At 34.5% G+C, this 126960-nt stretch overlaps 9 protein-coding genes across 12 annotated transcripts; 3 read left to right on the forward strand and 6 right to left on the reverse strand.

Moving 5' to 3' along the window:
* Positions 1–3622: 3622 nt before the first annotated feature.
* Positions 3623–5722, forward strand: LOC123562867 (uncharacterized). Its single transcript, XM_045355461.2, has 2 exons — positions 3623–3893; positions 3998–5722. The coding sequence occupies exons 1-2, from the start codon at positions 3891–3893 to the stop codon at positions 5690–5692; spliced, it is 1698 nt and encodes a 565-aa protein (XP_045211396.2). The 5' UTR covers positions 3623–3890; the 3' UTR covers positions 5693–5722.
* Positions 5723–34309: 28587 nt separating this feature from the next.
* On the reverse strand, positions 34310–34792 carry LOC128549682 (BTB/POZ domain-containing adapter for CUL3-mediated RhoA degradation protein 3-like). The gene has a single exon (XM_053526968.1). The coding sequence runs from the start codon at positions 34790–34792 to the stop codon at positions 34310–34312; it is 483 nt and encodes a 160-aa protein (XP_053382943.1).
* Positions 34793–34875: 83 nt separating this feature from the next.
* On the reverse strand, positions 34876–35733 carry LOC128549684 (histone-lysine N-methyltransferase, H3 lysine-79 specific-like). The gene is made up of 2 exons (XM_053526974.1): positions 35274–35733; positions 34876–35198 (listed from the first exon to the last, which is right to left on the reverse strand). The coding sequence occupies exons 1-2, from the start codon at positions 35731–35733 to the stop codon at positions 34876–34878; spliced, it is 783 nt and encodes a 260-aa protein (XP_053382949.1).
* A 1160-nt stretch (positions 35734–36893) lies between these two features.
* On the reverse strand, positions 36894–37466 carry LOC123563969 (protein NYNRIN-like). The gene has a single exon (XM_045357172.2). The coding sequence runs from the start codon at positions 37464–37466 to the stop codon at positions 36894–36896; it is 573 nt and encodes a 190-aa protein (XP_045213107.2).
* Positions 37467–54225: 16759 nt separating this feature from the next.
* On the forward strand, positions 54226–56278 carry LOC128548558 (uncharacterized). Its single transcript, XM_053523795.1, has 2 exons — positions 54226–54313; positions 54415–56278. The coding sequence occupies exons 1-2, from the start codon at positions 54311–54313 to the stop codon at positions 55963–55965; spliced, it is 1554 nt and encodes a 517-aa protein (XP_053379770.1). The 5' UTR covers positions 54226–54310; the 3' UTR covers positions 55966–56278.
* A 13043-nt stretch (positions 56279–69321) lies between these two features.
* On the reverse strand, positions 69322–86944 carry LOC123564468 (uncharacterized). 4 transcript variants are annotated; one of them, XM_053537094.1, is made up of 9 exons: positions 86802–86944; positions 84009–84173; positions 78057–78167; positions 77107–77227; positions 75430–75731; positions 74870–75031; positions 72213–73130; positions 71785–71889; positions 69322–71556 (listed from the first exon to the last, which is right to left on the reverse strand). In XM_053537094.1, exons 4-9 carry the CDS (start codon positions 77208–77210, stop codon positions 71537–71539), a joined length of 1611 nt encoding a protein of 536 aa, XP_053393069.1. In that variant the 5' UTR covers positions 77211–77227; positions 78057–78167; positions 84009–84173; positions 86802–86944; the 3' UTR covers positions 69322–71536. The 4 variants fall into 4 exon arrangements, with proteins under 4 accessions (XP_053393069.1, XP_053393066.1, XP_053393068.1 ...); XM_053537091.1 differs by lacking the exon at positions 78057–78167; XM_053537093.1 differs by lacking the exons at positions 78057–78167; positions 86802–86944 and adding an exon at positions 86201–86223.
* A 10160-nt stretch (positions 86945–97104) lies between these two features.
* On the forward strand, positions 97105–99162 carry LOC128555257 (deoxyribonuclease-1-like). The gene has a single exon (XM_053537095.1). It carries the CDS (start codon positions 97353–97355, stop codon positions 98352–98354), a length of 1002 nt encoding a protein of 333 aa, XP_053393070.1. The 5' UTR covers positions 97105–97352; the 3' UTR covers positions 98355–99162.
* Positions 99163–102730: 3568 nt separating this feature from the next.
* LOC128555258 (uncharacterized) lies at positions 102731–104500 on the reverse strand. The gene is made up of 3 exons (XM_053537096.1): positions 104259–104500; positions 103892–104029; positions 102731–103188 (listed from the first exon to the last, which is right to left on the reverse strand). Exons 1-3 carry the CDS (start codon positions 104413–104415, stop codon positions 102923–102925), a joined length of 561 nt encoding a protein of 186 aa, XP_053393071.1. The 5' UTR covers positions 104416–104500; the 3' UTR covers positions 102731–102922.
* A 1652-nt stretch (positions 104501–106152) lies between these two features.
* On the reverse strand, positions 106153–121079 carry LOC123562870 (uncharacterized). Its single transcript, XM_053537097.1, has 12 exons — positions 120946–121079; positions 114667–114753; positions 114463–114536; positions 113799–113840; positions 113027–113097; positions 111997–112279; positions 111374–111700; positions 110542–110940; positions 110027–110305; positions 109363–109668; positions 108232–108477; positions 106153–106440 (listed from the first exon to the last, which is right to left on the reverse strand). Coding segments are annotated over exons 1-12 (2256 nt in total). The 5' UTR covers positions 120948–121079; the 3' UTR covers positions 106153–106300.
* Positions 121080–126960: the final 5881 nt, after the last annotated feature.

A 126960-nucleotide genomic window follows, 5' to 3' on the forward strand; every position in this document is an offset into this window, starting at 1 on the left:
TATTTGCCACAAATATTTAAATATGAAGTATGTAATATAGTATGATACCAACGTCAATGTCTTGTACATAAAACAATGTAAGTAAGAGTCTTTATCTTTCTGACAAGTGTATATTTTTATTTCTAAACCACTCTTGTATTATATACGATATGTACTGTAAAAACAAATATAATATAATGATCAAACAAAAAATATCAAGAACAAATGAAATAGAAAAAATAAAAACAAACAAAAGGTCGTTAGTCAATTTTTCTTCAATAGGGACTGCGTTTTTTTTATTCAAAATTAAGTAGAAGGACCTGTATACTCTCCAGATAGACCATTTATGAACAAGGTTTCATGAAGAAGTCTCTTGCACTTTTAAAGTTAGCAAAGGATAAATGTTTTGTGACAGACTGACCAATGAGTGGACAGAAACAGGTAAACAAGGACAAAGTGAAATTATGTATGTATTCTATATGTTGCATTTTACACCATAATGTCATCTATCTATTTACAAGGTTTCACATGATATCTTGTATCTATGTTTAAAGTTTTCCCATGAAAAGTTTCATGTAAGCCTTTGTACTTTTAACTAATGACATGATTCAGTGTATGTAATATTTTAATTCCTTATAGTCTTAGCAACCATATATATTGAACAGCAACAAAATTATACAACAACATTGAACAACAACAGAATCATAACTAGTGTTATAAAAGTGAGAAAACCTTAGATTTAAACAAAGCTGTTGACGCTTCTACTCCACAATACCGTCAAATATTTCCTAGGCCCTTTTCCCAAACTCTGCAAAATGTATACATTAAGCGCGATACTGTTGTGTATAGGTTTAATCCTGGCGTGAATGAGTAAGAGTTGCTGTCGCTATTTGTTTTACCTCCAATGTTCGAACAATAAAGGGCATAAATTATTTTGGTTGAGGCCAAGGTACTATAACGGTCAAGACCAGTATGTTTAGATATTGTAATAGTGTCTATGCGGCAGTCACTTCTTGACAACAGCCCTAATCATTATCAAACTTCATACTGAGAACTGATTTAAGTGACGGTAACCGCATATTTTAAAATGCCTTTTTCATTCGCCCGTTTTGGAAAAAATGCGGACATATTATGTGGTGGTGCGAGTGTCTGTCCGTTCGTCCGTCATAATTTATGTCCGGAGCATAACCATACAAGGAATTGAATTTAAACATTGCATACAGGTAGATGGCGTTGAAGCGATGTGCAGAGCGCGCATGAACAAGGTCGGTGGGTCAAACGTTAAGGTCACAAATTGGGCTCAAATGTCAAATTGTCCCTGTAACTTAATAACCGTTTAGGACATTTACTTCAATCTTGGCATATAGGTAGGTCGCGATGAGACGATATGCACAGTGCATGAAACAGGTCGGAGGGTCAAAGGTCAGTGTTACAGCATGGTCAAATATGTCTGTCATATTTTGTTTCCTAGGAAATAACAATAATCATTCAAAATATTGACTCTTAAGTATTCCGTCACCGCCCCGGACAAAAACCCCATCCCTTATCCATCGCTACTATACACCCACCCTCCGATACACATCCAATATTTTCTTTATACTTTACTTCCTTCTCCTGTGATCCAGAACTTTGGTCTTATATTTCCCCGTTTGGCGGAGCTCTTGGTTTAAACTATAACGAAAACGATAATCATACTCGATTGAACTCCGCTAAGTTCGATATAGTATTTAATATTTGCTACAGCATTTTCATCCGTGACAACTACTTAATCTCCATAACAAAACAAAATATATTTGGGACCAGCTGCCTTCTTAACGTTTCTTACCATCTGTCCTTCAACATTCATTGTAAAATTTCAATGATTAATATAACATACTGAATGGATATTCTCATCTATGTCTTACCATTTAAACAGCTGGTGGGATGTGTTTATGTGCAATAAAAGTAGTGTTATACTAACCTTGTAATAACGCATAACATCTATACGGACAACTGTTTCATCTGATTTTAATACAAAATATTAATCCTACTGTAAAATGTATAAAAGCTGGTACTAAATTAAACATTATGTTTTCTTAGAGATCAGTAAACTAGTTCTCTATGCATATTATGGGAACGATTTACAAGGTCTAGACTATAGATGCTATACTTGCGTGAAGGTCAGATCCAACTACGTAAACAAAAATACAGCAAATATTTAAATTTGATGAAATATGTACCCAGACGTATAAATTAAATTTTGATAATTCATTATTCGACAAAGTCTAGCGATTTTTATTACCTTACAATATTATGAATATAGCATCATAAATAAAACTGGGTCAACGACATGTAGTTATTCATCCATTCACCCGTCTAGACATATTTTGACCGTAAGGGCCTTGACTTTTCAATACATCTTGAAACTTGACTAACAGTTTATATTTTATCGCAGTATTTCGGACGAGATGTTCGCCAAGTGAGGTCATGTACCTCAAGTACCTGTACGCGTTGCAATAGATTACTGATGAAAGATAGCGCAAGAAGACCTCTCAGACATGATGTGCACCTGTTAAATCAGCTACTTACATGCAGTTTATACTTTATTTCATTATCTTGTACTAACACTTAAATTTCATATAGTGATTAAAGTTTTATAAGAATTTTAAATTTTATATCTTGGCAGTTTTAACATAAAGTTTTTGGGAAAAAATTCCATCTGAACTTCTTAAATGAACATACACTAGTAATATGACGACTTGATATTGAACTGTAGATTTGTTTCTTACTACTAAGTCTTGGCGTCAAGGATTTTTCCCTGATTTTATTATACACATGTGCCTGGTTTACTAGAAATCTGAAAACTTCATTAGACTAGTCAAATTGACATTTTCATTTCGGTTTACCCCATGTCCTTTTTTTAAAGATCTAGTCATTTAAATATTATAAAGTGATAAATCAGGTGAAACTTCTCGCTTTTGATAATATGCTATTGTATCAGATATAATTATTTTAGTTACATTACTTTAGCTCAGATATTCTTCCTTTAGAAACTTTAGGCCTTTATAATACTTGTATGTCAAAATTGTATGCCCGAAAGGGTGCAAAATTGGTGAATAAAAGTAATTCTATTCTATTCTATGGTATACACTTTCATCAAGTAGTGGTAAACTGGTACTGAAGTATTTTAGATTTTAATTGCCGAACCATCTGTGCATACAAAAGGACGAGCGCATGTTTACAAAGACCGTCTACACCCAAACACAATATTGCGGTTAACCAAAATTTGGGTAACAGCGATCTACATAATTGTACTTCCTTATATATTCTTTTGTTTTACAATCATGCAATAACGACAGAATCGGCAAAAAAGCTCAGTTTATGTCAGTTTCGTTTCACGTTTTATTTGGGAGCGGATTCATATAGCACATTCTCATGTAGTACAACACGGGCAATTACAGTAAACATCAGAGAAAATGAAATGTTGAAATGAACACCCATGCTGATCACAGTCGGAAAAGTCTTCCGGTACAAACACAACACATAATGTAATAGAAAATTTTACTTAAATTGGGCTACCGCTCGAGGTATTCAGTTTTCTCTGGATGAGCAATTAATCATGAAAATATGCAGTATACAGAGATCAAACTTCTTATTGTTTATACATTAATTCAAGGTTATATGATTTCTAAGGTAGAACATAATGTAAAAAGTGCATCTGTTGGCAGTTAGGTTTATGCGAAGTACAAAGGCAACTTTGTTTACATAAATTTCATTCATGAATTTCAATGATCTAAATTTAGAAATTTGGGTTCCCAATTTTCATTTCACACGGAGTTATTCATTCATAAACCCGCGTGTTTGTGTAGTAAAATGCTATCAATGTGGTTTGGCGATTTATACTCCGCTCTTCATTTTGGATTAAGCAGACTATGGTAAGATATTCATTTTTATTAATCTATTCATTTCAATGTTTACTGTTATGAAAAAGTTTATTATCCGTTAGTTAACACATTTAACCTTTCACACCTATTTTCAGGCCGCTATCTGTACCCAGGAGGAGAAACGTGTGTACCGCTTAATATCAATGCTGAATGAAGAGGGACGACTTGTTCTCAGATTATGTATATTTTTCCTGTTGCCACAGTTCGCTTGTAAACCTTTCGAGGAATACCTGGGACAGGCTCAAGTCAAGAAAAGGATAGAAGATGCGTTATATAAGAGTAAAATAATCACAACGGACCAGTTCCTCATGATGTTTCCAAAAGTGGGCGTGCCTGATTTCAAATTATTAGATATAACTTTACTTGTGTTTCTCATTCGACAGCTTCATCCATTTCTTAAGCCAAGTAATCAAATATGGACAGATCCGCCCGAAGGAAATACAAGCATCGAAGCGGACATTTCTCGTATTAGAAATTTAAGGAATAGGTTGTCACATACTGGGATAGCGTCCTTATCAGAGGCAGATTTTGAGATTGAGTACAATCAGCTGGAAACTATTTTATGCCGGCTGGCTGGAAATGTGGGTAAAAGTAGGATAACTCCAGATGGAATAAAAGAAAGGTTGAAAAAGAAGAAAACTGGATCTTTTGAGACAAAACCGGTTCAAATTGATATATCTACAAATGTATCAGACAGTTTAGAAAGAAGAACTAAATCATTACAAAATGTCGTAGCTGAAGACAAAACAACAAGTACCTCGTCTCTCCAAGAATGTCAAACACATCAAACCCAACAACAACGTAGGCCGGTTCAAATTAATGTATCTACACATGTATCAGACAGTTTAGAAAGAACTGAATCATTACAAATGGTCGTGGCTGAAGACAAAACAACAAGTACCTCATCTCTTCAAGAATTTCAAACACATCAAACCCAACAACAACGTAGTGGAGGCAGACTTTGTTCTTTTTCAAAATTGTGTATCTTTCAATCATGTTGCAAGGACTTTGAACCCAGAACTTTCCTCACAAATGACCATACCTCTTTGGAGTACCGCTGTTCTATAACCAGTATTGCTGTTCTTCAGAATGGAACATTACTGGCAACTGACACAGCACATAATGTAGTTGAAGCATTTACCTGCTCAGGACAACAGTTTGAAGAATTCAAGTGCCAAACCCCAAATTCTGTATGTGCAATAAATCATGACACCGCCGCGGTATCATTATGTAAAGAAAAGAAAATTATTCTTTTAAATATAGCGTGTCAGTCAAGGAGCATGATTTCCAAATTGGAATACGATGTTAAGTGTACTTGTGATATACTGAGTGTAAAATATAATTCAGGCTTTTTATATGTGTTGTGTGAAAAGGGTGAAGTACACACAATAAATAGTAATACGGGCACCGAACAAGCATTATATCAAACAAACATCCTAATGCCGTCTTATTTCGATATTACTTCTGATGGAAACAAAATCTACATTAGTAAAGGATCAACAATAACCTGTTTGGGGTTACCTGGAAATTGTGAAAAGAAATATATTGATAAGACTGGGCGGGAACTGAAAGGTATTGTGGTCAGAAGAAATAAGATGTACGCATCTGTTTGGGATGGAGGTATTGTTTTAAAGTTAAACAAAGATTTAACACTAGTCAAGGAAATATTTATTGACAATCTACAAAACCCGATGGCATTATGTAAATTTAAAGAGCATCTGTACTTATCAAAATACAGGACCGACTTAGACAGATATATGTGCAGAGAAATTGTTTTTGTTAAGATATGATTATATGATTATATTTGTTTATCCAAAGTGCATGTTTGTTTAGTCTTCTTCTTCAGACAAAAAAAATGTTTTCTTTTCTGTGAGTTACACGATTGCAAAAAAGAGCAGTCAACAAGTTGATCAGTTGTGTCTTTGTATCTGTTACAAGTTCATTTGACAGACGTCTTTTTTGTTGGGTTTTTCATGTTGAGGAAGACCCCCCATATAAGTTATAATTATATAATAAAATAACTCCACCGTGCATTATTTCCTCATGGGCGGACACCTGGGTAGAACCATAACAGACGTCTTAGAGCAAAATATTTTAATTGAATCATATAATGAGTAGTACAGTGTCATTTCTTACACTGACTGAAATTAGACTCATCCCTTCGCGAGTTTAAATGATTTATGAAATTGTATGTGGCTAAAAATCCCATCTCTGTGTTATGGTTTTAAATTAGATGATGGCGTCAAGTGAGAGGAGATGCAGTTAAATGTTTAACATAATTTTGTGACATGTGAGTTACTTTTTTCCCGCGGTTGAACAGTAATAATATTGTCTTAGGCGGCTGTTCTTATAGCTCTGGCATTTGCGTATAACCAACTGTCCCGCTATAATACATTGTAGAAATGTCCCCGCTACGATAGCGAGACAACAGCCTCTTGAATAATTATGTAACTGCTTATTTATTTGATGTTTATAATTATACCGTGTTCAGACTACGTTTTTAAACCTATATTAACTTGGGTTTATTTTTTAAACTTGTTTTCGTCCACACTATATGCGGTGTAAAATGTGAATTATGTAAAGGTCAAGTGGTTTCTGTAATATAGCATTAAAACTACCTCGGGAGGTGGTTTTAATACTATACTAAAAAGTAATACTACATTATTTTACAAGTGTGAACGCAAATGGGAGTTTTAACTGGTTTTACAATCCTAAATTCCCTGATTTTACCTTTTTGCAGAAGAATACCATGTGTTTCTCTTTTGTATCAAACAATTGATGCTATGGCTGGCAAAAGTAATTGGATTGTCGATGAAACAAAAACATTAAATTGCGATATGGAGTCATGCTGATGCTCAAAATGGACTATAGACAGATGGACAAAAATTCTTAGATAAACACAGAAGTTTAAACTTCTTGTTTCTGTCAGCCTCCTTCTTTGTAACCTTGCTTATTGCAAAATATTTGTTTACTTGTAACTTTGCAGGTATATATTTAAACCACATTTCTTTGCCTAGTGTGGAAGCAAACTAGATTATATTTTGATGGGTTTTTAAAAGTCAAATACCAATTATAGCCAATTAGCGCCAGATAAAAATAAAACCGATGGTATTAGTAATGTCATGCCGGAACAGAACGTTGCTCTGTCTAGCATTTTCGTCATTTTGAGTGACTCTGAGGCTGTGTTTTTGGTGCTCGGTTCTTCCGATAAATCTACCTTTGAGAATTCGACCTCTAAGTTGATTTATTATATTAAGCTTTCTGCTCTCATTTCTTGGCAGAAAAGTTGAAACGTATCTTGATAAATTGTCCTGTTATTTTGAGTACTCTTTATAAAACCGTTTTTAGCTGACCTGCTCAGGTGAGTTATTGTGATCGCTCCGGCGTCTTGTCAGTCGTCTGTCGTCTGTCAACATTTAGCTTGTGTTTGCGATAGTGGCTGTATTTTTTTAACTGATCTTCATGAAATATTTGTCAGAATAATTACCTTGATAAAATCTAGGCCAAGTTGGAAAATGGGTCATCTGGGGTCAAAAACTAGGTCACTAGATTAAATCAAAGAAAAACCTTGTATATGCGACAGAGACTGTATTTTTCAATTGATCTTCATGAAATTTTGTCAGAATAATAGCCTTGATGAAATTTAGGCCATGTTTGAAAATAGGTTATCTTGGATTAAAAACGAAGTCACTCCGTCAAATCAAAGAAAAAACTTGTGTATGCGATAGAGGCTGTATTTTTCAATTGATCTTCATGAAATTTTGTCAGAATAATAGCCTTGATGAAATCTAGGTCAAATTTGAATATGGGTTATCTAGGGTCAAAAACTAGGTCACCCTGTCAAATTGAAGAAAATCCTTGTGTACGCAATAGGGGCTGCATTTTATACTGGATATTCATAAAATTTAGTTAGAATGGTTGCCTTGATTAAATCTAGGTCAAGTTAGAATTTGGGTCAGCTGTGGTCAAAATCTAGATCACTTGGTCAAATGAAAACAAAAACCTGTTTCAGTTGATCTTCATTAAATTTGGTCAGAACGATAACTTTGATGAAATTAATGTCAAGTTTGAATATGGATCATCTGGGCTCAAAAACTAGGTCGTTACGACAAATCAAAGAAAAACGTTTTGTATGCTATAGAGGCTGTATTTTTCAACTGATGTCAAATTCGAATGTAGATCATCTTGGCTCAAAAACTAGGTCACTAGGTCAAATTGAAAAAAATACCTGTTTACACTAAAGAGACCACATTTTTGGTCCAATCTTAATGAAAATTGGTCAGAATATTTGTTTCCATGAAATCACTAGGTCAAACATGTTTACACTGTTATGGTGTGTTTCTCAGGTGAGTACCTACAGCCATCTTGGTCCTCTTATGTATTTTTCTGCACACCCACGTTTTCACTTTGGAGATCTAAAGCCAATTTGAAACGTATGACAAAAATATTAAAAGTGACCTGCTGTGCTGGAATACGTATCTCTCTCAACGGACATATAGGACTTCTTTACAAACCTTGTATATTACTTGGTACTTGTTTAGGTGCACAATTGGTCAAAGTTTACAAATATCACCATTAACTGTACTCTTGAAGGACTCTTAAGTCCAGGGATACAGCAGCGTAATTCACATGGGTCATAGAGCAAATCTTTAAGGGATATTCTGGAATGACGTCCTAGTACTGAATCATACAGTTCGTGAACACAAACTTAATGCAAAAATGGAGAAATAGCACTATAAGAATCAGATGACGATTGATCATGTTATGTCAAAACTTACCAAAGGTAATGTAATTTGAGAATGAAACGTGTAAAGTATTTCAAAACTGTTTGAGAATTTCCTTTATCATTTATGGGTTGCCAAGATTGGGCCAAACGCCATTGATTGCTAACACCACTTCATTCAAATACCCTCAAATAGATAAAATACATAGCTCTCTCCACTTACATTGTAATCGTTTCACATGAGCTATTTATGTCCTTGTGAGGGATATACGTTAATCATGGCATTCCATTATGGTAAAAAGTAATAGGATGCACCAAAAAGTAATAAAATTATATTACATGTACAAATTAAATTATATCTACAGAAACTCCATATATAAATTGTACATACCTGAAGGTACAAATCATAAAATGTACGTGGTAGTATAATTTGTACCTGCTGATATGAAATTGGTTTGTATGTCCATGTATCAAATTGTACATGCAAGGTATATTTTTATACCTGCATGTGTGCCTGCACGTTTTTTTTAAACATTAATTTTTGTGGTATCTATTTACTACTGAACCAATGGTACGAAAGAGTTTTTGCTCTTCTATTCCCGCACGTTATGAACATTTTAAAGAGAGAGTTAAACGCAAAACGAACTAGCTCCGGTGTGAGGTATAACGGTCAGCGTTCAGCAGACATTTTGCTGCATGGATTCTAAATTTAAGTTTCCCGGGTTCTTTTATTTAATGAATTCAGGGTCTGAGGGAGAAATTTCTGGAGCTTAAAAGTTCTCCGAAAGTTATTCATGAATTTCTGACATTCAAGCTTTAGGTAACTACCTGAAAGAAACATGTGTTTCCTTTACATTTTCGTAGTTGCAAAAAAAGAATACACATTTTGTCTAAAATAATTTCAAGGGTAATTGTCAGCAAAGACGAACAATAAGCAATCTATTCTTCGTTTTCAAACATTACATCTTCCCATCTCTGTTTCTAATAATATCATTTTAGCATTCTTTTCATTGATTTTACTTTTTAACAATTTTGAGCATGTGTCTGATGTCACGAATATCGACCTTTTACTTCATACCATCTGTCCATGTGTCCAGGAAGGAAATAATTAAAATTACGATTAGCGTTATAAACGATATCATCGTATTTTTCCATCCAGTTCTACAAAATGCCTAGTCATCCAACAGTACCCCATTAGTTGAAATCTTCAGTTATTCTGAATATGTGCATAATAGGAAATAACTGATCACTTTTCTCACATTTTTAAAATATTTTATCTTACAGCGTCATCTTCCTTATATCATACGCAACACAATTAATGTCATAATGACATAAAGGATCATAAATTCATAGCTTTTTTGGATCAAATCCAAATTGACTGAAACGTACATTAAGGTCAAACCTAGCGTTTTATGACGGACTGATTAATATGCATGCGAGTAGCATTATGTACTCTTAATTCATTATAATAGCTGACCACTTTTTCAAACATGACCATGTTTGTAACACGCGATTGTAGACATTTCAATGACTGAGTTCATTTTTCTCTCAAACATCAATCGTGCTTTTGTACCCGTACATATAGCAATTGGACTGTCCGTCCGTTTGTACGCACGTCCGTACAAGATTTTACCGTTTAGCCAACAGCTCACATTATTGACCCGACTTTGTGGACGGTAGCATGCATTTCTACTACCGTCCATGAACAGGCTCAATCAAACCGAGCCTGCAACATTTTCGTTTTTGTTGTGTTGAGCGACCTGTGGAATTTCCACTTTTTCTATTTTATACTCGCATGCAACAATTGTTGTGGAAAGACCTACATACTGACCAAAAAAATAAAAACATTGATCCTCATATTATTACCTTCACCTTCAAACTTAAACCTTTATAAGCAACATATATGGTCTGCAGCCCTCATAAATGACCCAATTTTGTAGCATTTAAACTTAAAACCTAAAAAAAAAAAAAACAAGACCTTTGGTCAAACACCAGAAGCATGATTATGTATATTGAAAACACAGCCCCATAGTTTTAAAGAAAATCGTGATCACAAACAAATGAACCTCTACCGGTAAATTAGTATATTAGAATTACAGAATATAGTTTGCTGCAATTACTTTTCCTGCAGAGAGTTTTCATGCAGACAACAAACAACTATTATTTCAATATTCATCAACAAAGACGGACAAAAACCGTTCTGTTAAATATTTAATGAAAGTATTAACCCCATTTGTTTTTATGTCATTTTATTGTTGTTTGCTGTTCAAACGCCTTTGTTGCTAATGTAAAACCCCAACCATTCCCGCTCTCGACCCTGTCTAGACAGACTTTAAATTTCGGCTTCAAGCCTTGTAATTCGGTCTTCTGTCTGACGACCAAGATTCCTCAACAAACCATGAAATAAATAACTGAGCATGTTCTTTAAATACATAGAGTGTGTGTACTTCCCCAAAACCTACACCACGTCATCAATTATAATAAATGTTTGTTCGTCTGGCCATGTTGAAATAATAGCGATCCGGGCATTTAGTAGGTCTAGACTATATGCTGTCTAAACGTACTAGACGAGTAGTATCATGTACCTTTAAGAATTTATGAGAGCGGCATCGATTTTACACTTTTCGCAAGTCGACTGAAGACCGAAGACACACAGACGTGGAAAAGTACATGCATTTGATAGTTAATAAAGTCTGTAAAATTTTGTTTTGTTTTTGTTGGCTTTAACGCACCGACACAATCATAGGTCATATGACGAATGCGGAAGAAGACCCAAGGTACCCACCGTGCAATTTTTCATCACGGGCGGGCGCCTAGGTAGAACCACCGACCTTCCGCAAAGCAGCTGGATGGCTTCCTCACATAAAGAATTCAACGCCCAGAGTAAGGCTCGAACATACATTGATGAGGGGGGCTAGTAATTGGAAGTCAGCGACCTTAACCACTCGGCCGCGGAGCCCTCCTAAAATCTGTAAGAAGATTCTTTGGAAGCATAGAATGCATAGAATGTAACCAAGCAGAATAATCGCAGGCTCAGTTTGATAGAGTCTATTCATGAGGTAATGAAATGTGCAACACCTCCAACGCCCCTAGCACCGACTTAACATTCAGTTTCGTATCTGTTATTTATAAAATGATTTAGCTCATACATAGCTAACAGTGGAACTGTTTTCCGCGAAAACAATAGCCAGTTTTCCAAAATATGGTCATTATCTGCCTGTTATCTCGGACATAGAACAGGGGTCAAACAATACCCAATGCCTTGCACACAAGCCTCTCACCTACCTTGACAATGCAGCAAAACAACATGTTTACTAATTACATTTTACATCACCTGAGCATGAAAAATTCATGGTAAGCTTTTAGTATCGCTGAATGTTGTTTTCTTTAAAGAAAAGTTTTTAGACCGTCGAGCTAATGACATAACCAAAGGTCAATTAGTTTTTGCTAGTATATACGTTAAGTACCGCCATGCAATCAAAACGAAATTAATTAATTTCATATTCATTCCGGAAGACGGACAAAACACCATCTGTTCATGATCGAATTATATTACATGTTGTTTGCAATGTTTATTGAAGTACAGCCTATCGCTACTTTCTTTGTGTATCTAGTGAAGCACTGAAATATGTAGGACAAAAACTTCCCCAGACAAAACCGTTCTTAAGAGCCATCAGTGTATAACTTCTGCTCTTTTATACCAGACACATACGTTGAAATATATACTCTCTCTCTCTCTCTCTCTCTCTCTCTCTCTGGTACGAGTATGTGCACGTACAAATATGCAACTTGTTGGATTCATAACGTTCCTGAATTTAACGTACTTAATCGACAAACCAAGAAATGAATTATATCAATAAAAGGGCTGCCTCCAAATACAGAAAAGAGGAATTCTAGACTATGTACATGTGCTTCTACATTCATAACTTACCTCAGTTTATTATCTAGAACAATTTTCATAAATACGATTGATAACACTCGAACATTTCATATAGTTTTCGAAAGTAAATATTATCATTGTAGAAATTTTATGAAAATTGTATATAAATCCTAAATATTTTATATATGAAATATTGTTTGTCTGTCCTCTGCATTAGTGATAATTTTGTAAGTGCCTATATTTTACCCGCTGTTAGCATCAGCGCGTGTTCCTGCCGCCACCGCAATCATAACGATATGTCTGTGTTCGTACACAATAATTTTGTTTGATGGTACTGGCTTGGGATGAAATATGAAATAAATGACCTAGATTTTTGGCGGAAAACCCCCAAACATTTCTGCCTTAAATCCTGTTTAAAAGAATTTCAAGGGGCATAAGACTTTTGTATTAGGATCAGTCATCGGCTTTACTCGCTGAATATGGAGCTAAAACATACATAAGTAGGCCATCTTGTCTACATATGACATCATCATATATTTATAATAATATTATGGTTGAGAGAGATCAATAAATTTGGAGTGCGAACCAATAAAATGAGCTTTTGTCTTTTCATTTCGACAATGCAAGCAGATTACTTTCCAGTGTTGTTGTTATTTTCTCGTATACTTTGGGATTTAAATTGCTGTGTTCTTTTTTTCTTGCACGGGTGAGAACTTTATCTATTGTTTCATTGCAATATCGTACTGAAATTATATGTGAGATCTATGTTTGGCATGTAGTAAAATAATTACACAGCAGGAAAAAGATCAAACTTAGAACATAGCACCATTTTGTCTGAATTTGCAATGTTTATTTGACTGAATAAAACTTTGTTTACATTCAAAGGAAGCTATTTTATACCGACTAACTGAAAATCTATATCAAATTGATATAACCACACATGTATCAGACAGTACAGAAAAAAGAATAAGTAATTAAAAAGATTATAGCTAAAGACAAAACAACGCGACTTCACGTCAGACCCATCAACAATGCATTGGAAACAGACTTTTTGTTGTTTCAAAATTGTGTATCTTTCAATCATGTTGGAACCCAGAATTATTTTCACAAATGACCATTCTTCTGTAACCAGTATTGCTGTTCTTCACAGCACATAATGTAGTGGAAACATTTACCTGCTCAGGACAACCGTTTGAAGAATTAAAGTGTCGAACCCTAAATTCTGTATGTGCAATAAATCATGACACCGCCGCAGTATCATTATGTAAATTAAAGAAAATTCTTATTTTAGATATAGCGCTTCAGTAAAGGAGCATGATTTCCAAGAATACGATGTAAAGTGCACTTGTGATATACTGAGTGTAAAATTTTATTCAGACTTTTTATATGTGTTGTGTGAAAAGAGTGAAGTATGCACAATGAATTATAATACGGGCGCCGAACAAGCATTATAACAAACAAACATCCAAATGCCGTTTTATTTCGATATTACATCTGAAGGACATGTGGGGAAGTTACTTGCGGAGAACAGGTTTGGTACAGAATCCAGGAACACTGGTTAGGTTAACTGCCTGCCGTTACATAACTGAAATACTGTTGAAACACGGCGTTAAACCTAAAACAAACAAACAAGCAAACATCTGAAGGATATCAAATCTACATCAGTAAAGGATCAACAATATACTGTTTGGGGTTTCTTAGTTATTGTGTTAGGAAATATATTAATAGGATTGTGTGGAAACTGAAAAGTGTTGTGGTCAGAAGAAATAAGATATATCCGTTTGGGGTGGAGGTATTGTTGGTTTAAAACTCGCCAAAGATTTAACCCTAGTCACAGAAATACTTATTGGCAATCTACAAATCCCGGTGGCATTATGTAAATTTAAAGGGCATCTGTACTTATCAAAATACAGGACAGACGTAGACAGATATATGTGCAGAGAAATTGATGCTTTTATTTTAGATATGATTTTTATATATTTATTCATCCAAAGTACAGGTTTGTTTAATCTTCTTCGTACGGCAAAGTTTTGTTTCATTGAGAATTACCCGATTGCAAAAAAGACCAATGAACAAGGTGCTTGCTGTTGTGTCTTTGTGTCATTATTTCCTCACGCGCGGGTGCCTGGGTAGAACTATGGTAGAGGTCTTAGAGTAAAATATTTTCATTGAATCATATATAGAGTAATAAGCATTTTGGACTATTTTAGTTGTGTTTCCTGTGTCATTTCTTACACTGACAAAAATTAGACCCATCCCCTCGCAGGATTACATGATTTATGAAATGGTATGTGGCTGAAAATCTCACCTCTGGGTTATGATTTAGATGATACCGAATACTTCCAGGAGATGCAGTTAAATGTTAAGCATAAATCTTGAGAAAACTTACATTAGTTACTTTTGTAATGCGGGTTAACAGTAGTATCGTACTACACGGCACTTCCGGAAGCTCTGGTGTGAGGTTATATTCAATTGCCCTGTTTTAATACATTGTAGACACGTCCTCACTACAATTATGAGACAACAGCCTCTTGAATAATTATGTAACTGCCTCTTCATTTATGTCATACATGAACGGAACGTTGCTCTGTCTACCACTTTCGTCATTTTGAAAAATTCGACCTCTAAATTTATAACATTAAGTTTTTGCTCTCATTTCATGGTGGAAAAGATGAAAAGTATCTTTATAAATGTTCCTGTTATTTTGATGGCTCTTTATAAAACCCTTTTTGTCTGTAGACACACGTTTTCTCTTTTGAAAATTGTTAAAAGTAGCCTGTTGTACTGGAAGATACATCTCTCTAAAAGGACATAGAGCGCTGCTTTTCAAAGCCTGTCAAAGTGGTAAACAATTATCACCATTAACTGTACTCTTGAAGTGCTCTAAGTCCTCAGACACAGCAGTTTAATTGTTAGCGATATATTCAAACATTGTTTATAGAGCAAATTATAAAGTAATCTTCTGGAATGACGAAACAATTTTGAATCATATAGCTTGTCAACAAACAAACTTAATGCTAAAATGGAGACAGAGCACTAAAAGAATCAGACGACGGTTTGTCATGTTATATAAGATATTACCACAGGTAATGTTATTTGTAGATTTGCTTGTAGAATGGAATGAGTAAAGTAGTGGGAACTTACTTTTTCATTGACGGGTTATCAAGATTAGGTCAAAGGCCAGTGGGTGATTATATAATGGCCCTCTGTAAACCATAGTCTGGTTACCGGCTAGATATTATTTTAGAAAAAATAATTCTGTTATATATTTTGACTTCATCAGTCTTGACTATGATTATCCCGTGTTTTGAGAAGGCAAGGGACATAAGTATACACATTTTAAATAGCCTCAGGAGTTATCTTCTGTGAACAAAACACAGGGTCTGAACCCAGACTAACGAAACCACTTCTTTTAAATACCCTCTAACAGAAACAGATAGATACATAACTCTCTCCACTTACATTGTATTCGTTTCACATAAGCTTGATATGTCCTATTATTATTATTATTATTATTATTATTATTATACCAGATTTATATAGCGCCCTTTTCATGATCAATTTCACGTTCAGTGGCGCTTTACATAGTTCAAATGCAGCCATATAGGATGCATAATTCATTCTCTACTAGTACAGACACAGTGCGATCTGACCAGAGGGACAGAGTGAGACAAAGCCCCCACGACAGAGAGATCAGAAATCAGATACAGGCTTGTCCGGCTAACTTCGCCTAGCTGGTTGCGAATAGACAGCATGGTTCTTTAACGTGCCAGTGTATGCACTGATACACGCAAGGATTGCCTGGGTCCCTGACCAGTACACTTCTAGTTGGGTGGGAAACACTGAAAAGCATTTCTGAAAATCCCCGAGTAGCTGCGGGGGATATATATCAGGGATATATGTTAACTTTGGTGTACCATTTGGGTAAAAAGATACACCAAGAAGTAATTAAAATAATCTACAAATAGAATCATATCTGCATGTACACATTTGTACATGCATGTATAATTTGTACCTGTTGGTACATTTTCACCCGAAATCTACCTCTATGTATAAAACTGTAAACAGCTGAAGGTACAAATCAGAAAATGTTCGTGGCGGTATAGTTTGTAATGTTTTGTATGTCCATGTAAAAAACTGTAGTGCAAGGTATATTTTTATAGCTGCATGTGTACATATGTATCTTCACGTATAAAATTGCAGGTACAATTATAATTCTTGGTTGTATCTGTTTTATACTCAACTGAATGGTATGACAGGGGTTTTGGTCTGCTATTAACCATGAGTTATGAAAATATTCATAGAACGTAGGGAGTTTGACATACTACGAAACGAAACTGATGTGAGGTATACCAATCAGCGTTCAGCAGAACAGTATCCTTTTAAAATTTAATGAATTTAGAGTCAGAGGGAAAAAATCAGGAGCTTACACAAATTAAGCAGACGAGAAAGTTGTAACTATTGCATATTGTTATATTACATAAAATTGGAAATAAATAATGAAATTATGTACGGCAATATACGTTAAAATAATAAAGTAGCTAAAGAAGAAACTAACAGAATTTATCCTTTTTTGTTCGTTAGTAGGATCCTCGAGAACGCCAATTACGAACGTTTCGATCATTGGCTTACATAGTTTCGGTATCATACCGAATTGTTAAAAAGAAATGCATCCATAACTGACCAAAACAATGTGCACAGCATTTTGCCTTAAATTGTTTTAAGAGTAACTGTAACCAAAGGCCAATATAAGCATAATATCCTCCACTGTCTGTCTGTAATAACATCATTTTAGTATCATTTTATTTGAGTTGATTAATTCATCTTACTATTATTTTTGAGTCATAATTAAAAGCTGTCACAGCTATCGACTTTTTAGCTCACCAGAGCATAAAGTGCTAAAGGTGAGCTATTGTGACCGTTCATTGTCCGGCGTCCGTCGGCGTGCAGCGTGCGTGGTCCGTCGTCCGTCAACATTTGTCTTGTGAACACTCTAAAGGCCACATTTCTGGCCCAATCTTTATGAGACTTGGTCAGAATGTTTGTCTTGATGATGTCTTGGTCAAGTTTGAAATTGGGTCATGTGGAGTCAAAAACTAGGTCAGTAGATCAGATCAAAGGAAAAGCTTGTGAACACTCTAGAGACCACATTTGTATCCCAATCTTTATGAAACTTGGTCAGAATATTAAACTTGATCATTTCTAGGTCAGTTTTGAAACTGGGTTATATGAGATCAAAAACTAGATCAGTAGGTCAGATCAAAGGTAAAGCTTGTAAACACTCTAGAGACCACATTTTTTATCCAATTTTCATACAACTTGGTCAGAATGTTAGTCTTCCTAATTTCTAGGTCAGCTTTGAATCTGAGTTATGTGGGGTTAAAAACTAGGTCAGTAGGTCAGATCAAAGGAAAAGCTTGTGAACACCTTAGAGACCACATTTTTTACTCAATCTTCATACAACTTAGTCAGAATGTTAGTCTTGATAATTTCTAGGTCAGCTTCAAATCTGAGTTATGTGGGGTCAAAAACTAGGTCAGTAGGTCAGATCAAAGGAAACGTTTGTGAACAGTCTAGAGACCACATTTTTGACCCAATCTTTATGAAACTTGGTAAAAATGTAAGTCTTGATGATCTCTAGATCAAGTTCGAAACTGGATCATGTGGGATCAACAACTAGGACAGTAGGTGAGATCAAAGGAAAAGCTTGTGAACAGTCTAGAGATCACAGTTTTGACCCAATCTTTATAAAACTTGGTCAGAATGTTAGTCTTGATGATGTCTAGGTGAAGTTTGAAATTGGGTTATATGAAGTCAAAAACTAGGACAGTAGGTGAGATCAAAGGAAAAGCTTGTGAACAGTCTAGAGACCACAGTTTTGACCCAATCTTTATAAAACTTGGTCAGAATGTTAGTCTTGATAATGTCTAGGTGAACTTTGAAATTGGGTTATATGGAGTCAAAAACTAGGTCAGTAGGTCAGATCAAAGGAAAAGCTTGTGAACATGCTAGAGGCCACATTTGTACCCCAATCTTTATGAAACTTAGTCAGAATGTTAGTCTTGATAATCTCTATGTCAGTTTCGAACCTGGGTTATGTGGTGTCAAAAACTAGGTCAGTAAATCAGATCAAAGGAATAGCTTGTGAACACACTAGAGACCATATTTGTGCCCCAGTCTTTATGAATCTTGATCACAATGTTTGTCTCGATGGTCTCTAGGTCAAGTTTGAATATGGGTCATGTGGGGTTAAAAACTAGGTCAGTAGGTCAGATCAATGGAAAAGCTTGTGAACACTCTAGAGACCACATTTGTGACCCAATCTTTATGAAACTTGGTCGGAATGTTAGTCTTGATGATCTCTAGGTTAAGTTTAAAACTGGGTCATATTGAATTTAAATCTAGGTCACCTGGTCAAATCAAAGGAAAAGCTTGTGAACACTCTAGAGGCCACAGTTGTGACCCAATATTTATGAAACTTAGTCAGAAAGTTTGGCTTGATGACTTCTAGGTTAAGTTTGAATCTGGGTTATGTGGTGTCAAAAACAAGGCCACTAGGCCAGATCAAAAGAAAATCTTTTCAACACACTAGAGACCACAATTTTAGTTTGAAACTGATGACTTTATTTCGTACCATCTGTGAAGGAAGGAAATAATTAAGATTACGATTAGCAATGTAATAGATATCTTGGCAATTTTCCATCTAGTTGTACAAATGTCATAATCATAAAACTGTATCCTATCATACATAAAATGAAGACAAATAATTAATTTTTCTCACATTTTAAAAACATTTTTTTTTATCTTACAGCGTCATCTTGTTTATATTCGTATACCATCAAAAGTGATGACATTAATGGTCATATAATTATTCAGGTTGTCTGGTTGTTTTGGATCTGATCCCAATTGACTGAAAATTGCAATATTTTTAAAGTCAAGGCTAACTTGAAGATGCAAGCAGTGCTTTAAATTTTTAATTCATTAAGAATTCAAATTTTTGACTATGTAAATTACTTCAGTCTTGTGACAAGACCTACAAACTGACCTAAATATATATATATATATATATATATATATATATATATATATATGGCATTGACTCTCATATGACCTTCACCTTCAAACTAAATACCTTAATAAACATGGTCCTACAGCCAACATAAATGACCCATTTTAAATCATATTTACACTCAACAAACCTTGTGGCAAGACCTTCAAACTGACCTATATAGCCCTTTAGTGGTATAAGTTAGTATATTGGAAGTATGGAATATATTTGTTTTGCTGCCGACCTAAACAAAATTATTTCAATATTCACCGCGAGAGATGAACAAAAAAGTTAATGAAATTATTAGCTTCATTTGTTTTAATATCATTTTATTGTTGTTTGCGGGTCAAACGCCTTTGTTGAAAATTTCGGACAAGACATTCGGCCATTCATCTTGCGGATCAAGAACATCCTCAACATAAATTGAGCATTTTCATACTTTGAATATTTGCAGTTTTTTTGCATTCGCCAAAACCTACACCATGTAATCAATTGTCCTGAATCTTTATTCGTCTAGCCATGCTTTTGAAAATAATAACCATCCGGGCATTTAAGAGGTCTAGACTATACGCTGTCTAAACTGAGATTATTAAAATTGTGCTAAGGTCTGACTAGAAGTACATTTTGTATAAACTACAAGACGAGTAGTATTATGTACCTTTAAGTAATTATAATAGCTGTATAAATGCTGGATTTTAATCCTGACGACACACAGACCTGAAAAAAATACATGCATCTGATATATTTCTTTTCAAACTCATTATATATAAAAGATACTTGTCATGTATAAAACAATTTAGCCATTATATTTTAAGTTGTTTTCAACGTCTATTGAAGTACAACCTATGTGTATCTAGTGACGCAGGATAAATCTTCCCATGACAAAACTGTTCTTAAAAGTCATCTGTGATAACTGCTGCTCTTTTATACCAAACATTATATACTTTGAAACATGTACCCTCTTTGGTACGAGTATGTACAAGTTCAAAACTGCTACGTGTGGGATTCATAACGTAGCCAAAAATGATTTGTATTTATAAAAGGGCTGCCTCCAAAAACACAAAGGGAAGAATTCTAGACTGTAGATGTGCTTCTACACTTTATATAACTTACCTTAGTTCAATTTTCATAATTGCAAGTGATTGCACCTGTACATTTCAAATATTTTTTGAAGTTTAATATAATTATTGTTGAAATTTCATGAAATTTGTACATAAACCCAAACTATTTTAGATAATATAAAATCGTGTTTGTTTTACCTCTGCATCTATAGGTAATTTTGCTTGAATGTGCTTTTTCATCCACTGTACGTGTTGTTGTCGCTGACGCAACCAAATGTCTGCATTGGTACAAAATGATTGTTTGATGGTACTTGATTGGGGATGAAATGTGGGATAAATTACCTAAACATTTCCGTCTTCAGTCATGTCTGGACGAGTTTCAAGAGACATAAGAAAAAGCATAACAGTTAACTGGTTGACTGTAACTGTATATACATTTATATTTCGAACGCTTAGTCATCCGATTTATGATGAACAACTCATGGATTCGCTAACCGTGAACTATTACAATACAATGGTTTTGATCTCTAATAAACAATAAGTTGTTTAACTTTCAAAAGTAGATTTAAGGTATTTAAAGTCACTCAAAATGTCATTTCTATATTTATTACTTTAGATGTTTCTAACATAAACATAAGTAGGCCGCTTGCCTACATATGACATTAATAATAAATTTATCATATATTTATGGTCACTTTTGGAGAGAGAGGTCAATAAATTAGGAGTGCGAAATAAAATTCGTAAAGCAATAAAAAGAGCTTTTTTTTTCTTTTGCATTTCAACAATGCAAGTAGATTACATTCCAGTGTTTTTTCTTCGTATACTTTGGGATTTAAGTTGTGTTCTTTTTTCTTTTTTTCTTTTTTTTTTGCATGAGTGAGGACTTTATCTATAATTTCCTTGAAATATCGTATTAAAGTTTTATGCGGGATCTATGTTGGGCATGTAGTGAATAATTAAACCTCAGGAAAAAGATCAAGCTTCAAACTGAGAATATAACACCAGGTTATCTGATTATACAATGTTTATTTGACTGAATAAAACTATGTTTACATTCAAAAAGATTCCTGACTTTCTTTTTATTTGTATTTACAAATGGTATTGTTCTTTTAGAAAACGTAGATTCAGGGAACTGAGGCGGATTTTGAAAATGAGTATAATCCTCTGGAAGCTATTTTATGCCGGTGACCGGCTAATTGAAAACGTGGGTAAAATTAAGATAACACCAAGTGAAATAAACGACAAAAAAGGGAAAAAAATCTTACGTAAATTTAAAATGCATCTTTTCTTATCAAAATACAGGATATACTTAGACAGATATATGTGCAGAGAAATTGTAACTGTTCAGATATGGTTTATTTATTTAACCAAAGTCATATTTGTTTGTCATCTTCTTCCGAAATAATTTTGTTTTTCTGTGAATAACGTGATTGCAAAAAAGAGCAGTCAACAAGATCCATGCTGTTGTGTCTTTGTGTCATTATTTTCTCAAGGGCGGACACCTGGGTAGAACTATATAGACGTCTTAGAGCAAAATATTTTCATTGAAATTTTTTACTTTTTTATTCACATAGTTGTGTTTGCTGTGTCACTTCTTACACTGACCAAAATTAGACGCAATCCTCTCGCGGGTTTAAATGATTTATGAAATGGTATGTGGATTAAAATCCCATCTCTGGGTTATGATTTAAATGATACCTTATACTTGAAGTCGTCAAGTGCAGATGCAGTTAAATGTTTAACATAACCTTGAGAAAACTTACGCGAGCTACGTTTATACTGTGGTTTAACAGTAGTATCGCCCTAGGCGATAACCAACTGTCCTGCTATAAATATCCTTGCTACGATAATGAGCCAACAACCTTGCTTCCTGATTTGAGCCGCACCATGAGAAAACCAACATAGTGGCTTTGCGATCCGCGCAGTCTGGTCAGGATCCATGCTGTTCACTTTCAAAGCCTATTGGAATTAGAGATACTGTAAAGTGAACAGCGTGGATCCTGACCAAACTGCGCGGATGCGCAGGCTGGTCTGGATCCATGCTGGTCACAAAGCCACTATGTTGGTTTTCTCATGGCGCGGCTCATTTGATGTTTATGTGTACCGGTAATGTCATGATCATATTTCGTCACTTGCCGAGTCATTTTGAGAATTTATCATTTTAAGCTTTTTTGCTGTCATTTCTGGGCGGAAAAGATGAAAGGGGACGTATCTTTATAATTGTTCCTGTTATTTTGAAGACTCGTTATAAAACCATTCATTTTAATTTTTCTGCAGACTCACGTTTTCACTTTGGAGCAAATTTGAAACATAAGTATGATAAAAAATGTTAAAAGTAGCCTGCTGTACTGGAAGATGTAATGGCAAAGCTACATTTCTCTCAATTAGCATAGAGCACTTCTTTACAAAGCCTGTCAATCACTTGGTGCGTAAGTGGTCAAAATGCATATCACCATTAACTGTACTCTTGATGTGCCCTAAGTCCTGGGTTACAGCAGTTTAATTGTAAGCGATATATTCAAACATGGGTCATAGAGCAGATCATTAAGTGATCTTCTGGAATGAGGTCACAATTTATGTTTGCTTACTATTGAATCATATATCACTTAATGCAAAAATGGAGACAGACTTTTTTAAAGGTGATTAATTTGCAGATTGTAGAATGAAACAAGTAAAATATTTAAAACCCGTGTCTTTCTCATTGATGGGTTGTCAAGATTAGGTCGAACGCCAGTGGTTGATAACGACCTTCTTCCTGTCTAGTCTATTTGCTAAACCACTTCGTTTAAATACCCTGAAACAGATAGATATATAGCTCTCTCTACTTACATTTCACTCGTTTTTCGTGAGCTGGTAAGGTCCTAGTAATAATGGTGTACTATTAGGGTAAAAAGTAAAGAGATACACCAAGAAGTAATAAAAATGTACTTACAGGAACAAATAGAATTATATCTTTAGGTACACAATTGTACCTGCATGTATAAATTGTACCTGTAGGTACATTTTTTTTGGTCGAAATGTACCTTCATATATAAAATTGTACATACCTGAAGGTACAAAACCGAAATGTACGTGGCGGTATAATTTGTATATGCAGTTATGATTTTTTTTGTACGTCCATGTATAAAATTGTACATGTAAGGCACAATTTTATACCTGCATGCATAACAAGGTTATACCTGCACGTACGTTTTTGGTTATGGTTTTGTACCTGCAAATATAAAAGTGTACCTGCACGTAAATTTTGTATCTGCAAGTACAATTTTAATACTCCTTGTATCTGTTTACTATTGGTGAAAATGGTACAACAGATTTTTGCTCTTATATTTCCAAATGTTATTAAAACATTTCAAATAAATCATGTATTTTAACGTACTACAAAATGAAAACAGCTCCGATGTAACTTTTGCTACATGCTTATTAAACTTTATGAATCAATAAAGTGAGGAAGGATAGAACAGAGGAGAAAATTGTAACTATTGCACAATGACATACACAAAATAGAAGTAATTATTGAACTTATATTAGATACAAAAAAGGAATATAATGTGAACAAAAATGATAAAGAAAGAAATATGGCCTAACAAGATACTAACAGATTTGATCTGAATTTTTCGTTAGTAACACTTGAACGCATATAACGAACGTTTTAATTCTTGGCTATAATTGTGTCTGTACCCTAACTTATTAACAGAAAGAAATACATAACTGACAAAACCATGTACAAATCAAGTGAGTATTACAAAAAATGAAGTGGACCGGTTCTGACGTTTGCGTGGGAATCACGTTACCTTTGGGAATTTGTACTTTTCGGTGGATACTTGACCTCCAATATTTATTAAGATATCTTTCAAATTCTGTCTGAAAGCTACATGTATATATTGTGAACGTTTATGGAATCTTGGCATTTACTTTCAGTTGTATAAATAAGAAATTAATCAGAAATGTCTGCCAACTATCTGATAGTAAAATGTGTTTCAAGAACTTTCCCACTTTTTATATATGCAAAAACATATTTTTTAAAGTAACTAATCTATAAGCAAAGGCGAACAACGATCTGTCTATTCTTCGTTTTTAAACTCATATAAATCTATAACTCCCTAACTTTTGTATGTACCTGCTGCGTGCCTTTTTACTTCATACCATCTGTCTGGAAAATAACTAAAATTACGAGAAGCATTGCAGTAGGTAAAATGTCAAATTTCCATCCAGTACTACAAAATGGCTAGTCATCCAGCTGTAGTCCATCAATTAAATTTTTTCAGTTGTTTGAATAAGTGCAAAAATGGGAAAAAATGAGATCTTTTTTCAGCGCCGTCTGCTTCATATTCGTAATGTCATTATTTATAATAAATATTTTGGATCGGATCCAAAGTGACTGAAAATTACCATATTCAAGATCAAACCTAATTTCATGACAGACTGTTTCATAGACAAATAGTGTTATGTACATGTACTTTTATTTCATTCTGAAGGCCGCGCACCTATTGAAATATTTTTTACATAAATTTTGACGAAAAAAAAAATAGACGTTTATAAATTAATTCAGCCTATCGTGTTACACTCGATTGTAAATGGACGTTTAGTCTGTCTTCGTTTCATTTATGTTTCAAGTATCAAGTTTTAGAAAGTCGAGACTTATATTCAATATCACACGTAAATGAACATTTACATGTATATATGTAGTAGAAGTACGGACTATATCAGTTTTGCTGCCAACCAAAGTAACTATTATTTCCATATTTATCTCGGAAGATGGACAAAGACCATCCCGTTCAAAATTTAATGAAATGCTTTACTCTGTTTGTTTTGATGTTTAAGGGTCAACGCCTTTGTTCCCAATGGAAACCCCCAAACATTTCTTCCTTCGATCCTGTCTAGACAGACTTCAAAATTCGGTCAAGATTTTTGTAATCAACATGCCAAAGTGACAGAGTATTTATTCTCATACATTAAAAATATATACAGTTTTATATTTCTCTAAAATCTATAACACATCATCAATTTTAGTATCATAATTGTCATAAGTTTTTGTTATTCAGACATGTTATTGAAAATAATAACCATCCGAGCATTCAAGAGGTCTAGACTATACGCTGTCTAAAAGTTTATTTAAACTGCTCGAAGGTCAGACTACACTTATTAAACTACAAAACGAGTATGTAGTATTATGTACTTTTAAATATTTTAGTATATCTGTATACATAGATGCTGGATTAAGACTTTTCGCATGTAGAATGGAGACCAAAGACACATCTGAAGGCAATATAGTTTTCAATACTTGCATTTGATAGATTTTTCTTTTCAAATCAGAAATGTTTAGAATAATGTAGGCCTTGCACGGCAAATAGTGGAAAATCACGAGCCCTTGCTAGTATAAAAGTGTCACGGTTTAGAACTTGAATATTAAAATGGGTAGAAAGTGTGTAGGCGGCCGAGTAGCTCGGTCGGTAGAGTATCGGAACGGTATTCCGAGGCCCCGGGTTCGAGTCCCGGTCTGGCTGCACATTTTTCTCACCCTCGACATTTGGCGCCCAACGTTTGACCGTGACGGCATTACACTGGTTAGTCTCCGACGCTTTTAATTGCTTATATATAAAGTACCCACTAAAATTAGAGGCCGAATTTCAAAATGGTGGAGAATAATGTCACGGTATAGAACTTGAATATTAAAATGGGGAGAAAGTGTGTAGGCGACCGGGTAGCTTGGTCGGTAGAGCATCGGAACGGTATTCCAAGGACCAGGGTTCGAGTCCCGGTCTGGCTGCACATTTGTTTCACCCTGTGACATAAGTGAAGACCAGACTACATCTGTTTCAAGTTTCAAGTTTCAAGTTCAAGTTTCAAGTTTATTCAACATATTCTCAGTTGGTATACATAAAAACATGTGACAAATGCAAAATTTGTCATGCAACTAAAACGACGGACAAAACACCATCTGTTCATAATTTTAAAAGTTGTATGTTAAAGTTGTTCAATGTTTATTGAATTAAGACCTATCGCTGCTTTCTAATTGTATCTAGTAATGTATTGCAATATGTAAGCCTAAGATAAAAACTCCCCTCCGCTACTTTTATGCTTACCTTAGACTCATCAGTGTATAACAGCTGCTTTTCCATACCAAATTGAAACATGTGCCTTCTCTGCACGTGTCGGTTTAATAACGTTACTGAAATTATCGTACTTTTACAAGCCAATCAATAAATTTAAAAGAGTTGCTTCAATATTTATAAGTCTGGACTATGTACATGTGCTTCTACATTTAAAACTTACTTCAGCTTGGTATCTACATCAATCTTCTAATAGGTTTAAAGTTAAATATTATTATTGTAAAAACTATATATCATTTGTACATTAACTCTAAATATTTCATATTCAAGATCGTGTTTTCTGTCCTCTGCATTTATACGTAAATTTTTTGTTTGTGCTAAAGTGCTTTTATTTTTATCAGCATCAGCACTTGTTTTATCGCCATATTCAATTGAAGAATTATGTTTGATGGTACTTGATTGGGGATAAATTACCTAGATTGTTAACAGAAACCCCAAACATTTTCATCTTCAATCCTGTCTAGACGAATTTCAAAATTCATGAGATCATGCCATATAGCTGAAGTTGTAACGCGACCGCCCCTGGTGTTTTACTGTTCTCGCTGAATGGCGGGCAACAACTCGCGGATTCAGTGTTTTTGCCGCGCGAACTTTTTCATAACTGACGTGAAGTTTTGGTCTCTTATAAACAAGTTTTTTTAACTTTCAAAAATAGATATAAGGTATTTAAATAAAATGTCTCACCAGATGTCATTTCTATACTTATTTCGTTAGATATTTCTAACATATACATAGGAAGGCGGTCTTGTCTAAATATAGCATAATCAAATATTTATAATATGGTTGTTATTTTGTTCAGAGAGGTCAACAAATTAGCAGTGCGGATTAAACTTCATAAAGAAATAAAATGAGTCTTTTCTTGCATTTCGACAATGCAAGCAAATACATTCCGGTGATTTTTCCTTTTGTTGTGATCTCTTTTTTTTTTGGCACTGATGAGCACTCTATTAATATCGTACTGAAATTATAAAATTATAAGAGCTCTTTTTTTGGGCATGTTGTTAAATACTTCCACTTCAGGAAAAAGATCAAGCTTAGAACATAGCATCGTTACAAATTTATCTGATTTTTGCAATGTTTATTTAACTGAATGACACTATTTTTACATTAAAAATGATGCTTGCTTTTCTTTTTATTTGTATTTACCAATGGTATTGTTCTTTAAGAATACGTAGATTAAAGACATTAAAAAGGGCCCCGCTGTATAGTGCTGTATTTTGTATATAGGAAAAAGGCAAACTATTAGTACTCATTGTACTGGAAGCCTGGAAACGGCGGTTGTTGAGTGTAGTGTTCATAATTAATCGCCATATTGGGATGTACAGGCAGCTCGGTAGTCCGAGTTGTAGAAACATATCCACGACCATTGCGAGTGTATGCAAAGTCCGGAGTTGAAGATATCGTTGGAAAAGGTACAATTGGGATAGGCCTATTCTTTCAAGATTATTTGCCACTTCTTGGCGTCTCGTGCTCTGCGTGTTTCTACATGTGCTTCTTTGACTTTTTGGTCGCGGCCTCTCTGTCAGAAAAGATAAACAAAAATAAACTAGATTCGATCTTATAGATTCTACTTGCTTTCATATTTTGTAATTTATTTTATATATATTTTAGGGCAGCAAGTTGTGCCTAACAAACTCGAACGTTTACGCCTTATAAGCATTTGGCGATTTAGGAACTCATGGATTTCTATCAACGCACGCCATTTTAATATAAAATCCTTTTCGCGAAAATAAATTATTTTATTGTAGATTCTATCAAATAAAATCTAACTAAAATCTAATACAAATGTACAAAATATGCAGCAACACAAAGTTAATCAAAACCGTCGAAAGAAATTTTAAAATTAATCTTTTCAATACTTTAAAATACGTGAGCTTTCATATCCGTGACGCCAAACTCAAACAAGCTCTGAAGAGTTGCCTCCCATCTAAGTCTCCGAATAAAGCCATCTATTTTAAGACAAGCTTGAAACAATTGTAAGGCATCAGACTTTTAACATGAATTCAAAATGTTAAGTGTTTATTGCTTTTTAAAACAAGCCATACAGAACAAGATAGCGTAAGCATGGTATAAAATTTAGACAACTGACCATTCATTTATCTTAATGAAGCACAGATAACTGGTGGTGATAGTATGACGATTGATTTAGACTAAAGCCTCAAAATAAATATTATGCGCTTATTTCCATTCCTTTCTGGGTGAAAAGCTGAGGAAAAAAAATCTGTATTGTCCAAAGATTCCGACTATGTAAGATTTTTGTAATCTTTTGTTATTTATATTTCTGCAGATAATGTCTTTAGCGAAATCTGAAGAAAAATGTTAAGCGTACTACTCTATTGTCCACTTTAATGACATACATCACATACAATCACAGTGATGTTAGTTTAGGTGTATAACTGGTCAGCTGCTTATAAAAACAATTAAAATGTTATAAAAATGGAAAACAGAGTACAATTATACCTGGATGTCTAGATTCTCGTGATATAAATAAAGGGAAATAGTTGATGCATACTCGTTAAGTTTAAATACACTTCTTACTTCCCCTGGATTTATATGTTTGGTTGTATGAAGTAAAAAAAAATATGCATCGGATTCTTTTTAGTTTTGACCAGCCAACAGTTACAATGCGAACAAAATTACTGGTTCCGAATAATTCTAATATGGCATCACAAGACGTTAGTGGCTTACATTGGCACGTGCAATGTAGAAAGTAAATGCACAGGTACAAAATCTATATATTATACTATCAATAAACTTGTTATTTTATCTCACATTTAAAGAGATATTATTTACATCAACGGGTATGCACTCGGCTTTTACTAACGCTATCAATAAAGTAAATAGAACTGCGGTTATATCCCCTTAAACACAGTCACGTTGTCAGTATTGCTTATATAGCCAAAGTTTGACCGCTCTCGGAAATACTTTTTGTGGGCGACCAAATAAGCAACAACGTTTACCGAACTTCCAAACGCAGCCAACGTTAATTCTCAAAATTATTAAAGATATTTTTAGGTCAATCAGCACATATATCTCAAATAATGCGGATGCATTACGGTCAACTTAAACGTTCTAAAATACTGCAAATACAGATAACAGTTTACCAAAAGTGGATAAGTTCAACTTGAAAAATAGCCGTGCTAAGAGTCCAGTCCCCATGGACATCACTTGGTATCTGTGTCTTAGACACATATTCTTGAACGACACCCGTATAACAATTGAGTATAATTACAACTTTCAGCACAAGTCACGAGCCAGAATAACGTTCTCCGTGGTCATTTTACAGAAAACAGTTCATCAGTCACCTCTGATCCAGGCGTGGAAGTTATTTGTGTAGAATAAGTCAAGAACACTGGTTTGGTCAGTCTAAGTAAAATTTGTAAAAATTTTTAATGCATTTCTGCTTTATACAATTTATCATTATACGTTTTTTAAATATTTATCGGTGATATTTTGAAACTAAAGCGGTAAGTATTGCGATCTGATGCTTCATTTTAGATACCAATGCCCATCCAAAGTTTCATTGATTAATTTAAAGATACTACCGGTTCTATACGAATATAAATACAAAATATTGAATGGGAACTTACAATATATATGTAATGCAAATATACATAAACAAATTTCGACGGATGCAAGATGGATCACTAATAAATGATTACAGTTCCTTCCATGCATACACTAAGCCAGCATGCCAACTATTGACCGGACATCGTTTATGTTTTTTAATTAAACTAGAATGCTAATGGTTGTTTGTTTACATGCTGCTAAATATAAAAGGCTATTATACCTTTCAATACAAAACATGTAGTGAATAAAAATATATAGCGGTTAAATAGTTAAGTTATGGGACATTTCAACGTATGGTGATTACGCTCGAATGCTGCTGAATAGTATTATATCTCTACTTATTACGTTAAAACTACACTCGATGACCGTTTCCTGGATTTCCGAACAGTTTAATATCTCAACGTATGTTAACTACACTCAGTGTCAGTTTTCTGGATTTTAGAACAGCACATCTCAACCTATATTAACTACATTCGGTGACTATGTCCTTACACTTGCTGACCGTTTCCTGGATTTTGGAACAGTGTAATATCTCAGTTTACGATAGATAAGCTTGGTGACTGTTTCCTTGACTTGGGAGCAATATAGCATGTTAACTACACTTGCTGACCGTTTCCTGGATTTTGGAACAATGTTATATCTCAACTTACGATAAATACATTTGGTGACTGTTTCCTTGATTTGGGAGCAATATTGTTCTGCCGGCACACCTGCCAAGGTCCGGGAACAGTTGTTGAGGGTTTAGGGTTCGAACGCAGAATGATCACAATCCAGGCTTAACATCTAGCAAGGAGACAAGGCTGTAATCCAGTCTACATATTTATTTTCATGTCAGGATTTTTAATATAAATAAATACAGCCAGAAGATTCAATGTAGAATAACATCTTCAGTAACTTTGGAAGCCGAGGTAGTCAGGTTACAAATATATAGGCTGTTATAGGGAAGCTCTCCAGATGACCATTATAAATGTATAGAAATAGGGTACCTCTCCGGTTTTCCTTCTTTTTGACATAAATATAGTGAGTGGAGCTCAGTGGAGCTATTTATTTATCAGTAGAGAGTTGCAGCGTTCTGTACTAGAACTTTGGTGGAGACGATTGATAAAATAAAATGACCAAATTTCGGGGTTTATATAGTCTTGGAATATGTTCCGCTGATGTCATCAGTAAATGACATCAGGAGAGCCGCTCCACTTTGTTCGATTAAATTCGGAACAGGGAATCGGTAAAGTCCGTCGCGGTACGCGCTTACGGAAGTTATCGAAGTAACCGGAAGTAGAAAACCAATAGAGGAGGAGCTGAAATTGAAACGTACGATTGACCAAAATATTGAATTATTATGGGCTTATGTGGAAGAATCTGGGTGGAGCATCGGAGGAGTTGGATAAAGTAAAGGTAGATCTTTCGATCGAGACCGGGTTTTATAAATGTCATGGTAAACTAAAGGGTAGAACGATGATAAACATAATCTGATACCTCGGCGTTCTCAGACAACAACAAATTATACATGCGGTTTAGAATAAATAAGTAGCCTTTCAAGGTCTGACGAGACGAGTAGCCTAACATTGCACCCTCCCCAATATGGAATTCAGTCCCTGAATTGGAAGAAATGGTGAGTAATATAAAATGGGTATAGTAAAAATGAAAATTGGTAATTAATTGCCAATTTAAGATTTGAAAGGGAGGTAATCACGTCAGATCTTGAAATAAGTTTTCATCATTTAAGTTTTATATAATATATAATGTAAATACGTAAGACTGAGTTTTTAAAATTAATTTAGATAAGAACAATAATCTTAGATATATTCATACAGACATTCTTTAAGAGATACAGACATACGGTTTCTTGAATAAAATCAGTTACTCCTAATATACATATAGTCATGTCATTATCAAGTATTCACCTAATCATCTCTATCATTTTAAATTCATTTCAGGTAAATAAACAGGCATATGTAATAATATCATGAGATTCGTGGACGGCTGTCCAGGAACAAGACAAGAAGTCTAAGGTACGTGTTCAGCAATTCAAACATGAATATAGTTCAAACATTAATATACAGTCATACTTGGCTAAATGAGTGGCAATTATACAAATACCCAGTTAAGTCTTTCACACTTAAGCATTTATACTTAGGTAACAATATTAAACTGAACTCTTTTTAATTTTTAAACAATAACTAGTGAACAATTTCTCAAATTAACAGTAATATGTCATACAATATTTAAGAACAAGTCATTTATCCTAATTTGTTGCAATCTGTTTTAGGAGGAGCTATTCCTTGGCCAGAAGAATAGTCCTAACAGACAAAAGTTTCCCTATAGTGATAACTACAGGTAAAAGGAATAGGTAATACATTGCTACCTAAATTTAGTAATCATTTACATAAATGAATTAGTAAAATTCAGAGTAATTAATAATAATAATACATCATTAAAATTCTTTAGTATATACATACACAATACTGTAATAAATTTGGACAATTCAAATGTCCTTAAACTTCCTCAGAATCAGTCGGTTAATATATGGGAAAGTGTACACAATTAGTCATATCCGGGCAGTATAGTCACTGTAATGCATTACATTTTAATATGGTCATTTCTAACCAGTTCCAACTTCCTAAGGCATAAATCACTTATTACGTAAAAAATGTTTAAAAATATCTACATGTCTATCTGTTACATTATTTTTTTTTTCTACATGTAATTACAGGTACCGGTGTCATGTAACAGGCTCAATCATTGGCTATGTATAACAGATGAATAAGTAAATAGGTAGAGTATAATAATTGTATGAATATACTGTGCACAGACTTTAACAATATCCAGAGTTATTTTTCTTCACACAAGTTTAATAAATGTAGGTATCCAAATCCTCACAAGTGCCAGGCCTACGTATAAAATGATTGGTTTAAACGGAAAAGGAGATATTTCTATCTCAAAATGAATATGAATCATATGGCACAATAAGTACAAAAATGGGGAGACAAAAGGGCTTGCACAACCCTGGGCGCCAATATAATAATACCATAATAATACCTGTCGGGATCCCAAAAAGTGACTGCCTATTAAAGGAGGAAACGGAGTTTTAACCCCCGGCCCACCGGCTTATGTCAAACAACACATGTAAAGGTGTGTGAAATGGCACATGTAAAGGTGTGCAAGGTACATGTAAAAGGTGTACCCGCAGGGCCTCCAAACGAACATTCTGAATCAACTTTACATACCGAGAACCCTGCTAAGGCTCATGAGCAAATAACAATAGGACAGGATTTTTAAGTCAGCAATAGGTGTAGGCCATAAAGTAGTAACATCTTCTGGTTACCAAAACAAGTCTCCCATAATATTATAGTATTCTATTAGTAATAGCAAAAATAACGCATGTGCTGACAATGATTTATATACATATAAAATTGTGCAATATACAATTAGACCGTACGGAACCTTTACAGTAAAATACTAGTACTCATGGATACCTTTCAGTTAATATTTAAAATGCCTGTTACTATAATTATACTATTAAGTGTAAATACTCCTTATTGTTTAATACATTTTGCATAGTTTCAAAAAAAAAATGTATCTTACTGTCTTTCAGTGTGCCTCCTAAATACAAATAAACATGATTAGTCATCTCCGGGAAGTAATGTCTAAGTCGGGTATGTACTCAATAATTTTACAATACACATATATCTTGCAAAATGCATTACCATATATAATACTGACAATTATTGCAAAAATAATGCTTACATTATCACCTAATACCTTAATAAATTCAAAATTAATTTCTAGGTTTCAAAAATCTTTTATCAGGAAGTGTGTCCCTTCCCCCCTTACAAAATAGGTGTGGGTAGGTCTAAAACAGGAAGTAATGTTTTTTTTTTTTGTTTTGGGAAAATAAAAGATTTTTGGTTACATAAATATACTCTAAAACTGCTAAAGAATAATATCATTAATTCTACAGTAATTAGAAAAGTCCTGAATTCCGTTGTTAAATTGATTTAATGTCTTTATATATTTAGTTGATGGTGCCCAGCTTGAGATGTCGTAGATGTGTCTCCAGTTTCCTAGTCAGTTCACAGATATTGTAAAATCTCGATTCCATAAGGATTTCTTCCGTGATGGTGATATTAGAAGGTAATAAGCTCTGGGGTATAACACAGCCATTGCGAAGAAAATTTAGGAGGTATTCAAAATGTTTCCCGCTTCTATCTATGAAAATGGTGTTGTCGGTAACTGTTAGGTTCTTGTTTCTCAAATGTGCTAGAACGGATTCAGGAGAATTTGAAAGAGTTTTGTAGCTTGTATTAAATGTAACGCCTCCAATATTTAATTTAATGAATGTCTTTTGAGTTTCTTCTATATAGTTTATGGTTTGTTGTACGTGTTCTTCTGTGGGAATGTCCTCTGGTTCTGTGTCAAACTCGTGATCAATGCTGTCAGTGAATTCATTTTCTGTTTCATCCATGTCGATATCGTCGTATGTGACCACTTTACGCATTGAGCTAATGTTTATTTGATTTATGTCGGACAAGTTCGGATACAGTATCTCTTCTCTTAAGCAGGTGTTGTTGGTCTGTTTAGTTACTGGCTTTTGTAATTTAGGTATTCTATAGTTTTTTTTTCTGCTATGTTTTCTTTAACTATTATTTGTCGAGTGTCCGTTTTCTCCTTAACTTCCTCTTTTCCTGTGTTCCTATTTTCCTCCTTCCCTTTCTGTTGGTCTTTGCACTTATCATTTTTCGGTTTGTCATTTATTTTTACTGTTTCTTTACATACTTTTTGGTCTCCTGTGTTTATATCTTTCATTCCGTCTCTATTTTCTCTTTCTTTCTTATTTCCCTTTTCCTTTTTACTATCTCTGTGTTTCTCTTTGTGCTTTTTGTTTTCCTTATTTCCCTTATGTCCTTCTTTTATTTCAGTTTCCACTTTATTTTCCTTTAATTTGCTATGTTTTTCTTTATTTTCATTTCTATCTTTACCTGTCTTGTCTTTGTTTTTCTTTTCCTTTTTCTTCTCACAAAGGTTATCTTTGTCTAAGTCAGTGCTTACTATTTCTTCATTATTTGCTCTCTGTCTTTCTTTTATTTTGGTTTCCTGCGTATTCTCCTTATCACTTTCTGTTCTTTCAATTTCTGTCTTATTTTCCTGGTTACTCCTCTCTTTCTTTTCACTCTGTTTTTCCTGATTAAGTGTCTCTTTCTTATTGTTCAGACTGTCTTCATTTAATCTTTCTTCATTGTTCTCATTGTGTTTCTCCCTTAGTTTAGTTTTAGCTTGATAGTCGGTAGGTATTTCTTTTATGTTGTTTTCTTCCTTAGTTTCCTTATGGTTGTCTTTGGTTTGAGTATCATTTTGGACTTTACTTTTGTTTTCTACATTCTTTAAGGTGTTGTCCACTTCTAGTAGTGTGATTTCTGGAAAATCGGCTGGGATTTCCATTAAATCTTCCTCGTCTGATGATAAGGTTAACCCCAGGTCATTAGAATTTTAGGGTCATTCTGTAGTTCACGTTGCTGGTCTGGATTTGTTCTTGGTAAGGTAACGATACTTTTTATGGATGGTTTGTTGATTTGGTATATTGGTATCTGAAACTCGTTTCTTTGGTTTGTAGGGTAGGTTTCTCGGTATTTTGGTATGATGGTCTTTTCCAAGCATAAATCGATGGTTTCTTTGGGTACTTTATTCTCTGCCTGTTCTCCTTTTTCTTTGGTTACCGTGTTAAATAGCTCTAGTTTAGCCTTGTGTTCATATATACATCGGTGTCTATTGTCTAATCTGGAGAATAAGGTGTTACAGTGGCTACAGCAGTATTTATGAAGCATGTGTACCTCTAGCACATGTCTTGATGCGTTGCTTCGCTTCGTGAAGGCTTTGTCTATGTGTGGACACATTTTGCATTTCCATGCTACAGCCTGTAATGATAGGAAATAAAGTTTACTGTTTTAGGCTAACTTTACTTTTCTTAGGTCTAAAAAAATTGTGGTTTTTATGGTTCTACTTTATAGTTTTATCTTCTTTATCTTTAGTAATATTTAAGGTACTGGAAAACATCTTTAACATCTTAGAATTTAGGCATCCGTACATCAAAATGGCATATAAATATTCATGGTATTCTATTTACAGAATCGATCACTGGAGAGCACATGTGGAGATTGATGGTCAGGGCTATAGGCAGTACTGTGGTACAGGTTTGTATAATGCAAAGGTATCTTTATTTGGTAACATCATTTATAGCAGTAACATAAAACTGTATACAATAACAATTTCACAGAATACATGTATGCAATACAGTAACCATTTTAAACATCATGGAACCATGTCGGAAGGTTATCTCCGTTGTAATTCTTCAGTTTGTCATGATGGACAACTTGTAACTTGTCAGTTGGTTTTTCTTTGATACCATACAGAACATCACCCCATTTCTTTACTATGGTATATGGGCCAGTCCAAGAGTTCTGTAGTTTTGGACTGAGACATTTCCGGCGTTTGGCATTATAGAACCACACGGCATCTCCGGGTTGATACTCGTTATGAAATTTGCCTTTGTCATAATTGGACTTCATGTTATTTGCTGTCTGTCCAAATTTTCTCGTGCAGTTTCATGTATATCTGTCAGTGTCTCTTCTAGGTCTATTACATAGTTTGTTGTGAACTTTGTTTTTTTCATCTACAGGTTTCCCAATAGCCAGGTCAATGGGAAGATTCATTTCCCTGCCAAACATCATCATAGATGGACTAAAACCAGTTGAAGTGTGTACACTGCTGTTGTAGGCAAGAACAAGTAAAGGTAATTTCTCGCACCAGTTACGTTGATTTCTGTCAACAAAAGCCGTCATCATGTTCTGTATAACTCTGTTTGCTCTTTCTATCATTCCGTCCGAGCTAGGTCGTCCTACTGTAGTTCTGGTTTTGTGGATACCTAGAAGTTCACACATTTCTTTGAAAATGGTGGATTCAAAGTTTGAGCCTCTGTCGGAGAAAAGTTCTAATGGTGTTCCTAACAAGGAAATAAATTTGTTCACTAACTTAGTGGCTACATACTTCGTTTCTAGACATTTTAAGGGTATGGCCTGTAAAAATTTTGTGAAATAGTCACCAACCACTAATATGTATTTCATTCCTTTGTTAGATGTAGGATAGGGACCTTGGATATCTAGGGCACAACGTTCCATAGGTTGTCCAACTTGGTATATTTGTAAGGGACCTTTTGCAGTTCTGTATGGAGGTTTCCTCTGAGCACAAGTGTCGCAGGTTTTGCACCATTTCTCAATGTCTCGGCTTATCCCCCACCAATGAAATCTTAAGGTTACTCGTGCGTAAGTCTTTTGAAACCAAGATGTCCAGCTGAAGGTTTCTCGTGAAGCTGTTTGAATATGGATTTACGAAGAAGTTTGGGGGCTATAATGACTCTTTTGAGGGATTTGGTATCAGTCAGTACTTTTTGGTACAAAACATTGTTTTCTATTTCTAGTAAGGGGAAATTATGCCAGTAGTGTTTGATTTCTTGGTCAAATTTGAAATTTGTTGCCAGTCTGGTCTAGCATCTCCCTCCACCACTTTTTAACTTGTTTAAGGATGTCATCATTATCTTGTGCTTTACTTATGTCAGAAAGGTCTGTAATCTCATTTTGGTCGTCATTCTGTACTCTTTCCACTGTTGGACTGGAGTCATTAGTGATGGAGGCAGTAGTTACAGTTATTTCTGCTGACTTTAATGGAAATTTTTCTTCAATTCTACTACAATATGGGCAGCATTTTTCAACACAAGGACGTCGACTCAGGGCATCACAGTTGCTGTGTATACGACCAGGTCTGTGTTCTATCTGGAATTTGTAGTTTCCTAGTATCTCGAGCCATCGGGCTAATTGTCCTTCACATATCTTAAAGTTTAATAACCACTGTAGGGATCCATGGTCTGTCCGAATTTTGAATGTAGTTCCATACAGGAAGTGATGGTAATGTTTAACTGCTTCTACAATGGCTAGCAATTCTTTACGTGTAGTACAGTAGTTCCGTTCTGTTCTTGAAAAGCATTTGGAAAAGTAGCTGATTACTTTCTCAGTATTGTCTTGTATTTGGCTAAGCACAGCCCCTGCCGCAACGTTCGAGGCATCAGTATCAAGGAGAAAGGGTAAGGTTTCATTAGGAAAGGCTAGTATTGGTGTACTACATAGCTTAGTTTTCAATTCTCTGAAGGCTGTCTCTGCTGCATCATCCCACACAAAAGGTTGGTTAGCTTCTGTAAGTTTGTACAATGGTTTGGCAATAGTAGCAAATTGGAACACCATTTTCCTGTAATATCCGCAAAGACCTAGCCAAGAACGCAGTTGGCGGACATTTTGAGGTCTTGGCCATTCTCTGATTACTTTTGTTTTCTTAGGGCAAGGTTCAATTCCCTGTTCACTGATTTGATGGCCTAGAAAGCTAAGTACCTTTTGGAAGAAATGACATTTTGATGGGCTAAGTTTCAGGTTTGCTTCACGTATTCTTTCGAACATTTGTCTCAAATGTGCTAGGTGGTCAAGAAAGGTTTTTGAGTGACATAGCAAGTCATCTAGATATATCAAACAGATTTTATATGTCAATCCATGTAGTACCTTTTCCATCAGTCTTTCAAATACTGCTGGGGATGTAGCCATACCAAATGGCATGACCTTCCACTGATATGTCTCTCCTCCTATGCTGAAAGCTGTCTTAGGTCTGTCTGTTTTATTTATGGAAATTTGGTGGTAAGCTGATCTGCAATCCATAGAAGAGAAGAATTTACTTCCACCTAACGATTCAATGGATTGGTCTATTTTAGGTAAGGGATGAGCATCAAACTTCACTCTCGCATTGACTTTCCTAAAATCTATACAAAATCTAACGGATTTGCCGTCTGGCTTTGGAATTAATACAACTGGACTGAGCCATGGAGATTGGGAGGGTTCAATTAAATCTTGGTTTAGTAATTTATGTATTTCTTTCTCAGCCGTTTCGCGTTTTGCTAGCAGAAGACGATAAGGTGGGGTTCTTACTGGTAGGTTATCTCCAGTATCAATAGTGTATTCCACAAGGTCTGTACGTCCTATATCTTCCTCGGATTTAGAGAAGATATCTTGAAATTCTATTACAAGTTCTTTAAACATCTTTTGCTGATCTTCAGATAGGTTCTCGGCAGATCTCTGGAAACATTCAGTTAAATGATCTGGTAGTTCATTTGGTTTTTGATTTGTAGGTGAAGATCGAGTATGAACAGTAGTGGAATTTACAGGCTTACTTTCAGGTATCTGAGTGCCTTCTAGAACAGCAACTATTGTGTCTTTATGGAGCAGTATAGGTATGGACTCAAAGTTGGCTACTCTCATAGGTATCAATCCTTGTCTTGGTTGTACTAATGCACGAGCTACTAGGATGTCATGATTTTCAACAAAGGTTCGGCTGACTTCCACAATACCTGTTTGATTTTGATTATATGGGTCAATGGTTCTACCTGTGACTATCATTTCAGAATCTGGAGGTATTTCTATATCTTCTATCAATGCTACCCGGCTCATATGGACTTCACGTTCATTTGAAAAACAATAAAGGTTTTCCCCATTTAAATTCATGATTTGTTTGCTTAATAGTAAATCACATTTCTGGGATAGGATAAAATCTCTACCTAATATGAAGTCATTTCTTATTTCTGCTAATAAGACCCATATTTCAAATGTTTGGTTTCCTATTTGCAGCTTAATTTTGGCTTTCCCTCGAAAAGGGGCGGTTTCACCGGTAACTCCTAATAAGTTAGCATTTACAGGTAATATTTCAGGTTTACAGGAACTAGGCCATTTCTCTAATATACTACTTCTTAAGATGGTGGCATTAGACCCTGTGTCAATTAGCATAGTTATATGTTGATTTTGTACATAAGCTGGCATGAAAAATCCTTCGGTTTCTACATTTTGGCATTTATCTAATATCTCTGGCCCCTGTTGTGGTAGGTTGGTCGTCCTGCGGGCCTCCAGAATGACCTTCTCTCGTTTCCCAAGTTAGTACTGGATGAGTGATTGTAATTTTGTGTTGTGTCGTTGGGTTGTTGTGGAGTTCGGTTGTTTTGTGATTCATTGTTTGGCATCCTGTAGTTATTCTGGTGTCTTTGATATCCCTGGTTTTGTCTGTCTTGGTTGTAGTGATCTGTACTAGTCCTGTTGTTCTGTGTTAGCTGGTATCTGTGATCTGACTGAGTATAATTTCTAGGAGGAGCTGTAGGGTAATTTCTTCTCTGTGAGGGTGGGTAGGTAGGTTTGGGTTTGACTGTCTCTTGAAACTCTGAAATTCTTGGATTAAAGCATTTAAAGACTCATTTAATGATTCAAATTTCTTGTCCTCTTCAGTTTTATCATCAGTGTCAGATTCCCTTTTAGCTGTGGACACATTATGTTCATATTCCTTTGCTTTTCTGCTATTCTGTAGGCTTCCCATCTAGTGGCTGTTTGCTCGGCTCGGACAGAGTCTTTGGATTGGCTTCTCTTAGTCGTAGTCTTAGGTCGGAATCTGTCAAAGCATCCATAAAATGATCCATGGCAATGGATTCTATTACCTCAAAGGGAACATTAGGATAGGCTAATTGACTCATTTTCTTAATATTTTGGGCTATCTCCGAAATAGATTCACCTGGCTTCTGGCGTCTGTTTCTTAATTTTACTTTAAAGACCTCCATCTGGTTTAAAGACCCATACCGCTCTGTAAGTTTCTGTTTTAATACAATATAATTGGTTTTCTCTGATTCTGATAGTTCCGCTAGTAAGGAGCGGGCATTACCCAGAAGGCAACTGGCTAAATATAAACCTTTAGCAGTAAGACTCCATTTATTTATTTCACTACAAATGTTGAAGGATTCAAGGAATTCATATACATCCTCTTTTCCATCATATTTTGGTGGTTTTAATCTTATGTTACATCCAACATCATTGGAAGAGTTGTCCCCCCTGTTTAAATTTGGAAAATCAATTTCAGGGTCGGGAGACCTTTCACGTCTGGCTCTATTATTAGTAATATCAGGTACATTGTTAGTTGCACGGGTTTCTCTTGGGTATCTTATTAATCCATTATTGTTCTGGGATTCTTGTCTGCATCTCTGCATGTCTTGTTCAAAGCTTCTTATTTTCTCACATACTTCTTGTTTTTCATTGGTTAATGAAATGTGATTCTGGGCTATCTCATTAGCAATGGCTTCAAGTCTCTTTTCTATACGGGACTCAAACTCATCTTCATATTGCATTGTTGGCCTTTCTGGCATTTCTTCAGGTAAGTCAGGGTTATAGTCAGGTTCTTGGGAATGTATGGAAACATTCTCTATATCTCTGCAATGGGCTAACTCTTCTCTATCTTCTCTTTCCATGGTTATGTTAAATATTTAATGGATATTTATTCTTGCTGTAATAAGATAATAAGGCAACATTTAATTTTTTTTTTTTTTTTTTTTTTATTTTTTTTTTTTTTTTTATTTATTCTGTTATTTATTTATCTATGATTAAATTCAGTCATGAATTTATATATCTATTTTCAGGAAATAATTGGCAGGATTTTTGGTGACCTGTTATAGAGATTTTTCTACAGTCTGTGGGTGTTGATGTCAAACACCAGCAGGTCCTTGGGTCCAGTGGTATACCAGTAGTTGGAGCCCTTGGAGCTGAAATCTAGTCTTCAATAACAGGCGTCCCCACTCGTTGACCAGATGATCAATCGTCGTCCACCAGTGGCATAGACTGTACTTTGGGATATTTTGTATCATAAAGAAATATTATCAATAAATTTATATGGATATTACATGTTGACTCTCTTTAATATATTTATATTTGTTTCGGAGCTATATGTGGAGCAGGAGCACAGAAATACTTGTCGGAGCCCGGAGCCTGTCGGAGTATTTTCTAGGGAGGAGCTTCAAAATGTGGAGCTTGATAATTATAGGTCTAAAGATAATGAAAGAAATGTTATGATTCTCTATAGTCACCAGTGTCATCTATAGTATCCCACTTCCGGACACCAGTTGTTCTGCCGGCACACCTGCCAAGGTCCGGGAACAGTTGTTGAGGGTTTAGGGTTCGAACGCAGAATGATCACAATCCAGGCTTAACATCTAGCAAGGAGACAAGGCTGTAATCCAGTCTACATATTTATTTTCATGTCAGGATTTTTAATATAAATAAATACAGCCAGAAGATTCAATGTAGAATAACATCTTCAGTAACTTTGGAAGCCTAGGTAGTCAGGTTACAAATATATAGGCTGTTATAGGGAAGCTCTCCAGATGACCATTATAAATGTATAGAAATAGGGTACCTCTCCGGTTTTCCTTCTTTTTGACATAAATATAGTGAGTGGAGCTATTTATTTATCAGTAGAGAGTTGCAGCGTTCTGTACTAGAACTTTGGTGGAGACGATTGATAAAATAAAATGACCAAATTTCGGGGTTTATATAGTCTTGGAATATGTTCCGCTGATGTCATCAGTAAATGACATCAGGAGAGCCGCTCCACTTTGTTCGATTAAATTCGGAACAGGGAATCGGTAAAGTCCGTCGCGGTACGCGCTTACGGAAGTTATCGAAGTAACCGGAAGTAGAAAACCAATAGAGGAGGAGCTGAAATTGAAACGTACGATTGACCAAAATATTGAATTATTATGGGCTTATGTGGAAGAATCTGGGTGGAGCATCGGAGGAGTTGGATAAAGTAAAGGTAGATCTTTCGATCGAGACCGGGTTTTATAAATGTCATGGTAAACTAAAAGGTAGAACGATGATAAACATAATCTGATACCTCGGCGTTCTCAGACAACAACAAATTATACATGCGGTTTAGAATAAATAAGTAGCCTTTCAAGGTCTGACGAGACGAGTAGCCTAACAATATAGCATGTTAACTACACTTGCTGACTGTTTACTGGATTTTGGAACAATATATCTAAACGTATCTTTACTACGCCCGGTGACACATATTTCTATAAGACATGTCTTTCATTCTTATCCTTTCCTTAATTGATATGATGTTAACTTGTTGTAATTGTACAGATCAGTTTTATGTACTTTTGGGAATAAATAAGCTTAAACTAAAACAGATTTCAAGCCCCTCACAAATGAAATAATTTTGTGAAAGGTAACAGTATGTAGACTTGAACATGTTACACGAAAATATGTTTTCATTGTATACAATAATGTGCAGATGACTGGCAACTGACTCGTCAATCCAACAACCTTGTTCAATGACGTACATTTCTGTTCAAAAAACATGAAAACGTAATAAATATTTTAATCATTGTTTTATTATAATTCTGTAATTATCAAATAATCATAATTTTGCTGTATACAAAACACATGCATTTTAGGTATAGTTTATATATAAAAAGATTGCAAATGTAGTATTGCATCAAAATCTCCTTAGTAAATCGTATGTTTAATTGAATACTTGAATAAATTTGGTAATGTAAAGTGCATACAGTGCACAATTGCAAACACGAAACTTATAATATACAAAAGATCAGTAAGAAACCAGCAAAAATGAAACCCGTTGTAAATTAGCAAAAACAAACGCCCAAAATATTAATATCATTTTAAAAAGAGAACATTAGAGAACAAACGTACACAGCCATCTGTGTGACATACACTGTATTTTTCTTTTCGTAATAACGAAATATGAATTCGTTATAACTAAATCCTATTCTGTTCGGAATTGGGCATATTTTATTAAACTATTTTCTAGAAATCCAAAGTTGAGCTTTCTTTAAAAAACTACAACAATAATTAGTGGGTTGTGATACTCTACCAAGTTTGTTCCAGCCAGGCCTCCTGTACCAAATTTGATTAGCATTCAAAAGTGTTGTTTTATTCAAGGCGGGGTCTATTTAAATGACACCGAAGGAGGGCATAATTGTAATCGCGTTGTTATTCTTTTTAGAGAATTACGATTCATCCTAAAACTTTGTGTACCTCTGCTTTCGTCCCTTAAAATAATGTCCTCTTTTTCAACACCTGTAATATTTCTACAGCTGTAACCTTGAGGCATTTTTACAGCTGGAACTTTTTCATTTTTACAGCTGTAACTTTTTCATTTTTACAACTGTAAGGTTTTTTTTTACAGCTGTATCTTATTTGCATAATTCGAACTGTTTAACAGTCGTTTGACAGCTGTAAGATCAATGTTGTAATATGAAATCTAGTATTTTACTGGAGCTCCATACATATTTTTCAAATAGTCTAGATAACCGTGATATGACATATTTAGTATGAATGTGTAGTATAAAGATTTTAGAATGAATTGGTGATATCCCCACTCTAAACTTCCGATTCAAATGTTCGAATAGATAATAGACAAATTAAGATTATTCATTCAGGAAAGCTGTTATCAAAAGTATCTTTTATTTCAGCCTAAAGACTGTGTCCGTATGATCAGAATAATATTTTGATGCATGTACAGTCACGCTTAGCATCTTCCAATCGACAGCCTTTCTGTACATCGGTCTTGTGAGGAATGTAGCCGTTCTGCAGATCGGCATTGTGAGGGATATAGCCGTCCTGCAGATCGGCCTTGTAACTTATATAGCCGTTCTGCAGATCGACCTTGTGAGGGATGTAGTTTTGCAGATCGCTTTCGTGACGGATATAGCCGCCAGCGCTGCAGCCATAAAATTAAATTTGCCATTTGCGGGTGCAAACTGCAATGATTTTCAACCCAAATGCAACCAGAGCAGACTAACAACGAGCAGAAGCGTAGATAGAATTAAGAAGTCACTCTATACACTCATGAGGGAAAATCATACTATATATAACTTAATCGTATAATTGAAGTTAACTTGAGAGCAAATCCTTTTTTGTACTTTATAGTGGTATGTCAATTGCAGTGTTTTCATCTGGCGAGAGCTGGAAAAGTTGAAACAAAATTAATATTAAATGTGTAATCGAGTGTCAGACCCAGATTAATGAAAAACTTGACAAAGTAAGTGGTAGTTCCGTTCATTTGTGTTTCGCTTAAGTCAGCACAGGGGGACTAGAGGAACGTTACACATTTTTTACTTCTCAATAGCAGACACAGTCTGCCATTATTTAACTAGAGTGTACTTTGTATTTCCAAGGCATATTCTTATAGAATTTATTGATCTTTTACATTGCAGATGTTTATTTTCATCTAACTAAATATTGAACCAAGGTAGTTAAGAAATGCAAGATAAATCTTTTAGATATTTCATACTGTGCCGAAACAATAGTTGGCAGAAAATTACTTAATAAAGTCTGTGACGCATAGAACGCAACCAAGCAACATAATAGCAGCCTTGATATGACTGCGTCGTTTTATGGGAGGAAATGAAATGTGCAACACCCATCACGTCCTCTTGAACCGGCCTCAGTAAAATGAAACCATGAACATATAACAGATTAAGTCCTGTAGACATGTGTGACGGAAAGCGGACATCGGAGTACGGAGTAAATATAGGAGTTGTATAAAAGTAATAAAAATGTATTGACATAAATGTGTGTTTCAGTGTTGATACCGTTTATATACTCGTAAATTGTTGAAAAAACATGTGACGAACTAGCTAATGTGTTAACTTTCTGTAATAATATAATTTGAATACTATATTCTCCAGTAAGATATAGAAGTTTTACCATAATTGCTTGTGACATGTTTTAAGCTGCCAAGACAGTGGCCTTGGAAAGGAGCTTCTCTCTGGACTAAATTAGTTACTGAAATTGAGACTCTCATCGACTGGTACAACTCCAGACATGTAACGTAGTAGAAAAATGTAGGCTTTTAAATGCATTCGGTGTATTGGCATCGGTAAATTTAATTTTGATTGGGGGAATGATTTCAATACGGTCAAACATCATGATTATATTCGGAATAACTAACGGGAACATTTGCCGTTTGGTATCACGTTTTATATAAAATGGAGAATGACATTGTAGAGCATTATGTAGGTGTGCGTTGTCACACCCGATATAGCTCCCTTCGGATATAGCTCCTCGGGGAGCTATGTTCGGGACACCTTTTAGTATAAAGCTCATGCGGAGCAAGAGTCTATTCTCTTTGGGTCTAAGCCTAGGTTAAAGACACAAAATGCTTTAAATGTTTCTTGTAATGGTACAAACATTCAAGCAACCAGTTCAGTGAAGTATCTGGGTGCTACATTAGACCAAAATCTTTCCGGTGATGAAACTGCACGTTCAGTGGTCACAAAGTCTAATGCTCGTTTAAAATTCCTTCATAGAAAGAACCAGTTCTTGGATCTTCATACTAAGAAGCTTTTGGTAATGTCTCTGATACAGTGTCATTTTGATTATGTATGCTCTAGTTGGTATCCAAGTTTGACCAAGTATTGGAAAAATAGGCTTCAAACTACTCAAAACAAAATGATCAGATTTGTTTTGAACATGGATAGTAGGTCTCATGTTGGGTCAGAGCAATTCAAGACTCTAAATTGGTTGCCTGTCTCAAAGAGAGTAGATCAGATAACTCTCTGTCATGTCCATAGAATAAAGTCAGGCACTGCACCGGAATATCTTAAGGAGCATTTTACATCCCATTTTCCAGCCCATGACCATTTCACCAGATCTAGAGTGTCTGCACTTCCATCATCAAATTCTTTTGATTCTAATTATTCCTTTGTTGATACTGGTCGGTTTTCTTTGCCAGAGAGGATGGGTAGCTTTGGTAGAAAGTCTTTTGCTTACAATGGGATTGTTTTGTGGAATGGTCTCCCTCAACATTTTAGGGATATTGAATCTTCCCATTCATTTAAGCATGCCATCAAATCCTTTTTAATGCCTAATTGATTTTAATAGTCTCTTAGTTGTAGCATATTGAAATCTTTTAATTGATTTAAACAGACAATATAATTCTTATCTCAGTCATTTATATTTTTTTTATTTTTGCTGCTGTACTGATTTCATTTAAATGTAGCTATACTTACATTTTTAAAGTATAAATATTTTTATTTTCGTCAGAAGTAGTGAGTTTTCTATTTTGGCTGACAACTTTGTGATCATCTTATCCTTCACTGATCATTCCTCATGAAATATTATGTGATAAATCCTTTACTGTGATACATATATGTGATCTCAATTAGCTTTGATAAATTATTCAGTATTTAAGATTATGTATCTTGCTTTATTACTCAAAATATAACAGTTAAACATGACTTTCTGTGTCATGCCGCCAATAACAGGGACCACAATGGAAATAAGAAGAATCATTTCATCTTTTTTGTGTTATCCCTGGTATTGGTGAGCATTACATCGCTTTGCTGAGTAATATGATATAACTGTCTAATGACTTGTTGGTTTGTCACTATGTAATATTTATTATGCATTGATTTGTCATTTGTTTTATCGCTATATTGCCATGTCATGTACACTTGTGCCAAATAAAACATACTTACTTACTTACTTATATTCTCCATATAAAGCTCCTTTGCTAAAACTGGAGCTATAAACGGGACATCTGTAGCTTTGTTCCGTATATAGCTCCTCGGTGTTTTTATGCAACATGGACCACGTGACTTATTTAGACATTTCGCTAAATATTTCACACATGATGCCTTAATTCTAATGCAATGGTCATAACTAGTACTAAACCACTATTTGCCTGTCAACATTTCTGGAAACGGTTTTGGGACTTTGGGGCAACTAACTTATTTCGTCAAGTCCGACAAAAAACTTAAATCTTTAGGTACACCTAATTAACATTTGATCCAAATTTGATAATTCTGTCACATAGTACAGAAGATGAGTGCCTGACACAGTATGATCAAGTATGCATTTGGATTCGAGGGTCATAACAGCTTGACCAGATACAAAACTTTAAACCCATGTTCCTAACTCTAATTGCCAGTTATTATTTTTTTGTACAGGATGATGATTCTTGGTCTTATTGCATCCGTTTTCGGGACTATGTACCTACGCACTCTCGCTCTCTAGCGCTTACATACAAATGGCTCGAGAAATCAAATTTTTAGGGGGCAAGGGACAGTAAATTTGAAAATTTTACAAATCTGCGTTGATACTAGTGCAAAAAAAGACCCATAAAAGTCCAATTTTGAGAAATTCCAGGGAAGTCTTGAGCGAAAGTATTGCATATACTAAGCACTTCATCATGTAACATTTTCAGCCTGCCGATTCTGTTGTTTCTATGATAGAAACAAGTAAAACTCCGGTTTCAGAACACTAAATTTTGAAGCAAAAATGTCCCAAAACGCGCACCTTACGCGACCTGTACCGTAAAATCTGCAAATGACGGATATAAAACGTATGTATATTTTTAAAGCATGTGTCAAGACGAAAATAATGGTGGGAAAAAGTGTCTCATAACCGTTTAATTTTTCTACAAATTTGAGCTGAATCTGGATTTTCTAATACGTAACCCGATCAGTAGTAACTTTTCATGAAACCCATGTCAAGCTGATTACGCAGTATCACAGGAATTGACAAATTACATGTAAACAGGGTTGTAATTTGTGCTGATACGAATTTTTGATATTAATGACAAATATATTTCCTGCAACCTTGTTCCCAGTGCAGCTAGACTTGCAAAATATTAAATTTCCTGCAACCCTGTTCCCAGTGCAGCTAGACTTGCAAAATATTAAATTTCCTGTAACCTTGTTCACAATGCAGCTAGACTTGCAAAATATTAGATTTGCTGTAACCTTATTCTCAGTGCAGCTAGACTTGCAAAATATATAATTTCCATATAATTTCCTGTAACCTTGTTCCCAATGCAGCTAGACTTATTTCCATATAATTTCCTGTAACCTTGTTCCCAATGCAGCCAGACTAATTTCCATATAATTTCCTGTAACCTTGTTCCCAATGCAGCCAGACTAATTTCCATATAATTTCATGTAACCTTGTTCCCAATGCAACTACACTTGCAAAATATCTATTTTTTTCCTGTAATCAAGTTCCCATTGCAGTAACAGTAAGATTGAACGTTACACCGATAAAATTTGTTATGTAAAAGTGCATATTTCATTATCCCTTTTACTACCGAAACATCTAACATTAAAAAATGCATGGCACATATTCTTTACTAAGCAATGTGTTACATCTTAATCACAGCTGATTTCGTGACTGTTCATAAATAATCAAGCGTTAAAAAAAAGGAAAACAAAAAAAAGTTTATTTGTAAAGCAAATTCATTATAAGATTCTATGTCCCAACAAAAACATGTGTCGATGAAAAACAACCAATTAAGGGTTACATTTTCATGTAGGCATTATCGTTACCCTTCGTGTATAAACTTTTTATGGGTGTAGTTCTCCAGATTTCTTGTGTTTTGAAAATGTACTCGACAGTTTAAATGCCCTGCTGAATATGCTAAACCCTTGATAAGCTGAAAAATTAAAAATGTCATTCAAAAACAAATTTTATTTAAAAATAAGTAATTTGAGTAGAGCCATTTTATGAAACATGACCTATGAAATGGATAAGAAATGAAATTCAATGTTCTTTTTTTTACTCATATTTTTTTTTACTTGAGCCCATAAATCCTGTGGTGAACTACAGACCGGTAAACAGCAAAGACTATGGACCGGCCATTAATAAAAAAAGTAATGTAATAATAAATATTCGTTCAATAATTCATTATAATACATGAGTAGAATATATTAAGGTATGTGCAATTATCTATTTACTATGATACTGTCATCACGGGACCGATAAAATCTAAGTACTTACTATACTGAATTTAGCCCTTAGAGTTACCCTTGTCCGTTGCTGGCGGCAACTGATCCAGCCTTTGCGGCCAGTGCAGCCAAAGATCAGATCATGGTCTGCACTGTTCGCTATTCACTCAGTAAATTTTCAGTGAAACCTCTTAGAATAATAAGTGGTACTGCCCAAATTGAATGATGGACCAGCCCATTTTAGACATTTAGCAGGGTAAATATTAAAGCAACAACAAAACACAATTTTACCTACTTCATTTTCAGGACCCAGTCTAGAAAATACCCATACCGTATTTCAATGAATATTAATAGAAAAAACTTTCATTTATGAGGTAAGACCTTCACATTCTTAAATTATAGACATTTAAAGTACTTATAATACGTAAGTGCAGCTCACATAATATTATGTCTCCCTGAATTTTGTATCTAATTAAGACGTCATTTCCCTTTGTATCCACTCTTGACGAAGTATTTTTTTTATACATTTCAATCATAAATATTATGCATAATTGTTTGGATACACTGTATGTGCTAGTCTAACGGTGAAATAAAGCATTGTCCTTGACTGATATCAGCTCGTCGAACACTCCCAAAAATACTTTTTTATATTTGTGAAATTGTTGGGACTTGTTTTCCTTCCGACCTAGATGACTAATTCTAGCAATTTAAATGTTATTTAAACTAAATATTGGAATAATTAGCGGATGAGATACACCTTTTTCCTTGATTACAAATATAAAAACTTAAGTCAATATTGTATAACTCGGAGAAAGTATTGCATCCAGCATAATTCAGTGATTCAAAATGTTTTAGCTCCAATGTTCGAACAATAAAGGGCATAAATTATTTTGGTTGAGGCGAAGGTACCATGACGGTCAAGACCAGTATGTTTAGATATTGTAATAGTTCTATGTGGCAGTCACTTCTTGACAACAGCCCTAATCATTATCAAACTTCATATTGAGAACTGATTTAAGTGACGGTAACCGCATATTTTAAAATGCCTTTTTAATTTACCCGTTTTGGAAAAAAAGTGGAAATATTATGTGGTGGTGCGAGTGTCTGTCCGTTCGTCCGTCATAATTTATGGCCGGAGCATAATTTTTATAACCATTCAAGGTATTGAATTTAAACATTGCAATAGGTAGATGGCGATGAAACGATGTACAGAGCGCGCATGAACTAGGTCGGTGGGTCAAACGTTAATGTCACAAATTGGGCTCTAATGTCAAATTGTCCCTGCAACCTAATAGCCGTTTAGGATATTGACTTCAATGGTCGCGATGAGACGATATGCAGAGTGCATGAAAAAGGTCGGAGGGTCAAAGGTCAAGGTTACAGCATGGTCAAATATGTCTATCATATTTTGTTTCCTAGGAAACAACAATAATCATTTAAGATACATACTGACACTCAAGTATTCCGTCACCGCCGCCGGACAAAAATTCCCAACCCTCATCCATCGCTACAATACACCCACCCTCCGACACACATCCAATATTTTCTTTAAACTTTACTTCCTCCTCCTGTGATCCAGAACTTTGGTCTTATATTTCCCCGTTTTGCGGTGCTCTGGGTTTAAACTATAACGAAAATGATAAATCATACTCGATTGAACTCCACTGAGTCATTCCTCACTAGTCCGATATAGTATTTAATATTTGCTACAGCATTGTCATCCGTGACAACTGCTAAATTTTCCATAACAAAACAAAATATATTTGGGACCAGCTGCCTTCGTAACGTTTCTTACTACATGCCATCTGTCCTTAAACATTCATTGTAAAACATCAATGATTATAACATACTGAATGGAGTCTTACAATTTAAACAGCCGGTGCAATATATTCTCATTAATACTATAAAATAATGTAAATATGCTTTCATAGTGTTGGTCTGTATTGCTACAACAAGAAAATGAATTTATAGGATTTTTATTTACTGTGCAATTTATTACCCGACAATATTATGAACATGAAATATATGATTTTCTTGTTAGATCATATTATCTTTAATTGGTTTCTCTAATTTGTGTTAAAGGTTTGAATATTGATAAACACACTATAAAGTTTTATTGAAGTCAGTGTTTTTATCACCTTCCTTTACGGTTCAAATGGGATATATTTATGTGCAATAATGAAAGTAGTGCTATTCTAACCATGTAGTTACGTATAGACAGCTGTTTTATCTGATTTTAATACAAAAAATTAAGCCTTACGGAACTTTAAACTGTAAATTTTTTTACTTCGAAAACAACGTACTTTATTTTAAACAGCACTTAGTCACCTTTCATTAAATGTAATTGTAGTGTGTAATGTTACTGGAAACTGTATTGTAAACATTTTATGAAAACTTAGTTATCTTCAAATCAAGTCTAAATTTCAGGAGTATCTATTGATGCTGATACTAAAGTAAACATTAATTTTGGGTAAACATTCGTCATCAACATCTACTAAATTACATGTTAGGAGAGCGATCAGTAAACTAGTTATCTATGCATAATATGGGGACGATTTACAAGGTCTAGACTACATACTATGTAACAAATATCAATCTTGCGTGAAGGTCAGAGCCAACTACGAAAAAAATACAGCAACCATTTACATTTGATAAAATATGTACCCAGACGTTCAAATTAAATTTTTATAATACATTATTCGACAAAGTCTAGCGATTTTTATTACCTGTCAATATTATGATCATAAGCTGTCATAGCCTCATAAACAAAACTGGGTCAACTTCAGTTGTTGGCGACAACATAGTTATTCATCCATTTCACCCTCCCTCTCCCTTGTCTAGACAGATTTTGACCATAAGGGCCTTGACGTTTCAATAAATTTGAAACTTTACTAAATTGTTTGTAAGCATTTTGGACGACTTGCTCGCTAAGTGAGGTCATGTACCAGTACAAGTTGCCGCGGGTTACTGATGAAAGATTTGCTGGTTTCAACAAGTTAACTTGATAAGCAAAAGTTCCTTCTAGGGTACATCTATATGTAGTGATTTATTGCGCTAAACAGTCTACGTCCTCGCAAACAACAATCTTAGTGGTCATTGATCAAGTAATTCATGGTATATTTCCTAAGTCTCGTGAATGTGATATTCGGTCATTTAAAGCGTGAATGTGTTGCGCAAAACGTGAGGGTCGCAGTAGGGTTTGTTTTCACATATTGACCATGCATTCGAAGGTAACGACGTATGTGGACCTTTGTGATAAATAATATGTTTGGCATGTTTCAACAAACTTTTCCATCCTGTGAACCCGCGGAGCGCGATCAGTCAGAGAGTCGAGAATAATTTTAACGTCAGAGGTTATTTCTATGGTCACGGAGTTTGATTGGCCAGCTTGTAATTACAACAATTTGCGAGGTCAGTTGCTCGGTCAAGCGTGACTTACCAATTCTAAGTGTTCTTTCTCGAACAATAAACCAAGCACAGACATAATGTATATGAATTGAATCAGTTTATACTTTATTACATTATCTTGTGCTAACGCTTAAATTTCATATAATGATAAAATCATAATTTACAACCATTATGAATTTTATATCTTGACAGATATAATATAACGTTTTGGGGAAATTTCGATCTGAATTATTAAAATGAACATACATTAGTAACATGGTATACACATTTATCAAATATTGGTGAACTGGTACAGAAGTATTTAAAATGTGTACTGCCGAATCACCTGCCGCAAATCGAGCTTATGTTTACAAAATGATTTAACGCTGAAAATCTTTACAATATTGTTTACACCCAAAGACGTGATACTGTGGTTAACCATAACTTGGGTAACAGCGACCTACGTAATTGTACATTATATTGTTTACATAATCATATCATTTATTAATACAACGCTCATTTTATGTCCATTTCCTTATCTATTTCGGGGTGGGGTCGGGGGCGGATTCTGATGATGCTATATCTGATACTATATTTCATTGATATAGCACAATTTATGTAGTACAATTGCAGTAAATAACAAGGGAGGCAATGAAATATTACATATCTTTACCTTAGTCTTTAATATATGGTGATCACAGTTCTACCTTTGTTTCGGAAAAGCCTAGCACACAATGTTGAAAATATGCAGTATTTATTAAACAAATTTCTTGTCTTTTTATACATTAATTCAAATACGTCGTAAAAGTATACGATTGTTTACGTTAACTTCATTCATGAATTTCATTGATATATATTTAGAAAAATGGGTACCCAATATTCATTCATAAACCCGCGTATTTGGGTACTACAAAGTAGGCTAACTACAAAGATATCAATATACTTTGCCGCTTGATACACCGTTCTCAATTTCGGATTAAGCAGACTATGGTAAGATATTCATTTTTACTTTTTACTGACTGATATGAAAATTAAATCCTCCTTAATTAGACAACACTTGACACATTTAAACTTTCCACATATCTTTTCAGTCGGCTATCTGTACCCAGGAAGAGAAACGTGTATACCGCTTAACATCAATGCTGAATGAAGAGGGACGACTTGTTCTCAGATTATGTATATTTTTCCTGTTGCCACAGTTTGCTTGTAACCCTTTCGAGGAATACCTGGGACAAACTCAAGTCAAGAAAAGGATAGAAGATGCGTTATATAAGAGTAAAATAATCACAGCGGACCAGTTCCACATGTTGTACCCAAAAGTGGGCGTGCCTGATTTCAAGTTATTGGATATAACTTTACTCGTGTTTCTCATACGACAGCTTCATCCATTTCTTAAGCCAAGTAATCAAATATGGACAGATCCGCCCGATGGAAACACAAGCATCGAAGCGGACATTTCTCGCATTAGGGATTTAAGGAATGCATTATACCATACAGGGGTTGCATGTTTAACTGAGGCGGAATTTGAAATTGAGTGCAATCGACTGGAAACTACTTTATGCCGGCTTATTGGAAATGTGGGTAAAGATAAGATAACGCCGGATGAAATAAAAGAAAGGTTGAAAAAGAAGAAAACTGGATCTTTTGAGACAAAACCGGTTCAAATTGATATATCTACACATGTATCAGACAGTTTAGAACGAAGAAATAAATCATTACAAAATGTCGTAGCTGAAGACAAGACAACAAGTACCTCATCTCTTCAAGAATGCAAACCACATCAAATTCAAGAACAATGTAGTGGACGTAGACTTTGTTCTGTTTCAAAATGGTGTATCTTTAAATCATGTTGCAAGGACTTTGAACCCAGAACAATTCTTGCAAATGACCATTCTTCTTTGGAGTACCGTTGTTCTATAACCAGTATTGCTGTTCTTCAAAATGGAACATTACTAGCAACTGACACAGCACACAATGTAGTAGAAGCAGTTACCTGCTCAGGACATCCGTTTGAAGAATTCAAGTGCCAAACCCCAAATTCTGTATGTGCAATAAATCATGATACCGCCGCAGTATCATTACGTAAAGAAAAGAAAATTCTTATTTTAAATATAGCGTGTCAGTCTAGGAGCATGATTTGCAAAGTGGAATACGATGTAAAGTGTACTTGTGACATACTGAGTCTGAAGTATAATTCAGACTTCTTATATGTGTTGTGTGAAAAGGGTGAAGTACACACAATAAATAATAGTACGGGCGCCGAACAAGCATTATATCAAACAAACATCCTAATGCCGTCGTATTTCGATATTACTTCTGATGGAAATCAAATCTACATTAGTAAAGGATCAACAATATACTGTTTGGGGTTACCTGGAAATTTTGTTAGGAAATATATTGATAAGACTGGGCGGGAATTGAAAGGTATTGTGGTCAGAAGAAATAAGATGTATGCATCCGTTTGGGATGAAGGTATTGTTTTAAAACTTAACAAAGATTTAACACTAGTCAAGGAAATATTTATTGACAATCTACATAACCCGATGGCATTATGTAAATTTAAAGGGCATCTGTATTTATCAAAATACAGGACAGACTTATGCAGATATATGTGCAGAGAAATTGTTTTTGTTAAGATATGATTATATTTATTTATCCAAACTACATGTTTGTTTAGTGTTCTTCTTCAGACACTTTTTTCCTGAGAATTACACGATTGCAAAAAAGAGCAGACAACAAGTTTATTCGTTTTGTCTTTGTATCTGTTGCAAGTTCATTTGACATGGGTTTTACGTCGCGCCAACACAATTATAGATCATTTGGCAACTTACCAGCTTTGATATTGGAGGATGACCCCTATTGGTCTCCTCCGCGCATTATTTCCTCACGGGCGGGTAAAACCATAACACACGTCTTAGAGCAAAATATTTTAAATGAATCATATATAGAGTAATACATTTTTTGTTCTTTTTTATTCAGTACGTTGTGTTTGCTGTGTCATTTCTTACACTGACTAAAACTCGCAAGTTTAAATGATTTATGTAATTGTATGTGGCTGAAAATCCCATCTCTGGGTTATGGTCTTAAATTAGATGGTGGCGTCAAGTGAGAAGAGATGCAGTTAAATATTTAACATAATTTTGAGAAAACGTATGTGAGTTACTTTTGTACTGCGGGTTAACAGTAGGCAGTTCTGGTATTAGCGTATAACCAACACATTGTAGAAATGTGCTCACTATGATAACGAGACAACAGCTTCTTGAATAATTATGTAACTGCTCCTTGATTTGATGTTTATAAGTAATCACATGGTCATATTTCGTCACCGGAACAGAACGTTGCTCTGTCTACCATTTTCGTCATTTTGAGAAATTCGACCTCTAAGTTCATTATATTTAGCTCTCATTTCTGGGCGGAAAAGATGAAACGTATCTTTATAAATTTTCCTGTCATTTTGAAGACTCCACCGGTTTTTTGTACTTTTTCTGCAGACCCACTACCCACTTTTGCACTTTGATGATAGAGCAAATTCAAAGCATATGACAAAAAATGTTAAAAACGGCCTGCTGTACTGGAAGATGTAATGGAAAAGCTGCATCTCTCACAATGGACATAGAGTACTTCTTTACAAAGCCTGTATATCACTTGGTGCTAGTTGAGGTGCATAAGTGGTCAAAATTTATATCACCATTAACTGTCCTGGGATACAGCAGTTTAATTCAAACATGGGTCATAGAGCAAATCATTAAGTGATCTTCTGGAATCACGTCACAATTTATGTTTGCTTACTACTGAATCATATAGCTCGTCAGCACAAACTTAATGCAAAACTAGAGACAGAGCACTGTAAGAATCAGATGACGATTTGTCTTGTTATATAAAAAATTACCAAAGATAATGTAATTTGCAGATTTGCTTGTAGAACGAAAGTATTTCAAACCCGTTCTCATTGATGGGTTGTCAAGATTAGGTCAAAAGCCAGTGGTTGATTACGACCTTCTTCCTGTTTAGTCTATTTTCGAAACCACTTCTTTTAATACCCTCAAACAGATAGATATATAGCTCTCTCCACTTACAGTATACTAGTTTCACATGAGCTAGTTATGTCCTAGTAAGAGATATATGTTAATAATGGTGTACTATCTGGGTAAAAAGTAAAGAGATACACCAAAAACTAATAAAAATGTACTTACTGGAACAAATAAATTATATCTGCAGATACACAATTGTACCTGCATCTATTATTTGTACCTGTAGGTACATTTTTCAGCCGAAATGTACCTACATATATAAAATTGTACATACCTGAAGGTACAAATCCGAAAATGTACGTGGCGGTATTTGTACCTGCAGTTATAATTGTTTTGTACGTCCATGTATAAAATTGTACGCAAGACACTATTTTATATCTGCATGTATAACAATGTTATACCTGCACGCACATTTTTGGTTATAGTTTTGTACCTGCAAGTATAAAAGTGTACATGCGCATAAACATTTGAACATGCAAGTACAATTTAATACTCCTTGTATCTGTTTACTATTGGTCAAAATGGTACGACAGATTTTTGCTCTTATATTTCCAAATGTTATTAGAAAATTTCAAATAAATCATATGGATTTTAACGTACTGCAAAATAAAACAACTCCGATGTAACTTTTGCTACATGTGTTTTTTAACTTTATGAATCCGTAGTGTGAGGGAGAAAATTGTAACTATTGCAAAATGGTATACACAAAATTGAAGTAATTATTGAAATTATATACAGAAAAGGAATATATGTGAACGAACATGATAAAGAAGAGAATATGGCCAAAGAAGAAACTAACAGAATTTGATCTGAATTTTTCGTTAGTAACATTCGAACGCATATAACGAACGTTCTAATCCTTGGCTATAATAGCTTATCAAAAGAAAGAAATGCATACCTGATCCATGTACAAATCACGTTAGTTTTTGTAAAGTATGAAGCGGACCGGTTTCTGGCGTTTTCGCGGGAATCACGTTACCTATGGGAATAATTATGTACTTTTAGGTGGATACTTGATCCCAATATTTATTACAGTCAATATCTTTCAAATACATGTATATATTGTGGACGTTCTAAGTTCCACTCGTATAACTTGGCATTTACTCTCAGTTGTATACAACAAGTTCTTAAAAATTGTTTAAGAAATTGTTTAAGAAATTATGACATTAAACGTGTTTCATCTGCAAGAACTTTCCCACTTTTTATAGTTGCAAAAAACAAAAAATAATTTAAAAAGTAACTAGCGAACAACGATCTGTCTATTCTCCGTTTTTAAAGTCGTATAAATCTATAACTCTCTATTATTTTTAGTCATGTACCTGCTGCGTATTATTAACATATTTCACCGCTGTCGACATTTTTACTTCGAACCATCTGTGTAGAAAATATGAAAATAATTAAAATTTCGAGAAGATTGCAATAGATATCGTGGCAAATTTCCATCCAGTTCTACAAAATGCCTAGTCATCCAGCTGTAGTCCACCAGTTACATTTTTCAGTTTGATTGAGGGCAAAAATAGAGATAAATGAGATCAATTCTATAGCGCCAACTGCTTTATATACCTACACCATCAAAAGTAATGTCATTATTGATCATAAATTCATGTTTGTCTGGTTATTTTGGATCAGATCCAAAGTGACTGAAAATTACCATATTTTAGATCAAACCCAACTTCAAGACAGACTGTTTGATAGACGAGTAGTGTATGTACTTTTAATTCATTACGAAGGCCGCGAACCTATTCAAATATCTTTTTACTAAAAGTTTGACGAAAAAAATAGACTTTTATAAATAACTTCAGTCTATCGTGTTACAGGCGGTTGTAGACGGACATTTAGTGCAGTCTTTTCGATAATGAAAGGAAGATCATGTCGTTTTTAATGTAATGAAATGATTTACTCCATTTGTTTTGATGTTTAAGAGTCAAACACCAATGTTCCCAATGGAAACAGCCAAACATTTCCTACTTCGATCCTGTCTAGACAGACTTCAAAATTCGGACAAGACTACACCTTCGGTCATCCATCCTCAATATACCATGAAATCAGTGACAGAGTATTTATTCTCATACTGTTAATATAATATATACAGTATTTTATTTCTCCAAAATCGGTAACACCACATCAAAGTTAATGTCATAATTGCCATAGGTTTTTGTTAGTCTAGACATGTTTTTGAGAATAATAGCCACCCGGGCATTCAAGAGATCTAGACAGACGAGATGTGACTACAAGACGAGTTAATAGTATTATGTACTTATAAATAATTATAGCATACCTGTTTATAGGCCGGATATATTTCTAAAAATAATGTCAGAAGTTTTATTGCTATCTATAATCTATAGTTACTTATACAATTATACAGGTAAATAAAAAGTCCTCAACAGAAATCCAAACCAAATGCCTAGTTCACATTTGGCCTGCGATGCGTCTGCGGAGCCCGTAGACAGTCCGTATCCTCCATTCCATGCAGCCTCCGTGCGGAGGTAGAAGGCGGTAGTGAAATTTTCGAACGGATTCACGGGCTCCGCAGCCTCTATGATTTTGTTTAGCGAAAGGTTATCCAATTTAAAAAAAAAAAAGTCATAAGCCCGTGGACATGTCGCAAGTGGCCTTTCACAATCCCCGCACGGACGTCATTAGGAGGCCGCGCGCTGATCGTTTAGCCAACGCACGATTTTCCGTGGTCATGGTGCCCAAAATAAATCGTATAGAGATTGTGGACTTGGTATGGGCAAAACACCGTATCTTCTCCGCGCAGTCTTTGGACGGATGCCGCATGAGCGTCGTACGATTTCCGTGGAAAGCTTGTGGAGACTACAGGGCAATTGCACTGAAATTGCACGATTTCCGTATAATCTCCACGCAGCGACCGTACGGATTATTAATTAATTAATGCTGACGAGTTTGGTTTAGAAATATGTATGTAATCTATAAATTTGGTTAAAAATTCTATGTTTCTGAATTTTGACACCTATGTTCTGAATTTTGACACCCCGACGCTTTTTGACATTGTAAAATACTAAACGTAGTCTACCAGCACCGTTTCGGTTGCTAAAAATCTTGAATATATTTTTTCTGATATTCAAAGCAAATATTTATGCTATAGTATACCAGAAGTACAATAATACAGTATATAGTACACAGTAACCGACCACAATATGTATCAGACGTTACTTCAGTATTCCAGATGCAATATCTCAAAAGCTCTGAAGACTTTTTTTCTGTGTTTCATTTCAATATTTTATGTTGGAATTAGTTCAACCCAAAAAGTTAAAATGAACAGCCTATTGCGTAGATGCTGGAGTTTAGACTGTTCGCAAGTAGACTGAAGACCAAAGACACACAAACCTGAAAGAAATACCTGCATTTGATATATTTATTTTTGACAGATTTTTTTTTCAAATCAGAAAATGGTAGATTAGTATAGCCCAAACACGGCAAGTAGTGGAACCTCTTTTCGTGAAATCATGAGCCATTTTCCAAAACATGGTCATTATCTGTCTGTTTTGTAGACATAGAAGCACGGATCAAACAATATCCAGTGCCTTGCACACTAACCGCTCACATACCTTGACAACATGGCAAAACTACCTGTTTACTGATTACATTTTACATCAGCTGAACCTGAAATGTTCACGGTGAGCTTTAAGTATCGCTGAATATTCGCCGTTTTCTGTAGAAAAATGAAGTTGATATAACCTCAGTAGAATTAATCGTTGCTGGTATATGCTAGTGCAGACCAGACTACATCTGTTTTAAGCTTCAAGTTTCGAGTTTATTCAACATATTCTCAGTTTGTATACATACAAAACATGAGACAAATGCAATGTCATGCAACCAGACCGAAAATTATATTTCATATTCAACCCGGGAGACGGACAAATCAGTGGTTACACCATCTGTTCATAATTAAACAATATGTTAAGTTGTTTTCAATGTTTATTGAATTCCATCCTATCGCTACTTTCTTAGTGTATCTGGTGATGTATCGTAAGATAGCAGGGTGCACTCCGAATTTTGGCCCCGTCAATATTTGTTATAAATAGAACTTCGTGATTTTGGATGTCTGTAAATTAAGGTGAGAGATAATGATCATTAATTCTTTAGAAAATTTATACAGCCGATACATGTAAAATTCTGATGTCAGTTGTAAAACTAACTGCTGGTAGCTTTGTATGATCAATGAGACACCTTTTCGCGGAAAATTTCAAATCACGGAAGGGTTCTGTGCTTGTTGATTGATACTCCGGAACATTTTCGCTATTTTTTGTTTCCATTCCGTTTATATCCTGACGTTCAGTAAGGACTATTAAATTGAGAAATGCAATAAAATTGGGCATTGTTCTTGCAGCGGGATCATTGCAGGCTGTTCAAAAAGTGCAAAATTGATGATATTGGCATGCTTTTTTTCATGGATGTGGTAAACCTTTCGTTTTGATAACTTTCTTTATTCTTGTGTGAGAATCCTGATCTTGCCATTAATTAAAAGCACAAGACATGTACGCAATTTATAAAACGGCCACCCTGATTCTGCTCATAAGGGAAGTGCAATATTGCGACTCGCTACATGTAAGACCGTCCGTGCCCAAAATTTTCGCATCTAAGTGTACCCTGCTACCTAATATGTAGGAACTCCCCTCCGCTACTTTTATGCTTACCTGGACAATTTATTTCTAAGATTCATCAGTGCATAAATGCTGCTCTTCTATGCCAAATTAAAACACGTGCCTTCTCTCTGGTACGACTTTATACACGTACAAAAAATGCTAATTGTCGGATACATAACGTTACTGAAATTATCATACTTACAAGCCAATCAATGAAAGGGCTGCCCAAATACACACAATTATTAAGAAGTCTAGGCTATGTACACGTGCTTCTACATTTACAACTTACTTCAGCTTAGTATCTACATCAATTTTCTAATAGGTTTAAAGTTAAATATTGTTATTGTAAAAATTATGTATCATTTGTGCATTAGCCCTAAATATTTCATATTCAAAATCGTGTTTTCTGTCCTCTGCATTTATACGTAATGTTTTTGTTTAATAATATGCTAAAGCGCATGTTATATTTTATACCAGCATCAGCACTAGTTTTATCGCCATTCGCAATAGAAGAATTATGTTTGATAGTACTTGATTCGGGATAATAGAAATGAGATAAATGACCTAGATAGTTAACGCAAACATTTCCATCTTCAATCCTGTCTAGACGAATTTCAAAATTCATAAGATCATGCCATAGCTGAAGTTGTAACTGTAATAGGACCCGCCATCGCCCCTGGTGTTTTTAAGGTACTCGCTGAATGGCGGACAACAACTCATGGTTTCAGTGTTTTTGCCGCGCGAACTTTTTCATAACTGACGTGAAGTTTTACACCACGATGTTTTGGTCTCTTATGAACAACAAGTTTTTTAACTCTCAAAAATAGATATAAGATATTTAAATAGAATGTCACTCCAAATGTCATTTCTATACTTACATCGTTAGATATTTCTAACATATACATTTGAAGGCCGTCTTGTCTACATTATAACATAATCATATATTTATTATTATAATTATTATTATTATTATTATTATTATTATTATACCACATTTATATAGCACTCTTTTCATACACATGTACACGTTCAAAAGTGCTTCACAGAAAAATTGCAAAAATACTAACAAATACGCATACAAAAATAATGTATTCCACATTCACAAAATCCATAAATGTCAAACGTATAGATTAAACAGGACAAACATACATACATATTAAAAGTATTTAAGTTACCCTAGGATAAAATAATGTTCTACGCAGGTTTATGAAGAAGAAGAAAAAAAGCATCAATGTATCGGTCAGTTAACAAAATATTGTACAAAGAAGTGGATTTTTAGCAAGCTTTTGAAAGCAGCTAGCGTGTCAGCTTCCCTGATCTTGATGGGAAGGGAGTGCCAAAGCTTTGGAGCGGTGCACGAAAAGCTGCTTGTTGACTTGTTGTTCCATATCCATATTGTTGTCAAGTACTGCACCAAGATTCCTAACACATTTTATGGATTTTATCACAGTCACCGACCTTCACAGAGACGTCATCAATGTACTTGGAGTTACGCTTTGATGTGAATAGCATTACCTCCGTTTTATCAGCATTGAGCTTCAGCATGTTGCAATGCATCCACGAGACAATTTCAGCCAGACAGTTCTCAATGCGGCGCAAAGCCTCACTTCTAGCCACAGCCTCTATCGGCTTAAAGGATAGGTATAATTGAGAGTCATCGGCGTAGAAATGGTGAAGAAGTCCATGACGTCTGCATATGGCACCCACGGGTTTAGTGTACATGATATAGTTCTTTGGATCAAGCACTGATCCCTGGGGCACACTGTATTTCATCAACATAGGCGTCGACAACTCACCGTCAACGCACACAGTTTGATAACGGTCACTAAGATATAATGACATCCATGTAAGTGCTTTGTCTGTGACTCCAAAATGATGTTCGAGCCGGTATAACAGTGTTTGGTGGTCAATCGTGTCGAAAGCTGCAGATAGATCGAGTAGCACGAGGACTGTTACAGATTTTGGTCGAGAGATGTGAGGATGTCATTCTGTACCTTTATCAAAGCAGACTCAGTTGAATGAAACTTTCTGTAAGCAGACTGCAGTCCCTCATTTATGATATGATTGTTATTTTTGTTCAGAGAGGTCAATAAATTAGCAGTGCGGATTAAACTTCATAAAAAAATAAAATGAGTTTTTTCTTGCATTTCGACAATGCAAGCAAATACATTCCGGTGATTTTTCCTGTTGCTGTGTACTCTTTTTTTGCACTGGTGAGCACTCTATCAATATCGTACTGAAATTATAAAAGTATGAGCGATCTTTGTTGGGCATGTTGTTAAATAATTACACTGCAGGAAAAAGATCTGATATCGCAATGTTTATTTCACTATTTTTACATTAAAATGATGCTTGCTTTTCTTTTTATTTCGATTTACCAACGTTATTGTTCTTTGAGAATACGTAGATTAAAGACATTGTATATACAGCGCTGCCTTTGTAAAAAAGGCTAACTATTAGTACGCATTGTACTGGAGGTCTGGAAACCTTGACACACGTTCGGCGGTTGATGAGTGTAGGTGAACTGAGGAACTGCATTAGGGCTACTACAGTAACTGTCTGTGTAAGCTTGTGTATTATGTCCATAATTAATAGTCATTGCTCTTTCAGAAAAAAATACACAAAATCAAACTAGATCCGATCTTGCAGATTCTACTTGCGTGCAAATTTTGTAATTTATTTCATATATTTTTAGGGCAGCAAGTTGTGCCTAACAAACCCCAAACGTTTACGACTTACAAGCATTTGGCGATTTAGGAACTCCTGGATTTCTATCAACGCACGCCATTTTAATCAAAAATCGTTTTCGCGATAAAAAATTATTTTATTGTAGAATCTATCAAATCAAATCTAAATAAAATCTAATACAAATGTACAAATGTACATGTTGCTAAGCAGCAACATAAAGTTAATCAAAACCGTCGAAAGAGTTTTTCAATGAATTTGCCAAACTGAAACAAGCCCTGAAAAGTTGCCCCCCATCTAGATCTAAGTCTCCAATAAAGCCATTGTACGGCATCGGACTTTTAAATGAATTCAAAATGTAATGTTTTATTGCTTTTAATTTTGAAACAAGCACAAACAGTACAAAAACGCGTAAACATGGTATCAAATTTAGACAAATGATCATTCATTTACCTTAATGAAGCAACTATATGAGCCGTGCCATGGGAAAACCAACATAGTGGCTTTGCGACCAGCATGGATCCAGACCAGCCTGCGCATCCGCGCAGTCTGGTCAGGCTCCATGCTGTTCGCTAACAGTTTCTCTAATTGCAATAGGCTTTGAAAGCGAACAGCATGGATCCTGACCAGACTGCGCGGATGCGCAGGCTGGTCTGGATCCATGCTGGTCGCAAACCCACTTTGTTGGTTTTGTCATGGCACGGCTCATATGATGTTGTGACGACTGATTTATGCAAAGGCTTCAAAATAAATGTTATGTGCTTATTTCCATTTCTTTCTGGGTAAAAAGATGAAAAAATCTGTATTGTCCAAAGATTCTGACTATGTAAGATTTTTGTAATCGTTTTTTCTTTATATTTCTGCAGATAATCTCTTTAGCGAAATCTGAAGAAAATTGGAGAACATTTTTTATCTTTAATGACATGCATCATTTGCAATCACAATGATGTTAGTTTAGGTGTATAACTGGTCAGTTGCTTGTCAAAACAATTAATATGTTATAAAAATCATTATACCTGTAAGAATAAGACAAGATGATCTTTGCTTCTTTTACATGAATGAAGGGAAATAATTGCTGCATACCCGTCAAGATTAAACACACACTTCTTACTTCCCCTGGATTTATATTCACTGATGTTAAATTTGATAATGTGGCAGTTGATTCCAATAATTCTATGGGTGTTCAAAGATAATCCGTCATAGATCTATTGTAAAGCAAATATTGGATTTACCTGTATTGGAAAATAAACAGTGTCGACTGTAATGAGGTCAACTGCCACATTATCAAAGTTTATTAGTAGATCATGTTACACACATTTGCTGTATACAAACTTTGCACACAAAAATCGAGTGCAGTGATTTTGACATGATATCTTTTGAGCTGTTCTTAGCGAGCGTAAGCGTAAATTCACAAAATCATTTAAAAGATTCATAAAATGTTACCGTCTTTTAGTTTCATCCCTTTTAATACCAGAAAAAGCCAAAAAAAATATGCATCCGATTCCTTTTAGTTTTGACCAGCCAACAGTTACAATGCGAACAAAATGACTGGTTCCGAATAATTCTAATATGGCATCACAAGACATTAGTGGCTTACATTGGCACGTTCAATGTAGAAAGTAAATGCCCTGGTACAAAATCTATATCTTATACTATCTATAAACTTGTTATTTTATCTCACATTTAAAGAGATATTATTTACATCAACGGGTATGCACTCGGCTTTTACTAACGCTATCAATAAAGTAAATAGAACTGCGGTTATATCCGTTTAAACACAGTCGCGTTGTCAGTATTGTTTGACCGCTTTTGTGGGCGGCCAAATAAGCGACAATGTTACAGAACTTCCAAACGCAGCCCACGTCAATTCTCAAAATTATTAAATATTTTTAGGTCAATCAGCACATATATATCAAATAATGCGGATGCTTTACGGTCGACTTGAACATTCTAAAATACTGCAAATACAGATAACAGTTTACCAAAAGTGATAAGTTCAACTTGAAAAATAGTCGTGCTGAGAGTTCAGTCCAGTACCCATGTACACCACTTAGTATTTGTATCTTAGACGCTTATTCTTTAAACGACACCAGTATAACAAATGAGTATAATTATAACTTCCAGCTCAAGTCACGAGCCAGAATAACGTTCTCCGTGGTCATTTTATAGAAAACAGTTAATCAGCCACCTCTGATTCATGCGGGGAAGTTGTCAGTTATTTGTGTAGAAAAAGCAAAAAAACATTAGTGTGGTCAATCTAAGTAAAATTTGTCATTTTAACAGAAAAAAAACTCACGTAAATGCACTTCAGCTTAATAAGATTATTTCAAAATTTGAAACACACGGGGTAAGTTATGCCATATTAAACTTCACTGTAGATATCAATGCCGAGCCAACGTTTCAGTATTGATTAATGTAAAGATACTGCCGATTTCTTACGAATATAAATGAGAAATCAGAGAGAAACTAACGCAAATATATATAACATGCAAGACTCGAAACGTAACAGGGATCAGTAATAAATGATTACAGTTCCTCCCATGCATACACTAAGCCAACAAACCAACTATTGATCGGACATCGTTAATGTTTTGTAATTAAACTAAAATGCTAATGGTTGTTTATTTACATGCTGCTAGAACTAATAGGCTATATAGCTTTCAATACAAAACAGGTAGTGAATAAAAATATAGGCTGTGACTCTATGCAGAGTTGGAGCGCCGGTATAAATTACAGACTCGGGTATATGCCTGATTGAAGCAATTTGAACTAAAAGTACTTTAAATGTATATATTTTGTAACCATGGTGATACTAACCCTAACCTCTAGTCAGTATATCATACATATTATACAAAAATTATGCGTGCAAACATGCAATCATCTGCGCAATTATTGCCGTAAGCGACATTAGATAATCACTTCCAGGCATGCGCAGAAGACCGCTCCAACACTACAATGAGCTACATCGAAAATATATAGCGGTTAAACAGTTAAGGTATGGTTTTTAGGTCGCGGGTTCGCACCTATTAGGTCTTCAAATGTGAAATTGTTCATTTTCTATCAATTTTACATCGATTGTAAAGGAAGTTATCTGAACGTATGAGAACTTCGCTCGAAGACTTTTTCCTGGCTTTGGGAACAGTGTACAGTATCACATTGACAACATTATAACACTACACTTTGTGTTCGGAACAGTATATTTCAACGTATGATAATTACGTTCGAGAGCTGCTTCCTGGATTTAGGAATGGTATTATATCTCAACTTATGTTAACTACACTCGGTGGCCGTTTCCTGGATTTCCGAACAGTATTATATCTCAACGTATGTTGAACACATTCATTTACTGTTCCCTGGTCAAAGTATGTTAACTACATTCGATGACTGTGCCAAGGATTTTGGAACAGTATATCTAAACGTGTGTTAACTACACTTGGTGACCGTTTCCTGGATTTCCGAACAGTATTATATCTCAACGCATGTTAACTCTCATTGACTGTTTCCTAGATTTTGGAACAGTTTTATATCTCAAAGTATGTTAACTGCATTCGATGACTGTGTCATGGATTTTGGAACAGTATATCTAAACGTGTGTTAACTATACTCGGTGACTGTTTCCTGGATTTGGGGACAGTGTTACATCTCAACTTATGTTAACTACGTCCGGTGACTGTTTCCTTGAGTTGGGAGCAGTATATCTTAATGTATGTTAACTAGACTAGCTGACTACTGGATTTTGGAACAATATATCTAAACATATCTTTACTACACTCGGTGACTGTTTCCTGGATCTGGGAAGGCATTATGGAGACCATGGCCGAACTCCGTTTTCACAAAGATCCGAACACGACATCTAAACAAGAGCTGTCAGTGGACAGCGCGCTCGACTATTCTCAGTGCTTGATAGTATAATATTAGCTATGAGTAAAACTTTAACATTACAATAAGCATATTCTAAGTCGAAAAGGGGTCATAATTCAGTCAAAATGCTTGATAGAGTTGCCTCCTCCTTTTTACAGACTGGGGTCATGATGGTAAACAAGTATGCAAAATATGAAAGCAATATCTTAATGGACTTTGAAAATATTTGGGGTGGTACGCAAACTTTAACATTATTCTATGTCGAAAAGGGGCCATAATTCAGTCAAAATGCTTGATAGAGTTGCCTCCTCCTTTTTACAGACTGGGGTCATGATGGTAAACAAGTATGCAAAATATGAAAGCAATATCTCAATTGACTTTGAAAACGCAAACTTTAACATTTGTGTGACGCTCACGCTAACGCTAACGCTCACGCCGACGCCGGGGCGAGTAGGATAGCTCCCCTATTCTTCGAATAGTCGAGCTAAAAAACAGACTTCAAGGAGAAGAATTCTATTAGACATGTCTTTCATTCTTATCCTTTCCTTAATAACATGTTAACTTGTTTTTGTAATTGTACAACTCTGTGTTATGTACTTTTGGGAATAAATATGTTTAAACTAAGAAACAGATTTCAAGCCCCTCACAAATGAGATAATTTTATGAAAGGTAACAGTATGTAGGTTTGAACATGTTACACGGAAATATGTTTTCATTGTATACAATAATACGCATATGACTGGCAACTGACTCGTCAATCCAACAACCTTGTTCAATGACGTACATTTCTGTTAAAAACATGGAAACATAATAACTATTTTAATTATTGTTTTATTATAATTCTGTAATTATCAAATAATCATAATTTTGCTGTATACAAAAACACATGCATTTTAGGTATAGTTTATATATAAAAAGATTGCAAATGTAGTATTGCATCAAAATCTCCTTAGTAAATCGTATGTTTAATAGAATACTTGAATAAATTTGGTAATGTAAAGTGCATACAGTGCAAAATTGCAAACACGAAACTTATAATATACAAAAGATCAGTAAGAAACCAACAAAAATGAAACCCGTTGTAAATTAGCAAAAACAAACGCCCAATATATTAATATCATTTTAAAAAAAGAAAACATCGGAGAGCAAACGTATACAGAGTCATCTGTGTGACATACACGATATTTTCTTTCATTTCGTAATAACGAAATATGAATTCGTTATAACTAAATCCTATTCTGTTCGGAATTGGGCATATTTTATTAAACTATTTTCTAGAAATCCAAAGTTGAGCTTTCTTTAAAAAAAAATAATTAGTGGGTAGTGGTACTCTACCAAGTTTGTTCCAGCCACGTCTCTGTACCAAATTTGACTAGTATTCAAAAGTGTTTTCTTTTCAAGGTGGGGTCTATTTAAATGACACCGAAGTAGGGCATAATTGTAATCGCATTGTTCTTCCGTTCTAAATACTTCTGGTCTCCGGTATAATGTCAGCACGGTCCAAGGGATTCCAAATGAAACTCAGCATTGTTATGCAGGATGTGATATATCAAGCTCAGGAATCAAGTCCGTGCATCCAAGGCCAAGATCATGGCAACTGGATTAAAGGTAACACCTCGTGTCTCAGCTATACATTTCAAATGATTCAAGCACTTCCTATTAATCTTTAGACAAGTGTTAAACATGATGAGAAAGTCACGGGTAAAAGTCCTACTTCAAATATCAATATCACAGGCAGCAGCTCTTTAGTTTAAATACAGTCCCTACTAGTAACATTGTTGGCTATCGTCAAGTGGTCACTTTGTTAAACAAAAGTGACAAATAGCCCGAAACAGTGTTTTAAAAAACGTAGTACATACTATACTGTTAAAAATGTTTGTGTTGCATCCAAATAAACCCTAACCTTTTGACCATGGAAGTACGGCTCTCGCGCGACACTTCATATTATGCATGACAGTTATACCCAAGTGGTAACCCTAACCTGTCCTTATCTGACGCACATTCTCTTCATGCAGAGTTGCATTTAAATCTCTTTATGAAGATCCGACACGGAAGAATAAATCCCTTTTCTAACAAGCCAACTTACGTATAGACAAAAATGCGATTACTGTAGGTCTACCTTCTCAGTTATCTTGATAAGCCTACTAGCAAATCCTCTAGTTTCACGTGTTCAAGCCTTCATCATATAGCTCTATGTAAAAATGTGACCCCTGTTAAGAATTCGGATTTTGTTACAACGAATTAATATTGCGATATGCCAAAAAAAATCATTTTGTTATAACAAACGATTTCAATAAGATTCCGTTATAAGTTATAACGAAATAAGATTTCGGGATGAAGAAATTCTATTACGTTAAAACGAAATAATAACCCTTCGACCATGCCATTTATAGGGCTCCTAACGTACACACACACTGACAGTGCATAAAGTGTTAATAACACTTAAGTTGGTTGAGATTAGTAACATTTAGATGTTGGAAGAAGAGAGTGCGACACGTGCTCAGATCTGTCTAGTGACAAGTGTGAATGTTAGTGACGTAAATGTTAATAAATATCATCAAATAACATAATAAATTGGCAATATGAAGGCACAATAAAATGTAAATGCACATGAATCAGGTTTCAATGTTATTTTGATATTTCTAAATATCACAGACTGAACTGACACTAAAGCTATGCATAATTCCCAAATTTTCGTCTAGTATAAATAACAAATACTGATAGTTTAATATATCGTCAACACATCCACATTATCATTAATATCTCACATTCGATCCTGAAAACCTTTCAAATTCACAGGCTTTCAAATCTCTCTGATGAAGTATTGACTTTTTCATTTTTGTATCAGAGCATGCAGACAGATGACACTTCTTCTGCCGCCGGTGGCAACCACGTGATGTTATTACGCTGACTCCACATAGTCAATACGACCGTTGCAACATATTGAGACGTGTGCCATTACCTCGTTAAATCCATCCAATTGCTATTTTTCTATTCTAGCACAGTGCAATTTGATTTTGCCTTCACTATAGGTTAATGTCATAGTCTGAAATAGAGGAAAATAATGCGAAAATTAGGATTATCTATATCTGAAATAGAGGAAAATAATGCGAAAATTAGGATTATCATACAAATATCATCAAATAAAAGAAAACTAGAGTATGTCTTGCGGCGACGTCCTTGTCTTCTCAAAAGGTATAATCAATGTTTCTCGACCTCCGAACTACAGTCAATTAATATTTCAAATAAAAAAAGTGTATATTTTGATACATACCTTTGACAGGCGTTGGTGTAATACTGCCGCTATCAATAAAGTCTGTACCCTCGCCGTCAGAGTACCCGTCTAGGAATTCAAATGCTTGTTCCGTTATAACATTACCTGCAAAAAGGGCATACAATTGATAATAACAAAAAGATTTGTATGGGGCTTATGACTCTGACAAATACCAGTCTGAGATATTTCTTTTTACACTGAATCAACGGCAACTGGAGATGCTGAAAGAAAAACATCATTTACCAAGAAAAATAACATTTGAAACTGAACAATTCTTACATGTTGTACGATAAAATATTTAAGTAATCGCATGTCTATACATTGATACAAAAAATAATATGGACGCCTCGAAAGGAAATCAGTGTGATATTAACTTTACATCAAGTACTCATTGCAAATACATAGAATTGCAAATGTTTTGTTCTCACCGTCTTGGTCTGTTACATTTGATCCCCTACGAGACCGACGTTTACCACTAGTAGGGCGACTGGCTCTAGAGTGGTTCCCCGTGGATGTAGCAACTGGACCCTCTGTTAAGTCAAGTGGAGGAACCGTCCTATCCTGAAGTTTTTCCAATTTCTTTGCAACTTGGGCATGGAAAGCTTCCTTTGACGGTGGATTTTCCCTTGTTTTGCTTGAATCATCAATAATGCTTTGTCTATTAATATATGTAGCTTTTGGTGTTTCAGTCATTGCAGCCATTTTAGCTACAATTGAACTTTCATACTTTGAAGGTTTTCCTTCGTAGCTGTATGGTCTAACATTAAGCTCATTTGCATTTCCATTATCGTCAATAAATCCACGATTATCACCATCATATTCACTATGACGAATATTTTCCTTATTTTTCCTTTGTTCAGCTAACTCCGCTTCCCTGTTGCGTTCTCTTTCTCTTTCTAAAGCTCTAAGTTTAGCACTATCAGTTGCGGATTCTGAAATTTCTGCATCAGAGAAGTCCATAGATTTTGATTGTATTTCTTCTCTATGGGGTTTTGGTTTAGGCGGGGGAGGTGCAGGCTTCTTTTGCCTGTGCACATCGGCTACTATAGTTCTTTCTCCAGATAGTTCTCTATCATTGCTTTGGCTTCTTCGCGGTTTTTGTTCGTACCTGTCATTGCTGCTTCTGTCTTCACTGTCACGTGAATTAGATGATTTTTCCTTGTCAAACGGCGCTTCTTTGCGCTGTTTTCTATTTTTAGGTCTACGCGTGGAATGAAGTGTGACGTCACTTTGAGAGCGCCGTACTTTTTTACCCGTGCGCCTCACCTCACGTTCTCTATATCTGTCGAGGTAATATTCCTCACTTTCAGGATGAGTCATCAACATGGCACGAGAGTTGTTTATATCTAGAATATTCAAGAACATAATCTACATTTTTGAAATGTTTCTAAAATTCAAATAATAGAACAAGACAATGAGAGCAAATAATCCATTTTTTTCAATACCATAGATCTACTAACTTTTGAAAGGTATATCTTAATTAGGAGTTGAAAGAAACGTTCTGTTTTAAAGACTTTTACATACCAAGGCCATTAATTGATCAGATCCCGCGATATAGTGTTTAAGATGTAAATAATTAGCTATATTTCAAATCAAATTCGGTACCACTGACAATATATTACTTTTCTAGGTTTTGTCATTTTGAAATATAATGTCTCATGGTAGCAATTTTAATTTCAAGTTTAGACAAAAAATGAAATAGACAAATTGGAGAAAATATGTACGGTTATACAAAGAATGCGTACGCCTGTTTTTGTAAATGGCTGTAAAAACATTTCAGTATTAATTAAGATGTGTTCTTAATAACTGCACAAAAACAGCAGTGACAGTTTAAGTGCAACAAAACAGCGACATGAATGTTTTAATTAACAAACATAGTTATACTGGGGTATATGGAAAATAATGACAGTAATGTCTTAGTTCAACAGCAATGCATATAAAACCTAAGTTGATGAAGACACAACTGGAAATAAACAAACATGACGATTTCTGAGGTACGAACAAGCTGACCCATGCTTAACCATGTTACAGAAAATGTAATCTTCGTCTATGTAAATATTTGAAAACCTAAGCGATGCTTGCTTATTAAATTTCAATTTAATATATATAAATCGTACACAACTAGGCAACAGGTGTATTATAATGGTCTTATCTCCAGTCCTTGTGACCATTTAAGAGAGCGTTGGTCGCTATTGCCCATTAATATCCACTCTCCAATGACAACATTCCACCCAGCATAGGCAGTTTTGTCGTGCGTTATGTAGGATCATAGTTCGTGTTTGTAGACGCTTAAAGACTTTGTTATAAATCAAATGAAACTTTAGTCTAATTTTCAACGTCCTCTAATAGCGTATAGAAATATGGTGTCATACAAATTTTGCAAAAAATGAAACAATTTCACCCACTAGTATACGATATATATCATATGCTGTTTTCATAATAGGTAAGTTTGTGGTAGTTTACTATTCTATTCTATACATAACGGGATGGAAGATCACATTATTTTTAATTTGAATGATTAATGTAAAGGAGTTCGAAATAATTGTTTGGCAAAATTAAAAGAAAGGTGACATTTTCAATAAACTGTCTGTAATTCGAGCTCCAATGCATTATTTTAGCAGACTTTAGAAATTGCATGCCATTTTCAATAAACTGTCTATATTGCTAGTTCAAAAGTATTTACTGGCAGAATTTAGAAATATCGTGTCAATAGATATTAAAAGGTAATCGATAAACATCTGAAAAGCAAACATTAATCAAGAAAAAATATCCAGTTGGAGGTGCAATACAAAATTACTGTGAAATCATTAATATTCGTGGGGGGAGAGGGGTGGGGGGCTAATTTTTGTGGATTTCGTGGTTGAGTCAACCCAAGAAATCTAATCCCAACGAACAAGTAAAATTCCCATTCATTTTATGTTCTAAAGTTGAAATCATGAATTCATATCCCCACGAAATTGCCGTTTTGACCAAAACCACGAAATGTCATGCCCACGAAAAAAATGATTTTACAATATACAAAATGCAGTAGTCTAAATATCTGAAGGCGCTTCCTATATATCTGGGGAAAAAAAGTTTCTGTTACCTCTGTAAGGATCATAATTATACGGGTATGAGTATAGATCCATGTAGCTGCCACTTCGCGGAAGACGGTAATCAGATTCATAGACTGCCGGAACTACTTGCTGGCTATGGTATATACGGCCGCCTACATTTGGTCCCTGGTATACCATGTGACCTGGTGGTCCTGTAACGTAAAATTCAAGTTAATTTGCAAAAAAAAAAAAGCTTGTACCCATAAGTTTACTACCTAACACTATTCTCTGTGCTTCATATTGCACGGTTTCTTTAAGTAGCGTCATTTCGATTAATACAAAATACATGTAATATAAAAATGCGAATGAAGCCCAATCAAGCTTTCGGTTGATGTATCCTTGATTAATATTTCAAAATATTACACACCTAGATTTGACACCATACCGTCGAATTAAAAAAGAAAAATGGCGTCAGTTTTGTGATAAACGTCTCGTGCAACGTTCACTGCGTAATAACGCAGATCAATGTAGCATTGGCTTATTTTACACCACTGAAGATCTTCTTGTGTTTGGACGCTCTAACAAATATATATTTTATAAACCTCATTACCTTGTAAACCTTGGTGTTCCTGAGGTAGAGCATTACTTCCCTTTCTTTTCATGTCCTTATAAACTTGAGATGGCGCTCCACTATACAGTGACGGGCTCCCGAACCATAAATTATTGCTGCCAACTTTTGGAAGACGTGGGTCTAATCTAGGATCCAGTCTAGGATCAAGTCTTGGGTCCGAAAAATTACGTTGGTCGCCATGTAGTGGTGGACCGCTATTTTTACTAAGACTTGTGTCTGGGGTGAGATGGTGATGACGAAATGGTTTTTGAGTAGATTTGCGAGACTCCCTTTGTCGACGCCTGAAAGGATTCATATTAAACATAAAATGTTTGTTAAATAAAGAAGCATAAAAAAAAATATGATAAAAATGAAATAGGAAGAAAAAATATTTTTTCATCTTTTTTTTAACCACATATGTCATATTTATGCATTTCACCTGCATGCATGCTACATGTGGTAATAAGGAGACTGTCTGTATATAGATATATGTGTTGTTAGCTCAAATGTCAGTTTTCTATCGTATATCGTTAAAAGGTAAGCACATTTTATAGCGCGTTACAGTTTTCTGTTAAGACCTCTTTCTATTTATTTACCATCAACAAAACACGGATCTGAAAATATCACTTTTCCCTCATCTTAACAATACATGTACACAGTATATTCAATGCATATCTGTCAATACATAATTAGAAACTCACCCCCTATCAAGCAATAATGCCTTCATTAAAATGCAAGGGAGAATCTATCAGAAGAGCATGTCAAATGCATGAATGGCAAGCGTGAGGGATAGAGAGCGGTAGGTGAAATAGCAGATTTTAGAAACAGAAGTTTACTGAGTAATCTTATGCAGAAATAATTATGACACCGTCATCTGTTACACTGCCGCTGATATATCAGCTGTCGTAACACGTTACACATTTTGTTGTAACAAAACGTCAAACGTCACATTTACATGTATACTGTAAACTGATACATTGTATGTTGTAGTTAAAGTGATTATAGCGTAAAATTAAACTTACAACAAATTAACTCAAGTAATAAATTCAATTACATGCTGGTAATTTAAAAGTAATTAAGGTTTCACCGCCATAGTGTGGAACAGCTGCCGTTACAAAAACGGGAAAAATATAACTTTTAAAGGTAGCTGAAAGAGATATAGCAGCACTGTAACATAAATTATGGAGTATGAAAATGTTGAAAAATGATCAAGCAAGATTGTGCAAGTGTATCAAATTCTGTTGACATTTGCAATCTATAGCTATAAGCATACATATTATTGTTTGTTTTTGTTGGTAATAAAGTAACACCGACATAAGTATAGATCATACAACAGTTTGCAAGCTTTCCTGGGGGGAGAAGATCCTATGTGACCATCCAAACATGATTTCAGGCACGCAGGCAACTAGGTACACTCAACAACCTTCTACAAGCAAGCTTAATGGCTTTCTCAGATGAAAAAAGAAACTACAATCCAAGGGAAGCTCCGAGCCGATGTGGGTGAGGGGCAAGTGAGTCAAAGTCAGCGACTTTGATACCCAGCAACGAAGACCTCCGAACATACTAATAAAGTTTACAACCGTTTAAGGATATCTATGACGAACATAAGATGTTTTTAAAAGCGATAAAAAAAAGACAAGCAAGAGAGATATGGATGTTAGTTGTGTAAAACCTTACCTTAAACAACAGTAAACGAGTACAGCCAGGACGGACAGGAGAACGATCAGCCCAGCTATAGAGCCGGCTATCACTGCTATTGTCTCTTCCTTTGATAAACCCATACCTTCACTCAATCAATCTGTAAATATACAATAAAAATATAAATTACGTTTTCACATGCGTACATGCTTACTAGTATTTAGTCCAGAATATGTATATATATTGTATATATATAAAGAGATGTCACATTGACCATATTTTCAAGATATCTAACAATCGGCATCACATAATTATTTAAACTGATTCCACGTTACCGAATGTGACTGATTTGCATCAAAGAAATGCAGACATTCTGACGACTAATTTCAAAGGTAAACATGTTTTATTATTACAATATCTCATGTTACCTATAAACACAATTGAAATTTCACTTTCAAATCCTTTCTTTTGTTCAAAACTGAAAACCAACCATTTTATTTATTTGCCACATGGCTTTTCGTTTTATGAGTTTATTCAACTTAATACTCTAAAAAACTCCAAAGCCATTGTCCATGTTACAAATCTCCTATTTATTTTACCACCCCTTGTCCAAAACAACGAAATCCTAGGCACATAAAAAATAACTATATGAGCCGTGCCATGGGAAAACCAACATAGTGGGTATGCGACCAGCATGGATCCAGACCAGCCTGCGCATCCGCGCAGTCTGGTCAGGCTCCATGCTGTTCGCTTTTAAAGCCTATTGGAATTGGAGAAACTATTAGCGAACAGCATGGATCCTAACCAGACTGCGCGGATGCGCAGGCTGGTCTGGATCCATGCTGGTCGCATACCCACTATGTTGGTTTTCTCTTGGCACGGCTCATATATTGTTCAATACAGTTCCTGATGGCTTTATTGCTTTCGACCTAGATTGATAATGAAATTGTTCACAAAGGAAACATTGATGATATATGAAACTTTATTACCTTAACATTAGAGATTCTTTATATATTGAAACATTCTTCAAACAAAAACAGTTGACTTATTCGAACCGATTGATTTGTTTCTATTGGTCCTTCATATTTTCTTTGTTAGTTCTGAAGTATGAAGGATAAATTGTGCAAGATAGCGTCATGAACAGAAAGAAGAGACTCGAAATGAAACAAGAGAAATCCAACACTCTCAAACATGTCAAATGAAAAATACAGCCGTGTTTTTATGTCATAGTTTAGCAATGAAATATAGCAAGCCGCCTAAAATGTAAATGAGCCGCGCCATGAGAAAACCAACATAGTGGCTTTGCGACCAGCATGGATCCAGACCAGCCTGTGCAGTATGGTCAGGATCCATGCTGTACGCTAAAGGTTTCTCTAATTGTAATAGGCTTCGAAAGCGAACAGCATGGATCCTGACCAGACTGCGCGGATGCGCAGGCTGGTCTGGATCCATGCTGGTCGCAAAGCCACTATGATGGTTTTCTCATGGCGCGGCTCAAATGATCATTAAAACCCCGTCCAGCTGAAGGGAGCCACAAGCACGTATATATTGATTCAGGGGTTTGTACTGCATTTAAGTATATTTGACACAATTTTATTATACATGATCATGATGACACTCGGTATTTATTTTTTCAATGTGACCATTTTTAATCAAGATTTAAATATAGTTTAAACTCCTGATAAAGCTACTTTGACAATGCATGTTCGAATCTCTCTATAGCCGTCTGACCAATTGTGGTTTTCCTAGGACGCGTTTACGAGAATGACTCTTTCGCTACATATTTAACATGCTTTAATACATAAAAGAAAATAGTAATAACTGAAACTACATAATGTGTTATAATGATAGAGATCTAGAATTTGGCAGAAATGAAACATACAGTCTACTTAAGTAATCAGGTATACTTATGTAATCAGGTATAATATTTCAAATAATTTTGCAGTATAGTATAACTAAGTAAGAAGATTTCCCTTTTATTTTAATCATAAATCACGTAATTATTATGTTCCCAAGTTTTCTTGAAAGCAGTACACAAGAACTTGATGTAACTAACCACTTGTGCGGTGTATTTTCGACATTTTCAAATACCCGATACACCAACTTGAAAATAATACCCCATAATTTTCGGAAACATGATACCTTTCTATTTTTAGGGCAAGAAGAGAAGAACAGTCCCACTCCCAGTTTATCACAATGAAAATCACACAATAACCTGAATAGTTTCACCTGATACATATACATGTCATTGATTTTACAAGTTAACAACAAACAAGAAATGTTTCAGTAATGGTGACGTTGCTATTATTCTTTTATGGTTGCATTCTGTGCTTCCAAGGGATCTTTTTACAGATTTTACTGCTGTTAAAATGTGGAAGGTTTTAGTACACTTTTAAGAAATGACGATTTATTTTTATGCATGTATATTGAAAAGTTTAAGGCCCTTTCTCCATTTTTTATATGCTAAAGGCATACATTGACAAAACTTTAAATGAGAAGAAAGTGAAGTTTTATAGACGGTGAACAGTCGTTTTGAAAGATACTCTTGAACGTACAGCAAAACAGATATTTTACAGCACTGACTTGCTATATAAGGAATAAGTTCAGTAAATAGGTTAAAAACCTGTGCTTCCGTGGTCTATTAAGAAGAAGTCCATCATAAAAAGATCATAATTTTTCCATTTGTTTTTGCAATTTCACGTAGAACGAGTGAATTAATCACTATGTTCATATCTAGAATGCATTCTGCATAGAATGAGACGGTTTCATGTTTATACTCAAATGCTGGAGTTTTCAGATCGAAACCCAAAAGGTTTTTTTTGCGAACAAGAGCAAATATGCACCATTTCAGGGTTGCAGACCACCACTGACTGGCATTTCAGTAGGTACTATTCAACATCCTATTTTATGTCTATTTTTTGTTGATTTATGACAGAATTTCACTTAAAAAGGAGTAGGAAACAAGTTGCGGTCTACAAAGATAACTAAAATGAATGTGTCGTTTTTTATATGAAACTAAGAAGGAATTAAATCAGTGACTTTAACCAAAACACAACATCGCGAAAATATATGACAAATTGTTCAGTCATCATCCTCGCCATGAATAAGTAAATCAGTGAGATAAAATAAAACTAAAATAAATATTTTTTCCCCAATCTACATGACGTAGTAGCCAAATAACGATGGTCCTGACGAAATACTGCAGGTCCCTGGGTAGAACAACTGAACTTGCCGTAAGCCAGTCTGTTGGCATCCCCAACTTGATGAAAAAGGGTCTACATCCTGAGCGCGGTATCAAACCCAAAGCGGAGAGATACAAGTGATTCGAGGTCAGGTACCTTAAGCATCCGGCCACGGAGGTAATTTTCCCAGTGAAAACATCGTAGATATCTTATAGTGAAAAGATCAACCGTGCATTTAACTCATTGCAATTTATAGTGCACTGGAGAAGTGAAACGTCAGTTTTTCTTTAGTTAAGTAAATCTTTTCTTTACAACTTGTTTTGCTTCAAGGAGAAACACTGCCGTTTTTCTTTCCTTAATTAAGAAAGTGGCAAGGTTAAACATGAAAAGGTCAATGGAAGCAGTTTGTTAAACGAAACGTGCTCTTGCATTTTAAGATGAAACCCAGATTATATCCTGTCACGAAAAGCATGTCAGACTACGTGATTGACTTACACAATCTGACTAAAGTACATATCCTATTACGCTACGCATAGGATCTGAGAACGACCTATTCATTGCCTCGTTCTGACGACCCTTTCGCTAGCCAATCAGAGCCTAACTTACAACATCTTGCAAATCTACCTGTAGCCTTGACTTTTGATATTTACAATTCTTATGTCATAATGTAGCAGAGAGCCGGTTAGCTCAATCGGTAGGCCACTTGCTTTGTAAGCGAGGGGTCCTGGGTTCGAGCCCTGGAATAACTGCACATTTTTCTTACTCTTTGACATTCGAACATGTCGTCTGATTGGATAAAATAAAAATAGCAATACTGGAAATCCAAAATATACAGAAGACGAATGTGAATGGGTCGTTCTCAGATCTTCGTTTAGAAGATCAAGTACTTTAGTCAGATTGTTGACTTACAAAAACAGATATTAAAGGCAACATACATACGATGCATTTTGTTTTCTTGACGGTTTTTGCACACATTTATAAAACAAAACCAAGTGATTAAACTCCTTTTCGGTTTGATGGCAGGAAACGAAACAATATTTAAAGGCACGTATTAACAAAACGCGATAACTGTGGCCTTTATTTACTAATACCGGATCAACCCATAACAATGAAATAGGGGATCGGGTGAACACATTATGTGAGAAATATCTTTTATCGCGAAACCGATATAAGTAGCGGCGTGGTCTAGTGGTTAACATGTATGATTTGTAAGCTTACGATACTGGTTCGAATACAGGACGAGCAATTTTTTTTCTAGTTTTTCCAGCAAGTTTTTACCTGGAGAAGGAACACAGGTAAAACTATTTGTGTCATGATTTTCTCGTGCACATATACTGAGTACTTATTGTCATTTTTTAGAGGATCTCATATTACAATAGACATTGACATGGAAATGTTTTAGAGAAAAAATGAATTAAAAAAGAATAAAAGAAACAAAATAAATACTAAAGACTATATAAAAAAGACCTGAATTAAAAATAGAATAAGTAAAAATCGTTTAAAAAAGAAGGGCTCGAACCTACACCATACAAACATAAAAAGAATAAATGTCCGAAACTGTATCCGCTAGACTAGAAATCGTTTATGGAATAACGCACCCTATTTTGAGTTAAAATACTACAATATACAAATTAACACCACTTATCGGATAATACACCTGCTTTACCTGTTTTTGGATTTTACCAAGTACCGTTAAAATAAAATTATCGCGATCCATTAATAATAATACTATTATCATTATTTTAAGAAAAAACAACATATGCTGCACAAACAATAATTTCAAGCAGGAATGCATCAATATCCTTGTTTATTTTCACTACTGTAATAGATGTCTTAAGAGAACTGAAAATGTCTAAAGCAGAGTCACTGAGTAAAAAGTGCACAGGAAGAAAGCGTTATTATTCTGCATGAAACGGACTAAGGAGCATTTTATATCTACAGGGCAGCAATTTCAGTGACATGTTCGTATCATACAAGCATGATAAAATCAGCGGTCGACAAGTTAAAGAAAAACATGTATCATACTAGCAAACCGGGAGAATACAACTTGAACAGCTAAAATTTCGTATGGTGATTTCATCGGATAGAGCTGCAAGCTTTGGTGCTAGAAATCTGTTTTATTAGCTTTGTTGAGGGTTACTGTATATCTAAACAGTCTATAACCTTGTTTTATGTTTAACTAATGAGAGAACAATGGTTCGTCATCCAACTATATGGCCTATCATGACACTATGATGACTTTTATTAAGAAGTTCATGCAATAACGCGCCGAGTGGACGCCTGGTCACTCCCGCGTAAACGCCCAATTAACGACCAATATGCATTGAAACTTGACCTAAATGCATAAATTAAATTGCGTATGTACTCATTTCGCACTTGGTGTTTGCTTTACTGCAAAGCTGTCTAAATAAATCATTATTTATTAATCAACTATTAACTAATGTCAGAAGAAAGGGGTGGAATTAATATTAATGACCATTTTAGAAAAATATCAATTACACATGCTTACATAATATTATGGAGAGGAATAGTTTACATTCATTCCATAAGCAAAACATTATCAAAAACTTATACAATATTTCATAGCGAATAATCGTGTCTGGGTGTTTGAATTCAAAAACATGCCGGCTACATAAAGTTAGATTATTATTTAGATCCTATGTTTATACTAATTTATCTATAGGAGTTTTATAACGTATATAAATCAGTCCCGACACACCATTCCTGGTGGAATCCATCGCCACAAGGGTGTAAGAAAAGAGAAGCCTGTTTCCTTTCTAGTGCTGAACGCCAAGTTAGGGGGCTACTGGGTTAGGGAGCTACTGATACCATTTTTCACGTCTTTGGTATGACGCGGCCGGGGATTCGAACCCACAGCCTCCTGCACTCGAAGCGGACGCTCTATACCACTGGGCTATCAATAAAAACTTAAGTTACCTCGCCGTTAGTTGTAGCCGTTTTATTTTAAGAAAGTCGTGTTAGACATATCCTAGTCCATACTGTGGAATTTTTATGTTGTCATATAAAAAAAAGCCCTAAAAGGTGATATAACATTTTTTGCCTGACTAAGGATTGGTATTATATGAATAATAACTACGTGAGGCCTTTTTAATTATCAACATAAAAATGTTCTCACATTACACATGCATGCATGCTTTGAATATTTCATGGACAGATGTTGGTTAGAAAGATCGATGCTTGTTAAAGGAAATTAGTGAGACATACATACAATCAATAATTTATTATTATATTAACATGAAATGTCCCGAGTAAGTAGTCATCACAGGCACATTAAACATTAGTAGTTCCTTTTCCAAAAAAAAAAAACAAAAAGAAAAAGAAAAAAGATGTTGATGTTTACATCTGAGGATCATGGGTTAAGGCTACTCTGGTCTAGTGATGCAAAATTTGCCGCCAATATTACATGAAAGGAATATTTGTATTTGCGGGGATTTCAGTAATTAATTTCTATACAGGTCCTATAAGGCTTGGCATCGCGAAGCCTAGATTTGTAGGAAGGTCTAACGTTCTAACTGACTGCTCCTCTGACATTAAAAAAAAACTCTTTCGCATCTACAGTTGAAGGAAAAATACGATAATGGATCCACCTTACAATTAAATAAATAAAAAAATGCATACTAAGTAACGTCCTTTGCCATTGAAATCATGGATTAACAGAAAGGTTAATACCCGCAACACTAATTATTACATTGACGTTCTGTATGTTATAGTAACGAAAACAATAGATCAACAATTTACCTTTTATTCTTCACTTGCGATGATGTAGTTAATCGCTGAATAATTGATATCTATATCAGGATACTCCATTAAATTCCACTATTATCCATTCAGCCAGTATCTAATTAGTTTCAGGTACTTAGATCTATATTTTTTTCATATATCACCACGCGGAAGTTAAAGTCCCTGAAATATAATCAAACACTATATTTCATACTGTTTGTATCAAGTTTTCAATCAATATGTACATTCACACTTAGTCCTTTCAGATAAAAATATTAAATATTTGGCCTCCAGTCAAATTAGTCACTTCAATACCAAAATCCAACTATAACCTCTACGAAACTCGTCCGTACTCGAAGCAAATGTTAAGCCTTCTTCGCTTCCTTTACCCGATATACTATTGGAGAGAATTAAGTAAAAAGATATCCGATTTACGCATGCAATACAATACATCTAGATCGATATAACGTGAAATATCACCAAAGATTTGTCTATTTATAGACCTTTTTCATTAACGTATTTGCTGACCATTCAGTGGCTATTATCGTATTGTCCGTGTTTACTGATCAAATGACTGTGTATCAATGTAAAGACATTTTTTTCATTAACTAGAAACAAATAAAAAAACATTTTACGTACACGTACTGGGTAATCAATAGCCCATGTAATCTAGGCTAATTGAAGAGTAGTATTCAGACAGGGTTATTGTCACTCGCTCGGAAAATCGATATAGAAATTCAAAAGCTTTGTAAAAATTTCAACTGATAAAAATTTCAAATCGGTATTGATTTCCATTGTGATAAATATTTGTTTCGTAAATGTAAATCATTATCTATTTTATCATTTTGTTGTTCGTCCTCAACCGAACGTAAGATTTTTTTATTTTGATACGGTACAATAAAAAGAGCACAAATTTTAGCTCTGGGTTTTAAATTATCCGTTCGATATGGAGCACGTACGAACAGCTTTATGCGAAATTGAATAAACGTCACAGAGTCGCGGGTTTTGCAAAATGATAGATATCCTATACAATGTATATAAAAGAATAATCAATTTTTATTCAAAACTGCTGAATGCCTTTTGAAATAAACTTTTAAGAATAAATCTAAAAGTGTTATGATAAGCTAATTTATCAAAACTACGGTTGTGTATATTTAAAAAGAAAAAGTTCATTGCACATCTTCCTTACATTTAGAAACATGTTTATCCACATGTGAATATATAACCTTGTTTGTACAGTGCATTAAGGAGAAAGACATACACGTAAACTATATCTCGTATTACAACTGTCACTATTTTTACATATCTTACAAACAAAACGAAGAGTGCATTTCATTTAACCTATGTATATCCATTTCACTTGCCCATTAATTTTAATGTCAAGAATGAGGTCATCTATGTAAAAACTGGTCTTCATTATCATACCCCCAGAACGTTTGACCCTTCAATCCATCTTTATACTGCTCATAGCTAAATAACACATAATAACCATTTTGCAAGATTATAAATTTAGTTTTAATACGATGAAAGGTATTTTAAAAGAAGAAAAAAACATCGAAAAAGAAGATCCGTCTATTTTCGTAAACATTTCTTTGATACTGACATTCTCTTGTAATCTTCTCGCGAAATTACTATTTTCTCCTTTGATCAAAATTGCCCTTTAAACTATGTAAGTTTAAAGTTAAAATATCAATTGCACTTGTTCACATTTCTAAAACGACAGTGACAAAGTACTTCTGTTATAGCAATTTATTTAACATTGTAACACTTCTAAGATTGTCTTTTATATAAACAAAGAAGGATTTTACCGTGTATTGTCTTCTCGATTTAAACTAGTTTCGCAAAATGACCTACTTTTGGCTATTCGTTTACTCCGTCCATTTACGCCTAAAATAGGATTCCAGATTGTACATCCCTTGCTGGTGTAATTCGAACGTGTTAGAATGGAAATAGATTTTAGTTTTGCGTGCTTTGTTGGCAAACAAAACACCTTTTTTTTTTCGTTCAGATGAGTCGTAATTAATCACTCAGGCATTCGGCCATTGTGATTAGATTACTACGCATCTGACTTCAAAAACCGTGTTTTATTTAACAACAAAGCACGCAAAACTAAAATCAATTTTTTAAGCGTAAAATTTTCTGGTGAAAATTGGCATTCAAGATTCTCTGGTATCCTTCAGAATTTAATTTCATCACAGAAGAACACTTACTCAGTAAGGCTGAGATCGTTAATAGTGTTTCAGTTTCATGCGCCTTAAAATTCAATAATGCATATGACCAGACCACAGAAATTTAAAGAATTTTGATAAATAAAAATGCAGCGTTTCACAATCACTATTTCACCATCCTTTCTCCGTTCCCATATATCATGCACGTTTGCTGGTCAAAGATGATAATTTTATTATCTGTGTATCAGCAAGAATGTTCAACCCCCTGTGTTCATTTCGTTTCTAAATTTCTTCCTGTCACCTGTAGTAGATTGCCCAAACTGTCACACTAATGTTTACTTGCACTTTATTCACCCTCGGTTTTACACCAACTTTACTGGCCACTTTAAAGGTTACATCTAACAAATAAAACTTCAGATAGCTTTAAAATCTTTGCCAAACATGCTATTACAGGAGCATAAAATTCATTATTTCTTTCCGTGCTATACCAGTTAAGATTCCTTCTCGGAAACATTATTTTCTTTGTGTTCAGCAACAGAATTGTTGTCAAAGTTATTAAATTTCATGACGGTGCTCATGTACAAAAATTTCAATTTTGATTAAACGCGTACTGAATTATTAATTTACAGTAATATCGCATTACCTTATATCAGAATTTCACGACACAAATCCATATATCTGTATAAATAATCCATAAGATTTAATGATACCCCTAAGATTAGAATCCGTCATACCACATACTCTCAAACCGTTTAATGATTTAGAAAATGATATGCAACTAGACAATATTACCGAATATCATTAACATGATTAACAACACCTAACGGCTTAGTAGCTCGTTTGCTATGCAGTTTTACATTGCAGCGGTATTTGGTCGTTATGTTACGCATGATTGACTGAAGGATGTTAAAGTTAACGATATCAGTAAAATAATTGTGGTTAGCAATGATACTGAAGCAGAAAATGACACCACTAGTATAGATAACGCCCAGGGACTGACAATTATTGTTACCTGGAGCGCAAAAACAAAATAAAATTTGAACAAACAATGAATTAAGGTAACAAAATTTATGTTTCGTTTCAAAGTGCACACCAACTTCTTATTTGTCGCGAAATGAGTGCTTCCGGTACATTTATTTATTTATTTGGGTTTAATGGCGCACCAACACAGTATAGGTTATATGGTGCCAAACAGGACTACAAATTTTGGTTCCACATCTCATTTACATCGAAATAAAAACATGAGGTATGGAATCAAAATTTGCATACCTGCTGGAATCACAGAATTAATGCAAAACCAAGTGTTAAGACCCTATTAGTCGCCTCTTACGATCATGCAAGGGTAAGGCAGTGGTTCCAATTCTTTTCATACACAGATCGTCCCAGAACCACATGGGGCGCTTCCGGTTCAGAAACTCCTTCAACCAAAAACTTTTAACAAAGTGTAAGGGGTTTTGCTTTTGCTAAAAAAAACAACTAGACAATCAGGCGCCGTAAGGTAGCATGAAGAAATAATGTTTTACTTTCATAATGTCCTTATTTGTGACATGTCCTATTTCGTTTTGCTTAATGCGCCTGTCAGCGCTGTTTTATTTTTGTGTGAAAACTAGGGACAGTATCTTTAATAAGAATCAGCAATAAAACAAAAGAACATAGTCAATTTTGTATTGTCTAGTGCGATACTTAATAAAATCCGCCTTAAGGAAACAATTGGCGTTTTTTTATCTTGCTTTCGAGATTTTATCGCTGACACAGGTGATACAACCGGATACATTTTGATATAAAAACTCTCAACATTTTTACAGTTTTGTCACCGATAACCCGGCTGTTTACCTGTTGTCAGCCAGCAAGATAGGTTATGTATCGGGTATGAAATGAATTAGATTTTAAATTGAATGTAAACAATCTTAATTCGCAGGTAAAAAGAAATGATGACATCATTTTCCAGTTTCACATAGCACTTCAAACACAGCCATACTTTTATAATATTACCAACATATATATATAAAAAAAAGAGAAATTAAATGATTCAGATTAAAACAGGCACATACAGAAGTCATTTACAATAATAAACACTTAAAATTTTTATTCAGTACTAATATCACATTTTACAAATCCCCCAAAAAGAAACATTCTATGGTATACATTAATAGCTTTCCTGTCTTGTCCCGGTTTATAATTAGTTCTATCTATTTCAATAGCATTTATTTCTAACAACCTTTATTAGACAAATTATAATGCCCTATTCAAATAGACCCAAGTCATGTGCTTCTCGCATACATCAATATTTGATGCTATTACATGTTCTTTTACGGATATGTTCACTTGGTGTAAACCTCCATATATTTACATGAAGAACCAGAACTTATAATTTACAGAAAGTACATACTGAGAAAAAATAATCAAACTTGTGAATTAGGCATAAGGATATGGTGTATCAAATAAACAAAATAAATCAAAAACTCTTTAAACTTCATAGGAAGTTGCTGAAACAAAACAAACATTAACATAATTACGCACCCAGAGCTGCACAACCGTTATTGCTGTATAGGCGCAAAACCTTGTATATCATCAAAAAGATACATACCGTATTGCTATAAAGTCAAATTAATTAAACACTAAATCGAATTTATAAAACATTCACAGGCAAAATACAAGTCGACTTTAGAGACACCACCTTTGAACGGTCAGCAAGTGAAAAACAAACTGCGGATAATCAACGTCACACTTACCCTAACTTTAAAGCAGCATGCCTCCAGATTTGGCTAAAAAATAATCTTTCTTTCAAATTGAAGTTTTGGTCATATTATGAACATTAGAATATGAATTTTTGTTTCTAAAATATGTTAAAAATTCCAAATCTAGAAGATGACCGCGTCGGGAATCGAACCCCGGACCGCCTAGACTATAAAGACATTGTCCCGTCGTCGTAACCAATAGCGCTATAGTTGAATAGTGACAGTTTACCTGGAGTGAAAGCGTGATAAACGCTTTTCGATTTTCATCGTAAAAAGTAGTAAAAACAGCAAATTCTCATGTGTTTCCATAACATAAAATTTGCCAGTAATTAAGTTTTAAAGCCTTCTTAAGAAATATAGCATTTATTTCAAGATATATAAAAAAAATATTATTTTTTTGTTGTCGAACGATCTGGAGGCATGCCGCTTTAACTAGGGAGAACTTCACAGAGTTAATAAAATAATTATTCAAACACCTGGTCGTACGAATTAAGTAAACAGATAGGGTCGGCCCGATGTACCGTTAACGATATAACTTACCTGAGATTAAGTAAAAACAAACCACACTACCTCAACTTCTGATGAAACTGAAATCATACTATAATTATTATTATAAAAACATATATTGCTTTCATAAAAATGTGTTCAAAGGCTGTCAAAGTGAATAAACAATGTAATAGATCAATAAAATGCTTCCTAACATGGAAACAGCTCGTTCTGGTGAACACAAAAACACAAATAATGTTATTCATATCATATTATCACACATAACTCACATATATGTGAACTTAATCGAAATATCAGCATTCAAAAGAATACGGAAACACATTTAAAGTCTAAGAAATTGTTCTTTTTGCAAGTGGCTTAACAAAAATAATGCAGGTATGTTGAGGAAAATGGTATTTTTTTCATAGGAAAAAAGGAATGATTTATCATCGACCCAAGTATCAACAGCACGGGTATGAAAATCTCCAGCTGTAATTAAACTATGATGCACATGCTGGGCAGCACCAACAAAATGTATAGTAGACGCAACTTGACCGCGATGGTTGACCTTAGGCTGATTATTCATATCGATTATTTCATTATAGTAATCAAGGGTGCATAGGGTAGCCATGTATATTTATATTGAATAAGTGTGTATACACTGCAGTATCAAAGTATATAAACTTACATTTGATCAGTTAAAACTTTCAAATACACTAAATTATATTTACATAAATTTATATTTCCTTCTTTTCGTGCAGATCGTGTTTTACGTACACTCCTTTTCAACAATATGTTGTGCCTCATTATGTATTATAATGCAAAGGTCAACCATCGGGGTCAAGTTGCGTCCACTATACACCATCAAAAGTTGGTAATAAACTGTGGCATTAATGTTTGTACATGACTTTTCTGTTTACCATTTTTGCTTTCAAAGTGGTAAATGTATTATTGTTTCAAAAGGGTTCTAATAATCTTACTTATTACTCGACAAACTAACTGCTTGATAGTACCACAAATAGCGGATATAAGATCGTTTGCTTAATGATGACGTGCCATCCTGCCGGGATACCGGTGCCGACCCTGTATATTTTCTTTTTGAGCTATCCGTGAGCCGATGGTAGGTCCGTCTTATTGCTAGATTTCATTGATTTTGGATTTATGTCAAAAAAGAAAAGTTCCTATGATTAGCGTGAACAATTTCATTTCAGTTTATGACCGTACGGATTTAAAACATATTGATTTTTGGTCTTTGAAGTGGCCCTTTATGACGCTAATACCTGCTCTAGTATGTACACTATGAGAACATATCAAACAAATTTGCATTCTTTATCAAAGTTATATTCAGCTGAAAATGCATAAACATTGAATATTAGATGTAAGGCAAATAAACAAATGTGTTTACAAGATACTTTATTACGTTTAACATCTTATTACAAACTGGGAATAGTGTCGTAAAAATAACGTTATTTGAGAGGGAGGTTAGGGCTTGACGGAGTAGGTTCATGGCTACAGTTCTATCATCAATGGGTAACGGTACTACACATATCTGGCCCCAATTTCACGAAAAAACTTAAGTAATTGCTTCGCTAAGTCTGTTATTTGAAATGCTTGTTTTTGCCCTTTAAATGTCCAATACTAAGGAAAGTGAACATTTTTATTTCTTTTAAAAAGCACAGAAACTATTTCATTTTATTGGAAAATGAAAGTTGGTATGTAGAAATTCGAAATAAATCGCAGTATATGTTCAATTATTTTTCTATGAAGTATGAAGAAAGTTAAAAAGACCTGGGGGTCATTCTGTCGATTCATTGAAATTTCAACATAATACACATACATTTCTTTGAGTTCCAAAGACCTTCTGTAAATTTTGACCTGCCAATCTTCATTATTTAGTGTCTTGCAGAAGTCTATGCACTGGCTATGAAAAAAATTGCCAACTCACTTTCCCTTAGTAATGGACCTTTAAGTGTCTTCAATGTTGACTTTTTTCATATATATCAGACCCGTACATGACTGTTTCATAGATCAAAACACAACAATTCTGAATTTTACAGAAAATGAAGTATAAAAACAAGAAATATACTTGAGCAAATACTTAAGTTCGTTATCTCGTGCTTTAATAGAAATATCGTATTTGCGTGACTGAAATAAGTACTGCAGACAAATACTACTAACCATAGTATAATTTAGCTATAAATACCTTGGTATAGAAAAAATCAACATTTAATAACAATAGCTTAAGCAAAAGCATGATTTTAAAATAACAGACTTAACTAAGTAATTACTTAAGTTTTGTCGTGAAATTGGGGCCTGGATTGTATTTCCAAAAGCCTGATTTTCTAACAAAAGTCGCTACTCATGTAAATTCGTCTGGTCGACATTTATTTATGTTCGTTTTTCTTGTAAGAATATAACTTGTCTCTTTGATATCTCTGGGCAAAATAAGTGCACATATATGTATCTGTATATTTTGTAAATCAATCTTTTTTAAAACTAGCGTACATAATGCTCCAAGAGTATTTCGAGATTTTAATTTTATCGCGTATTACTGAAAAGTGAAAAGTGAATTTCAGTAATAGTATCTTACACTTTCTGTTTGTTTGTTTGTTTTGGGTTTAACGCCGTTTTTCAACAGTATTTCAGTCATGTAAATGCGGGCAGTTAACCTAACCAGTGTTCCTGGATTCTGTACCAGTACAAACCTGTTCTCCGCAAGTAACTGCCAACTTCCTCATATGAATGAGGTGGAGAACGAATGATTTCAGACACAATGTCTTCTGTTAAACTGTCATTTCTTTAGTTTGTTTTGTTATACCATTCCCGTATCCACTAAACCATTCTTACAAAACGTTGCACTGCTGTATAAAGTATTCTCTCCCGTTGCAGTTTCCTTTCCAATCACGATATAAGGTGTACTCTGATTGGACTGACATCATTGCGACTTCTGTAACTTCATGCAGGGTGGTAGATTTGGTGCCATATTGAAGTAACGGTAAATTTTTTTTACAATCGCTTTGTGAAACAATGAACATAGGCTTTATAGTGTTTTTGAGCAGTTAAAGCCGATTATACCTTACCACTAGGAATTTGCTAGTGCCCATCACAGCTGGGTCGACTGAGACAATAGCGATAGAGTACAATGCCCAAGGACACACCGCAATGAGAGTAGCTATTTGTGGCCTTCATCTTCGTAGAAATTATGTTAGTGATACCCAAACGGGGAGTTAAAATGTATTCAAAGAGTGTGTGTGAGAGGGAGAGAGAGAGAGAGAGAGATCGCTGTAGCCCTCTCGACGAATGATAAAGGAATGATACATATACCAAACTTGGAATATCTTTGAAAGAAAATGACAATGTTGGCATTACTAATGGGAGTTTAAGATACTTTTACTGCCATTTATGCCTTGGGTATTTGACGTTTGGAAATCTCCGTTATTAGTATGATTTATCATGGAACTGGAGTAGTTTAAAATGAGTTGAAAACAAGTATTGCGAAATAAATGAAAGCTTTATATTTATGATTAATAATTGATTAATACTGGGTGTAGCTGGCGTGCGATTCTTTATCAATATGTGGGTCACGTAACAATGAGTCACGTATAAACCTAATAATTGTAAAGAATAATGTTATATGTAAACAAGAACTTCACAAAGAATGGGATTATAGTCCAAAGTCGATTTATTCCTTTCAGTTGTAAAATTGTGTAACACAATATTTTGCCCACTCTATAAGTTTTAACCTACATTTCACTTTTAGAATAGTATGGGCTTTATGTATTGAATGTAAAACTATCTGATAGAAAAGATCCAATTTTAAAGTACATGAACTCCGCAAGCCATAAACATGGCGGAATCAGAAATTTTTCTTTGAAAAATGAAAATTGTGTTCTTTTCTTTATCGATAAGACATTTTACACAACTTTTAATATTACATCTTAACAAATTTTAGTGTCCACGAGTTCAGAATTATTCTTAAGCTGTTATATCATATTTTACAAATCCCTATATCTTCTTTTAAAATCTTTCTATCTACACAATATTTCGATATTGTTATATCGTTCAGGCTAGCGCTGGAAATTTACTCCAGGAATAGGGAACTGTTCCGGGGCGCTTTGCCGGGTCCTCTGATACAACCATCATCCCTCCCTAATAATATTTTAATTCCACATATACAATAATGTATTTGGACATTATTTAAGATATTGGTAGTAAGATTATCTTATTAATAGGGTTATAGGTGTAAAATTAGGAATAGTATTAAGTTAGGTGGTTGGGATTGGTTGGGGGCGTAGGGATGGGGGTGGCTGTTTGGGCCTTATTTGGGTTGTATTGCAATCTGGCACTTGTGTATCGATGTTAATACACAAAATCGCACAAGGAAAGGGTATTATGAATATATATTGGCTATATAATGACCTTGAAATGTAGCTTATCTAACCTTCATGTAGTTTAGTACTTTTATCTGCAATGCAATTTCTATTTCTTCTTTTTGTATTTTCACAAACCGTACATAAAGCAGTACTGTAGTTTATAAATGTAACATTAACTTAGGAAGGAAGGTTTTATCTAAAGTATATTTATCTTCACCAGGTAACATCAAAGTATGCCGCCTTTCACCTACTAACACGGCAAAAATAAGGTGCTGACCGGATGACGAGGTAATATAGAAACAGAAAAACGTTTCTAACTCACGCCCTCGGTAGCCCGTTATCTTCTTACAAATATCATAATCCATTTGCTATTGTAACGCCTAATAAATGGTACAATTTTACATCAATCAAACTGAGACAAACCTAGATATGAGGCTATTTAAGGCATACCTTACCCGAATAAGATACTTGGTGATGGAATCAATTCTATATATGTCTTTATATATGTTATACTATACTCTACGTTGAAATGGAGTGGAATGAATTGCAAAAATATTCTTTCAGCATGTATTATTAATGATTATGATCTAGATTTTAATGTTTATTTAAGTTATTCAAATTTTCATGATGTAGTTACACTAAAACCAGCTTGAAAACAAATTCAATGTAAATGTAAAGATATATTAATTACCAGGTAGGTTCATGATGCTCGAGAGAAGCTGTCATACATAAATATTAATTGACTAATGACTGGCCAGGTAGAATACATAAAATGTACAAAAAAAAAAATGAAATACACATAGCAAAGTATACACAATTGAAACTAGATGACTCAAATTTGCTTATCTCAAAATTTCGGCTATCACGAAGACATTTTCAAGTCCCGTCTAGAAAACATGTGCACAAAAAATCATCATTTTGAATTCGTGATACCAGGATTCAACTGTAATTGTACCAGAGAAGTCTACTTTGTTTATGTATAGTTATATCTATTTACTTTGCTTTGACTCAGTAACAAAACGCTCTTATATCACTGTTCGAACTAACAACCTATTCGTGTATTCGAAAAAGTAAGAATACAAGTATGCCTCAAGCAGCTATCTATGGACATGTTCATCATCTATTTATTTATTGCTGTCTACACTTATAACATCTAACAGTTGATTATATTTATACAGAATCACCGTTCGACGTAAATGTAATCAAACTGGCATATTAACTCAAAAATCTCTCTGTAGAGTCATAAAGGCTTGTCACAAACTTTAATTCACGTATTCAGCAATGTTTAAGTCTGAAACTTTGACTTTAAAATGCTACTTTTTTATTTTGTAGGCCTACTGTCATTGTTGAATATGCATAAAATGATAGCAATCTTCGCAGGCGCTAAAGACGGTGCAGCAAAATTTCAACAGTATGAATGTGCTAAAGATAAAGTTATGGCAAACTGAATATTTGCCGTAAATACGGACACTGTTCTTCTAGATGCTACGGTAAAAGAAAAAGAATTTATCATAGACAGCATACTAAATAGTCTGGCTACCTTTAAATACTTAAATACTCTCCTTAATTTCTATTTTATAACTATTGCCGTCTCTGCAATGCCCGTTCCGGCTCTGGTTATAGAAAAAAGAGACATAATTATTCAAGATTTGAACAGCTTGACGAGTTTTGGACAAAACGTATAGGGTCATTGTGCAAATTCGTAATAATCAGTCCTACACCTTTTAAGTGTAAGTATCGATGATCTATTAAAGTGAAACAATACCGCCAAAGCAATGCAATTAAATAAATGTACTAACAAGCAGATTTTAAAAAAAGTTTCCACGTTAGAAAACTTGATATGATTATCATAATTTGTAGATTGATTCGTATTAAAGTTGAATACTATATGTATCTGAATGACAGAGGAAGAGAGATAATATGCATAATGATATTGGCAAGACATGACTGAATTATCTCCCATTATAAGTGAATTTTGTCCGTATGAATTAAACGTCTTCAGTAACCCAATCTTTGTTCACTAGGTAACATATAACATATCTTTAAAGATTAAGCGTTAGTGATTTATTTTGATAATTTTTAAGAAGTCCCAATACAGCCAATACCCGCAAAACACACACGCGCAAAGATAACTTTCAATCCCTATATTTAGATTTTTACAGTATTTGTACAAAAATATGTTGTCTTCTTTCCAAGCTTTCGATTTCATACTAACACACCCACCTACGTTACAATGCAAAGCGCCGTCATAAGAAACTACATTTCGTGATTTTATACAGAATATCTTTGAATCAAGAAAAATGTCACTTAGTCGTGTCGATTCAGATTTGATCTTCTTGCATACCAGACGGGGATTTCCAGTATTTTTACCGGTGCTGGAAAAATCCATCTTACACCCCGGGGTGTAAGATGACTCTCGTGCTTTAAATGACGTATTACGAACTACATATATGTAGAAGATTTATGTAGTTATTTATATTTTATTTCGAAAAACGGAATAAAAATCCAATACCTTGACAGTTCCTCTTTGTTCCTGATAGTATATTTCTCGATTCAAAACACGTTATTTTATCAAAAATTCACAACGTTACGCTGGAACTGATAAAACAAAACCGGGACTAAACATTGTTATTTGTCTTTGAAACGTCATGACGTCTTTCCTGTTTACGGACGTTGATTTCCCGCGATTTGTTTAAATACGCTGCTACAAGAAATAGTTCTAAAAAGAAAGCCGTTCAACTGATTTTATTTTTATTATTATATCTTGATACCGGTATGCAAGAAAAAGATTCTGTCACTGGTTATAGGTGCAGATGGGAATATCCGGCTCTCGGGCAACTGTTTAGGCGGTAACTCGGTAGGAACCTCGTTACCGCCTAAACAGTTACCCTCGAGGCCGGAAATACCCATCTGTACCTATAACCAGTGAAAGAATCTTATATTCTACCGTCAGAAAACGAAAGTATAAACAAAACGTCAAATAAAGTTTTGGAAACTTTTCAATGTTTTGAAATTAGATCTGTTCATGCGAACTTTAATGACCATGATCAGTGTTTTAATTCAGTAAGATCGAATATTTCACTACAGAATATGTCTTAAATAACCCAGCCGGTGTTAATTTGCCTCGCCATCTCATATTATTTTCACAAAGAATGTAACTTTTTAGTTGTGCAGAGTTTGCCACTATTTTCTCTGCTAACAAGTTAAAAGTCAATTACTCAAAGGGAAATCAACACTAGAAGTGACAATAAATTAATCGTACAGAGTTGTTGATACTTAGAAAAGAAAAGTCTATTTCCGTTTATGATACCTGGGTAATTATCTTAATTACACACATAAACCGTCGTTTACTACCAAGGTGTGTATATTTAAGGCGATATGTATATACATAAGTTGTATACATAATGTCAAAAGTTATGCTTGACATCCTTGAACAAACACTTGAACTTATCACAGGATCAATAAAAGTACTGTTATAAAGTTACAAATATAGCACATTTGCTGACTATAAGGAAGAAAGAACATTAAAAGCGAAAGGATATTACATTAATTCATATAAGTCACTATATAAGAGAAACTGAAAGAAAGTGTTACAGCATGAGGAACAATTATGTTCAATGTTTGTGTTTACTTCTTTTAGTATCACCAATATATATTTCATTGTCAGTAAATGGAGAAACGGGTCATTTAAAAATAGGAGCCTTCAATGTGCGAATATTTGGTGCCAGTAAAATGGCGAAGACCAGCGTGGTAAATGTGCTTGTGGACATAATAATGAGGTATGACATCGTTCTTATACAGGAAATACGTGATGCATCTGGAGATGCAATAGAACAGCTGCTAGATAAAATCAATGAAAAAAGTCCTGAAAACACATTCGCTATGAAACTTAGTCCGAGACTTGGGCGAAGCAGTAGCAAAGAACAGTACGCCTTCCTCTATAGAGAAAAGTCGGGCTTAAAAATAGATCGTGATTATGTATATGATGATGGAGATGAAACACTAAATACGGACACAACTAAGGTTGATACATTTGAAAGAGAACCGTATGTTGTTTTGTTTGAGTCTTCAGCAACAAAGTTAAAACGATTTGCCTTTGCAGGTTTGCACATTGCGCCGTCAGACGCAGTTAAAGAATTGCAAGCACTAGAAAATGTGTTTGATGATATTAAAACAAAGCTGAACATCGACGATATAATGATTATGGGGGATTTCAATGCGGATTGTTCCTATGTTCCAAACTACAAATGGGAAACTATACCGATAAAAAGTAATCCGTCATATACTTGGTGGATAGGCGATGAGGCCGATACAACGGTTGCAAATACCAATTGTGCGTATGACAGATTCGTGTCCACAGGTCAAGGGTTCGAAACAGGTGTGGTCAATGGCAGCGCCAGTGTGTATACATTCGATAGAGCTTTTCAGTTAAACCAAACATTTTTATTAGATGTTAGTGACCATTATCCTATAGAATTTGAGCTTATAAACGACTCGGAGACAAGTGATGCCCAGCAAGACTGTGTGTCTAACATGCTATTATTAGTTATACAGTGTGTGATATTACGTCGTCAATTTTACCTTTTAAAAGTATTTTAACTTTAATCGATTTTATTTGATAAATGCAATAGGCATTTTTTTATGTAAAAAAAAAATGAACATAGGCAAATCCATACTTAAAGAAAGGCTAACATTTTTCAAATGCTTGTTTTGAGGGTGCATAATTAACTATTTTCAATCTGTCAGTTTGTTCAAGAAATGAAGACCAATTTTTATTAGGTAAGAGGATTCAGGATTGGGATATAATGCAAATAAAATAAAAAAAATATAAAGATATAAAGCTCTCAGGCTAATCAACGTGCAGCTTGTAAGATCTGTTGACATTTTACTGAAGCACGGATGCAGTGAACAAAACGAGCAAATAAATAAACACAGTTGGCCGCCTTGGAACTTTGCACATTTCATCAGACTCGATAAAAAACGAGTCAGCTCTGCTATTACTTTGCTTTGCTGGCTTTCTTTGCTGCCCGTAATAATAAATGCTGTTATTCGTTCCAAGGAGAAACAAACTGAGACATCAGACTGGCAATGGAAGCATTGACATGTTTTTATTTGTCATATCTACTAATGCATTTTCATTCAGTAAGGCGGAGACATTATTTAAGTATCAATTTTAATAAGTCAAATCAAATTTATGTGTCTTTAAATGAACAGCGCAAATAAAACCATCTTTCATCAAAACATTATAAAATTCGCAGGCCTTTCTGTTCATACAAATAAGAAGCAGTTTGTTTTATTAACTTCTATTAATTTATACAAAAGGCCATAATAGGCCTATGTCGCTCACCTGAGGAGCAAAGTTTAGTCAATATCCTTTAAGCAGTTTATTAAAATTTATTTAACGTTTCTTCTTTTTTATTAGATCCTCTGATTTTTGAAAAAATCTACGAGGTATTGTCGTCACTTGATCGTCGGCGTTGGTTACAATTTTTGTTTATGTCCGCCTTTTCTCAAAAAGCACAAGAGCTATAGCTTTGAAACTTTGCACACTTGTTTGTCATCATTATGTGACTAAGTAGGCCGAGAAACGTCCACCAAAGGAAAATATATGACAGGCATAACTAAACTTCTTTTTAATTACCTGCGTGCAGTTCTACTTGAATCAACAAACTTGAGAGGGTATGTGTACCCAAATGCTCTTGATTTTATTGGCCTTACACACTACACTTCATGGTGATAATCTAAGTTTCACTGGAATTCCTTTAAAGCTGTTGAAGTAGCTCACAGAAAAAAATGGGTATGGGTGTTCTTTCTACACAGAAAAGAATGTGATAGGCACAACTACATTTTATGGTGATCATCTGTATCATGTATGGCGTTTCATTGGAATCCCTTTTTACCTGTGAAAATAGTTCGCTCTATAACTTTTGCAAACTAAAGGGGCTTTTGGTGTGCCAGTGCCAACATTCGCCCTCCCACCACCAAACAGTCTCGCACTACTAAACTTCATTGTGATGACCTGTTTGGAGTCATATCCCTAAAACCTGGAAGTAGTTCGTTCCGCTAACCAAAGACCACATGACTAACCGCTTGATTGACCGGCCATAAGTTGACTTCTAAATTCGTTTTCTGGGGTATAAATCAATGGGACCTATGTGAACCTAAGATCACAATCACATATATATTAAACAAATTAACAAACCTGATCCAATAAGTACATAAATCACCAGGAAGTTAAATATAGAAAATATGCATAAACGTGATAAGTACTTCCTTGTTTTTACCATATTTGTACCAGTACGAACATGTTCTATCTTGCTACTGTTCTTAACCCTTAGCCTGCTAAATTTCTAAAATGGACTTTTCCATCATTCAGTTTGGGCAATACCATTTATTATTCGAAGGGATGTTCACTGAAAATTTACTAACTAAATAGCGAACAGTGCAGACCATGATCAGACTGCACGGATGTGCAGGCTGATATTGGTCTGCACTGGTCGCAAAGGCAAAACCAATTGCCGCCAGCAGGCTAAGGGTTAATAAATCGACCGACGTTGTGGCATATCGAATCAATGCTGAATTAATATTTGTTTTTTTTTATACATGTCAGTTGATGAATACTGTTGGTGAAACTAATACTGTTGGTGAAACGAATATTATTCTTTTTGTTGTAGACAAATATTCTGTTTCATTGTTCAAATTTTACAGCGATTGGGTTAATGAAATTTACTTTGACTACATAGTTAAAGTGCTGTTATTACTATTCGTTTCAGACTCAACGTTTATTCAATCCAAGTGTATACAAATTGTGTAAACTTTTATTTAAATATTTGTAAATATTTCATTCTGGTTTCAATCCCTATACATATTATATTCTTTTCCATATTATTACATTACCACGTGTGTTTGTATAAAGTTATGTTGCGCAAGCAAGCTAGGTAGATGAAAATGTTAGGATATTTAAAATTACTCAATATGTGGTAAAATGTAAATATAATACCATAAAATATCAACAATTATGATGAAAGAAAAGATATAGGCAAAGCATAAAATGAATAAAAAACGAAGAATATGAATAAGTGCAATATTAAAAAACTCTAGACGTTTGCTTAAGAAAATGATTTTTTTTTAAATCCTCACAAATGATTTAGCATATAGCAATGTCGGTATATCGTGGTACGAAAAATGGAGGTCTGCATCAACTGCGCGACGTTTTCGATAAAGAGATGCATGAAAGGGCATGTTCGCAACATACCTGGTGAAAACAAGTCCTTACTGATTAGCTGAGCCTGTATCAGTTGAGTTTCAATAGACCTACGTCACGAAACAAATACGATTGTTCGTTAGGCAAACCAAGATCTAACTTAAATGCAAAAGAAAACAATCATACACTTTTCTCATGGTCAGAACCATCTCTTTCATATTTTATATACAGTCAAAATTTCGGAAAAATATAGAAATGTTTCTTGAGCCATATATGGAACTCTTCTGCTGATTTTTAAATCTTTTTTCATGCAGAACTAACAAAAGTATTTGTACTGCATAAAATTGTTTAGGTAAACAAACTAGCATGTTTTCTTATAAGACATTCACATCGTGATGGACTATTCCGTATGTTCCTTACACACAACCGACTGCTTCGAGAATCTAATGAATTCTGTATATATACTTGTAAGAAGGGCTATGCAGAAAACAAAACACCTCTACATAAAGTTGTATCAGTATATTTAATCCACTACAGATTGTTATTAAGGTGTTACAAAATTTCATGCAAAATATGTATCAATTCTACAATATTACCATAATATGAGACTTACGCATTACAAATACAAAAGACTTAAAACGAAACTATAGAAATGTACTCATTAACCTTCACTGATATAACAGATTGAAAACAGTGTCATTGTCGCTTGTTTGCCATTAATTTACAAGCAGTTTTAGATATACTGCATGAACTTCTTGATTTCAGGGCATGTTTGTATAATTGAACTAAAATCTGCACTGATATTCTTTACATTCTACTGTTTATAAAAGTTTAAATCTACAACAGCAAATAAAACCACATCATTGTGATCGATAAACATTTGTCTTGCGTATCAACAAACTTATTTGTAGGCATTTTCAGTAGCAACCTACTAGCTGCACATTATAGGATTCTTTCACTAGTTGTAGTTGCAGATGGAAATCGGTAACGCAGTGCTGTCAAGTTAACAAGTGAACAGTTAGCCGAAAGCAGGATATGCACATCTGGACCTTCTACAAGTGACTGAATCTTTTTCTTGCGTATCAGTTTCAACCAAAATAGTAAAAATAAAATCAAACAAATGACTTTCTTATGGCACTTTTTCCTTGCATTAGCGTGTTAACAAAGCGCACGAAATTTTCGTGCGTAAAACGGAAGTACGTCCTGACGTTACGAAGACATTTAAACATATTTATATCGAAATCAACACCAAATCAGAATTTTACAAGTATACATATATAACACAAATACGGGGAAAAAAACAACACCCCCCCAAAAAAAAACAACAAAAAAAAAAACTACGTTTTGGTTCTGCTTTTGTTTTATCAACTGCAGTGAAACGATGTGTTTTTTGCCATAGAAACAAAGAGGAACTCTTAATTCTGATGTTTTGTGAAAGATAGCATTTATTCTTTCACCATTTGTACATACGTTTATCTTATTTTAATCTCTTTTCATTGTACTACATAATGTTTATGCTACTAAGAATTAATTTGTTCACAATACGTTATTTTGATTCATGTCTTTCACTTCACTGTCAATGTTAGAATGAATTTTTACATTATTATGTTAGAGGACCATATGTTAGACTGGCTATAGCCAAATATGTTATCAACTTTAAATGAAGTTATTATTATTATTATTATAATAAGTACTGCACGAAGATGGAGTTTCCAGCAACGGATCACCGGAAGTCCTAGTCCGGAATGCAAGAGAATGATACGGAAGAATGATACGGGACACTTTTAACTGTAATGGTTAATGATTATGGTTAAAATTATTGTGTTCTACATTGTAACCTGATTAGTTGCTAACAATAATTGTAATTGGAAAAGATTTATATTTGTTTTAGATGAAGTTTTAGATGGAGTTTCCACTCTCATTAGTTGGAAGTTAGTCAAACATGTTATCAGCGGTGTGCATTTTAATGTTTGTTTTCATTGGATGTCAACCGATGATCCCTTCCATGTGGCGGAGAAGACAAGGACCGCTCGTCAGAATTGTTTTTCAGGCAGCAAGAAATATCGAAGATGTCGCTAAGTGTAGTCTCGGAATGACACTTTGCAACACTTGGGTAGTTCATCTCCTTTGTCATTGGTTTTGACGATAGCGTGTTTGACAGAGCTTTGTGTGCTTCTGGGTTGCCAGTCTGCATTGGATCTTGACATGTCTGAGAAAATGTCTTGCATTCTGAAATATAGAGAATCCTGTAAATGATCCATATACCCAATACTTTTCTTTACTCCTATGACATAAGATATTCGCTTTAAGATCACGCTGATTATTGTAAAGGAGGATTTCATAAAACACTGTGTTGCTCAGAAAATGTCATTATATACTTAAAATATGGTAAATGTTACGTACTTTTCTGACATTGTTGTTTTATAATGAAACCGTTAGGAATATTGAAATTCTGATAATGTTCGTACGTGAAATTTTGCATTGTAGTTGTTAACGAAAAATATATTTCAGTATAAATATTTACTTTTTGACCATTTATTAGCTTGTTTCAATTCTTAACTGAATACAGAAGACACAAATATTCGGAAACAGGATCCTAAGTTTATCAATATTATGGCTTCTAGTCACGATCAGCATATTCAAAAAGTCTGCGGGAATAAATTAAGCTGCAAACTGCTGTTAATTTATGGATGGCTTTGAGGAGACATATAACAAATTGTAAAGCCATTTGAAACACATTTTTCATTCCTTCAAATAATGGTTCATGTATTAAGAGACAGCACATCAGACCTCTTGCCACTAAACCCATTCTTTCTGAAAAAAATAAATACTCTTACATAAAATCAACCATTTAACTCTACAATCTCTACCACTTTTTTCAGTCTCTATAATAATCAAGACATCAAAACTCCTCGTCTATATAATTTTTTACCTGAAACATTTGCAAAGTGCGCCGCTTGTGCACCGGGTTCCCCATGTTTCCATCCGTAAATTTTATCTTGTTTTGGATTAAACAAGGGCATCAAATGGCACTTTGAATATCTTGCTGTCCGTCTTCTTACGCTTTTATCTGGAAGACAATTAGATAATGAACACTTTTCAACTTAAGTTACAGATACTTCATGCAGTGTCAAGAATATAGCGCTGAAATCTGTTATCTTGTACATTCAAACGCAAAAGATTGATTGAAGCGTTTCTTTTTTCTTTTGTAAATTAACAATATTTATATCTCCTAAAACAGGACGTTAAACACGAGATACGGAACACATTTAAAGTTACTCGATAAAAGATATATACACCTTTTGGATGTTCTGGTCGTGAAGGTTTGAAGAACACATTTGTAGCTTTTGGAGTTTCGCACAAGTTATTATCAGGAAGCTTAGCCGTTCCGTCAGCAGTGCCAGTTTCATCATGATAGTGTTTTACCAGTTTTCCTAAAGCAAGTCTATTCGGCATACCTGTTTTCACCTTGTCATCTGTTAAATATCAATAGCCATGTATGCAATCGTTTGACATATTACCTGAACTGTTTCAATAGTCTTCATGAGATACATTTTAACTTTTTGATCTACAGCGAAATAATTCATCATCAATAAAGTGTATGTGTATTTGTTATTTGCAGAGGAAAGGAATCCTCTTCAGAACCTTTTCCTGAGTAAGAGGTAATCTGCAAATCACCTTGGATTGATCATGAAAGACTAGGAGAAAGATAAATCAATGTACATTGCAAAGAGCGTGACATTGTAAAATACAAACAGAAAACTTAAAGTGTTGATATTCTTACCTACTTTCACTGTTGTTAATATTATTAGATAGCAATTTCAAAACAGATTCGTACAGTTTATAATTTAGCTTAAATTCATCTGATTTATTGACCATGACAACTTGGCCGCAGAGACCAAGGATACAAAATGTCCAATCAAATAACATTTACCGGACCCTGAAGTCCCCAAACCAATGCCCTCGTCTTCAAAATTTGTGATTTCTCGAACCTCCGTATTTGAGAAGACACCTTCCGACCCAGAATATATACCACTTTCCGAGTCCATTACAGATCCATTGCTCAATTGCCTGAAATTGAAGGGATGATGCAAAGGAAAGAAGCACGTATTTGTTAAAGCTATATAGAAGAGAAAGTTACAGGACAGCGTTTCATTTTATTATTTAACAAGTTTTGTGGTCTTGTTAATGCTTTTATTTTCATTTTTCAATGATCTAAGGTTGTTTGGCAAGCCGTCTATCGTAACTGCTTGTAATGTGTATTAGCAAGTGTGTTTAGTCACATCTTCGATCCGAGTGTAAGTGATTTCAGTTTGTGGATAGAATTCAAGCGTTTGATAGGTTACTTCGTATTCGCACCACTCCTTAATAACTTACTTCTCAAACTACTGAACATTCATACATCTTCAGAGTCTAGGTGAATGCAGTTTGGTTAAAGTAAGGCTTATGCATATCATTTACATTTTACAAATCGTTGCCAGCTTTCTATATAACTGTATATCACAAGATGTATAATATTTTAGTAATAAACTTTATAATACAGGGTGATTTTAAAACTAGTAACACTCAGCCTACAAATAAGTTAGGCACATTCTGTTTAGAGTAGATAACTTACATGTAAATGTGTTTAAAATAAGTGAAATATAAAACAATTGTATCTTACCTTTTATAGCCTATCGTAGAAACGTTTGGCTTTGGATATTGTACAGAAGCTGATGTTTTATTGCAAAAATCCACATCTTTATGAACTGCTCCTTCAGTACCAGACAGTGTTTGGGGTAAAGTATCTGAATAAAAATACATTTAATACTTTCATTAACTTTGTATTAATAAGTAAATAAAATGCAACAAAACGTATATGTATTTGAATTATAGAAGCAGACTGCTATAATATTATAGATATTTTCTTTATTACGCAGTGAAACAATTATTTAATGGGAAGTAAAATATAAACTAATAAAACTTAAAAATGTAATTTGAATACAGTTGCTTCACACAATATTTGTACATAATTACGAAGTCTAAATTAAGATACACATATAAATCTAATTCAAAATACACTGATTAAGAAACTATCAGGGTTTACATAGTTCCTGCTTGTTTTCATCTTTGGTGTAACTGTCTGATTTTTACAAAGATGTCTTAAACTAATCAACTGTTTTAATAAAAGACAATAATTCAATGCGATCGATTGAAAACTGCTAGTTATACTTTGACCTTACAAGCAGTAATACTTGTTTTGGTTTGATGCATTTGGTGTGAATCTTTGTCATTTTGCTATGAAAAACACAAACAAATACTAAAACTGACACTGGTAGATGCTGGTCACCTTATGCTCAGCTTAGATTAGATTGGTATAGTAATACTTGCAGTCGTACTCTGGCAGATCAAAATTCATTTCAAATTGATAGTGGAATACACACTTATTTTCTTGCATTCTTTGCAACAACCTAGGACATTCATATCTATTTGATAAGGAACCTGAAAATCCAGGACATCATAAAAACATCGTTAATGAGCTGCCTAACATTGGAAAACATATGTAGGTATTTGTTCTATTTACGGTAAAGAGTCCTACACTTCGTCGCTGTGTCAGATAACTACTAATTTATACGTCTGTTTAGTTTATAAGCTTTTGGAATGATTAAAAATCAGATGTAATGCTATTTATATATGCGTGAAATAATCAAGAATATTGTGCAAAATGATGTTTACCTATTTACGACAATGGCGGTTATGTCGGACTATAATTTCACGCGCAGCGAGTGAAATTATTTTACGACTTTCGCCGAGTGTATAATATGTTAACGATTTTGTCAAATATTCATTTAATGCTGAATCTAAACAGTAGATAAAATATATATGCTCTTTTGGTCGTAACAAAATTTGAGTCATGCACTTAACGCGGCATTAGGTAGGGTTTAACAGAGAGCAATAAATAATTTTATTTTCAAATGACAACGAAATGTAAACAATGGTATGTCAACAATTTGAATATTTATATATATTTGTTATTGTTGACATATCAAAAACGGCTTTAAGACTAATTGACAACGACGTTCTTCATATTAATAATATGTATACGAAGATGCTTTGGAAGCACATAATGGAACCAAGCAAAACAATAGCAGACCCGGTTTGATGGAGTCTGTTCATGAGAAGTAATGGAAAGAGTACCAAAAATAAATAGTAAGTTTGAAGGCTTTCGCATTTTTATTTAAAAACAGGACTGTGGAGTAAGTAAGACGCTGACGGTGACGTCTTTGCAAAAGATAAAGAGGATATTTGTTTGTTTCTATGTAAGATTGAAACATATTTCTCCGAGTGAACACCATATGCAATATTGAGAAAATATAAATCATGTTGTTCACGTGTGAAATATATTTTAAGATTTTCAATCGTTTTGACAAAATTATTCCCATTCTACCTACGCAAAGTTACATGCATTGCGTCATGACGTCATAATGTCGCGGCGTCAATATATCTATGTTGTAAAATTGTCAATTAGTTCTTTGAAGTTTCCAGTTCTTGCGAAAGAGCATATATCTTTATATTCTTATAGGTATTTACAGACATCTTACCTGTACCTTAATGAAGTACATTTTGCAAAGAGTTTCTGATTATTTATAATTCATATTATTTCGCATTTGAGTGCAGTTCCGTACTAGTGAAAAACAAAATTGACATTTTCACTGATTTGAAACAATGAAAATGGCAAGTTTGTTTCACATATCGATTCCAGTATTTCGCAGAAAAGCCTAAAGAAAGGACTAATCGGTTTGGTTAAGGTATTAATGTTGATACGAATGATTAAATTTCCATACGATGCAATTGTATAAAACTTGAAAGATTGCCTGTGTCAAAATTAGCATTACAATAAATATAGGGGCTTCCGCGGCCGAGTGGTTAAGGGCAATGACCGCAAAACACTTGCCCCTCACCGATATGGGTTGAAACCTCGCTCCTGACGTTGAATTCTTTATGAAAGGAATCCATCCAGCTGGCCCACGGAAGGTCAGTGTTTCTACCCAGGTGCACGCCCGTGATGAAATAATGCACGGAGGGGCACCTGGGGTCTTCCTCTACCGTCATCCTGTAAAGTCGTCATATGACCTATAACTGTGTCGGTCTGACGTTAAACCCAACAGAAACAAAACAAAAAATGAATTCTTTAAAGCATTTAATGAATTAATTGTTGCTGTATCTCTTTTGTCTAGTGTGCTCATCCACTAAATAGTTAACTATTTGATTCAATTAATAAATTTCAAGTACCAGCTTTAATCTCTTCGACTACATGTTCATAACCGCTCCGCCTCAAAGCCATGATAACTAGACCCACAGTATCCACAGAAAGCCTGTTCATCATGCACTGTGCTCTTGTTCTTCGACTTGATACTCTTTCAAAATCAGAAAAGTGTAGTTTCTGGATCGTCAGGTCATTCATCCAAGTTTTCAAATGAAGTGGGTCGATTTCGTCCACGATGCGGTCGTTCAGTAGTATGTTAAAAGCAAGCAGATCTAGCAGAAACAAATATATAGTAACGTTTAATTAGTATAACTTTTCAAATATGTCCATAGCCATAAGTTAATTACAGGTTTGCATGCATAAATTGCACAACGGTACTTAGTTGAATTTTACATCGCATCTTTGCCATTGAACTTTTGACTCTTGTAGAACGCAAAAGAAAGGGCGAGGTACTTAATGTTAAATTGCTATAAATTTATGCATTTCATAATATAGTTTTACAAAGAAAGGAAATAATGTAAATATAAGAAATGAACTATTTTTCGTCATGCAAGAACGAAGAACAGGATGCAATGTAATAATCGCTAGCGCGCGATTAGGATTGCCGATCTATTTTGTTCTTCGCATGAACACGAAAAAATCATTCATTCTATGATTAAACTTTTGTTTCTCATGTTTTCAAAGCAAATAGATAAATCAAGTAACGGTGTATAACGAAATATTTCTTATGCAACAAAATCAGTTTCGTTTATTTAATCACTTTTGCATTTTGTTAAAACATTTTTTTCTGAATAGAGAAATATGCCTTAACTAAAACCGTTAAGGCAATTGGGTTTTTGACATCAGGTTCATTAACACTCCAAATTTGTGAATATCTGGATTTTAGCACGTAAAAAGGTGTGCAAAGTATAGACACTTTTAGCTTGAGAAACAGAGGCTTATCTCCAGGCAATTTTCTCATGTCTACTGACATATAGTCTCAAATCTATACGGAGTATCAAAAGGTCATAGCAATCAAACGTTTTACCATTATCTCTACTGAAAAATCACTGTAAGTATGCCGAACAAGAATTCAATCAAAGCCAAGTATTTAGTCTTTCGACTGACAAACGTATCGACCAACACATCTATATATTCCTACATTTTAACATAGTTACCTCTCTCAGATAAATATTTGCTTTTCTTGCTGGACAAAATTGCATTCCATATATATTTCTGTGAGACTTTCAACTGATCCCAAAACCAGGATATATCATCCTCTTCTTGTAGATAACGTAGAAGCAAATCGATTCGACATCTTCTTGATTTGCACATTTGTAGCTCTCTTTGCAGCTGATTTGAAGTCTTAGTCTCTCTTGAGAAAATTGTTGGAGTAAAATACCTAATGTCAATTTCTTCCTTTATATAATCTTCATGTTCCAAAATATCAGAAATGCTCAATGACATTGTATCTTCGATATCATCTGGAAAGAAGATCGTTTTTCCTTAATAACTGGTAAATTTTGACTATTAACACAATTTATTCATACATTGAAATATACTATAAAAGTGTTTTCAAATATCGTTAAGCAGCAATTTTTATGCATAGTACTAAGCAATTTCTTTTGTTCTTCTCATTCATCGCATGATAAACGATCGTTTATAGATTGTGTTTCGGGTTAAATGAGTGAATCATAGTTTCCTTATCAGTAAATTAGACCTTTATGAACCTGTTGCAACTTACTACTTGATTTCTAAAAATGATTTAAAAATTTTAACCATGTATTATATAAAATAAGCATCTTGGTGTTGAAGTTTTGAATATATATTGTTTTAAACAACCTTGTGAAACTTCTTGAAGAAAAGCAGAATTCCCAGACTTCTGTATGTGTTTTTGTAGGACACAAAAATATATTTGTGGAATTTCCTTCTGAAGGAGAAAATCGAAGAGCTTTTGGTTTCGTTTCTCTGCTTTGAACTGGTTTAAAGTCACCAGCTGCTCCTTCCCGGGCAAATTCTGTTCGCACATCAGCTCTATTAGTTTATCTATGTCATGTACGTGTTTTGGAAACAACTTATAGTTCTTGAGTATGCTGTTTCTGTTAATTACGCAAAGACAGTCTGAAAAGGAGAAAAGGAAACATCCATACGATAAGCTATAATATGTATTGTAAAATACATGCACCAGTAATTATTGACAGGTTTTCTTTAAAACTGGTTTAGTTAAACGCAAGTATCTCAATTTATATTCAGTTCAAATCATAATGTACTTTTTGAAAATTCCAGTATGTTTCTCACCAACGTATTTATTCAAAATATGTTATTTTTTATTAAAAAGTAATTAATGTCTACATTACCTTGGCCTTGATGTAAATTGTCCCCATTTCCGTTTTCATCAGCCACTATCTTTATTTGAAGCTTAGTCGGACCTAACCTTTTCAGTTCTGTCATATCATGCTCATCCAGTAGTGACAATAGCCACTGTAAAGCTTTACCTTCTTTACAGGCTTTGAAAACCCGATAGAGAGAATCTCCTTGTGTAGTTCTGAGGTGGATAACAACTGACGAAATTGTCAATTTCTCAAAACTGCATCTACATTCCTCTACTATATTTTCCAACCATTCTTCATAGTTAGGAGCATTTTCATAAAACGTTTTTACGCAGTTCCGTTCTATATGTCGAAGAAGAGCCTGCTGCTTGTTTCCTTTGATGTGACATCTTACGCGGACTAAAGAGCCTACTTTTACCTGCGGTACTGCAAACATATTAAGAAATATCTGCATGTGTGTTTAGATAGGTATATATGCAATCATTACACTAGAAAGCTGAGATTTTGTGTTCGAGTTTGTACAGTCTTGGGATTTACGGATGGAATATGTTTCAAAAGAACTTTGGCAAAAGATATAAGATTTTTCAAATACTTGAACTCTTTTTTTGTTGTAGTAGAAACAACTAAAAACTGCTCAAAGTCTGCAAATAACTCAAATAATCAAATACAAATAGTCACGTTCTACCCTTTCTGTTTTTCAATAAGACGCGTTATTCTAGAGGTTCAATTATGTATTCCAATACAATGGGACATAGATGTACAAATGTATGTGAAGATAAATTCATCATCTGAACAACGTTTATAACATAAAGTGGGTAACTAAAGCTGGTTTCAAAGAAATGGCAGAAAATTATATTACCTTCAATGCTTTCCTCTTTATGTCTGCATGTGTATTCTTCATATAGCTTTGGATAGGCATGAATCATTGGTTGGATTATCTTCCTCATTAGAGAACGATCGCCTCCAGACTTGCGGGCATGATTTACTTTGTTCATATAGCATGCTACTCTGTCTCTTCTGCACGCAATTGCTGAAATATCTTCGTGGTCATTAAACGAAATAGCTCCGTTTTCTACCAAGTCATCTATAAAGTATTTGGGTTCCACATTTTCGTAAATAGAGCTCTTCATCTCTTTTAAAAATCCTGTCAGTTGTTCCTCTGGCGGATCGTTTTCAAAGCTGGTTTCTGTAAAAGTATTAAATATAAAAATCTAATGTTTATTTCCAAATTGGCAAAGACCCTACAAAATTTTTGTGTTGAAGATGTTGTACAGCTTAGCTTCATTATATTTTCTCACTTTATGTATCTTATGTATGTACATGTGCACTCCAAATATTTATAATATATCTACGTAGAACAGGAATTCAGATGTGCAGACCTTACTATGTACGAATTCACTACCTGGATATGAAATAATATATCTGTACAAAGCGCGACACAATTAATTTGAAAATGATTTTACCCCATGCATATAATACAACCTGGAAACATTTCAGCTAATTTCTCAACAACATGACATTGGTCTGTCGCATGTAGTGAATCTACAAATTGTCTTAAAATCTTTGAATCTTTCGACAGGGCGACATAATGCACTTTCTTTATCAGCATATCAACTCGACGGCTTCTGTTTGGAGTCTCCCTGCATGTTTCATAAAACTGACTATCGATTGCATCTCTTTGGTACAGGTGGTCTTCAACCTCATGTGGATCTATTTCTGATTTCAGATACTTGTAATGGATACGAAGAGAATCCGTACTTATATCCTTCACAAAACAGAAAAAAGAAGAGAACAATTAGCTCTTAAATCCACGTCAACGCAGTGACTAATTTTGATACATGCATCTTTCCTGCTTCGTCTTACCCGTAATGGTGTTTCTCTTGTTACTCTGGCTTCTGCAGTCATCGAGTACATACTTTTACGGTTCCATTTGTATTGATTTACATATCATTAAATAAGCATAAATGTGATTTACAATTTGTTCTTGTGGTTACTTGGTACGTATGTTAGGGAATCACCTGGTGAGATGTAATTTCATTTACACTGTCTTGTAATATATGAACATGGTGGGGTTTAAAGAGTGAGATTTAGCGCCAGTAAATAAGTTCAAACTTCCCAGCTCCAAGTCGGTGCAATATTGTGTTCCCTTTTCAGGTTTGTGTATGTGCATGTGTATTACTTCTAAATTTAATTACTTCATGTCAAGTGCACACGTATTCGTCCGTTGTGTACATGTTTACATTTCCTTGAACCTGTATTTCAGTGTGGTATTGTGTGGACTGTGTTCGTTAAACATGTCTTTTCCTGCTGGACTTTTGTCCTTGTTTTTCGTATAACCGCTAAAGTACTTACTTCATGAGCATGCACGAATGATTTCAAAATTAAACATAAGAAATTACAGATAAAAGCTTTAATCGGTTAGTAAAATACTTCAAACATTCGCAATATTTTCTGACAGAACGCCAAAGTGTTGCATTTTAAATTAGTTCAGTATATATAAATTGTAAATTACCTGATGTTTATGTTGAGACATGGAATCAAGCAAGTCTGCACATACTGGTGTTTCCATATCAGACACATCATCTTTAATATAGCCGGAAATATAACTATAAGCATTATGCTTTCTTAAACAGAAGAGAGTGCTGATTTTATATGAAAGTCATTGTCAAGTCATTCATAACTTAAGAATATTTATAATCGAAAAACTATTGTAAAAGATTTGGCAGATTGAATTTTAAGGAAATGGCTAACTATCAAGGTATTTTAGTGTTTATAACGTCACTTACACACTATTGATCCATAAATTTATAAATGTGAAAATAATTTAACCAGTGAAAGATTCTTATATTCTAGCATCAGCAAAAGCACGGGAAAATCCTATCTGGCATGCAAGAATTAGTTATATTGAAACTCTTGGTATAAAGACAAAAGCTATGTAATAAAAACGAAACAATATTTGGCCTAGTTAGTTCTCTTTTCTGTTTAATCATATGTTTTGTATATTGTATAACAGCTGGCTTAAACTGGGGTTATTTCAGAGAAAGCAAAATTTCAGACAATTATTGAGCATAAAAGGATGTATAAACACAATGCTAACCGTGGTTTGTGACAAAATACTATTTAAGATATTATTTTTAAACGTATACAAATCCGTCACAGTTAAGTCATCAAATCAGCAATTAACACCAAACTACTTTCAGTTCAATAAAAAATTTGAATAAGAAAATAGCTTTCTGCTTAATTTTGCTTATTATTACACCGTTCTAGACAAATAGAGCATTTACCTCCCCTTAAAAACTCCACGTAAGAGAAATAAGCACTGTCATCTGGAAAAAAGAAAAGAAAATAATACAGAACATTGGGTTTGAAATAAATGATTTCTACTTACAAGGTATTGCAGTATCTATTTATATTGCCTTTTGAAATTATACATACCATTGTTGGTTTTGCTGGTTTTAAAGAGAGAAAACGACCTATACTTTCTTGAGACCGTTCGGAAACAAAAATATCATGCAAAGCCTCAACTTTTAGATTTTGTTTTAAAACATAAACATTTTAATCCTCAAATCGTTTCACCGACCATATATTATGAACCTTTCGGAACTGGAGAACTTTATTTATGTATCTTTTCAGGATTGGAAACCGAACCGTTTTAGAGCGACAACATCTAGCGCTAAACAAATATGTGTGGAAACCATAACTACTGGGGGTGATTTGTACTTTTCACGCTTTGTCTTTAAGTGTTGGTCATACAGTGTACAACAATTCAGGTACGGTAGGATCACCACCGACCTTCTACAAGGGCGCATTGTAACTCAATACTCGCACGAAAGTGCTAAAATAGGTTATCGAACCGTGCAACAGTGGCGGCGATTAAGTAATTAAATATAACACAGTAGAGGTTTCCGATTATATGTAAGCAGATGCAAGAAAATGTATTACGCTTACCGCTGTTGGAGCGGGCACTTCTTGGTGTTTCACATTTTTTGACTGGTGGTTCAGGTGATCCGGCACATGTAATACTGCAAGAAATCTTACTTTCATTACATCATACAGTGTTGCTGTTTGAAATTTTAATATGTAATGATTGGATATCCTACGAATATTAGTTAAATTTGAAAGTGATATGTTAAGACAGCAAAAACATCGTACCTCTTTTTGTGTTTCCTTTTTCCATAGAAAGCTGTTTTTGTTTGAGACGTACTCATTTCGCTGGATTGGATCATGTCAAATCTATACCTGCATATAAAAATTCATTAATAAAATCTGTAAAAGATCCTTTGGAAGCAACCAAGCACAATAATAGCAGACTCGGTTTGATTAAGTCTGTTCATTAGAGGTATCCGAAGGTGCAATACCTCTCACGCGCCCCTCCCCTAGCACCGGCTTTAGCGGAATGCTATTACAAAAATATTGAATGGACTCCATTATCCCAAAGAAACAAAAATGTAACAACACTTTCACCATATATTCATTGAAGATTTACTCAACTTGCTCATGATGCACATTGCTTAAATATTTTCACGTCATCCGTATCCGATATAAAAAGTTTCTTTTTTATCTCCAAATTCGTAACTTTGTAGTGTTTACATTTTTTATACGGGGGGGGGGGGGGGGGGGGTATCCGGAGAATCCGCCTCGATGCTAATATATGATATTATATCGAGTTTCTTAATTCAGAAGTGCCTAACAAGTTAATATCAAGTAGTCGTAGATAACCTGGCAGACATATTACACATGTTGGGTGTCATTTAGATTCAGTGTGTATACCGTCGTCATTTAAATGTTTATTATAGAATATAGAACGCAATAATACAGCATTTTTCTGCTAAAACTGCCTCATGTGCTAAATATAACGAATTTGAGGATCCGTTTAACTGGACGGAATCGTGTGTTTGTGATTGTACGCAACAGAACGTAGGCATGCAAGGAAGCTTATTGTATTCAAGTCTACTAATTCTGTTCCTTCCTGATTTCATACACATTCGTTCAAGTAAAAATTGTGACATCATATTTTTTGCTCTAGCGCATTTCGATGTTATGAAAAATATGTACAGCCAGTCAGTATAACATGTCTTCCTATCAAAAATAAAACATATGGTGAAGTAATGCTACATAAAAAAAAAAATCTGTTTGGAAAAAAAAACAGCACCCTCTGAAAATGCTTCCATGAATGCTGTTGAGACAATAACGCGTTTGTAGATATTTACTCAATGAATACAAGCAAAACCTGAAAATTCACAATGGAAGTGTGCTAGATCTTTCCACACTACATTTAACATTTAGCAATTTTTCTTAACCAAAAATATAACCCTCACATCCTTATTTTAAATTATATCACACATCATCTGTACATCATTGACTACATTTTGGACTTTTTCTCAAGTAGTACTGAGAAGTCACTTCCTGTTTGGTGCCAACAGTAATCAAATCATTAGCTACAGATTCAATACTATACTCAATCACATCTGTATGTTTTGTTTGTATCCCTGCCAGATGTCTACAAATTGGACACAATGGTTACTGGTTATTTGATTTTAATCAAACATATCACCGATAACTTTCAGAAGTATATAAATTTAACCGTAACGTTCCTTTAAAGAAGCGCCTTAAAATTGCATTCCCATCTTAGTAATTATACATGACTTGCATGAAAAAGTGCAATTACCTAGAGCTACTTAAAATACAAGTTTCAAATTACAAAGTGACAGTGGCGTATATAAGGCCAAGACAATTTGTTTTTTCTAAACACTTTAATGAGTGAAGTTAGTTTTGTTTGTTTTGGATTAACGCGTTTTTCAACAAAGTATTTTAGTTATGTAATCTAACCAGTGTTCCTAGATTCTGTACCAGTACAAACCTGTTCTCCGCAAGTAACTGCCAACTTCCCCACATGAATCAGAGGTGGAGGACGAATGATTTCAGTCGCAATGTCTTTTATCAAATCGTCACGGAGAACATACGCCTCGCCCAGGGCTCGAACTCACGACCCCGCGATCCGTAGATCTGTGCTCTCCCTATTGAGCTAAGCAAGCGGTCTTGAATGAAGTTAGTAATAAGCACACTCAGTAGTTTTGTATTGCGTTTAGACCACACTTTGATTCTACATTCATGTATATTTTGAAAAACTATACTGAAAAATAAACTGACTGAGTACGTTTGCAGATGAAGTTATGAAAGCACATTAATTCAGTAAGGGCCTACATTGTCACCTTGTAGTTTATCTGTATTGTACCAGTATTTCTTTTACGAAGATCATGTGGTGGGAGAAAGCAGATTACAAGGTTTTGGTGGGTCTCAAATCAAATGTTACATTATAGGTACACGTTGAACGTATCAAATTTATGAAATTTAAATTATAATATACTGATATATTGATATATTGATATATTTAGCTGTTTTTAATTGAAATAGTTTCAATATTAACGTGGATGCTTTACATCATTTTGAAATTTACTCAGCCAAATATCATTAATTTTTATAAGTAAAAAGAATATGCAACAAAAGTATGTTTAGCGTTGCATCGTGAAAGTTAACCTCGTTCTTATTTTCGCTGATTGATAATGCGCCTCTAATATCGCGCAAGATATTGACTGCAGAACCCATGCATATTTCGCGGTACAAATCTGATTATTTACTGAGAAACACTTGCAGAATATTATCCGTTGTGAGGTTAAGAGCATTTCTTATCCCAGTTTAAAGCTACTCGCTCACAGTTTGGGTGAAACTTTTCAACATGTTCATTTCCAAGTTTGGAATAGAATGTATATAAGACACTGAAAAATGATAAAGTGGGTGAAAACAAAAGTTAGATATTGGCACAAATGCAAGAAGAATGTAAATTTTTCTTAATGAGAATATAATGCAAGCATTTTATGTTTGCACCACTAGCCACTTTCAGAGTTCTCACTTTTCATGGATTTAAAGCAGTCACTTTGCTGTTGTCATAATGTTACTGCATCCTAACAAAATTCTTTGGTGAATTCTATACCTTAGAATGAATAATTGTGACTTTTTAAAAATTAGGTTGGTGTAGGAAAAATATTAAGATAATATTAAAGCATTGTCTGATTTTGTTGAAATTCCATTAAAATATTGACCACAGATTGTTTAGTCTGTGAGAAATTTCATCACCGTGCTTTTTGTAACACGAAAGACCTTGGTAAAATATTGAGGGACTGTAGAATAGAAGATTAGGTCAGCATTTTTTTTATTTTCTGGTTTACGGGAGATTTTTCAAAAAAATGGCGGTGGGGGGGGGGGGGGGGGGGGGGGGGGGGGGGGCAAATAAAAATAAAAATAAAAATCCCAGTTTTGGGCAGTCGACCATATATTTTAAAATAAAACGTCCAAAAGGATACAATTTTTTATTTTTTATACACCACAGAAAACAAAAGGTTGCAAGCTTAAATTGCATACACACTCACAAATAAACTATTCTGAACTGGTTTATATCTCATTATCTCAGTATACTGTTGTTTTCCTTATGTGTAGCTTGTATGAATAATGCCATTTTCAAAACCACCAAGGATATGTATTATTTGTGTTTTTGTATGTATCTATTTTGTAGTAAAACAGACTTGTGGAAACATTTTTCATAATAAAATATACCGATACCACAGTTGACGTATCATAAGAACATTGCATAATGTTTATTATATAAACATGAATAAAAACTGCTATCAAAATGGGGATATGCAATGACTACTTTTAAATTAGGTTTGCATCCTGCATACATGCATATTAATTGGCCGGAGATGCAAAGTCTTAAAAGACAAGCATTGTCATACTAGAAAGCAAATATTACGAATTGATAAATATTATGCATACTGGCTTTAAAATTAAATGGCTTTGGTTAAGTTTCAGTGGCTTGAATGTTGTTTTATATTTTGCCGACTGCCAGTGCCACCTATATTGTACGACAAACCGAAATCTGAATTTTGGTTCAGCTAAAATGTCTACAAAATAACAACCTTATCAGCTGATGTTCAACCAACAGTATCGGAGATTTATAAGACTCTTCACTGAGATGGGACTTGGACTTAGTAAGTTATGAGTCCTAAAAAATATTTATTACTGGATATGTCATTATGTGTTCCTCAGTGTCAAAGGCACATGTGGCATATAGTGTCTGAATGTTTGTCCCAAAAATGCATGTACTTTCAAAGGATCTTCATACAGATTTTATCGGTATTCTTCAAGTGAACATGAGAATATTGCTGGGAGTTTCAATTGTTTGATAATTATCTTTTGAGTTACAGTACCTGGCTGACCTTTAGTCAAACTAATTTGACGCGATCCTAGGAAATATTGAGATAATCTTTTCATATGGACAATATCTCCACTCGCATTAGATTGTCCGTCACACATATTAAACAACCATTAATCTGACTGTCCAATTATTTTGACTAGTTTGAAATTTTTTTTCACGTCAAGCATTTGCAGGGACATGTGTCATTTTACATTGAAACTGCACTTTGTTTTGAACAGAGCTACTGAAAATTGTGGTATAAGTTTTTTTTCTTCTCTAACCCTCAAGACTTCAAAGTAAAAACAAAAATGTGTTTAACAAGTTGATACTCACTTTTACTCTTCTATTTTGCCATTTCTTTGGTTCCTTTCCTTTTAATCAATTTCGGTATTTTTCTGACGGTCCCACATGAATTTGATCGTTGTCCAATTATAATATACAGACAACAAATCTCATACATGTGATACGCCAGATTTTTCAACGTCTGGACAGCGTCGATAGTGAAGGTCATTTTCCGTTGGTGATTATTCCTAATGAGCTTTAGGTGCTGTAATTTCTATTCAGATCCAATTTGTTTACAATACTTGTTATCTCTGCCAACTTATTCCAAAGATTATTGTCTGTTAACTTGTATATTTTTCCTATTTAATTTCACACAATTTACATCCATTTTTCATGCGTCTGGTGATCTAGGTCAAAAACCTTCACCTTATAGTTAAACTTTTATTTTGGCAGCAGCAATTATGGACGGTCAGCGGGTAATGAAAATAAAAGTACTGAAAATGACTTTTATTTTTATTTTGTCAAAAAATAGGATCGGCGCTCCCGTAAACCAGAAAATTAAAAAATGTTGGCCTTAGTCTCAGTATTCTATGTTCACAAGCAGATTGAAGGAAAGAAGATATATGAATTAGGTGGACCGTAGTTCAGCCCGTATACCTGTAAAGCGGATGCGATTATACATATCTATGTTTGGCGTTTCGACATTCTTCTAACGATAATGTATCAATTACGAGCACCTAGTTTTTCGTTCATACCGAAGAATGTTGAAATCGCATACGGACTATAGGCAAATTAATTAAACACGGAAGTGTCCTGTTGTCAATACGGATCCACTACATTACACAGTTTTCGTAACCTTGCATTGTGCCATTGTGTCAATATAACGTTATATGGACTAAAGTCTAGTTCAAGTGACTTTAAGAAGACAAAGTCGATGAATCAAGAGGTTTCAATGTTTGCGCATTCTCTCTTGCTTTGATAAATTATGTGAAAGTATGTGAAATGTATATTAGAACTAGAAGAATGGTACACTAAATAGTCCTTTTATATACACTGTCAGAAACCATGTAATAATCTGTTCAAATCAAAATAGATTGAATATAAAGCGTTTAAATACCATAGGCCGGCAAACAGCTTTTACACTCCATTCAAGTGAAAAATAATGTAATACTTAAACAAACTTAACGTAATAACTATGTAATAAATACATAAAAAGAAGGTCGACTTCTAATGAAATAGAATACGCTCTGTTGAAGGTGAATAGGTTTATTTTCAATCTAATTAGCCATTAAAACAAATATACAAATATAACGGAGGCTTTTCAAATTACTGAAATTTTGAACAAAGTTATAAAAACAACACATTATTTAATACAAACAAATGTAATATGATTAATGCGTCGAGCGTTTCTGTAATTTAAAGATGAGAAAATAACTTTTTATACATGAAAATAGATCTTACATGCATTTTTTCGAGCGTTTCTGTAATTTAAAGATGAGAAAATAATTTCTAATACATGAAAATAGATCTTACATGCAATTTTTTCGAGCGTTTCTGTAATTTAAAGATGAGAAAATAATTTCTAATACATGAAAATAGATCTTACATGCAATTTTTTCGAGCGTTTCTGTAATTTAAAGATGAGAAAATAATTTTTAATACATAAAAATAGATCTTATATGCAATTTTTTCGAGCGTTTCTGTAATTTAAAGATGAGAAAATAACTTTTAATACATGAATATAGATCTTATATGCAATTTTTTCGAGCGTTTCTGTAATTTAAAGATGAGAAAATAATTTTTAATACATGAAAATAGATCTTACATGCAATTTTTTCGAGCGCTTCTGTAATTTTAAGATGAGAAAATAATTGTTTATACATGAAAATAGATCTTACATGCAATTGTTTCCATTGATACGTTGAAATACCGTATAGTCTTGTAATTATTACATATATGCTTAAAGTAAATTTCTCCGTGTAAAATAGAAACTTTGGCTGGGATTTCCCTTATACTTTTAACTTGATGTCATTATGCCTTACACTGTTACTAAGGCTTAGTCATGTAAACAAAACAAAAAAGATATCGTTTAATTTATATTGACAGAGAAGGTCAACAAGCTTACTGTATGATTGCGTCAGCGCTTCACCTACAGTAGATGAACAAAAAGGTGGAAACACACTAAATGGTATGGGGGTAGTACTTGAAAAAACACACAACAAGCTTACGAGCGAAAAGACAAAATTTAAGACACATAATGATAAGGTCGTGTGGAGCAAAAATGCGCACTTTGTTTGTTTTGTCCATGTGTGTGTGTGCGTGCGTGTGCGTGTGCGTGTGTGTGCGTGTGCGTGGGTGGGTGTATATGTTGATTGTGTGCGCGTCCGCGTGCTCGGTTTTCGTTTGGGGAGGCTGCGTTTTTAGAACGTGGCTTTTCCTGTTGTACATTCTTCCTTGTGTTTTTTTTTCTACGAGGGGTGTTGAAAATATCCGGAAAAGTGCTCTTATATCTTTATGTCTTATTTTGCTAGAATTTGACTATATGATGGATAAGTGCATAATGAATGAGATAACTTAACTACCTTATAATTTCAGAACATGCCCATTAGTAACTTATCGTCTCTAAGGCAACGTCAATGCCTCTAAAGCGGTCCAAAGTCATTAAGACGCTGTCGTATCACACATGATTGATCAATACAACTCGTGATTACCAGTGGTTCACGCCATTTAACGCATTTCTACACCTACGAACAAATAAATAGACAATATTAGGTTACTGTCTGAAAAATGCGAGTTGCTGAAAATATATTAGGCGAGACTCTGTCGAGCCATATATGTTTTCGTAGACGAGCCTAATAACTTAAAATTATTTCAAACAGTAATCTAATATTCTATTTACCCTACCTGCTCAGAAAATTGGGAAAAAAGTCGTCCGAAAGAGCAACAGCGTGCAGACTTGAGGTCACATTATGACGCTTGTAAGTGCAATTCAATTTGTGGATACAATTAAAAAAATGCATTAACTTTTTTTTTTTGTTTCTGGATAAAATCTTTTGATATTACCACTCATTTTCTTAGTTAGAACATTTCCACTACAGTGATAACGGTTTCCATGAAAAATTCGAAAAAACAATGTTTTAAAAATTTCCGGCTAGAGCGCTGTAAAATTGAAAAATAAGAATAACTTTTTTTGTTTCGTGATAAAACCCTTTGATTTGACCACTCATTTTCAAAGTTTAGACATTTCCAATACAATGGTGACGGTTTCAATGCAAAATTGTGATAAAATATGTGATTTCAAAAGTTCACGCAAAAGTGATATCTTGACAGTGACTAGATAAAGCAAAGTTTATTAGGCAAGCCGATTTTTTTGCTATATCTTGTATGACGGTAGGATAAAAACTGCTCCTACCGTATATTATAGAAATGGGACACTGAACTGAATTGCACAGCTTTTTAGTTGTTTTCAAAACATGACTGAACGTTATTGCGTTCTGATTATTGCCCTGATTTTATTTATTTAAAACACAAAATGTTATCGCATGTCTCCGTTCAACAATGATTTTTATTCAAGCAATGGTCAACCCAATATGCCTGCCAAACATTTAAATGATGTCATATTTATAATTTGACGTTTTTGACGTAACGTTTCCATTTCACGTTAATATTTTGCCTACTTAAGAAAAGGTAGCTTGAAAAGTAAGTAAGTGGCAAGGAATATTTTAGCAAATACAAAATAGATAAAGAGACATATTTTGGCAAGATGGCGCCACATGACGCTACTACGGGGACTAGCATTTGCCATTTCATTTGTCCAAAGAAAATATGATTTTGACATTATAAGTATTTTCTAATCAACAATTTCATTGATATTTCATGATGACGAGAAAATTGGTTACTAATTCCTTATTCCTTTTTCGAATAGTGAATAAGTAACTAGGTACTTTTTGTTACTTATTCCTTATTCAACTGCGAATAAGAAACAGACACTATCACCTGATAAAGTCTCATCTCCTTCACCATTTTTTTCCAACATAATTTAGTAACACACTTTGTAACCTACAAAATGTGTTCCGAACACATGGCATCTTTCTTACCTGCTGAACATAAGATTTGGCACTGCATCTGGTGCTAGTACATCTGTTACTTATTCGTGCCCAAATAAGTAATAAGTAACCTTCCGGTTGCATATGTTTCATACATGTTCAGAACCAGATTTATATGACATGTTGTAGCTTACTTAATCATGCTGAAAATCAGTGTGTTCGATTTGCGACTTCGTCTGGTGGAATTTCATCTGTTACTTATTCGCGTAAGTAACAAGTAACGTACGGGTTCAATATAATTCAGACATGTTCAAAATCGGTTTTATAGGACTTGTTAAAGGCTACTGAATCTTGCTGAATATAAGATTTGGGACAGCATCTGGTGCTTGTACATGTTTCACATATTCGTGCCCATATAAGTAATAAGTAACGCATGGGTTGAATATAATTCAAAATTACACCAGATTTATATGACTTGTCATAGCTTACTTAATCGTCCTGAACATAAGTGCGTTCGATTTGCGACTTCATCTGGTGGTATTTTAGCGGCCGAATAAGTAACAAGTAATGTGAGGGTTAATACATTTCAGACATGTTCAAAATCATAGATTACTGCATCCTACTGAACATAATGTTGGGACTTCATCTGGTGCTTCTTCGTGTTTTACATGATCGTGTCCGAATAGGTAATAAGTAGCGTACGGGCTAAATATAATACAGACATGTTCAGAATCAGGTTTATACGACTTATTATAGCTAACTAAATCATACTGAACATAAGTTTGGTCCATTTGCGACTTCATCTGATGATATTTCATCCGTTACTAATTCGCAGCCGAATAAGTAACAAGTGACGTGCGGGTTCAATATAATACATGCATTTTTCAAGTAGATTTTATAGGACTAGTTATAGGCTACTGTATCAAGCTGAACATAAGGTTTTGGACCACGGCTGGCGCTCTAAACCTTTTCGCAAACTTAAGATGGTATTGGTGTGCCGGTGTCAACATCCACCCTTCTACCAAAAGAAGTTTCGCAAAACTAAACTTCACTGTGATTACCTATTCGAAGTTTGAATCACTAAACCCTGGAAATAGTTCGCTTCGCAAACCACCGATTACATGACAAACCGCTTGATCGACCGACCACATTCCTATATTTGTCTTCTGGGGTATAAGAATAATCTGATCAATGGGACCTATTTGCACCTAAACTCATAATCACTTATAATATTAAACAAATTAACTTATCCGATCCAATAGTCATGTAAATCACCAGGAAGTTAAATATAGAAAATATGCATGATTATAAGTACTTCTTGTTTCTGCCATATTTGTAAGGGTATGAACATGGTCTATCTTGCTACTGTTCTTAATGAATATGTGGAGCTTTATATTGTTTGTGGTTATTTTGCACCTTGACTGTAGATTAGTATGATAGAATAATAGGAGAAGCAGGGAAATAAAATCCAAACAAGGAGAAAAAAAGACTTCATCGATATTTCATTGACAAGGATTACTATACATAGTCCAATACTCTGTTCTATAACAGAACAGTGGAACAGTTTAATAACTTCTTTAATGCTTGACCGGGACTTGAACCCTGAACAACTAAGATGTACACTCTGCCAAATCAGCCGTTTCTATAACTAAGTAGTGTAAATGTACCCTAAAACTACATAAGCAAGATCAGCTTTTAACGAGAATTTTCAAGAATTCTCTCCCTTGATTATTGAAATTTAAGAAAAATGTGCGTGTCTTTCGTATAAGTCAAGGACATAACCCTAGATCTGCTAGATTGCAAGTTCATCCACTTTGCCGCGGAAGTTTATTTATCGGGAACTTATTTATCGGAATATTTCTGTCTAAATATGAATAGGATAGGTGAAAAAGGAAAAAAAGAATATGCTAGCTGTATGTTTGGAATATCCTGATTTAAATGTAACATCTCAATGCATCAGTGAATATACAAATACACATTGTCCATCCTTTTCTATTCTGTACAAGTCTTAGTTTAATCATATTTTATTGTAATTATCACACAAGACATTATGGTAAATGTACATCAAGACAATAATATACAGATACGTTATGTAAATTTATATACAACAGCAAACTATCATTACAACAAGACATATATAATACTATTGTACATTAAGAAATATTCAGTAACTTTGCAAATGTGCTATAATACAAAAGGGTTGTACCACAAGTTTTGCAAACATTAGAAATCGGTCCGTCCCTGTACAAGACTTAAAGGCAGTGTGGCAGATTTTTCATCGTTTTTCTGTCCAGGCTTTATGTTTTGTATGGATGGATATTTAAATATCCAATGCCTTGGCAAAACAACTTCCAACAAGGCGATATGTCTCTTGGTAGATTTAGACATCAACCGTAAAAGTAATTATCTCACGTCTGTGTCATAATATCACACAGCAGAAACATTCTTGTCCTATGGGATTGTTCCTATTTGCATAATTTAAGGATCATAACTCTTGTCTTACTAGTTTGATCTACGTTCATAAACATTGTGTCTCCGTTTGATAAAGTTTACTTTAGGATATGGTGTAGTAACCTATTTGTTGACAGGCATCCAACCATCTTATATGCTAACCGTGCACTTCTTATTCAAGTTTAACAGCTTGGGTATTTCGTGCAATGAGGGTCATTCTGACCGCTCGAAATTCATTCCTAGTAACTACATAAAATATGTAAATATTATCTGCAGAATATAACGCACATGCACATAAAATATTCAAAAATATAACGTAATTTGAAATATAAATGACGAACGACTAAAATCGAATAAAATCAAAACAGCTCAAGATAAGTAAATGTATAAAATTGACAAAATTAAGTAAATAATGAAGTAAAGTGTGGAAACAGCTAAAAAGAGATATCCGTCACAACCCATTTAATTGGATTTAACCTGGCAAACTTTGCATTTGGTGTCACAGATAAATTTTAACAGATATTATAAAATACAAATACGCATCCATAACTACAGTAGTTTATTTCAACTTCAAGTGCAATAGGATAGCAGATGTATTTATAACTACTAGGACAACATTTCACGAGTTTCTATCAGATAATGAGAAAAATATATCAGTATGAAGTGTTCTCATACGGTCTCAGATGTCGTTGCATTAACATGATTTCGACATGCATAAACATATCCGTATTTTCGAACATATTCTCTAAGTGCACAAACCTAAACAATACACTTTCAAGTGATTTTACCATGAAATGTACATAAATGTGAATAGTTTTGACATATATCGTCATAGAGGTTCTGAAAGTTGATAGAAAATCACTTCATTGTTTTTAATTATGCTCCCTTTCGAAGAAAGAGGGGTATTTTGTTTTGCAGATGTTGGTCGGTCTGTCGGTCGGTCTTTCGGTATGTAGACATAACAACTCAAGAACGCTTTGGCCTAGGATATCGAAACTTGATAGGGAGGTTGATTATAGCCAGCACATGACCCCTATTGATACACAGATCAGTAGGTCAAAGGTCAAGGTCACAGTGACCAGGAACAATTAAACGGTTTCCGGATGATAACTCAAGAACGCTTAGGCCTAGGATCATGGAAGTTGATAGAAAGATTGGTCATGACCAGCAGATGACTCCTATTGATTTTGAGGTCAATAGGCCAAAGGTCAAGATCACAGTGACCAGGAACAGTTACACGGTTTCCGGATGATACCTCAAGAACGCTTAGGCCAAGGATCATGGAAGTGAGGTTGGGCATGACCAGCAGATGACCAGGAACAGTTAAACGGTTTCCGGATTATAACTCAAGTACGCTTGGGCCTAGGATCATGGAAGTTGATAGGAAGGTTGGTCATGACCAGCAGATGACCCCTA

This window comes from Mercenaria mercenaria, chromosome 2 (genome assembly GCF_021730395.1).
Source record: "Mercenaria mercenaria strain notata chromosome 2, MADL_Memer_1, whole genome shotgun sequence".
In the NCBI taxonomy this organism is placed as follows: Eukaryota; Metazoa; Mollusca; class Bivalvia; order Venerida; family Veneridae; genus Mercenaria; species Mercenaria mercenaria.

Excerpts from the sequence above, each read along its gene's own strand:
- LOC128549682 (XM_053526968.1), bottom strand. The coding sequence starts at position 34,792 with ATGCGTAAAGTGGTCACATACGACGATATCGACATGGATGAAACAGAA.
- LOC128549684 (XM_053526974.1), bottom strand. The coding sequence starts at position 35,733 with ATGGAAATCCCAGCCGATTTTCCAGAAATCACACTACTAGAAGTGGAC. Across the intron at positions 35,199-35,273 it reads GAAAAACAAAGACAAGACAG|GACATAAGGGAAATAAGGAA; the intron begins GTAAAGATAGAA and ends AAATAAAAGAAG.
- LOC123563969 (XM_045357172.2), bottom strand. The coding sequence starts at position 37,466 with ATGGAACGTTGTGCCCTAGATATCCAAGGTCCCTATCCTACATCTAAC.
- LOC123564468 (XM_053537091.1), bottom strand. The coding sequence starts at position 77,210 with ATGGGTTTATCAAAGGAAGAGACAATAGCAGTGATAGCCGGCTCTATA. Across the intron at positions 75,032-75,429 it reads GGAACACCAAGGTTTACAAG|GACCACCAGGTCACATGGTA; the intron begins GTAATGAGGTTT and ends TTTACGTTACAG. Across the intron at positions 71,890-72,212 it reads AAATGTAACAGACCAAGACG|GTAATGTTATAACGGAACAA; the intron begins GTGAGAACAAAA and ends CCCTTTTTGCAG.
- LOC128555257 (XM_053537095.1), top strand. The coding sequence starts at position 97,353 with ATGAGGAACAATTATGTTCAATGTTTGTGTTTACTTCTTTTAGTATCA.
- LOC128555258 (XM_053537096.1), bottom strand. The coding sequence starts at position 104,415 with ATGCCGAATAGACTTGCTTTAGGAAAACTGGTAAAACACTATCATGAT. Across the intron at positions 104,030-104,258 it reads ACGACCAGAACATCCAAAAG|ATAAAAGCGTAAGAAGACGG; the intron begins GTGTATATATCT and ends ATTGTCTTCCAG. Across the intron at positions 103,189-103,891 it reads GCACTTTGCAAATGTTTCAG|AATGCAAGACATTTTCTCAG; the intron begins GTAAAAAATTAT and ends TCTATATTTCAG.
- LOC123562870 (XM_053537097.1), bottom strand. Across the intron at positions 108,478-109,362 it reads CAAATATTTATCTGAGAGAG|ATCTGCTTGCTTTTAACATA; the intron begins GTAACTATGTTA and ends TGTTTCTGCTAG. Across the intron at positions 106,441-108,231 it reads AGTCGAAGAGATTAAAGCTG|GTTCCTTATCAAATAGATAT; the intron begins GTACTTGAAATT and ends CTGGATTTTCAG.